Source organism: Poromitra crassiceps (assembly GCF_964638095.1).
Source record: "Poromitra crassiceps genome assembly, chromosome: 2".
Classification (NCBI taxonomy): Eukaryota; Metazoa; Chordata; class Actinopteri; order Beryciformes; family Melamphaidae; genus Poromitra; species Poromitra crassiceps.
This window is the reverse complement of record NC_139624.1, coordinates 49,452,007-49,589,420: the sequence shown is the minus strand read 5'-3', so window position 1 is coordinate 49,589,420 and position 137,414 is coordinate 49,452,007. Positions and strand designations below refer to the sequence as shown.

Below are 137,414 nucleotides of genomic sequence, written 5' to 3'. Positions count from 1 at the left end.
TCGATATATTGGAAGAAATTTAACCTACGATACATCACGATATCTGTGTAACTGAAGAGAAAAAAATACCCCTAAAAGGCAAGAAGCAGGTATTATGTATTTATTAGCAGAATTGACATGAACTCTCTCAGAGTTCACTCACTCACTCATACCATTTTCGATACCACGGAGGAAAAGTTACACATTAAGTCTTTTTATTATTATTATTAAAACAAGAAAACCTACAGTATATAACCTACCTACCTATATAATTTCTAAAAGTAGATATTAATGATCAAACATTTCCATTCATGTAGCCTACAGTATTTATGTTTTTGTTTCAACTACAAACATAAATAAACATCAACTTGCAACTATGTTTCAACTACCACACACAGCATAATATTTTAGCCTGTTTATAAAAAAAAAAGAAAAAAAAAAGGTTTTTTAAATAAACATATCGATACTTGGTGCCAGTGTATCGATAACATATCGCAAGTGGAAATATCGCGATACCGTGAGTATCGATATTTTGTCCCACCCCTAGTGTGTGTGTGTGTGTGTGTGTGTGTGTGTGTGTGTCTGCGATTGTGTGTGCATGTAACGTCCATGGGATTGAATCAGCCTCATAGAAGCGATCAGACAGAGCGAGATAGAGAGAGATACAGAGAGAGACAGAAAGAGAGAGAGAGAAAGAGAGACAGAAAGAGAGAGAAAGAAAGAGAGACAGAGAGAGACTCGGCGGCGGCTGACACAGACTGTCACCGATCGTCAGTCAACCGAGAGACCAGACCGTCATCTTTCAACCTGAAGGTATATAGAGAGTGTCTGGGTGTACACCTGTCTCTGAAAGAAAGTCCAAGGCCATCATTATGCATGGTCCCTAGTAGGGATGCACCGATCGATCGGCACGTGACCGGAAATGGCCGATTTTCACGTGATCGGCCTCGATCGGTGATCTGTTCCGGTCACTCTAAATAGCCGATTCTGTGAGCCGATTTTCACATGACGTGCGCACACCCCAAAGCACCGAGACAGGCACCCAGCCACCACACCACACACGCCAGCATACCTTCCTCGTTGTGGATTTTTTTCACCGTCAGTGAAGTAGACAAAGCTCGCAGTTTGTCACACATGCAAGTCGAAAATAAGCCGTGGAGACAGAGATGCGGCCGAGTCCCGCTCGGCTGGAGTCCAGTCAGAGCGGCTCGCTTCACCTCACTGGCCCCTCTCTCTCTGCTCTCTCTCCCCGGGAAGCGGTGCTCCAGCAACCCGCCACCGCGCACAGCCGGCTTGGCGAGGTGAACGCGAGCATTGTGTCCAGTATGATAACCATTCCCCGACCTGCTTTTCCATTCCACATCAGCGCTGCTGCCTCAGCCTGTCAAGTCATGTTGTAACGTGACGTGGATACAGGAGAGACTATTTGTTTCGTATTGCAAATAGAACGACATGAGAACGACGGACATAATAATAAAAATGCATCGGACTCACAAGTGTGCAACGTTTTCTGTGCGTGACGATATTTTTTCGGATGGCAGATAAAAATACGCATACCAAACTTCGGACTGTGTGTAAACTCCGCCTGATATTCAGACTGAAGATCGTTACTGTAATAACTCATAAACTCATTTCCCCTCTACTCAAGAGGACTGGTCTGGAGCCAGTCTATAAACTCCTTGTCCATGGATCATTTTGATGTTCTGTTGCACCTGTTTTCTTTTGGAAAAGTAAATGCATGATAGCTGTGGGATATAGGCTATTGGATTTAATTTAATTTTTGTATTCATTGTATTTGCACAAAAAAGCTCTGTCCAGTAGCCTAACCTGGAACACTTTTATTTTGAGATGTGTTTGAGTGAGAAGGTCCTACTTCATGCAAATGATAAGAATTGTTTATTTGTTTATTTGGATCCGCATTAGATGTAAGAATTGTTCTATGAATCTTAATTTTTAAACAAAGTTACAAAAACGTTTGTGTAAGCTGTCAATTGTTGTTTTTAGAAAAAAAAATCGGAATCGGCAAAAATCGGTATCGGCAAGTCAGACTATTCAAAAATCGGAAATCGGAATCGGCCAAGAAAATGGCAATCGGTGCATCCCTAGTCCCTAGAGCTTGTATGGCTTGTGCTACTTCAAAAGCATCTGTCTGTCTCTATCCCACTACCTCCTGAATACATTATACCATTCCCCTCACCCCTCAAATTATCAGGCTGAAAAACTACTAAGAGCTCGGGGCACAAAGAGAGTAGCCCACAGCATACACACACACGCACACGCACGCACACAAAAATGCACGCACGCACGCACGCACGCACGCACGCACACACACACACACACACACACACACACACACACACACACACACACACACACACACACACACACACACACACACACACACACACACACACACACACACAAATGCACACACACACTGTCAGAAGAAGAACTGACAAGAATTGGGGAAAAAATAAAAAAGATCTGCTCAGTGGACAAAAGGTAATAGAGTAACCATTGCACACATAGGGATGAAACGATAAGCAGTTTTAATGATAAACGTGATAAAATTCCTTGTGATAACCATACTGTTTAAAATTTTCATTATCATTAAAACCGTGGTACCGTGATTACCGTGCGGTGTTACCATGATTACAGTGCTGTAAAAAACATGGTAAATACTGTCCATCATCAACCAAAGTTGGCAACTGTCTCCCAGATGCAGACGCGCAGCCTTGGAGAAATGATTTCACTGAGTGTATCAGTCCTTTTTGGGTCTGAGTTTTCAATATAAAACTTGGTGAAATGATTTATGTGAGTGTATTAGTACTTTTTGAACTTTTTCAGCACATTTTAACAATTCCGTGATAACACTGATACAAAAATACGGACCTGGTGTGCAAAAGTGTTGCAGAGAGAGTTAATGGGAGTTAATAGCAATGAGAGAAAAAAAAGAAAGGTTGAGGACGGCAACTGATCTGTCCAATTGTCTTTGTTTTAGGTTGTGTTCTCAATGCTGTTAGTTTGTCTGTTTGTTTGTCAGCAGGATTACGGAAAAAATACTGGTCTGATTTTCTTTGTGGAAGGGTGTAGCATGGGCCAAGGAAGAGCCCATTACATTTTGGAGCGGTTCTGACTCACAAACAAGCAATTGGCCATGTCCCAACCCCCCCCCCCCCCCCCCCCCCCTTTGCTATTCACTTTAACTCCATTGAAAAACTACAATTCTGCAAGTGCCAGTACCTCACTATCAGTAGGGGTTTCTACAAGGCTGAACTATTTGGCTTCACCACACATTCCACCACCCACACCAGCACCTGCTGCAGCTGGGCACAAAGCCCGGCACCACCATACACATACACACACACACACACACACACACACACACACACACACACACACACACACACACACACACACACACACCCCATGCATACACACACACACACACACACACACACAGAGGCACAAGCATCAAAACAGGTCACGTGTGCACAAAACATGCACAACTAAGCTTCGTTCTCAGTCTCTCTCCCACATAAGTGGTGCGGCACCTGCCCACTGCACCAAGTGCCGCTGCCAAGAAGGCTGGCAGTGCCTGGGTGAGAGCATCACCTCAACTGTCTGCCTGGCAACAGGCTGGCAGTGCCTGGGTGAGAGCGTCACCCCATGTGTCTGCCTGGCAACAGGCTGGCAGTGCCTGGGTGAGAGCGTCACCCCATCTGTCTGCCTGGCAACAGGCTGGCAGTGCCTGGGTGAGAGCGTCACCCCATCTGTCTGCCTGGCAACAGGCTGGCAGTGCCTGGGTGAGATTGTCACCCCATGTGTCTACCTGGCAACAGGCTGGCAGTGCCTGGGTGAGAGTGTCACCTCAACTGTCTGCCTGGCAACAGGCTGGCAGTGCCTGGGTGAGAGCGTCACCCCATCTGTCTGCCTGGCAACAGGCTGGCAGTGCCTGGGTGAGAGCGTCACCCCATCGGTCTGCCTGGCAACAGGCTGGCAGGGCCTGGGTGAGAGTGTCACCCCATCTGTCCGCCTGGCAACAGGCTGGCAGTGCCTAGGTGAGAGCGTGGGGCGGCTGTAGCTCAGGAGGTAGAGCGGGTCGTCCACTAATCGCTTTGGATAAAAGAGGTCGGTGGTTCGATTCCCGGCTTCTCCAGTCTGCATGTCGAAGTGTCCTTGGGCAACACACTGAACCCCAAATTGCTCCCGTTGGTGTGCCAGCACCCTGCGTGGTAACCTGCTGCCATCGGTGGGTGAATGTACCTACTGACTGTAAAGCGCTTTAGATAAAAGCGCTATATAAATGCAGGCCATTTACCATTTAGCGTCACCTCAACTGTCTGCCTGGCAACAGGCTGGCAGGGCCTGTGTGAGAGCGTCACCCCATCTGTCTGCCTGGCAACAGGACAACCAGAGAGGGGGGGAGGAGGGGTTAACACCTTCTAATCTCTTAAATCATTATGAATTATCTTTACATGATGGGGATCAGGACTGCAGGGAGCCTGTCTGAGTCACTATAGCCCCTTTCAGACATGCCTTGGAACTCATGCAGTTACCCTCAGGGGACCCGGGTGGTGGTGTACTGTATGTATGAACACAATTTGGAGGGCTAGCTATGCGCGCTCCCGAGACCCTCCTATGACCCGCCTCTGATACATCGTAGCCTTGTAGTAGGGGCGAGTCGGTCCCCCTCCCCTCCAGAATGCTGTAAAGTAGCTGACCTAAGCAAAAGCGAGTAGGATGGAGGCGGGGGAGCCAGAGAAAGACAGGCAGCGTGACAGATTATTATTATAAAAAAATAGTCGATGTGAATGAGTGAGTGCACAAACATCATGCAGTTTCAGTTTTTCCAAATGAAGCTGGAGCTGCTCCGTGTGTCAGCCAACAAGCTACGTGTTGCTTGATTGAAACGCTGGCTTTGATATATTTCTGCAAAGCTTCACAGCACACCACCTTCAAAATATACTCGAGCATTTTTGGATGCGAGAGTCATCCTGCTTCCCAGTATTGGACATCGCTAGGTAGGATATCTGGATCTGGTTGCGTTCATGCCTTTGATTTCACGTTTATAAAGTTTGTGAACGATACACGTGCAGCAGAACCGCAAAATGTCAACACCAAATCCAAGCAGTGTCAAGTCAGGCAGTATAAAACGGAAACTTCCGGGTACAACCTTCGCAACAATGGCAATTAAATAAAGTAAATGCACGTGTAATGTTTTTGTGTCTGTAATCCGAAAGATACAGAACAGATATAAACTGGAAGAATATCTGCTACCTTCGAAGAGTCAATTTTAACCCATAGTGAGTCGACTGTTCTGTCTTTTGTTTACCAAGTAATACATAATTGCTTTTATTTTGAAGGTAAAAACGTCTAGCTTCCTGTATTCTGTCTATTTCTAGCAGGATTGATGCATTTTAGGACTCAACTCTCGCCACATCAGAATGAAACAGATGGTTGCATTATAGAACAAAAACCGTATAAAAATACCTGTTTTCTTTGCAGCATTTGAGACTTGAGGAAATCGACAGAGGTGTAGTGCTATCTAGAGAAGTGGGGGAACGCACCTATCCCCCCCCCCCCCCACCCCCGCACGCACACACGCTAACGTTCACGCAGCCTATTCATTAATTAATCGTTCGGGGCGGGCAATCGCTTATATCAACGAATTAAACGAGCAAACTCACGGATTCCTCAAGTGCTGCAAACCACTGTCACTGACACACGACTAACTTGTGTCCTCTATAAACACTGCAGAAGCCCGTGACATTTGCAGCTCTGAAACTAAAATACGTATATGGGCACAGCAGAGCAGACTCAGTTATCAACACAAACAGCTAAACAATCTCTCAACCAGCGATCACACAAGTTGCACAACTGGCATCTGGCGATGCAAATTGCAATGGGGTGATTAACGCTAACTTTTGATTCAACCGCGTTGAAAAGAAACACGCTTTTAACATTGTTTCTTCATGCTTGTAAACGTACCTTTTTAGCAGCTGGTCCGAAAAATGAAAGGATGTTTGGCTGCCTTTTTCATCTTTACTTGTTATAGTGAGGTACTGGTGGAAAAAAATATATTTTGATGCTGAAAAAGCCAGTATGTTTCAGTATAGCTTTTATTAAACTGAGGTTTCCCCCGCGCTGTAGCTAGTTAAGGTGGAATGTTTCCTTTTCCTTCAAGCCACGAGTTGATGCTGTGTGAATGATTCAGCCCACCTTAAATATAGTTAAGGTGGAATGTTTCCTTCTTTCTTCAAGCCGCGAGTTGATGCTGTGTGAATAATTCAGCCCATCTTACATATAGTTAAGGTGGAATGTTTCCTTCTTTCTTCAAGCCGCGAGTTGATGCTGTGTGAATAATTCAGCCCACGTTAAATATAGGACGAATGACAACGTTGTCAAGTTTCACTCGTTTTATTGGCTCGACATGCACACACACACTGACACACACAAAACACCCCTTGGAGAAGTATGGGAACGCCGTTCCCACGCGTTCTGCCGGGACTACACCTATGGAAATCGATGCATCTGGGCCTGAGTTGTAGGGTTGTTTAATTAATTGGCATTATGCGCAAACGATTATGCGCGAACGTTAGTGGGCAATCATCGCCCATTATGTATTTTTAGCAAGTTGTTATCAGACTCTGCATGTCGTGCTAGTTTGCTGAATGTCAATTAGATTCACTTTGTGCCATTAAGGCTGTAGCCTACTCTCAGACTGCTGTCTTCCATGCATGAAGTGCAGCTGTGTGGTCAGTTTTCACAATGCCCCATTGTGTCGTCATGGCCAAATTCCCCCCACCCCCGCCCCTGCCCCCGCCCAGTCTACACCTGGAGGTGCTCCACATGTGTGAAAGCAACAAGCCTCATGTCTGAAAGGTGCACTTCACGTATTGCCTGGGTCAGCTCAGGACAAGCAACCCTGAGCTGACACGGAGTTCATGTCTGAAAGTGGCTTATGAGAAGAACAGAGAGGAACAGTGTGTGTGTGTGTGTGTGTGTGTGTGTGTGTGTGTGTCTGTGTGTCTTCTTAGTGAGGACAAATGTGAGTTTTATACCTGAGAAGTGAGGACATTTTAGCCTCAATTTCTCACACACCTCCAAAGGGCTGTTTGAAGATTAAGACTTGGCTTTAAGGGTTATTCACCTTATGTTCAGACCTTACAGTGGACCAAATTCTTCCGGGTCCTTCTAACACTTCCGGCGGTCACGGCGCAAAATAAAAGAGTTGTTTTTGGAGCGGACAGTGAAGGGGTAAAATAAATAACGTAGCCTACTACTTTGAGCCGGTACACAGCAAGCAAGCGAGTATCCACTGTTAGCCAGGTCAGATAACGTTATCGTCGACAATGACGAGCACTTTCTTGTAAAACATACCTGGACTCCAACAAAGAAAGCTTCGGATAGTTCTCTGTCCTCCGAGGCAGCGCGATAGCCCTGGAATGCGAGACTTAACGAGCCAGTTACATGGCGTTGCATTCTTAGACATTGCCGTTTGCTTTTATTTGGTATGTTACATACAATTGGCTAAATTATTAGTTAATTCAGAGTTAGATGATATTGGAGCAGCGCAGCCATTTTTTATTTTATTTTATTATTATTTTTAGCCGGAAGTCGTAGGACAGCCACAGAACCGGGTCAAATGGGCGTGGCTACATAAGGTGAATACTGTAGGTGAGAATTGGGTTTAGGTTAGGGTTAGGGTTAGGCATTTAGTTGTGATGGTTAAAGGGTTAGGGGATAGGGAATGCATGATGTCAATGAATGTCCTCAATGTCAAGTGTGTGTGTGTGTGTGTGTGTGTGTGTGTGTGTGTGTGTGTGTGTGTGTGTGTGTGCGCGTGCGTGCGTGCGTGTGTGTGCATGTGTGTGCATGTTAGCGTGTATGACAATGGCCCAGTGTCCCAGTGGCCAGATTAAGCTGGCTGTGTCGGCCCTATTCAGCGCTCGATTGGCCGGCTGCCGGATGCTAGCGTGGTGATGTCATCACTCTGTCATGCTGTCAAACTCTGCTTTGTTCGTCTGTTGAAGACAACGGGGGGATGGGGGAGGAGGGGAGGGGGGAAGGGGGGAGGGGGGAGGGGGGGGAGGGGGAGGAGTAAAGGGGGCAAGAGAGGCTCAGGCAGGAGGGGCTGAGGGCAAGGGATGACTCATTTTCATTCAGGCACATGCTCCGTCACTCCCTAGGGTCCTTCCGTTGATGGGAGGACCCTTTTCTGTCACCCGAGTCTATTGCAAGCAGATGTGGTTTAGCTACATCTTATTATGAGCCGACTGACGAAAGAACGAACAGGTGATCACATCTACACTCCTTTCTCCATTCCCCTTCTTTCTTATTTGTTGATTTCCCCTTTGGCAGATTGCCTAGTACACTGAATAAAATTGAATCTCAGAGGAATTTTTTAAATATAGAGTGTGAAAAGAAAAGAAGAAGTAAAAAAAACATTGGTACGTTTGACAGATAACACACACACACACACACATTTTTTTCAGAGGTACGTTTGACAGATAACACACACACAGAGTTTTTTCAGAGATATGTTTTGGGAGGATCACTCAGTTTGGATGCTGGAGCACGAACTAGGCATGGGAATAATTGAATTTTTGTATGCAAATGCAAACATTACACCTCATTCACCAGGTCAAGGGCGAATACCTAGTGTTGCAAGTGGGGGGGGACACAATACATTTTTTAATGTGGAGCGCCTACTGTCTAGGGGGGTCCGGGGGCATGCCCCCCCGGAAGATTTTTTTTTTTACATTTTAACACGTTCACTGCCAATGGCGAGTTGAGTCGTCAAAAAAAATCCAACGGTTGACTGCCAATGACGAGTTGAGTCATCAAAAAAAAAAAAAAAAAAAATTTGGACGGTGGGACGTTGATCAACGCCCCCCACGTCTCCTATAAAAATATTGGAGCCACCGAACGTGTACAACCCATTCCACCGACCCACTAAGTGGCGACAGTGCACTCCATTCTAGAAAAAGTCGAGCCAAAACTGCAGGGGAACGCGCGATGAAACCATTCTCCTACTGTAAAATGGATTGGCGAAAACGCTTTCGCTTTCGCGCTCATTGCTGGCGGTGCGGGATTGCAAATTTGCATAATAGATTATGGGTGCAACACACTTTGAAACACGCAGCATAAATAAGACCACAATCGCAAAAGAAACCCCGTTTCTTGGGGTTTCTCAACCGAAAACCCAGAAACGAACGAGCCTCATTCTCATACTGTAGGCAAAAACGCTTTCACGCTGGCGCACACGGGCGCACAACGGTGGGGGGTTCCAAAAATAGACTGGGTGGAAAACACACTTTGAAACACGCAGCATAAAGCCTAGAATCGCACAAAGCTTCATCAAAGCTCTCAAACCCAAGAAACGAGTGAGCCCCATCCACACTCCCAGGGAGGGAGGCTGCTCACTGCTCAGACAGGCAGTAGAAACTGCTTGTGACAAACGCGCTGCTGAAAGCCACCAGACACGCCCACGGAGGGAGGAGTTTGAAGGAGAGGGCGTTCAGAACTATATTGTTTAGATGTCTGATATCTCACTGATGATGGCAAAAATAAATGGTTAAAGTGACTGTTCTGCCTGTTTGATTGAATTTCACAAAACTGCGATTATCTCAGCTTTCAGTCTCAGACGCTGAAACCATGCTGTACTCAACGGCTAATATCTACATAACTACTAACTCTACAAACTAACTCTTTTAGACAGAGAAAGCACACATTCTATTAGTACTTTTGTGAACTTTGTGTTCACAAAGTCCAAGCAGAAAATAATCCTCGGCTCTTGTAAAATGAGCCAGAATCCTCAAAAAAACCCTCTGGCAGAAGCTACCTACAGTAAAAAAAAACGGCTGGCAGTGAATGTGTTAAAGTAAAATGCATCAATTTGGTGCACTCTGAGGGCAAAATTAAGAGGCTAGATCTATGAAGAACTACACACATCACTCAATACATGCCTTTTAGACACCACCTCCTCCAACTCATCAGAGCTCTGATATGAAAGCAGTTGACATGAACAAGTCATATAACAATACTGATGTGAAAGCCAGAGCCATATTGAAATCACATTGGTTGTATTATTATTATTATTATTATTATTATTATTATTATTATTATTATTATTATTATTATTATTATTATTAGTGTACTTTATTTTAAATTCAACCATGTTCACTCCTTCCTCTCATTATCAAGAAAGCAAAATCACCTAACCCTTTATACAGCTGCACCATTTATTATTATTATTATTATTATTCCACAATGCACAGCAGCACTTACAACCTACCTGCAAAGAGCCGCTTGGCCCTGTATCAACCTCCCTGTCTTCAGCAGAGTTGGGGTCTGTTACTCAAAAAAGTAATGTATTACACATTGCAGATTATTTTCAAAAAAAGTTATGCCTTACTTTACTTGATTACTCCCTGGAGAAAGTAATTCGTTACACTACTCGTTACATTACTTTTGCGTTACTCCGTAACATCGCCTGAGATGCATTGTCATGTAATTTGCCAGTTAACAATACAACATTAAACCTTACATATGCCCATATATTAGCACAAATCTCTATGATAATAAGGTAGGTTGCAAAACTTTTCCTGTCTGATGGTGGCTGTCCATTCCCTGCCATCTGTATTTTGCTCAGTATGTTTCTGAAAAGTGGCGATTCTACTGTTGAAACTGGCAACATTTCCTCTACCATGTACGAGGCAACAAGCCTGTCCATCTCTGATTTTGATGTTACCTGGTGAAAAGCAAGCTTTTGCTGCTTGCTTGGGGTCGAGGCGGGCGACTCAACTTGGCTCTGCGGGTCTCTCGCAACCAGCTTTGTGTTAGCATGTTGCCTCTGCAGATCCTTTAAGAGGTTTGATGTCGTGTTCGCAGCGGTAGATAGCTGCTTCTGTCCAGGGCAAAGTTTGCACTTTACTGACACATTCCTGTCCTTCCGTGCAACAAATTCGAAGTAATGTGTGTATCTCCACCCCTCAAAAGTTGTTGTAGAAGATGGCGAGGCAGGTGCAATCCAATTAGCCACTGCTGCTGTGCTGCCATTTTTACTTATCTCATCACAGCGCAACTGTGGTCTCAAACTTCACTATAAAAAGAAATAGAGTCCGCACACTGCTCGACTTGCTCCCAATTGATTTATTTTTAACGTTTCGGTCAACAAGGACCTTCTTCAGACCTTCTTCATTTCTGAAGAAGGTCCTTGTTGACCGAAACGTTAAAAATAAATCAACTGGGAGCAAGTCGAGCAGTGTGCGGACTCTATTTCTTTTTATATGTTTCATTGCTTTTGTCCTGCACCTGCATTTTGAGTGGATGTGCGCACTCTACTTTTTATAATACTCAAACTTCACTATAACACGTATTTGCGAGGGTTATTTATAGCCCACATCTATGTATGTATGTGTATGTGTGTTTCTCTTATGGTATACATTTTATTTTATTTTATTTTGTCCAATATTCAAATATTCCAGAATTGCATGTTGTGTTAGAAATAAATATTATTTATATCTAACACTTTTTAGCCTGATTTAATTGTAAAACAGAGTGTAAAAAGTTCCCAGCATGCCCTGGAGTAGTGTGTTTTGTTTGTAGATTTTTTTGTCAATGTTTGTCAATTGTTTGTCAATGTGTTTTGGAGGTTAAAATGACTTCTTGATCTACATGCATGATGTTAGTTATCTGCAAAGTTATGTGTCGACTAATAGTGCTGTTCTGCATGCTATTACGAAGTTGAAATGTTGGCCCCATGGGTGAGTCTGGTGCGCAGTTAAGCCACCCCATCTAAGATGGTGTGTTGAATGCAAATAAACGGCATTTCCTGTAGTTTTGCCCATAGCCTATTGGGGCACAGGATCTGCTATTAAAACGGGAGTTGAGTGTTTGATTAATAACTGTAATGTGATTAGTGCACTTAGGAACAGTAGTGCCGTACACTACTCGTTACCTACAAAAGTAATGTGATTACAGTAACCCAACACTGGTCTTCAGGCACCTTCTCCACCTCATCTGATCCCTGATAAAAACATATTTGAATTTGGTACCAGTTTAAAAAGTGGGGCACAGAATCTAGGTTTTGAAAAGTGGGGGGGACATGTCCCCCCTGTCCCCAGTGGAAAATACACCCCTGCAACAGGTTATGAGCCAGTGCGAGTGACTGTAGTATATATACTGTTTCCAAGGGATATAAATAGACTTTAGAATGCCACTGTGTGAGTGACTGTAGTATATATACTGTTTCAAAGGTATATAAATAGACTTTAGAATGCCACTGTGTGAATGACTGTAGTATATATACTGTTTCAAAGGGATATAAATAGACTTTAGACACAGTCAGGATGAGAGACACAGGGCTTCCTCAGTAGTCTAAACAAATAGTTCTCAACGAGGGGTCCGGAGACCGCCAGGGGTCCTTGAGGGGGTTCCAGGGAGTGCCCAGCAAATGTATTAATTGTTAAACTTGAGCACTGGAAGCTAACACAATTAGAGATTGTAGAAGACGTTTTGATCATAGTTTCACTGTTATCTCTCACTAAAATACAGATATGGAATTCTGGACAAAGCTGTATTTAAAAAAAAATCTCAGATTTGGGTTAAAAAAACAAAATCTCGTCAAATGGTGGTCAGTGGCCCTAATGTTGGCCATGGTGGCCTAAAGGGTAGAGAAGCGAGCTTGATAAATCTGATAAATAAAGACAATTGGCACGTAAGGTATACTTACTCTACGTATTTGCTTACTTAGACGTACTCCACTATTTTGCTCCTACCGCATTTAATACTGTTTACTGTTTATACTGTTTATACTGTTTATTCCATGCTATGTTGTGTTCTTTCTTCTTATTCTGCTTATTTTACTATCGCACTACTGTATTTTATTTTATGCTATGTGTGTTATGTGAACGAGCAACTGTAACTTGTCCCAATTTCCCCCCGGGGATCATTAAAGTCTTTCTGATTCTGATTCTGATTCTGATTCTGATAAATCTGGGTGGGGAATGTGAAAAAGCAGCGCTTGCCCCCTCCCTCCCTCATTACCACCACTGAGGTGCCCTTGAGCAAGACCCTTAACCCCAACCGCTCCAGTGGAGCTGATCAGTGGCCAGCAGACCAGACTGTGGTTGTACTGGTCAGCTTCCAGGTGTGAATGTGTGTGTGTGTGTGTGAATGTGAACAGGACACTCCTGATAAGAGAGCATTGCTCTCAGTGAGACTCACTCCCCCTGTATGTTAGTGCGGCGTCGGTTTTGGAGCAACGGAGGACGGATATTTCACTCAGGGCATGGCACCTAAATGAGCCACCTAAATCTGTGTTGCATTTCGGTACCGGTAGTACCAGTTGTAAAGGTACCATCGGTACCCAAAGGAAGTTATCTGAGAGATTGTGTGTGTCTGTGGCTCTTTCACACACAGATCGCGCAAAATTGCAGTTCAGAAGGCCCGCAAAGCCAGCAGCCTCGCCACATAAATTGCTTTCACACAGAGCCAAGCAGCACGGCCACATTCCCGTCCTGCGGTGTGCTTTCAGGCGACAGCCACCGCTCCCGGATTGAAAGGCGAGCGGAGGCATTTTCACTCAGCTCCTCGCCCAAATGAATATTTTCATAGGTTAGTGTAGCCTAGCCTACTGTATGATGAACGAATTCATTCAACAACCAAACATCGCTGATGTATGCCAGCCAACAAGGTGCAGCTGCGGTTGTTAAGGATAAGCTGATAAAGCTGCGCTCGTGATCAGATAAAACACGAAAGTGTTGTCCACATGCATGGTAACAAGGCTTTCAATATTCATTTGATCGACTTTATGCATCACAGACACACCATCATGTAGCCTATTAGGTAGGCTACAAGGCTAATTCTTATCTTTTGGTTCCAGTTTTTTGTAAAGCAAATTATTCCCATCAAGTAGCCTAATTAGGGGCTGTTCTGAAAGACGACGCCCGCATATCAAACAGCTGCAGTCTGCATAACGTTCGTCGGGGGAATAGTAGCCTATAGACTACTATAACGTTAGTAGTTTTTGTAAGGGAATGCACAGAGCTGGTTTCGAGAGGGAATATCCTCAGACCAACTCGCCATAGACAGCTATAGTCCTCTGAAGCTTATTATTATATCCGTTAATTTTACCTACTAATGTCAACATCGTTTGAGCATAAAGCCTAACCTACTTACAGGCACGGAGCATTCCTCCTGGCGTCCCTGCAGTCATGATTGTATAGGCTACTTTTTTTACTTTCACTCATGCACTTTCTTGCTCCATGAGGTGATTTCCCCTGTAATTTTTTTATGAATGAGCTGACCATTCGCACCATTCCGGCTTGCTGCTCCGACGCTTTCAAGTGGAGGCGGGTTACCTGGTAATCCGGTGCTGTGACAAGGTCGGCTGGCGGAAAGAAAGGCGTACAACAATTACCCACCAACGCGCGTTCAGAACTTTCACATCGGAGGCGCGGATCCTATTTTCCGTGCATTTTGCGGCTTTCAAGGCCGGTGTGAAAGCGCCTTGTGTGTGTGTGTGTGAGAGAGAGAGAGGGAGGGAGAGATGGAGAGAGATAGGGTGTGTGTGTGTGTGTGTGTGTGTGTGTGTGTGTGTGTGTGTGTGTGGCTGTGTGTCAGCAATCGCCAGCTGTTTTCATAGCAGCTGCATAGTGATAACAAGGTTGTGACGGAGATGCGCCTGACGGGAATGACTCACTCTTCACCCCCAGGGACAAGGATAGAAAAGGTCTATCTATGCGGTCAGGTGTTTGTGAGGCCTCATGTGGCGGAGCTGCGTTCACGCTGGATTCTGCGAGGTCATTCAGGTCCGTCCAGATGTTCAGAGGACACCACAAGACACTCGGTAGAGCGCAAAGTAAACCTTCCCCATCTTGCAAAGCCGCAGTCTCCTTAATGGTTTACATTTGTATCATTCGATTTTTGACAAAACAGCAATTGAATGTAATTCCCTTTAGCCACCAATTCTGGAGTTGTGTTGGAAAACTGTCTAATCCCACATCCGTATCACCAGCCAAATCTAATCAACTGCTCTTTAATCTAATGGCTAATCAGTGCACTCAATTTCCTTCAAAATCCGTAGATTTTTTTAATAGACATCTTGCAGAAAAAACACAAACATAACCTTCACCCGCGGTTGGAGGTAACAAAAGCAGATAAAACTATGCCTGAGCAAAAAGAGAGGATGGAAGGATGAGGCATACAAACAACAAGACTGTGAGAAAGAGAGAGCGGGAGGCAGAGGAGAGCTGTGGAGTCAGAGACGATGTTGCTCTTTTAAAAAGTCTTTGACAGCTCACTAATTGAATCCCTCAGACCAACTGGGAAAGACTGGGGTTGCAGGGGAGAAAATCAGAAGAAACAAAACACCCGTCCTCAAGTACTACTGTCAAGGTGCCACTGAGCAAGGCATTAAACCTGAAGTAGGAACACTTGTAGGGCTTTTCCATTGGCACTTTTGGCCGCACCCCCGAGTCTAACCGTGGCACGCTGATTTGCATTTACCAGTTTAAACACGGCGAGTTGCGCCCGAGATGGACAATCTCCACAGTCAGGCCAACGCGTGCCAACGCCAACACGTTTATCCACCATTGTAGCTGTGACTTTTCGACTAGTTGGTTTCAGTTTGACATACAGTAACGGCGACGCAAGATATCCAGATCATGAAGGATTCGCCATTGTAGCTCTGGTACAGTAGCTCTTTCCGTTACATTTTTGGTTTGTTTGGAATGAACAGAAGAACTGGAGCATGAGCAGGGATGGCCACCATGACTGACCAGACAAAGAAAAGAGCGCCACCTACAGTCAGAAACTCAAACTTTATTAATATCAACAGAAACCCCAAGGAAAAAAGACAATACAGTCCCGTCCACACTGTTTGATTGACAGGTGATCTCTGGGAAGTGCAGCACCAAAGATGTAAAAACAAGATGACCTTGCCAGAGCATGTGAGCGGAGCATGGAGCGAGCGGGGGGATTTTGGCTTGAGCGGTGAGCGGGGACCAGAGTGGTACCGGCGCGAAAGTTGGAGCAGCACCGGTGCGTGGCCATGTGCACGCCCACTATTTTCTTGCCAGCTGCTACAAGACGAGAAGGAAGAGACTCATGGACCCTGACTGAAGACAGACAGAATGTTTGTTTATTCATGTAATAAAAACATGATGCAGGCAGAGTTCCACAGTCAGGATGCCTGGTTTGGTGTAAAGAACAGACAGCTTTCTTCTCTCCTAAACATCCACAGACACTCCCTCTGGCTGCCTGGCTCAAAATAACCAAGTCCTCACATTCAACCGCAGCGTCAACAATTTCCTTTTCATGTCTCGCCTCTATGCATACATCATAGAAACTAAATATGACTCCCAAGGCAGTACACAGAAAGGTTATATTGGGAGGGATAGCTCTCTTTACATGTACATTTATTTGATTTCCTCTCTGATTTTCAAATCAATGTCTCTATGATGTTGATATCTGAATGTGTTCACAGTGCTCTTAGGGAGGATTAAAGGGAAGAACTCAGAGAGAGAGAGAGAGAGAGAGAGGGCAAGAGAGAGAGAGGGGGGGAGAGAGAGAGACAAATAGAGAGAGGGAGGGAGAGGGAGATGGGGAGAGAGACACACAGAGAGAGAGAGTCCTACTGTATATCTAAAACAAAGCTGTAGAGGTAGTTAGAGCTGACCCAGCTCTCCTCAGCAAAGTGAAAAGACATTTGGATACAAACTAACCCAAACCCACACCCTAAATACCCTCTGATATCCCTAACCCACACCCTAACCCTAAATACCCTCTGATATCCCTAACCCTAAATACCCTCTGATATCCCTATGCCTCCTCTTCCTCAAAAAACTGTCTATAATTCCTGTAATTCCAAAAAACAAAAGTCAGCTAAATTTAGCAATGCAGTGTGTGTGTGCGTGCGTGCGTGTGTCTCGTGTGTGTGTGTGTGTGTGTGTGTGTGTGTGTGTGTGTGTGTGTGCATGTGCGTGCGTGCGTGTGTGTGTGTGTAGGGAGCGGGTGGCAAGACACAATGAGTCTAAAATGCTTTCAAGCCTGGCCAGTTGACAGGCAACATAAATGACTGCATATAATCAGACAGGGGGAGATAACGGGGTAGGCAGAAAGGGGAGAGGGGGGTGCAGAGATGTTGGGTGTTGCTCCTCAGCTCATTTACCCCCTACAGCCAAATCATTTGTTTTACTAAAAATGCCTTCTTGTCTCCATGGCAACCTCCTGCGCATCCTGCAACGACATGGCTATGGGGCCCTCGTTAATGGGGGTTAACATCATCCCGTTTGAACCCGTGCGCCTGTTAATTGCATTTGCCTCTGAGCCAAGCGTCACACGGGGGTACCTGAGTGGATGGGAGGGGCCGAGGGAGGATGATTGACAAGCGGCAGACAATACCAACGACGTTACATTGAAAAGGGCCTCAACCCCTCTGGCTGCTACTGCCAGAACACTCATGAGGACAGCGATGGGGCCCATGGTTTAAGGAGGGTCACTTAGGAGAGAAAATGGAGAAACATAGATAGAGGGGTGTCTGGGTAGTGTAGAGGTGAACGCACTTGCCCAGCACCGGGGAGACCCGGGTACCTCTGGCTTGGTCAGACACAATTGCCCTAGCCTGGCAAACCATCCGGTCACATGAACTCACATTAGTGTTTTGTTCCGTGAGACAGCCTGTGCCATTGTATTCAAGAAAAGGCAGACAGCTACAGCCGATATCTCCAAAACTTGGCAACTCACACCAAATTGATCTAGATCGATAAATAGCACTACAGGTAAGAGGAAAAATATGTATTGTGGATTTTGGGGCGAACTGTCCCTTTAAGCTAGAAATGCCAAAACAACATTAAATTTTGGAGCTTTTCCAAGTTCAGAAAGTGATTCTAGCCATTCGTTTGAATCACTAGCTTCATTGGTTTAATTAGTCAACTAGAGACGATAAAGATCTTTCAACCTCAACATCAAACACACTGAGGGACAAAACACTCGCACATTGTGCATGTGTGTGGTTGTATTGGGTATGGGTGTGTGTTTGTGTGTGTATCAGATATCAGAGGGTATTTTACAAATGGTCGCTTGACTATATCGGAATGTATTTCACAAGTTGTTTTTCATGTTATTGCATTAGCTGGTGGATTTCAGCCCAACTGTAGTGGAAAGCAGACTGCTTCCCCCTTTTCATTTTCAGAGCTGATAAACAACATTAACAAACCAGGAACAAATACAAATGCAAAGTCATGGGATTTATTAACCCTGGGAGTTCACCCGTTTCCTGCTTTAACAAGGCTCGGAGTAGTTCTTCAGTTCTGCTGAATGAGAAGGGCGCTCTGACTGTGTGTGTGTGTGTGTGTGTGTGTGTGTGTGTGTGTGTCTCTGTGTGTGTGTGTGTGTGTGTGTGTGTGTGTGTGTGTGTGTGTGTGTGTGTGAGAGTGTGTGTGTGTGTGTGTGTGTGTGTGTGTGTGTGTGTGTGTGTGTGTGTCTCTGTGTGTGTGTGTGTGTGTGTGTGTGTGTGTGTGTGTGTGTGTGTGTCTCTGTGTGTGTGTGTGTGTGTGTGTGTGTGTGTGTGTGTTTATGTGCATGCGAACACATCTGGGTACTGGCGGTACAGTGACCATAGAGCTTCTTCGGGGCGTGGGGAGGCGACTCACTCACTGCTGCTTGACTTCATGCAAATATCCAATGTGTGCTCTGCTGAAGTGGAAGCCAGCGTCCTGCACGCTCGCTAAACTCATCTGCCGCTTTGCATTCAGCAGATCAAAGTGTGTCGATTAGAGACACATCTGTGAGCGCCAGACTAGTTTCATTCTCAAATGTACACATGTCCTGCTCTTACAAAATCACTTTTGACTCGATCTATTTTAGAGATATCAAATCACGTGTGTCCTGGTCATGGCTCACCTGGTAGCACACGTATCACGGAGGCTCGGTCCTCGAATCCGACCTGAGGTCCTTTGCCGCATGTCATCCCCTCTCTCTCCCCACCTTTCCTGTCTGCCTACTGTCCTGTCTAATAAAGGCAAAAATGCCAAAAAATAATAATAAAAATATGAAATTATGAACTTTTGTTTACACCCCCACCCCCCAAATTAATGTGTAGTGTTTTGCAATATAACTTAAATCAACAGGAGACAAACAAACCAAGGTTGTCCAGGTCGTCGACTTGTAATTCAGCACAGCGGCCTCATCACTTGTCAGTTCAGACAGAGCTGTAAGTCAACACCACTGGATCTCTCTATCATACCCCCAACAGCAGGCACCTTTCATCAATCACTATGGCATGGAGCTCAATGCTCCCAGAAACCTGTCTGCACTCAGGAGCCAGCTCATCCATCTACAACATCCTGTTTCTATCTCTCTCTAGGGAACATCCACACTACTCTGTTACATGTCATCAATGCAATGACCAAAATAGTCATACTGTAAATGCTGTCATTGTGTTACTTATGGATGGAATCATAGTGAAAATAAAGGATTCCCCTTTTTTGCTGGGGATCCCCTGGAACCCTCTCGAGGACCTCTGGTGGTCTCCGGACCACACTTTGAGAACCACTGCTCTAAACAGTGTCACCTTGCTCTAACTGCCTGTTCTAAGAGGTACTACACAGCAACGATAAACATTATATAATGAAGGCTTTCCAATTAAATAGGTCTAAACCAGGAGCTACACACTGTGAGGGGGCACAGAGCTGCTTCCCAGGCCAGATGGCTGCTGGGTAATGCTGATGTCATGATGACTGAAGTGCAGTGAGGTCAGACACAGCAAAGTGCCTTTTACAACAAGCTCAGTCAACAGCAGAGGACAGGCACAAATTGAGTGAAGAGCAGCTAACCTAGCATACCGCTAACCAGCTAACCTAGCATACCATAGAACAGCTAACCTAGCATACCAGCTAACCTAGCATACCAGCTAACCTAGCATACCAGCTAACCTAGCATACCAGCTAACCTAGCATACCGCAAGAGATTATTTGGTGATTATAGAGTACTGCAGGAATGAGTATGGAAGTAGCACTTCTGGTTCGTAAGGGGAAAAGTGAATGGGATTTTAGTATGGGGATTTCGGTAAAATGCATGAAATAAGGTCTGTGTTTAATAAAAGTTTATGAAACAGTGAAGGTTGTGTTCAGCAAGATAATCTTCACAAACGAGGACCACTTTTATGACTTTTGAAGCATAAATGCGTTTTTTTACGCGAATTTCAGAAAATGCCAGCTGGGAGCCCACACCGGCCTGGGGATCCTCAGTCTGCCGCAGTGGAGGGAGTCAGGGCTAGCTGGCTTCATTACACACATCACTGGTTTGATTCACAATATCCACTGTCATGTGCAGTCGTAAAGGATGTACAAATTATGGTTAAGAATGGCCGGGGGTGATGGTGAAAATGTAGCAAAACAGAAAATGGGGGGAGGGGAGAAGATGCAAGAATAGCTGCTTTCACACATGTTTGGAATTCAGGAGTTATCTAGAGGCCATACGGATGGCTGTCATATGTGAATGTCTGCATGCGGCTCATGCGCGCTCCCGCGGAGCCTCGTCCTAGCCAGAGGGAAGTGTACCCCCAGCCGTAGTCGCAGAAGCGTATTGTCCCCCCCCCCCCTCCAGAGCTCCGTGAGCTCGTGAGTGCATGAGGACAGAGACGATCGTGACAGATTATTATTATATAAATAGTCTATGTGAATGAGCGAGCAAAAAACACATGCCATTTGGTTTTCAGCTCAAAACTGCTCCGTGTGCGACAGCCAACATGTTGCGGATTGCTGGATTGAAAGGCTCATGGCTCTGATCTGATTTCATGTCTGCTTCGCACAGCACACACATTTAATAAGCATTTTTGGACGCGAGGGTCGTCCCGCTTCCCAGTATTGGACATCGCTAGGTAGGGTATCTGGATCTGGTTGCGTTCATGTCTTTGATTTAACGTTTACACAGCGTTCGCGCAAATTCCAAGTAGCGTCAAGTCAGGCAGTATAAAACGAAAACTTCCGGGTATAACCTTCGCAATAATGGCAATTAAATAAAGTAAATGCACGTGTAATGTTTTTTTGTGTGTGTTTCGAAAGATACAGAACGGAGATAAACTGGAAGAATATCTGCTCCCTTCGAAAAGTCAATTTTAACCCGTAGTGAGTCGACATTCTGATTTTTTGTTACTAAGTAATACAACATTTATTTTATTTTGAAGGTAAAAACGTCTAGCTTCCTGTATTCTGTATAATTCTAGTAGGTTTGAGGCATTTTAGGACTGAACATAGCAAAGACCTGTTTTGTTTGTACTGCTTGCGACTCGAGGAAATCGATGCATCTGGGCGTGAGTTGTAGGGTTGTTTAATTAATTACTTACTAACGTTATGCGCAAACGATTATATGCCGTGAACGTTAGGCAGTTATCGCCCATTATGTATTTTTAGTTTTCACAACTGTGTGGTCATGCCCAAATTCCCCCACCCCCGCCGCCCGCCCCCTCTCTACTTTACAAACTCTGCGGAGGTGCTACTCATGTGTGAATGCAACATGCCTCATGTGTGAAAGGGTACACTTCACGTATCATCCGGGGCAGGCTCAGTGGGGGGCAACCCTCACCTGATCCGGAGTTCATGTGTGAAAATAGCTAATGAAAGACACAAGCTGCTTTCACACATGTTTGGAATTCAGGAGTTATCTAGAGGCCATACGGCTGGCTGTCATGTGTGAATGTCTGCATGCGGCTCATGCGCGCTCCCGCGGAGCCTCGTCCTAGACGGAGGGAAGTGTACCCCCAGCCGTAGTCGCAGAAGCGTATTGTCCCCCCCCCCCCCCCCTCCAGAGCTCCGTGAGCTCGTGAGTGCATGAGGACAGAGACGATCGTGACAGATTATTATTATATAAATAGTCGATGTGAATGAGCGAGCAAAAAACACATGTCATTTGGTTTTCAAATGAAGCTCAAAACTGCTCCGTGTGCGACAGCCAACATGTTGTGGATAAAAATAAATTTTGAACGTAAGCTTCAAAAAATTGAGAAGATCTTAAGTCCATGGAAAGCCACTTCTTTATCTTTATTCGGCAAAGTCACACTTGTTAATTCATTATGTACCTCCCAATTTACTTATTTGTTAATGTCTCTTTCGTCGCCTGATGAGGCATTCTATAAAAGTTATGATCATATGGTCTTTCATTTCATATGGAATAACAAGCCAGAAAAGATTAAGCGGAAATATTTGTATAATGGTTTGGACGAAGGTGGTGTCAAGTTAATTAATCTTAGGGCACTAAACCTATCTTTAAAAGCATCATGGATGCAAAAAATGTACTGCAATCCCAATTGGAGCTCTTCACAATTTATTTGCAACATCCATCCAATTTTTAAGTATCAACTTTTTCCTTTTGTTCAAATCTCAAAAACCCATTTTCAATGTATACAAAAGATCACCAATTTATCACCCTTTTTTAAAGACATGGTACAGGCATGGTTACACTTCCAGTATTTTCCACCAGATTCTGTTGATGCCATTTTGCAACAAATTATATGGTTTAATTCTAATATCTTAAGTGATAGATTACCCATTTTTTGGGAACAATTTGTTCAAAAGGGCATCATCTTTATAAATGATATAATTGATGTGAACGGTAATGTTTATTCCTACAAGTTATTTTGTGAAATATTTGGTCATTTTTGTTCAGAATTTAGATATTTTCAGTTAGTAGCTGCCATGCCTTCGGCCTGGAAGAAAAAGGTGAAGGGTGCTGGTAAAAAACTTCTTGTGTGTAAGCCTTCAATGAAGAACTGTCTTTGGCTGAAAAGACAAAAGATAAATGCTTATATGTATAATTTTTTTTTGAGTGCATATGATTTGAATGCAAAGCCAGAAATATTTCAATTGTATTGGGAGGGGATTTTTGATATTCCGTTGCCATGGAGACAGGTGTATAAGTTAATTTATGACTCTATTATAGACACAAAGTCACAGTATTTTCAATTAAAAATTCTATACAAAATACTGCCAACAAGAAAAATGCTTTTTATTTGGGGTTTGGAAAATGATCAAAATTGTCGCTTTTGTAATTCTGAAATTGAAGATATTTTGCATTTATTTTGGTTCTGTCCTCATGTGGTGACCTTTTGGTTGGAAATTAAGAGATGGCTAGTATCCCATTTACTTTTGTTGGCTATGTGCCCTCAAACAATTATACTTGGTGATTTAAGGAGTGGAGCTCCAGTTATTTTAAATACTGTTATATTATTGGGTAAGAGATTTATTTTTGAACTGAAGGGAAAAGAACAACTAGCAGTCCCTCGTTTTCTTTCTTTTCTTAAGCATTATTTTATGTTAGAAGGCATTATTGCAAACAGACAGGGAACAACGAAAGATTATGATGATAAATGGAACAGATTAAAGCCAACCTTAGCAGAATGATAATGATGATTAACACTTTTTGTTTCGTTTAATGTTTTGTTTTATGTATGTATGTGTTTGTATTATCTTGTTTGTCCTGTAATTTGTTTTTGTTTTTTAATTGCTCACTTGCTCAATCATGTGCTTATTGTATGTTGGCAGTGCGGGACGTGGTAGTGGACTGTGATGTATTGTTTGTTTTTATTGTAATAAAAAAAAAAAAAAAAAAAAACATGTTGCGGATTGCTGGATTGAAAGGCTCATGGCTCTGATCTGATTTCATGTCTGCTTCGCACAGCACACACATTTAATAAGCATTTTTGGACGCGAGGGTCGTCCCGCTTCCCAGTATTGGACATCGCTAGGTAGGGTATCTGGATCTGGTTGCGTTCATGTCTTTGATTTAACGTTTACACAGCGTTCGCGCAAATTCCAAGTAGCGTCAAGTCAGGCAGTATAAAACGAAAACTTCCGGGTATAACCTTCGCAATAATGGCAATTAAATAAAGTAAATGCACGTGTAATGTTTTTTTGTGTGTGTTTCGAAAGATACAGAACGGAGATAAACTGGAAGAATATCTGCTCCCTTCAAAAAGTCAATTTTAACCCGTAGTGAGTCGACATTCTGATTTTTTGTTACTAAGTAATACAACATTTATTTTATTTTGAAGGTAAAAACGTCTAGCTTCCTGTATTCTGTATAATTCTAGTAGGTTTGAGGCATTTTAGGACTGAACATAGCAAAGACCTGTTTTGTTTGTACTGCTTGCGACTCGAGGAAATCGATGCATCTGGGCGTGAGTTGTAGGGTTGTTTAATTAATTACTTACTAACGTTATGCGCAAACGATTATATGCCGTGAACATTAGGCAGTTATCGCCCATTATGTATTTTTAGTTTTCACAACTGTGTGGTCATGCCCAAATTCCCCCACCCCCGCCGCCCGCCCCCTCTCTACTTTACAAACTCTGCGGAGGTGCTACTCATGTGTGAATGCAACATGCCTCATGTGTGAAAGGGTACACTTCACCTATCATCTGGGGCAGGCTCAGTGGGGGGCAACCCTGACCTGATCCGGAGTTCATGTGTGAAAGTGGCTAGAGAGACAGATGTTGAGAAAGGAGGGCAGAAACCAAGACAGAGGCAAACAGGAGATCATTCAATTCATCCACTGCAATTTAGAAAGAAAACTGATAGGGAGAGAGAAAGAGAGGGAGAGAGAGCGAGAAACCCAGTGAGAGCCAAAGAGAGAGAGTGAGAGAGGAAGAAATCCAGAGAGAGAGCCAAAGAGAGAGAGAGATGGAGAGAGCCAGAGAGAGGGGGAGCCAGAGAGCCAGAGACAGAGAGAGGGAGAAAGCTAGAGAGAGAGAGAGAAAGAATATGAGATTGACGAGCTTATCTGATTGCAGTCATTGCATTGTTGTTGCATTGTTTATCCAGCCTTATCACAAAGGGGCACAGGTCACCAGATGAGTTGGAACTCAATCAGGAAGAGATCAAAGTCAACATGATCAGCCACTCACGCACGCACGCACGCACACGCACACGCACACACACACACACACACACACACACACACACACACACACACACACACACACACACACACACACACACACAACTCAGAATGCCTTTGGCATGTCCTGAATGCTGGATCCACTGTGTGCTTTTCAGAGGGAAGAGTTACCCTGGAATGCTCTCCACATCCCAGAGCTGAAGGTTGCTGGTTGCTTCTGCTATTGTTGTTGTTGGTTAGTGCATTCTAGCTCTGTCTGCCCATTTCCGGCCTGGACAGCAACAGTAGCTCAGTTTGGCTGCGATCGAGCCTCCGAATTCAAGAACTGTCACAGAGTGAGTGATCAAATAGATTTTCATCAGAATCAGAAAGAGCGATATGGGTTGAGCTTATATATACAGTCAGACAGATCTGGGGGTGGGAATTGGCCTGTCCCGTACAGAGTTCACATGTCTGTCAAGCATCGCAACATCCCAATAGCATGATCCTCCCACGTGCTACGTCCTGCCGGTGAAGCTCCCCGCCGTAAGGTGAAGAGAACCGGCTGGCAACTGCACATGTGTCGGAGGAAGCATGGTGCTAGTCTACGGCTCTCCCAAGATTGTCAGAGGGTGAAGCAGCGACCAGGGGAGCAGAGGGAAATTGGCAAAGTACAATTGGGAAGAAAATGGGGGGGAAATCAGAAACAATTAAAAAGAAAAGAAAAGAAAATAAAAATCATTGCAACATCCCAACTCTTTTTAATTAAGTAGCCTGGGTGCTATACCACAATTATATCATCATCATCATATCATCATCATCATATCGTCGCTGTCGTTCCAGGACCTTGAATTTCCAAAACAGAAACTTTTCAGGAAGTTAAAAAAAACCTGTTTGCTCTTAAAATACTGAACCAAACGTCGTCAAAGTTGGCACATGTCTTAATTATAGTTAGTTTCCCGCTGAATGTGTTATTACTTTATTAATATCTTACCTGGATAAGCTCAAATGATGTTGTTTATATTATCAGTCCGACTTGGAAGCACTTTCTCCTGGCCAGTCAAGCGGGCTCATGCATGCTCATGCACGAGCCCCCAAGCTCCAGGCCGCGGGGGCGCGCGCAGGAGCAGCAGCATTGCCCCTCGCCTCTCATGTCCGAGGCGGGGGCTTTCGCATGGGGTGAGAAATAGTCTGACATAACGTAGCGTTAACGTTACTTTATTCTGGTCAGAAAACACTCCAAGTTTGCAGCCTAGGAATAACTGGAAAACATTTGATTGATATATTAACGTCAGAGGAAGCCAGGATTAGTCAAAACGATATGAGAAATACACAGCACGTCTGCCGTGTGACTTTTCCGGGTTTATTGTCCTGCGTGGAGGGGTACACACGGAGGTAGGGGACGAATTTCGAGGTTTGATTGACAGATTGAGGGCGAATGGCGTTACGAGATTTACTCACAAGCTCGTTTTAATGCTTTTCCATTGGTTGCATTTGTTAAAAACCACACAGAGACGTGAAGGGTGACCAATGGCACTGATTTATGACAAAAAGTAAAAAAGTGAAAAAAGGCACATTCGAGGTCCTGGCACAACAGCGACGATATATAAAAAGGGAGTAATTGGGCTTTGTCTGTTTGTTTGTTTGTTTGATTTTTGTCCCACTGATGATGTCACAATGTCTATGACATCATCAGTGATGTCATCAGTGACATCATTATTGACCAACATCTTCTTATGACATCACTGATAGGCACTGATGATGTGGGAGATACCTCAGGATAATCAACTCAAGCTCCTTAGAAAAGGGCTATGACTAAGGCCATGTCCACACGAGACGAGTTTAGGTGTATCCGCTAAAGTTTTTTCTCGTATAGACGTTTTGTCCAGACGGAACCAGCGTTCTGGGAGTATACGTTCTGGGAGTATACGTTCTGGGAGTATACGCTAATTTTTGAAACCGCGTCCCAGAGTGAATAAATCTGAAGATGCCACCCTTGCATTTACAACCCATACGCATCTTTTCTGAACCGATGACGCCATAGCCCCACCTCTCTCCGCCAGCAACAATAACAATCATGGCGGACATCACTAGCGTTCGTGCTACAGCAGCTACTGAGCCTGTTAGGACTCTTGCAGCAAAATATAATGCTCCTCTATTACCACCGTCAGCAACAAGTGGACACGGAGAACAGCGTGTACAACATCCTCAGGGCTCCACAGCTGACTCTTCCCATCCACCCCTCCCCTCCCTTCATCGGATATTTCCCAGAAGGCTTAGCGGCGGCTACGTTTTTACAATAACACAAACAAAATCAGGCTAAACGTGTTAGATACAAATAATATTTATTTTTAATACAACATGCAATTCTGGAATATTTTAATATTGGACAAAATGGAATGAAATGAAACGTAAACCCTGAGTGTAACGGACATACTCGGGATGCTCTATATATATCCCTCGCAAATACAACGTGAATAGTGAAGTGAGAGGTTTGACGACCACGCAGTTGCACTGTGACGTTACAGCGCCACTTACCGGCCTGGCATATATACTACAGCGGCTACAGTGGTATTCAGTGGTTTCATGTGGATACACACATTTCTTGAAACGATTCCGTGTTTATTGAAAACTTTTCTTAAACGTAAAAAAAAAAGATTGCTTCCGTCTCCGTGTGGACATGGCCTAATGCTGAGAAAATGCAAGCTCCATGGTAGGGGTGTCAAAATTAATCGTTTAATCGATGCATCGCGATGCGGACGTGTGAATCGAATCGAATCGAATCGTCATGTGCAGTAATAATATAGAAAATTGAGGATTTGATACTTGGAGCTGCAATACTTTGAGCTGTATCGAGATGCATCGTGATGCATCGTGGAATCGAATCGAATCGTTGACAGATTAATCGTAATCGAATGGAATCGTGAGGCCAGTGAAGATTCACAGCCCTACTCCATGGGCCAGAGGCCACGCTGCAGGCAAGGCCGCGCTGCATATGCGAGGCTCGGCGAGCTGCAAGGCGGGCGTCGGGTGAGCAAGCCCATGCAGCTCGCCGAGCTACGTGCGCTCGATTCCTAGTGTAATAAATTAATACATTTCATTTCATTTCTAAAATGCTCTGGTTAGAGTACTCCTCTGTCCAGAGTGTGTAGCCTGTCTGTGTGTATGTGTGTGTGTGTGTGTGTGTGTGTGTGTGTGTGTGTGTTTGTGTGTGTGTGTCTCCAACGTATCTCCACCACAGTGAGGCAATAGGCCCTTTTCACAGCAATCGTTTTGCTGTGGTAAAGCAGAAAGTAAAGCAGGTGTACCCAATAACATTAATGAGGGTAGGGCCCTGGCACTGGAACACCTAAATGGAATGGAACCATCATTAATGGTATCGGTTACGCCTGCTTTACCACCTCAAAACGGTTGCTGTGAAAGTAGCGTGTCGGGAGGCACCGGTGCCCCAGCAGCTGTAATCTGTCATAAAGGGGCCTTAGTTAGCGCTGTGAAGCCGAGCCACGTTATGTAAGCAGCGCCTGACATGAGATAACACCGTGCTCCACATTGTTACAATTGGCTTGGTTGGCTTGTGCTGCTGCCCTCTGCGTGTCACCAGGGGAGTATTATACTGTGGCACTACGTCCTGCAATCAATTAAACTGTCCTAGCCGCTCCAACTGTGGCTGAATACGTCCAGCTGTTTCATCACTTCCTCACAGTTTTTTATTTGCCACACTTCAACACCCCCCCCCCCTTCCCCATCTCTCTGTTGCTCCACATTTGGAGTGCAACATGCCGGTCAGCGTGGCCTGTGGAGCAGCATGGCCCAGGGCACAGCTCAGACAGTGTAAAGTTTAAACACACACAAAGCAGTGGATGTACCGTACCATGATAGCTACTATTGATTTCCCAGCGTAAACAAAGCACCTGAAACAAACACTGGTCGATCTTTGCACCGAGAGAGCAGAGCGCTACCATCGGCTCGGTATAAGCTATAAGGGGTTAGCAACACTGGGACATTGCTTACACTTTATGTACTCTACAACTAGGGGTGAAAGATATTGATAAAAAACTCAAGTTGCGATTATTTGACAGAATATTGCAATATTGCCATTTAAACACATTCATATCACCAAGTGTTTCCTGTCAAGAAAAGTGATTTGAATCAAAGGGTTTACAATTATGCTTCATGGACTAAATATTACCTGCAGCTCTGTTCATCAATACATTTTAAGTTGGACATCAATCTATTTTAAGCAATTAGCATAATTGCAGCCATTGTAATTTGAAAATTACAGAAGTTCATATTGCGATTAAAAACAAATATTCCAATGTTCAGCTCTACATCATACCCATAATCATGGGGGGGGGGGACTTAATGGCTGTCCTGGGCGCTGTTGCTATAATAAAGCTCTAAGACTGGGTCCATTGTGAAGTGAATAGAGTACGCCTGTCTTCTGCTGTTTACTGGGCCTGAACGCCATTGTTCAGTGAAGAGGAAGAAGTGAGAGAGAAAGGCCACCATGTCCTTTACTCTCCAGGCAACTGACCTTGGTGCCTCAAAGAATTCCACCATTCTGCCGCATGTGCTGCCGCTTTTCAATACGCTGCCAAGCAAGGTCACTGTGTCCAACTGATGTGTGATATGTATGATCTGTCACTGCAGCGCAGAATTGCCAGAGGTCTGTGTGCAAGGGCAAAGGAAATGAGCACTTTATGCTGACATGACATTCACAGGCTTGGTCCGCCTTGCTTTCAAAGAGGAAGAGAACTTTGACAGAGGTTTGACTTTGACATTTATTTGACTTTCTACTTTTCTTTTCAATGCGGTGGTGTAAGAAGATTCACGTTGGTTCAGTATGCTGGGGAAACGTTACTGGCCCACTTTCAAAGGTTTCTCATAAAGGATATTATTATTTGTCATGTGCATATTTCTCTTCTAGATCAACATGGGCCAAAGTTGCTCAGTTTGTATTACAGTGGAAATCCAAAGGCGCCAGATGCTGTAGAGACTCATAGAAATCCCAGTATCAGTCCTGCATGGTCCTGATGCTGTAGACTCATAGCTCAGTCAGTCCTGCATGGTCCTGATGCTGTAGACTCATAGCTCAGTCAGTCCTGCATGGTCCTGATGCTGTAGACTCATCGCCCAGTATCAGTCCTGCATGGTCCTGATGCTGTAGACTCATAGCTCAGTATCAGTCCTGCATGGTGCTGATGCTGTAGACTCATAGCTCAGTATCAGTCCTGCATGGTCCTGATGCTGTAGACTCATAGCTCAGTATCAGTCCTGCATGGTGCTGATGCTGTAGACTCATAGCTCAGTATCAGTCCTGCATGGTCCTGATGCTGTAGACTCATAGCTCAGTATCAGTCCTGCATGGTCCTGATGCTGTAGACTCATAGCTCAGTATCAGTCCTGCATGGTGCTGATGCTGTAGACTCATAGCCCAGTATCAGTCCTGCATGGTGCTGATGCTGTAGACTCATAGCTCAGTATCAGTCCTGCATGGTCCTGATGCTGTAGACTCATAGCTCAGTATCAGTCCTGCATGGTCCTGATGCTGTAGACTCATAGCCCAGTATCAGTCCTGCATGGTGCTGCCTGCAACTCCATAAGACAGGTCCTTTTCCCTTCCCCTAATATGAATGCAGGGAATGTCCATAGTATGGCTACAGAATTACACTGATGTAGCCATACTATGTGGCGAAAGAGGAAATATCAGTGACATTTTCATATTCTCATGAGTGCCTGGAAGACATAACATTTAGAGGTTTCACCACAGGGAAACTATGGTTTACACGAGCAGAAAACTTGCATAGTTCTCATATCAGATCAATCCCTAAACCACATTAAATACAACATACTGAGGTTATGCAAATAAAGGAGCAAGAAAATGTTGAGCAAGACTTTCCACGGTCATGTCCAGCCATGCCCATGACCAACGTCTGTTGTAAACAAAACACCACCCACGCTCGCCCCGTCCATTTCTTTTGTCCCCCCCACTCTCCCACAGAGAGGGAACATATGGGGCTCAGGGTCGGAGGTTAGCCAGAAGGAAGGGGCTGTGAAATGGCTGCTCATGCCTCCCAGGATCAACTGCTCACTTTGCCGGGAGAGACGGAGAGGCGTTTGCAGAGGGTCTTGGCAGTGGGACCCAGCCAGTCAGCAACAGCTAGCAGAATCCTCTGGGGGGTTTGGGGCTCCATGCTGACTCCCAGAAGCAGATCATCCATCATTACCAGATCATCCATCATTACCATCACTGCTGCTCCGCGCTCTGACCCCTGAACTGGCAGCACATGGCGGCCTCTCACAGCGAGTATGAGAGCGGGATGTGACGGGCATCCCTGACACTGAACATCTTGCCGGGTGGGCGTACAATCGAGTTCAGCGCTCTGTCAAGACCTTCAACTTAAAGCTACAATATGCCATTCACTATCATTAGCCCCATCCTCCTCCCCCCTCAGCTGGGTAAGTTCACGCCCCGACATCTCGATGAGCTGTCTAAACTTTAGACTCACCACGAGATTAAATATTAATCCATAGTTACCTGAAACGTCGATTTCGGAATAAATCTCCACACCGAGTTACTTCCTTGTTTGCCTGTAAAGAGCGATTCTGCTGTACACAGCGCATGTATGTCACGCATGCCTGGCAGCCATGTTTATAAAGTAATTTCCGGCTATGTAACTATTTACCTTAAAAAAGATCATTTCTCCGCATTTGGATTCATATTTCATCTCGTGGTGAGTATCCAAAGTATTTTTGGCGCTATCAGAAGTGTGTTTTTGGTTATTTTGAACAGGTGTACCGTTGGCGTCCATTCTATGGCGATACTTACTAACTTCACGACTGTAGCTCACTGTATAATGCTCGGACAGTGATGGTAAAGGCATGGTGCATCTTGGTTATGTGGGGGGGATATGGCAAATTAGCAAAACTCCTGAAAAAGTGGCGTATCCCTTTATATAGTGGCGTATCCCTTTATATCAGAGGTTCTCAAATGTTTTTCAGCCAAGGACCCCTTACAAGATAGAAAATATACCGGGGACCCCCTCATTCTGATTTGTGATTTTGGGCTAAGCTTAATTGTTTCCACAGTAACGTGCTTGACTTTTAATTTGATAGGTTTGTTATTAGAATGTAATCCATGAACCATTTTAGATTTAAAGCATAAACTATTTTCGTTGAACTATGAAGATTTTGCACAAAAAAAAAATATATTTTTTTTATTACATTACATTTACATTACGTCATCTAGCAGACGCTTTTGTTTTGTCCAAAGCGACTTACAATATCACAATTTGTCAACAGTCCAGAAAACCACTATGCAACACAATCAATGACAGCCAAGATATTTTGATAGACTAGCACCATGTAGGAAGTAGTTTGAGAAGGAATAAGTAAGATGTAGCATTTTCTTTTTAATTAAAAAGAAAAAGAAAAAAAAAAAAAATTACTTGAAAACTTTTCGCGGACCCCCTGGCAAAGTGCCACGGACCCCTGGGGGTCCGCGGACCCCCATTTGAGAACCACTGCTTTATATAGTGGCGTATCCCTTTATATACAATACAAAACCTTTAACGGTTTTGTATTATAGCTACTTCTAATCGAGTATGTCTGATAAAAGGTTGGAAATGGCCCTGCTGTTGTCAGCCCTTGCCTGGTCTTTTGCTTGTGGCAGAAGATATAATAGGAAGAGGCAAAAAATAAGAGAAACCACAGATTCAACACATTCTATCACCCACTGGCCGACGCTGATCAGACAAGACAAGGCCGACTAGAGCCAACAGGGGGATTTAGGCAAGAAAACAAAGGCTCACAGATAGACACAGATGGATAACGTATCATATCCAATTTATTTATTTATTTATTTATTGGTATTTTTGTGTCAGAAAAGGTTGCATCTTACAACTTTAATTATAGTTAACTCATTCTCTGCCAGGGTCATTTCGGTCTGTGTGCTCCCAGTGCCAGGATTTTGAGCATATTTCCTGATCTTCCAGGACCCACAGAATATTCTGTGCTAGGAATAAAATTACACAACATATCTCACAATAAAGCAGAGACTCTCTTCTTACCCCTTGTAAAAAACTGAAACTCTCCCATGTTTCCTTGTTTAGTTACAAGCAGTGGAAGTTAGCTTGTTTTCACTAAAAATGCCCTCCTTGGGAGATAAATATGAGAAAAAGAGGTTTTTAGTGAAGGACACCGTTTCAAGCAGAACTCTCTTTTGAGCCTTTTATTTTTTGCCTCAGTGACACATCAGACATATACAGTATTTGTTTTCCCAAATAAATAAATAAAAAATAAAAAATAAGAGAATGTATTTGAGGGAGCTGTGTCGGTCTTAGCTTGATAAAAGCATAAACAAATGGAACGAACCCTTATGTGGTCACACTCACACACTCTCTCTCTCTCTCTCACACTCTCACACACACACACACACACACACACACACACACACAGGAATAACGAGTGCTGTAACGTTACCTGCTGTCACGTTACCTCTCATAACTAACGTTAGCACAGAAGATCACACAATAGCTACGTTAGTGCTGTAAACTTTGAAATGTTTATGTGACACATGTTTCGCCTTGGTTGCTGGGGACGGGTGTGTGACGCGGTTTGACGCGTTTGACGTATCCATGTGATTCCCCCTCCCTTGAGTGTGACAGAGCTCTCCCTTGAGAGGGAGAGCTGGCAAGAGGAAACGCGAAGCGAGTCATGCTGGCGGCATAAGTTATAAACAATGCGTGACAATTATACTCGAATGTTGTGTGTGTGATCATTTAATCTCAAACGCGATACAAAAAATAGGCTACTTTTTACCATCGTCATCGCTCTCTCCAAGTGGCACCCATTTCTCCTCCTCCGATTCATCTGTGTCAAACGGATCAGAACGCTGTGAAGGGGAGCCTTCGTCACCATGGCGCAACAACAAAAACGCCGGCGTCTTCCTCGCCATCGTCGCCATCCGAGAACGACTGGGTCGGACTCTGTTTCGACCACAGGCTCCACCCATAAATACTAAACTAGCGGGTTCCTTTTATCAGTTTGACTTGAAACAATGTCACAGGCTGGGAAAGTGTCTGATGTAATGTAAACACCCAAAACATGAAAGTACGTCCGAGTACGTCTTTGGCACAGAACGCCATTGTTAAAAGTACGTCCGGGTACGTCTTTGGCAGAGAATGAGTTAAGGGGAACCATTTCCTTCTCTTAGTATTTTGTCACTACTTCATTGAGGCCAAAACATCAGACAAGTGAAAAACAAGCTTGCCTAATAGTGAGAGGGTTTTTTAGAGGAAAAGGAGAGTGTGCTGGATGCTGCTGGCCGAGCACTGAGGAGGAGAGATCGCTGGCATGGTTATGTGTGCATGAATGTATGTCTAGTGTGTGTGTGTGTGTGTGTGTGTGTGTGTGTGTGTGTGTGTGTGTGTGTAGAGGAGACAGTGGTGAAACCTGGCCATGTATGACATTAAAGCGATGTGTTCAGTGTAGCCTGGAGGAACTGTCTGAATGGATTACTCTAACAGGCTTAACATAGACAACAGTACAGCAGACCGGCCCGGCTAACAGGGACTGCTAACAGGAGGCAACGAGAGCAGGACAGAAAACACAGAGACATGGAGGACATCACTGCAGAGGATGAGCGGATCACCCAGGACAGAGAGAAAGACTGGAGCCGTTTTCCCACATGCGCTTTTTACCGCTAAATGACCGGAACGTGGTCTAATGCCTTCATGTGTGACCCCGTCATCGCGGACATTTCACCAGTTTCGAGCCAGTCAGAAGAGCGGTATGCGCGATCAGGGACACAAGTGTAAAACGTGTCAAGTCATTTGCCACGACACCGGTCCTTCTCTCATGGGCGAGGTGTACACACGTTGCTTAATGTTCCAGCGGGCATAATCTAATCATTCGCGCACATTAAAGCAAACTGGCGAAATGATCTTGTGATAATAAGAGCGGTATGTCAGCTTCATGTGTGGGCGTGCTGATTTCCCCCTCTCCCCTCTCTGCTGCCTGCTCGCTCTCTGGCCAGTCCTTCAGTCCTCCTCCTTCAGTCACAGGCCGACAGGGACACAGACGACGCAAATGCACGAAGCGAAATGTGGAAGTATTTTGCTTACGTTGCCGACAGCGAAGGCAAGCCCGGACACATCAAACGAAGCCAGTCTGTAAAAAGTGCTTCAACGCGACGCAGGTGAACGGATAAACATCGAACCAGCCAGGCTATTTCTCTCAGACACGGATCCCAACTTCTTCAAATATTTCAGTTCAAAGACTGGTTAGCGAATGTGAATGATACAACATACATGCCCTCTTAAGTTAAACGAGTGTGATTTATTGTGTGACAAGCAAACTTATTTCACCATCGGAGTTTTGCCGACATGTCACTCCCCACCCGCTCTGCAGTGCCGCCCCGCCCCCCAACATACAGGCAATTTCGCTGCTATATTCCCACATGCGAGCGCCCAGGTGTGAAGGGAAATGTCCGATATTGACTTACAGGTAATTTTCCGGTACGCATGTGGGAAAACGGCTTGGGAGAGCGAGAGAGAGACAGACAGGGAGAAAGAGAGAGACTCATACTGTATGCCAGAGATTGAGACAGAAACAAACAGGAGATAATTCAATTTAGACTCAGCTCTCAGTCTTAATCCGTTTCACTACCTTAAGACTGAGATTATTATTATTTCAATCTTTTCATAACGTTAGGTGGTGCTGTTGGAAGCCTTGCATCGGAGAACCAATCATGAGTGTTGTGGTGTTGTGGTGCTTTGTCGGGGCAGTGACGCTCATGCAGAACCGGTGTCTCGCAAAACATCGCCGTACCAGCAACATGTGAATTGAATACTCAGCGGTAAAATCTCAAAATGGCTTCGCAGTCACCGACAAAAACTCCTTCCAAGTTTGTTGATGTCTGTCGCGTTTGTGGAGAAACATATTTATCGTTCAGAAACAAACACAATCTTTTAACAGGACAAGATTCATCCGTCCGTCCAGACTACGGACGATAATGGCGAGTGCACGCCAATTCCGGAAGAGAAATATATTTAAATAAACCACAGCTATACATTTTGTTTGAAGCATATCAGCTTCATGCTCTGTGTTAGGACTATGATAAATGGCATTGCCGCTACCAAATAAAATTCAAATAAGAAAGATAGGCGTGACTAGTGCCATTCTTTCACGATGGGCTGAATGAACCAGATTTGGAACATTAAATTCCCAGACGTTTGGTGGTTAGGTGGCGCTGTTGGCGCCGCTCACCAAACGTCTGGAAACCGAGACTAAATTCAATTAAACCTTTGGAACAAAAAGCAGTTGTGAAGGAGAGAATGAGAGAGAGAGAAAGAAAGAGAGAGAGACAAGAAAGGAGGAAAGTGTTAATTGTCAACTGAGATGGAGTTAAACCGGAGATTATTCAATTCATCCTCTACTACTACTACTACTACTACTAAAAAACAGTGTTTCCTCCTTTAGCATAACCTTTTATCTGGGCATTTATAATGCGCACACAAGAGATTGGCCCTTTTCCTTAATGAACCATTAGCATCTAGCTATATGTAGACAGTAGACACTACCACCTCAGCGTTACCTTAGCATAAGCTCATTAGCATAAGTCAACAGGAGCATGCGTCAGTGTTGTTAGCCTCTGTCATCATTAGCATACGTCAGTCGGCAGCATTAGCATCCAGCCTTTGTGCAGACTGCCTTGCAGGCAGATGGCCCGGGCCAGACAGGAGGTGGAGCTTAGCTGCTCAAATCCCACCTCAGCCTCATCCTACACACCTCTCTAGGCAGCTCATCCTACACACCTCTCTAGGCAGCTCATCCTACACACCTCTCTAGGCAGCTCATCCTACACACCTCTCTAGGCAGCTCATCCTACACACCTCTCTAGGCAGCTCATCCTACACACCTCTCTCTAGGCAGCTCATCCTACACACCTCTCTGTAGGCAGCTCATCCTACAAACCTCTCTGTAGGCAGCTCATCCTACACACCTCTCTGTAGGCAGCTCATCCTACACACCTCTCTGTAGGCAGCTCATTCTACACACCTCTCTAGGCAGCTCATCCTACACACCTCTCTAGGCAGCTCATCCTACACACCTCTCTCTAGGCAGCTCATTCTACACACCTCTCTAGGCAGCTCATCCTACACACCTCTCTAGGCAGCTCATCCTACACACCTCTCTGTAGGCAGCTCATCCTACACACCTCTCTGTAGGCAGCTCATCCTACACACCTCTCTAGGCAGCCCATCCTACACACCTCTCTGTAGGCAGCTCATTCTACACACCTCTCTAGGCAGCTCACACCTCTCTCTAGGCAGCTCATCCTACACACCTCTCTGTAGGCAGCTCATCCTACACACCTCTCTCTAGGCAGCTCATCCTACACACCTCTCTGTAGGCAGCTCATCCTACACACCTCTCTGTAGGCAGCTCATCCTACACACCTCTCTGTAGGCAGCTCATTCTACACACCTCTCTAGGCAGCTCATCCTACACACCTCTCTAGGCAGCTCATCCTACACACCTCTCTCTAGGCAGCTCATTCTACACACCTCTCTCTAGGCAGCTCATCCTACACACCTCTCTAGGCAGCTCACACCTCTCTCTAGGCAGCTCATCCTACACACCTCTCTGTAGGCAGCTTATCCTACACACCTCTCTAGGCAGCTCACACCTCTCTCTAGGCAGCTCATCCTACACACCTCTCTAGGCAGCTCACACCTCTCTCTAGGCAGCTCATCCTACACACCTCTCTCTAGGCAGCTCATTCTACACACCTCTCTGTAGGCAGCTCATCCTACACACCTCTCTGTAGGCAGCTCATCCTACACACCTCTCTGTAGGCAGCTCATCCTACACACCTCTCTGTAGGCAGCTCATTCTACACACCTCTCTAGGCAGCTCATTCTACACACCTCTCTAGGCAGCTCATCCTACACACCTATCTGTAGGCAGCTTGAACTTCAATACACAGAAATCCTGTATATTGTATACCAAGCACTTTTTAATTTACAAGAGAGACAAAAGATCCAATGTCAGTGAGTCCAGCATTCTCTACACTCTAGAGCGCTGCTCACTGCTGTTCAGGAGACCCATTTGTATTTAAATTTTAAGTTTCAATTAATAATTTCCTGTTGGTGGAGAAGTGTCCACGCCACGCACCACAATTTAATTTGACCAAATAGACCTTCATCTTGAGACGGACACGTTCAGACTTGTAGAGACACTGGGGATCTTTATGAGCATAGACTATCTAAGCTGGCAACTGGGAGGAAACGGATGTGGTTGTAGTCTAATCCCTGTGCTTTCTAACCCAGCCCAGGCAGCCAGTTCTCCCCAAAGTGAAATTACACTTCCGTCCAAGTCCTTGATATACCGAGGAGGACTAAAGCCTTTGGCATAGTCTTCGCGCCCAGCCAAGCGCATAGGGCGCGCGGCGATTTTGACGTCATCGCACGGGGCGTGTCGGGGGGCGAGGCCTGAGCGCGGCGCGGCGCATCCATGGAGATTTTTCTATCAGTGCGTCGGGTTTTGCTGCCTGTGCCTGTGAGATCTCCGTGGTAGGCTATCAGCGGATATCTGCTGTGATTGAGTCCTCACCGTCCTCATCGTCGTAAAGTCGCCTTCGAAGCATGACGTTCGATTATAACGAACTAGTTGTGTGGCTTAGCCTTCCCAAATGTTGAGGGTCGTTTTTTAGAATTTAATACATAGAATTGGGAACGTTACATTCAATTTCATTCCAGCTGCCTGGCACTAATCGCCGCCATTTTCCCCTGGAGCTTCCACAGGAGGAGGGGGGTGGGAGGAGCGAGCTGCGCACTGACTATGTTCTGTTTTGGCCCGCGCAGAGTGCGCGCGCCCTCCGCGGAGCCCCGCCTCCAGCGCGTGCGCGAAGAGTATGCCAGACGCTTAACCTGTTGGCAGTGATATGCGCAGTGTGCTGTGCTGCTGCTGTGGGAGAGCAGGGGCTGACACACAGGTGTGAGGAGTCAGAGGTGTGAGAGGAGGAGACGCAGACGGGACATGAAAGGATCAGAGACGGCTGCAGGAGACAAGGAACACGGGCTTCTCACTCTGCTCTTTTCTAAAGGACATGAATGGAGACCCAACACCTGGCAGACTGCCGGCTGGGGACTGACAGTTGAAACTATAGGCATCTGTTGATCATCTGTTCAACCTCAACTGTGTGTGTGTGTGTGTGCGTGCGTGCGTGCGTGCGTGTGTGTGTGTGTGTGTGTCCAAGCTAGCATGACCACTTTGCATCGATCTTCAAAAGTAAACACTTGTGGTAGAGCTGCACAATATATGCACACAAAAAAAAATCATATTGAAATTATTTTTGACAGTTTGCGATTGCGATATGACATATGAGTGATGTCTTAGTCTGCCACTGCCAGGTGGTTTGTTTTCACATAACCATCTGAGAACGAGTCGCTCGGGAAACTTTCAAAACATACCTGGCAGGTGATTGGATGAAGCATATGTCTATCACGGGCGCGCTTCTCAGTAGCATCACACCTAAAGCCCGCCCGTATAGCTGCCTCTGCTGATTGGTGCGAACCACTCGCCGTTCAGATTCAAACCAATAGATTGGAGTGTGGGAGAATTCATTTGTCGTGTGATCTTGATCTCATGATCTTGCGCGAATCCAGCTGCCTCGCAAGGTTAGATTTTAGTGGGAATGCTAATTTTTGCATTTCATTTCCACTGAAAACACACATACCACACACACACACACACACATTTGAAATATTTATTTATGTCCACATAAATACAAGTATGCAAAGGACATAAACAGTAATAGTGCAGTCAAATGCTGGGAGTGAGTCAGTTACATGAGTGCCCAGACGGCAACCACAATAATGCATACACCAGGGATGTCAGAGATACGGCCCGCGGGCCGGGTTTCATCCAGGCCGCGAGATGTTTTGGAATATTTTTTTATTATTTTTTTATTATTATTATTATTAAATACGCACCCCATTATCATGAACTACGTGTGGCTAATAAGCAAGCTAAGAGTTCATTCATAAGTTAATTAACCTGCACTACAAGGAAGTATGTCAGTAGGTCATCAGGTGTAAATGCTGGAATTGAATCGCGCATTCGGCTACCTACCAAAAAACAAAGGAATCAACAAGATGCTGTCGAAAAAGAGAAAGGTTGACACGGAATGCAGGCAGTTTCAAGAGAAATGGAAAGAGCAGTATTTATTTTGTGAAGTAAATGGGTAAATGAGTCGAATTGATTTTAGTAAAAAAAGAAATCCGGCCCCCATGAGGTCTCAGTTGAACAAATCCGGCCCTCTACCTAATATGAGTCTGACACCCCTGGCATCCACGTAAGAAACACAGGATGATAACATGGCAGGTTGATACAGTTATACTGTAATGCAAGATAGCAGTCAGTATCCACTTCATGGGTACAAAAAGCAGCGCCTCCTCCATATTGAGCGGCTGCCGATAATATTAGATATTGAAGAATACCTCACTCACTCACTCACTCACACACACACACACACACACACACACACACACACACACACACACACACACACACACACACACACGGTGATGTGTTTTTGGGGACTGTCTCAAACAAGCATGTTCCCTTGCGTCTGGAGAATTTGGAGATCTGGAGAATTCGAATAATTCTGGAGATTTGTCTGCCAGGACATCTCTGTAGTGACACATTTGAGCTTTATCAAAAAATTCCAGCTCCTGCTATTATTTTTGATTATTGTGTTAATTGTGCAGCCTTAACTTGTGGGCATTTCATTGGGTGTGTCAAGTATCACATTTTTATTTTATTTTATAGTTTTATTAATTTTTCCCAAATATAAGCCATTATCATAGGAATGGAAAACATAATCTTGAAACTATGCTTTACTCTAGTAGCAAAGTGGCCACAACTATTTGTTGTGATTGGATGATTATGGTATGCTTGTGTTGGGATTTCCTGAATTATATGACACATCTGTCAGCTTATAGAGATCTTGACAAGTGACTTACTGAGTAAACCAGCCGGTCACGTGAACTCACATTTCATTTCGTCCTTCGTTCCCATCTGGCCTGAAGCCTTCACAACAGTCTTTGCAGTGGGCGGAAATTGGGCGGGTGTACTTGCCTTGACAGACAACTCCTTCAGCCAATCAGCTTTGGATACAGTCAAACCCAAATCCACTTGGGAGAACGATAAAAACATATTTTCCACCCAGAAACTCTGCTGTTACATACTCCTGTACTTGTTTAATTGTTGTTATTGAGTCTATTTCTGCAATAACTGCACTTTATGGCTGTTTTAACTAAATTAACATTGACATTACTCCTCAAGGCGGACAGGCAAGGAAGCGGCCATTACTGTTTTGCTAGTGATGTTCTGATTGGCCGGTTACGATGTCAACTACGAGGTCACTGATTGGCTTGTCCGCTTTGCAGTTTCTGCAGACAGCCCTCCCAGAGTTGAGGCCAAACGGGAACGAAGAACGAAATGAAATGTGAATTCACGTGACCGGCTGGTTTACGAGGCTAGACAAGTGAGCCAACATTGCTATTTTTTTGCCTGCCAAAGCTAAAGATAGCAGCTAAAATATTTTAGGATACTTGAGGTTGAGTCTTGAAGGAAGAAGCTCCTGCACACTGCTCTTGCTCAGCATCACTTTTTTATTAAACAGACGCAACGTTTCGGTCCACTGGACCTTTGTCAAGTGTTTTAAAACACTTGACAAAGGTCCAGTGTGTCTGTTTAATAAAAAAGTGAGCAAGAGCAGTGTGCGGGATCTTATTCCTTCAAGACTCAACTGATACTTTCCAACGCACTTGTCTTGCACCAGAGGGAATTGGATGTGCGAATATCTCTTAAAAAAACGATACTTGAGGTAAAGTTTTACACCAGGAAGGTATGTTGTCAAGACCTCTATAAGCTAACAGAGATGGGTCATATAATTCTGGAAATCCCAACACAAAATAATCATTCTTTCCTAAATCTTCTATCCAAAGACAAAGTGGAACTAGGAAGACGTAATTACTGGGAGATCTAAAAAAACATATTTTTGTCTGCAAGCAATCATGCTCATATGAAGCTTTTGTTGTCACATCATCACAAACAATGAATGGAGGTTTACCCGTTGGCCTTGTGAAATCACGTCTGGTATGCAACTGGTGTCACAGCGAGAGTTATCCCTTCCGCGCCCTCCAGCAAGGCAGGAGAGGGTGAAGGGGTATGCAACTCACGAGGAAGCCACACTGACCTAATATCGCATTCGCCATCCACAACTGGCATGCCAACATCACCGTACCCAAAATAGCTCCCCGTCTCAACTTTCAGCTGCGCAGTGCCCGCCAACCCACGATGCATCTGGTGTTAGAATGCGGAGCACAAACACGAGGTGCGCCGGCACTTCTCTTAGACCAGAGCTGTTCACCCAGCCAGAGGGTATTTATACCGCGGTGCTGAGAGTCACTGGCGTCAAAGGCGTATGAGCATTCAAGCCTGGACCAAAGAGAGTTGAGAAGGGTTGCCAGTTGCCACTTTTATGTAATGATAGATGTCAAGAACTTTTCAAGGACAAGGATTTCAAAATTACGGGCCAATAATTCACAGAGATGTTCACATATACCAGTCTCGAAAATCCTCTAATGCAAATTTGTTTCCCGTCATGCTTACACATCGAAATGAATCATTAACAATTCAACTCAAAGCAATCTTGACCAGCAGTGACACAGCGCAGGACGGAGACGGAGAGTGATACTGCAGATAGGAAGAAAGTGTATCAAGGTTGGCCCGGCAATTTTGAGATGACAGAGCGCACAAGGCTAAAACTCAAGAGATTCCAGTAGGCTCAATTCAAGCACTTTTAAGGACCTCTTTTAGCATGGCTCCAGACCTTCGAAGCCACGCCCACTCCACAGTTGTGGATTTGGCTCTTCTTGGTCTGGTATTGTCATGTGCAAAAGCCTTTTCTCTGGTTGAAAATCCAATCACGGGCACTGATTGGCCAACGCTGTTGTCAGTCATTCAACAGAAACCGACACAGCTGTGGCCAAAGCTAACGTAGCTAGCTAATGCTAGCCAGCTTCTCCACGTTGAGGAGCCAAAGTCGGCCAACTTTGTACTTTGTTTTGTTTTAACGAACGTCTTAGTTACTGCAGTGTAGTGTACGATAAAACATTTGTTAAAACGAAAAGTACAGAGTCAGCCAACTTTGGCTGCTTAAGGTGGAGAAGCTGGCTAGCATTAGCTAGCTACGTTAGCTTGTGCTTGTGACTAGCAAGACTGCTGCACCTGCCCTCCGGCTGGTTGCCTCGGGAAGAGCCTGGTGATGTGAGGTTAGGTTGCCGTGGACACGTTGGTCTCTAGTGATAGAAATGAAATGCTCTGAAGTGAGCGCAATCTCAGATGAAGAGGAAATTATTTTATGAATTGACGATGCAGTCTGAATATCAGGCTAGACCTCTTTATAAATCGAAGCGCTTTCAAGTACTTGATTCCCCCCCCCCTTAAATTCAAGCACTTTCCAGACCTGTGGCACCCTGTTTAATAAGGAAAAGTAGAGTTAAAGCAGCTACGAGCAAGATTTTCGATTGTTATTAAACAGTCTAAATTTTATATTGATGCCTCACATCTTACCTCTAATAGTAGACAAGAGACCAATGCCGAGTAGTCTGGCTTGAACGCCGAGTGAATCGGCGAATGTTGCCTTGATGATTATAGTCTGTGCGGGCCAGGGCAGATCAGGAAGTGAAATGAAACGGTTTGCGGCAGCCACTTCGGCCATAACCACAAAATTACTTTCAAACAAACTGTTAGAATATAACGAGAGATGTTTGCGAGAGTAGAGTCCATGGGCCAAGGCAAAAATCGGTACCACCTGAGGTGACCGCACGATTTTGTTATTTTTGTCTTCCTACATGTCTCTAGTTTATATTTTGGTATGATAACCCTGCCGATTTGGTAGCTTAAGGATAGTTATCACTCTATAAACAAACCTACCCCCATATAAATGACAAAACCCTGATTTCTGTATATTAGTCCAGATGATATGTGAAAATGATGTTCCCTTTTTCGTAAAAGCATGAAACTTGGTACGCTTATAGTTTGGGGCCCTGTACAGTTTCAGAAATTGAGCCATCGCAAAAATTCCTTGTGGCGGCCATTTTAATTCTGCCATAAGCAAATTATGTAGTTTGCATCATATCTCCTGAACCACACATGCTAACACTGAAAAGGAGATGTCTATCCCAACGTTTTCATGGTCAAGGATTACAATGATACCATATAGAACATCATAAACTGTTAAAGTGACTAATCAATGGTGAATTTGATGACGTGAGAAGGAAATGACAGTATCTGATAACCGATGCTATAACTTCAAAGCCATGACCATTCTCTGGCTAAGATGTTTTGATGAGTGATTTGACTTATTATAGACCTTTTGTTAAAATAGCGCCCAGGTCCCTCCTACAGATCCTGGGATTTTCCTGCCAGATGGCCAAATCCAAGATGGCCACTGGCGCCATGTTAAAAAATTTACTTTTGACCCAGAGCACATAGAATAATGTATGAAGACACTTTTCGGTGTAAGTCAACCACGAGGAATCCGATTCTGACATCAGTTTGACATTATGGCATAGTTTTGACCCAGAATTCCAAGATGGCTGCCATCCAGTATTGTGGAAATTTAACTTTTGAATGGGAAGGTATACTGTGCGTTTGGGGTTTACCACAAGGAAGGAGATTAACAATGGTGGATGTTTTGGGAGTCATTTCAGAATTATGTTCACTGAAAAGATGTTAATGTCAACACCCATTTTGGTACTGCTGTACCAACTACCCCCAGGATTTCTTGCATTAAAATATTTAATGAATGTAGATAACTAAAATAAGATATTTTTATTAGCTGTAGCTATAGATTCTGAATCATCAGATTCCGCTCATCATCTTTAGCCAAGTATGCTGTGTCATACCGGTCGATCACACAGATGATATGTCAACATCACCATGGCGGGCAAGGATGATGGATGACACCTTGTGGACATAGTCCGACCACTTGTATGGGGTGCCATCTTGTGTCTGCCGATCCAATTGCTGATGGAGTTGCCATCCTCTAGATCATGCCCATGTCAACGAGAGTGATGTAGGGTTCTTGCAGCCCTACAGATTGGAGATAGAGCTTCTAGATGCGCTTGCTCTTCTGCGTCTTCCTGTATGTGATGTTGGAGTTGAATAAGGCCACACATTCATCAAAAACACAATGTTCTAGCAACTCGTGGAGGTTTACAAGTTGACCACAACCAGGTCAATCACTGCCTTGGAGCGCTCCACTCCATCTCAGCAGCTCGTACCTTGAGTTCCTCCCCGGGTAGTCTCGCTTGCCAGACTCCCTCCCTACAACGGCAGAGTCTGGCTGCTAATACCTCCACCCTGGTATAGGGGAAAAAGGCTCCGTTCACCTTTACAACTATCCACCAAAAGTATCAAGCAGGCCTGCTTTATTGCACAATCCAGATCCAACCGTTTTCAGCATGTAGCAACGAGCTAGCATTGTTGATGCTGTTGTTTCACAGTGGCACAGGCATTTGAGATAGACAGAGTGGAAACGAAATCCATAAATGGTCGCCACCAGTCAGTCAGAGCGGGTTGGAGCATGCATGCAGGGAGGAGGGTGGAAGATGATTGTGATGCTGCAGATGCAAAGTGCCGCTGTGTGTAAATTCAGCTCGAGCAGGACACTGGCCATTCACACCAGACGCACTGCTTTGCTCCGCGCCGGTGACAACTTGTACTGACTTCCTATCTGGCTTCACACAATCACTCGCGGGTCTCACACAAAAATAAATCAGACGCCGAAACAATCTCTGCATGGGGCGAGCCGGCCGCATCACGGCTGGTCTGACTGAATGGTCTAATGTGCTAACAAGTGCGCCAAAATGAAACTGACTGCGCTTCCAGATGCTTCGTCACTTCAGCGTCTGGTGTGTTTGCACCTTTTCGCATCCATTTTGAGCCATGCCTGCATGCATGAGTTCAATTCCTTCCCGTTTGACCTGGCCTCCCCAACCCTCCGCACCCTACAGTCTGCCTGCCTCTGATGAACTCATTGCAGACTTAAAATCAGCCTATGCTGCAGGAGAGGAGAAGTTGACCAGATTCTTGCAAGTCCCGGGGGCCCTATCTTCGCAAAAGCGGTACGCCGCGCGCAATGCAAATTGGGGGCGTGCACAAGCGCATGCCTGTTATAATTTTACTGGACATAGGCGTGCCACAATCAGGCGTTTCTGCGCAGAACACGGGGCCGCACCTCTTACGCGCTAAAAAAAAGCACCTCTTATGCGATAAATACTCCGCTGCGCTTGAGCGCACAATAATCAGCACAGAGTAAAATTCCTTTTGGATATGTCATTACACACGGACGTGCCACGCCAGTACATCAAATTCTGCTGCTAAAATTGGATATTAGCAGATAATTCAGTGAGGCAATCAACTATAACTCACTGAGAAACTTTTATCACATCACAAAGAGGGAAATTATTGAGAAAATTGAGAAAACTTGTTGGACAATGGACATAGGCTATTCACCTTCACCTATCCCATAGTCTCGCTGGCCAGCCTCCCCTCCCACGCAGGTCTCCATAGTGGGATTGCGATGGGCGGCGCTTAGCGGCAGTGCCCTTGGAAAATAGTTTCCAACAATCCAACTTGCCCTTTTCAGCGTGTACCAACGAGCTAGCGTGTAGGTTTCCTCTCCCGGTAGGGAGTGGAAGCTGGCCAGCGAGACTAACAAAATTATGAAATTACCCTCAAAACACAATAATTGTCATTACTAAACCATGTTTGGTAGGCATGAATTTGCAATTAAAATAGCTATAATTCACCATTGTTAATCTCTGTCCTTACTCTAAAAATGGTAAACCCCAAACACCACATACGTATATGTTGCCATTCAAAAGTTAAGTTTTCACGCTACTGGATGGCAGCCATGTTGGAATTCTGGGTCAAAATTATGTCAGAATGTTAAACTGATGTCAGAATCAGATTCTTTGTGGTTGACTTACACCGAAAAGTGTCTTCATACATTATTCTAGGTGCTCTGGTTCAAAAGTAAATTTTTCAAGATTGTACCAGTGGCCATCTTGGATTTGGCCGTCTGACAGAAAGTCGCAGGATGTTTGGGAGGGGCCTGGGGGCTATTTTAACAAAAGGCCCATAGAAGTAACCCTAACCCAAATTACTCATCAAAAAATGTTAGCCAGAGAGTGGTCATGGAATTGAGGTTATAGGCTACCATCAGTTATCAGAAACTGTGATTTCCTTCTCACGTCATTAAATTCACCATTGATTAGTTACTTTAACAGTTTATGATGTTCTATATGGTATCATTGTAATCCTTGACCATGAAAACATAGGGATAGAGATCACCTTTTCTGTGTTATCATGTGTGGTTCAGGAGATATGATGCAAACTACATAATTCACTTATGGCGGAATTAAAATGGCCACCACGAAGCATTTTTGTGATGGCTTAATTTCTGAAGATTTACGGGGCCCCAAACTATATGCGTACCAAGTTTCATGCTTTTATGAAAAAGTGAACATGATTTTCACATATCATCTGGACTAATACACAGAAATCAGGGTTTTGTCATTTATATGGGAGAAGGTTTTTTACAGAGTGATAACTATCAATAAGCTACCAGATTGGCAGGGTTATCATACCAAAATATAAACTAGAGACATGTAGGAAGACAAAAATACAAAAATTGCACGGTCCCCTTAGGTGGTACCGATTTCACCATTGGCCCATGGACTAATTGCATTGTATCCTTCTCAAAACACCACTGAATTCACCAAAACACCACTGAATTCACCATTAACTATTCATGTGAACAGTTTATGATGTTGTATAGGGTGTCATTGTAATCCCTGACCATGAAAACATAGGGGTAGACATCACATTTTCTGCGTTATCATGTGTGGTTCAGGAGATATGATGAAATCAGGGTTTTGTCATTTTTTGGGGGTAGGTTTGTTTACAGAGTGATAACTATCCTTAAGCTACCAAATCGGAAGGGTTATCATACCAAAATATAAACTAGAGACATGTAGGAAGACAAAAATAACAAAATCGTGCGGTCACCTCAGGTGGTACCGATATGTCAAAATTCCAGCCTTGGCCCATGGACTAAAAGCCCTTTGATGTAGCGGGGAAAGCCGTCCTTCTTGTTTTGGGTCTGTTGCTAGGCAGAGCGAAACGGTTTACGGCAGCTGTAAACAGTTGCTAGACAGAGCGAAACGGTTTACGGCCGTAACAACAGACCCAAAACAGCTGTCCTCGCTACTTTATGCTCTCGCGAACATCTCTTGTTATATTCTAACAGTTTGTTTTAAAGTAATTTTGTGGTTATGGCCGAAGTGGCTGCCGCAAACCGTTTCATTTCACTTCCTGATCTGCCCCAGCCCGCAGACAGACTAATCATCAAGACAACACTCGCCGATTCACTCGGCTTTCAAGCGAGACTACTTGGCGTTGGTCTCCTCTACTTAGAGGTAAGATGTAAGGCATCAATATTAAATTTAGACTGTTTAATAACAATCGAAAATCTTGCTCGTAGCTGCTTTAAATATGCCCTCACACTTATGAGTTGCCTCACACACAGAGACAACAGTAGAGATGCCAGCCACTAGTAAGCCACCCCCCCAACCCCCCACCCCCATCCAAGACAGTCAACCATGCTGGGGCCCCGCCCCCAGGCCAGTCTACAGGAAGTCTGGCTCTCCATGCTGGAGCCCCGGGCCAGTCTACAGGAAGTCAGGCTGTCCGAGCAGAACAATGGGCCTGGGGAAATAGGGCCGCTGCCACACAAAGCGAGGGGAGCAGGGGAATCAGTCTAAAATAAGCAAAGGCATCAACTACACCGCCTTATGTGGGTCACCGCAATCAGGGCTGTTTCCAATGCCCAGATACATGAGGATGTGGGCGTGGGGTGTGGGGGGGGTTGAGATGCATCAGAAGTTTGCATGAGAGAATGTAAAAGAATGACTACCCGGAGCAGAAGCTACCACTGTTATCAACAGTACAGACAGCAAAAACTTTTTCAGATTGGGGATGGCTGGCTGAACAAAACATTTATGTTTAGTTTATTTATTATGAGGGTCTGTGGTCTCAAGTTAATTCGGGGGAGTTCAAGTTGTCATGAAAAAGTTTGTGAAGCACAGTGCTAACGGGTCTTTGGATGGATGTGGGGACCATCCCCCCTACAAGTCGCACATCAACATCAGCAACATTTCTGCGCTTGAATAATGCAAGCAAATACGCCGATTTGTGCATGACAGAGAAAAACAACGGGAGAGGTCCTTTTCCCAGGTGGCGGCATCACAATCTGACCCATAATCAGCTAATCGTGTCCGGAGAGGAGATGTGTCACTCCGTATGATCTCATCAATTACAATGATGACATCATCAACAGTCCATCCTCTGTCCTATATTTCGATAAGCTTAAACACAACGTTACTGCACATCATAGGGATTCAATCACTGCCAGCTCTGTCTGTCACTGAATACCAGCTTTGTTCCCCCAAAACAGCTGATGGCTCAACCCCATCACCCTCACTGTTAGCCTGTGAGTTGGGCTGCGCAGTGTGAGGGGAGCAGACAGCAGGCCATATGGACTCAGCATGGTGGATGCTTAAATCACAGTCACCAGACTCAAGGGCAACACAAACACTGACACACATGGACAAACTCTCTCCCACTCTCTCACTCCCACTCTCTCACTCCCACTCTCTCACTCCCCCACACACACACACACACACACACACACACACACACACACACACACACACACACACACACACACACACACACACACACACACACACACACACACACACACACACACACACACACACACACACACACACACACACACACAAACATTCCCTCTTTGATCTTCCAAAACTAGGCCTGGGCTATATATTGTCTATATATCAGTATTGGTGTATGACAAAAGGAATCATCTTAGATTTTGGATATTGTAATATCATGATATGACATAAGTGTTCAGTGTTGTCTTTTCTTTTTCTATAGGCTGCATTACAGAGTACAATCAGTGATGTAATTCCTGAACTCACCAGGCTGTTCTAACTTCGAGCTCTTCTAGTATTTGCCTTTATCCACTTGGTCATTATATCCCCACGATGATTATTGATCAAAAATATCATGTGTAAATATCTTGTGAAAGCACCAATAGTCAGGGAAGGAAACCCTGCCTTTGCATTTGATTTTGATCAGAGTCCTGTTTTAATAAAAGTGCTTGTGACATCTCACTATGTGGCTTTGACTTACAACTGAACATTTAACCCACTTCGTATAAAATACCGAGATATATACCGTGTATCCGCCTAAAAAAATACCGAGATATGATTTTTGGTCCATATTGCCGAGGCCTAACCAAAACCCTACCCTCTGACACCCCATTTACACCTGGTTTTTAAATGCGACCTGTATCCGGATAAGTCTGGATAATGGTCGCATTTAAAAATCAGGTGTAAATGGGGTTAAAAGATCTGAACACAATATGAGCCAGACTACTTCCAGATGTGGTCAGGAAGATCTGATCACATCCTGAATTCCTGATCACGATGCATTTACACCTTGCATTAGCATGCATTTTTCCTTATCCAGATAAGATCCAGATAACATAACGGGATACAGGTCACATTTAAAAACCAGGTGTAAATGGGGTCTGAGAGAGCTGTATCTTGCTACTACTGGTACTTTTTTTTAACAAACAAGAATCCACTTTCTTCATAGAGTCAGAAGCTTTATAGAGCTGAAAGCACAGCAATCACAGTCAGTATTATGAACTTTGGCCTAGACACTCTGCTACATAGACATGTGTTACTAATAAGAATGTGATGCAATAACTAACACAACTGTGCTACCCTCTGTGTTGTTGAAAACACTTCCAAAAAGAAAAACACATCCAACATTTTTTAAATCATGTCTAAATGACAGCGGTTCCACACCGGTATTATTATGAATGGGCGTTAGAGTGCTTGGGAAGAGAGTAACTCAGCTATGCATGAACGTGTCTGGGTAATGGAGTGGGAACTGGCTGTGGACCAAACTGTCAACATCAAACTGTTGGCTCTACTTTGTGCTGAAGGGACGACGCACTTTGCTCAGCAAGTCAGTGGAACTACGCAATGTGTGTGCGTGCTTGAGTGAGTCACACATCAGCTAAAGATATCACTGCTATGAGAATAAGACCAATCAATAGTAATCGTATATTGTAATCATCAATAACGTGCAGGTTTTTCATTTCATACTCTGGAGCAAATCAGTGACTTAACTGTGGGCATAGCAGCAGTCTATTTGCCCACACTTCATCGGCAAGATTGATACAAAATACACAGAATCAAAGTGAGAAAAGTATTCAAGTATGAGAGAGTGCAGAGAATTATTAATCAATCTGAAATGCAGCAACAGACTGCTAAAATGAAGCCCTGGATCTGAAGAGCAGACAATCACAATATGACATGAGATATGAAACATGCTACTGTAACATGGCATTTTAATTTGTGGCTTAAAGGAGATTCAAGCAACAAGAGCACATATCTGCAACCAAATCTAACTACGGATACAAATAAAGTAACCTTGACCTTGACCTTATCATGGGCCCCTAAGTTAGTCCACAAGTCCACATTAGAGCTACAGACGCTTATTTGATGAGATTTTGTCTCGAATCCGAAAATATTTTTTGTCAAATATGATTTTGTCCAGAATTCCATGATCACACTCTAATTGTGTCAACTTCTTGTAAATGAAATAATGGTGATGTTTAAAAATTCATCAATGTACTGGGGACCCCGTGGAACCCCCTCAAGGACCCCTGGTGGTCCCCGGGCACCACGTTGAGAAGCACTGAACTAGAAGGCCTCAGGGTTGTTGTTTTTTTTAAGAGGCCAATCACAAAACATGTAAAAAAAAATACAAGTAATTTATATGCGTAGGCTAATGTGAAATACTTGTGCATGTGTGTTACAGCAGGCTCACTAAACCCACTAGTGAGAACCACACACAATGCAAAACCCCATAGGAATGAAATAGTTACTTTTGTTTGGGGAACACTGCTGGACATATTACAAAGGTCTGTGAAGTTACATTTTGATGGGTTTAGAATTAGATCCATCATGCAGGCAACGTGATTGGATTATCATTTATAGATACTAGTAGTCTTCAGTCACTGCTTGAAGAAGCCCCTTTACATTTGATTAAGCATAACACACCAGTTCATCTGGCCAGTGGAAGCCTAATGATGACTGAGATGCTCCAGGAATGTAAAGAATCATGTCTTGCTGCTGTATCCTTTGGCCCGTTATATATCTAGCAGTTGCATCAGAGAACTTCTTAAGGGGAATTTGTTAACAAGTAATCTGCTAAGGCTTTTATACTGCTACCCTAATGAAAAATCACAATAATATTCCTATAGGAGCTTATGGTACTCAAGCTTATGGTATTTTATTGTACCGACTTTTTTGTATTTTTTCCTCCCCACAACCATTATTCCTAAAGAGGAAGATACTTATTGCATTGCTTTGTATCTCAATATAGGCTATCACTACAAAATTGATGGAGGCCATTAGTTTTGCTGTGATATGTGTAGGCTACAACATGATTCTCAACCGTTTTCACACCAAGGACAGTTAGTTGTTGTCTCTCAGACCCAAATCTGAGAATATTTTTTGTTTAGACGTCTGTCCAGAATTCCATTACTGTCTGTATTGTTGTAGGCAGATAGATAACAGTGAAACTATGATCAAAACAGTCATTCTTCTGATGTTAACTTCTTATACATTTAATTGTAATTCGTCAATTTGCTGAGGACCCCCATGGAACCCCCTCAATTGGACCCCTGGTGGTCCCCGGACCCCAAGTTATGAACCACCAGAATTGCTAATATCGAAAAAGTGTCTCTCCATGTAAATAGTTAGAACAAATTGAAAGATAATAAGCAGATATAAGCCTACCTGCTAACTCGTCCGGTTCCAGCCCAGTTTCGGTGTCTATTCCGCAGATGACAAAGTAGTGTGCGAAGCGGCAGGGCGCCGCGCCGCAGCCCAGAGAGCTCCCACTCATCCCCGGCTTCGGTTTGCAGCGTTGTCCGCTCCTAGTTCTCCGAGCCGCACATCTCCAGAGGAAGGGGAAACGGAGAAAACACACTCGACTTCGGGGAAAGAGTTCTCGTTGACCGGTGCCTGCCTGGCTAAAGAGAGGTGTTCGGGGTGCAGCGGAGTCGCCTCTGCTGTTTACGGTAGTTTGTTGTCAGTCGTGGCGGAGAACACTGACGGGAATGAAGGGGGAAGCGGTGTGTGTGTGCGCCTCGCCTCGCCTCGGTGGATGAGCTCGGAGGAGTCGCTTGCTTGCAGGGCGGGACATTCAAATACGGTCGTTCGTTCAATCTGTTTTGGTGCGGTGCTAGCGCTCCTTTGTTATTAATAAATCAGTGAGAGAAAACTGTTTAGCAGGACTCCCCAGCTTTAACCTTGAAGCTGTTTAAAACAATCAATCAATATATAAATGGGAGCTGGGGCTCTGTTTCTCTGTCCCACTGTGATGGTCCCACTGTGATGTCATAAATCCCACTGTGACATCATCCGTGATCTCATAAATCCCACTGTGAAATCATCAGTGATGTCATAAATCCCACTGTAACAGCATCAAAAACCCACTGTGACATCAGTGATGTCATAAATCCCAGGAGCTGTAACTATTACAGTTACAATCCACAGGAGCCTAAACCTTACATGTGTGTGCTGGGCACAGAACAGTCAGGCTCTCTCCTCATAACCCCTGCCGACTGTGTCCACTTCCACACGTGTATGGAAATACACTATGGATTATTTAGAGAAGTCTCTGTGTGTTCTCCCTTAAATGTATTATCTATTTATCTCTTGTTATTATTCAATTTTTCTCTTGGTTACTGTGAAGCTCACTCACATGTGTATAGGCTATCTGCGCACAGGTTTCCCCTTTAACTTTTCACTGCGGGGTCCCTGTTGCTCAGGACCTAATTGAAGACAGTCTGGCCTAAATTAACCACTGTATTATTATGCCTTTTTGTCTATTTATTATCATTGTCTTTCTGTCTATTTCCCTGTGGAGCTTCACCTTATTTATTCACCTATTGAAGTGTATTTGTAAAATGTTTATATTTGTACAGATCACTCAGTGTTGTACCTTTTAGGTAATTGACTTGTCTTGTCAGAGCTAGCTGAACACCAGTCTCCGTGGGGAGCTTGGATTGGCTGCAACGAAACAGCCAGCCCCTATTTAAGCTGGTTTTCTCACCTCTGCTAATGGCTCATTTCCACCACATATAACAGCACAGTACAGCTCCACTCTATCTGGTATTACTCGGCTCTACTTGATATAGACTCTGTTTCCATAGCAAGTTTACTTGCCTCCGCCCACACCTGGTCGTCAATGTGACCGCATATCTGCCCTCCGCCCATTGCCGAAGTAGGCTATAAGTATAACGTTAAAATGAAATCAATACACGGAACTTTTAAACTGATTATGAAATACTGGTGCCTCTAAATGACCTACAGTGTACATGGGCAAATGTGACAATCGGCTAGGAGAATGGATATCACTTTGTTGTTACTCAAACTCACATGCATGCACTGCGCGGGGACGGGAGAGGCGCTACGAGGAGAACCCCAGCGGCAGCTCAACAGGCAAGACCCGCGGCTTCGCCTGCGGCCTAGCGGAGGCAACTACAAAGGGCTTCCCGAGGAGCGCATGTTAAAGCTGAGCAAGGAGATCGATTTTATTTCACCAGCGCCGAAGGCAGCAACACAAAAGACTGATGGAAATAACATAATATAAGAGAAGGTAAGCCCCCACTAAACTGGTATGCAGCGCTGCATTGACAGTCAGTAGGATAGACAGTAAACACGATTCTGCCTGACCAATCAGTCGTCTACAATGTTTTCACGTCACCGTATGAACCCGGGTTCGCAGAATAGAACCCCGACGAGGCAGGGACCAAAAGTAGCACGACTCAGCCTCAAATCTAACCGGGCTGGGCCGGGTTTTACCGGTGGGATGAGACCATTTATCGAGTCGAGCGGAGCGGGACCGCGCTACTAGCTGCGGTGGAATTGGGCCATTAATGTTTGTTTGAAAAAGGTCGGTGACCGAAACGTCACAGTAAAACAAATTTGATTGCAACTTAACAGTGTGCAGGACTCTTTTTTCAATAAATCCCACTGTGACATCATCAGTGATGTCATAAATCTGACATCATCAGTGATGTCATAAGAGGTTGTAATGTCATCAGCGATGTCATAAAAGCAGTTGTGACATCATCAGGGATGTCATAAATCCCACTGTGACAGCATCAAAAACCCACTGTGACATCAGTGATGTCATAAATCCCACTCTGACATCATCAGTGATGTCATAAATCTGACATCATCAGTGATGCTGGTCTCATTGGCCACACAGCAGCCGAGCTGTGGGCAAGGCCGCGTAGCGGCCAAGCTGCGAATGCGAGCTGCAGGGCCAGCTTGGCGAGCTGCAGGGCCAGCTCGGTGAGCTGCAGGATGGGCGTGCCCGCGTAGCGGGCGAGCCTAGGAATCGAGCACGCGAGATCCCTAGTCTATATAAAAGGGAGCTACGGCTCTGTTTGTTTGTCTGTCCCACTGATGACATCATCAGTGATGTCATAAATTCACACACACACACACGCACACACTGTGACATAATCAGTGATGTCAGAGGCATTGTGACATCACACACACAAAGTCCCAGTGATGTCATCAGTGATGTCATAAATTGTGACATCATTAGTGATGTCAGAGGCATTGTGACATCATCAGTGATGTCATAAGAGGTTGTGATGTCATCAGCGATGTCATAAAAGCAGTTGTGACATCACTAGGGATGGCGAGCCTAGGAATTGAGATGCCTAGTAATATAAAATACATGTAGCCTATAATGCGCATCTGCTAAAGTTACGTCCTCTTCGGGTGTTTTGCATACAGTACGACGATTCATTTTCCATAGACGTTTTGTAAAATGCTTCTAAAAGTTTGACCTAAATAAATAAATAAAATAAAAAAAGTTAAAACAAATTGGTCTGCTTTTTTGTTTTGTGTTGGTCCTAGTGAAATGTTCTGATATCTCCCCTGATTATAGGAGGATTGCTTCTAGCCTACATTTCTAACTTCTGTGTCTCTATAACTGAACAAAAATAAAAAGTAAATAAACACTTGTTTTTGCTCCCATTTGCCATGAGTTGAAATAAAAGATCTAAGACTTTTTCTATGCATACAAAATGCTTCCCACCCCCACCAAATTCCATGTAGTGAGCAGATCTCCTTTGCCAAGAAACATCCATCCACCTCACAGGTGTGTCATATGATTGAACAGCATGATTAGCCTATTGCACAGGTGTGCCACAAGGCAATCTAAAATGTGCAGTTTTTTCAATAATGAGAGACTAGTAGAAAGTTAACAAGCTTTAATGATACAACATTAATTTTGGCGTATGACTCCATGATATGATGATGCTCTCCTGAGATGATGAGAGGGCGTCATCAGTGAAGAATAGGATAGGAAATCCCCCATAGGGAATTCTTCAGGAGTCATGACGATGATGGTGGTCAGGGGAAGAGGTGGGGCAAAAACAACTGCTTCAGCGATGATGATCAGCAACTGAGAATGACACATAGCAAATACGCAGCACATAGCAAACAGAGTAAAACATGGACGCTGATATACTACGCTGGTTAGGTGATTCATTGGATCAGCAGGAAAGGAATAGCTTGGGCTGATTGGTTATTGCCACATGAGGGGAAGTAGTCTCGGCACCCAAACGTTCGGTGAGCGGCGCCAACAGGGGAAGCAGCGTGGGAAACTGAATGGATGAGGAGACAGCATCAATGAAAGGGGGCGAGCCTAACAATGAATGGGTTATACAACCTCAAAAAAAGGGGGCATGCACTGACCCGAACTGGGCGTTAGCTGCTAAGTAGTCTTCATTATTGAAAATAGTCCAAGACATTATCTTGGAGAAATACATTTATTGGGCACTGATCTATGGATCTTACATGAGCATATGCATCTCTTGAAGAGCAGTCAGTAGGCTATCTACCTGCTGAACATTTTTAGATGGATTATCTTGACAAAGAGAAGTGTTTGTTCACTAGTCACCAACATGGATTGAAATTGAAACAAATATGTGAAGAAAAGTTGAGAGAATTAAGCCTTTTGTGCGCATATAAAAAGTATTTGATTTCAACTCATGACAAATGGGAGCAAAAACAAAAGTGTTGCATTATTTTTCAGAATATAACATTATAAAAATTATATATAGATATTATATTCAATATATAGAGGCCATGTTAGGTGTGCCAAAACAAGAAATGACTAAGATAGTAGAAGTGTGAACAATGGTATTAAAGTAGCCTAATAGTAGTAGGCTACTCAAAATCAAATAAACTAGTAATGTTGTGGATTTCTGGCGGGTAGTTTGAGAGACATTCCTTCAGCAAGACGACCCGGGTTCAAGTCATGTTGAGAATCATGCTGAAATACTCCCTACCAGCTCCAGGTTCACCCTGACCTTTGACCTCACACTGGAGGGGACAAGTGAAAAGAGCATTTCCTTATGGAGATCAATCAGGTATCACATGGTGAATAATAAAGAAGTGGGTAATGGACAATCTGGTCAGCGATCAGCTGCTACAGTGATTTGACCTGGCAGTGGTCTTTCCAACATGACTAGCGGAATACCCGTCCCTGTGTGACTGGCATTTAGTCAGGCCTCGCTCACAGAGTTGGCATGCAGCCTCTCCTCTGGTTTTTTTCATAGTCCACTTCACTGATTAAAACTCTGCTCAGCTGTGGGCTCCTCCACTCTAGAGCTCTCCATGGTACTGAACCTGTCTTGAGTCAATTAGGCCACTAATTACCCATTTATGCCCATTTAGTTGGCCTTAATTACCTAATTAAAAAATCTGGCTTCATTAGGTCACCCGCAGGGGTGCGGATTACACTTCGTGAAAGATTCAGCACGATTGCTGTGGTCAAACACAATTCTGCTCTCACACTCACAGACACTTTGCGTTCTTATTATAGATGTCTTGTAGGCAGGCTTGAGAAGTAACCGATTATATGTAATCTGGTTACTATTTACCTTTATTTATACAGGGGGAGTCTCACTGAGAGAAATGCTCTCTTTTTCAGGAGTGCCCTGTTCACATTCACACCTGGAAGCTGACCAGTACAACCATTTCTGATCCGTTGGCCACTGAGCAGCTCCACTGGAGTGGTTGGGGTTAAGGGCCTTGCTCAAGGGCACCTCATTGGTGGTAATGAGGGAGGGGCAAGCACCTTTTCACTTTCCCTACCCAGATTTATCCTGCCGGTCCCAGGGATTGAACCGACGTCCTTCCAGTCACAAGCTCGCTTCTCTAACCATTGAGCCACCAATGCACCCCACTGTACTGTAATCAGGATACAAAAAAGGTAACTGTAATCACTTAGTTACAGAAAAACGATGTAATCAAGATTACATTTAGTAAAAGAAAAAAGGGTTTACAATGATTCCAATTTAAAATAGCCTACATTTATTGTATATTGTATCTTTATCCAAGTGGCTGTGCTCTGTAAATATTGACTCTTCTTATTGTCTACTTTATGTTATGATCAGTGCACCCAAAAAATAAATGACTAGAAACCAGATATCAGTGCACTGTAATCCAAAAATGGAAAAATTATTATTGTTATTGTATTATCATTAATGAGAAACATGTGACAGTACATTGGCTGAATGCCTGCTGTAACCAACACATAACATCTCAAATGAGTATTACAGAGCTGTTTTTTTATGTCCTCCTGAGGAGCATGCCCCCGGACTCCAGTAGTCAAATGCAGGAAATTTGTTCAAAAGTAATCCAAAAGTAACAGAAAATAATCAGTTACATTACTTGTATATTGTGATGCTAGGATTATGTTATTGATTACAATTTTAACAGGTAATTAGTAATTGTATTGAAGTAAAATTTTAAAGCATTGACTGATGATGTTGTCAGAGTTTCTTCTCTCACCAGCTTGCATCCCTTGCAGTCAAAGGTGTTGCACTACTGCCATCTTCTGGAGTTAGTTAACTCCTACACCTAGAGTGTCCGGCTTGTCAGATTTGGTCAGATCAGTCCTAAGAAGTGTTGGGCACGTTACTGAAAAGTAGTAATTAGTTACAGTTAGCCTACTACTTACTTCTCTCAAAACGTAAAAACGTTATAGTAATTTTTGCGTTACTTTTAAAAGTCTGCTTCGATTGTCTTAACGCACACATTTTAGTGTTGCCGTAGCACCGTGTGGGACAAGACATATTGTCATATTTTATCTACCATTGTACCTGCATGGGGATACTTGAATATTTGTTAATTGAGGAGGTTTACAGCCTACTCAAGGTCATTAGCCCCTGGGGCTTACAGCCTACTCAAGGTCATTAGCTTCTGACTGCAGTGTGTGGAGCATTTTTGCCAGGTAGGGAGGCAGCGTCTCTCCTTATGTTCAGAAACGGGATAATCCTCCGAAGTTCTCTGCCATTTTCACGTCCTAAAGCAGGGGTGTCAAGCTCATTTTAGTTCATGGGCCACATACGACCCATTTTGGTCTCACGTGTGCCAGTCAAAGAAAATCAATGCACAATGACTTAAAAATAACATCTCCAAATTGTCCCGTTTCTTTTAGTGTAAAGAATTACAGCTATATTTTAACAACACGTTTTCACATAGGGTTATCTCAACTGTCTGTAAGTGCATTATAATTTATGGCAACTGTGCAATTCTCTATAGTCAAGGCCGGTACTTGAAAATAGTGTATCATTTTGATGAATACAGATTCAATAAATTTTCACACTTTGCCAAGTCATCAAGTGGGCCGGATTGGACCCTTGGATGGTTCTGGCCCCCGGGCCGTATGTTTGACACCCCTGTCTAAAATAACTACCCCAGTTACTTTTTCAGTAGCCTAACTGTAATTGAGTTACTATTAAATTTGAAAAAGTAATTAGTTGGATTACTAGTTAGGCTACTGCAAAACGTTCTCACACCTAATATACCTGTAGACCTCTGGTGGTACTCTGTGTACTGTCTGTATTTTAATGTAAAAGCCGCCTGTGGACAGGTGTTGAAAATTAGGGTAACACTTTAGAATACAGCCTGCAAATTACCCTGTAAGGGTAAGAAGATCTGTACTTACAGGGTAAGTACGGGGTACTTAGAGGGTAAGTATGGGGTAATTACAGGATAAGTATGGGGTACTTACAGGGTAAGTACGGGGTAGTTATAGGGTAAGTACAGGGTACAAAATCTGAATTTACCCTGGTACCAAATCTGTACTTACAGGGTAAGTAGGGGGTACCACACCTGTACTTACAGGGTAAGTACGGGGTACAAGACATGGATTTACCCTGCAAGTACAGGGTACCAAATCTGTACTTAAAGGGTAAGTACAGGGTATCACACCTGTACTGTAGTTACTATGTAAGTACAGGGGAATTGACACTGCTTTAGAATACAGCCTGTGCCCCTTATAAGGACGGGGGAATGGACACTGCTTGTGCAATCCAAATGCAGTCCATCCATAGTAACTACAGGGGCACGGACATCCAGTTCTTACCCATCTTGGTAGGAAAATAACTTAACAGGTCTCTTCTAATGTCTAATGTGTCTTGTCGTTCATTTGGGGTACGGTGGCGCAGTGGTAAGCGCTGTCGCCTCACAGCTCGAAGGTCCTGGGTTCGATTCCCACCTGGGACGCTGTGGGCGCTGGAGTTGTGACCCCCCCATATCTTCAGTGCCTACTGCCCAGGTGGGCTATCTCGTCGAAAGGGCCTTTCTGTGTGGAGTTTGCATGTTCTCCCCGTACCCCCAGGGGGTTCCTCCGTACATAGCCCCCCACTAAAAACATGCAGAAGATCGTCATCCGACCAGTGATGACAACATCTGAAGTTGGTCCAATGATGGTCCCCGGGCGCTGGAAAGAAATAGCGACCACTGCTCCTGGCCTGCCCCCCGGAGGAAAGGACAAGCCTGGATGGGTCAAATGCAGAGGACATATTTCACCGGCCACCGTCAGCATGAGTGTGTGTTGTGGCCGCATGCATGTGTTGTAGTGTGTTCGTGTGACAATAAAGACGGGCTGCCGTCTGAAATCATGTTTTTTTTTGTGTGTGTTTTTTTTTTTTTTTAATAACTTTATTTTTTCAAAATGTGGGACACCACAGTGACACAACAGTCAAAAAATATTACCAAAGTTAACCATAATGACACTGACAATAATAATAATAACAACAACAGCAAAAACAACAACAATAATACATTAATCAAGACATGGCAAACACCAAAAGAAAAAGGACATCAACACCCCTCCCTCCCTCACCCCTCCCCACACACACGCACACACGCACACACACACACACACACAAAAACCAAACCCCCCCCAAATGTGCTCCCCTATTGGTTGTTGACTAATCTGTTTATCCTATAGCCATCTATTGGCAGTCTATTAAAATTCTGAATGTTATATATCTTTTATCAAAATAAATTGCAGTGTTTTCCTCCTGTATTATTTATGTTAAGTTCCGCTGCTCCTACTTTCTACATAGCTCGCCCATTTGGCCCACAGTATGCATCTCAATCTGACTTCTCCCCTGATTGTATATGTCAACTGCTCCATTTCTTTTACCTGTTCCATTAGGTCTATCCATTTCTCTATACTAGGGCTTAGCTTCTGAAGCCAATTTTTGGTTATAAGTTTAAGAGCAGTTATCCTTAATATTCTAATAAGGTACTTATCTTCAATTCTAATTATCTCCTTTGGCATCTTCCCTAACAGAATAAACTCAATGTCAATTTTGAGGTCCATTTGTAAAACAAAATCAATTTCAGTACAGATATTTTTCCAAAACATTTTCAAGATGGGGCATGACCAGAAGATATGGCTATAATTAGCATGAGTTTCTCCACATTCCCTCCAGCATCTTGATGTTACTGAATGGTCAAATTTAGCCTGTTGAATAGGTGTTAAAAAATATCTCATTTGAAGCTTCCATGAGTATTCTCGCCAGAACTGTGATGCTGTTGTCTTATGTGAAGATAAGCTTAAATTTTCCCAATCAAATTTAGACATCGTTAAATCAAGTTCTTCATCTTATTTTCTCTCTCAATTCTTCTGGTTTATTGTCCCTCTCCAATATATTATATAGTGCTGAAATTTGATGTTTGATACTCACACATTTATAATTTTTAACCAAAAACTGTGTCAGAGGGTGGAAATCTGCTGTAGTTTTCTTCTGTATTTCGCTTTTCTCTATATAACTTTTCACTTGAAAATATTGAAAAAAATGAGAATGTGGCAAATCATATTCTTTTTGTAGTTTTTCAAATTTCACAATTCCTTTATTGTCTATAAATTGTCCGAGTATACTCAGACCTTTTTGATTCCAGGTGTTAAAAATGCTTCCCTCTTTGTTCGGGATGAAATCAGGGTCTCTCCTTATCTCTCTCAAGACCAACAATTCGTTATTAATCTTTAGGTCCCTCGTGACTTTGTTCCAAACTGTGAGTGTATTTTGATACCATTTATTGTCAATTTTTTGTTTTGACTTTTTTCCAAGGAGTGGGAGTAGTTTTCCCATACCTTTGCTTGTGGACAATTCTATTAATCTCCATTTTGCCTGTATGTCCTCATTTAACCATATTTGTATCTGTATTTGGGCTGCGTAATAATAATTTTGCAGATTGGGGAGAGCCAGCCCCCCATCCTTTTTGGCCAATTTAAGGGTTTTTTGTGTGTGTTTTATATGTTTTATCAGACTGTATGAGCTGCTAGACACCTGAATTTCCCCAAGGGGATCAATAAAGTATCTATCTATTATAATCCAATGACAGCTACAGCCAACGTACATATTGGTAGGAAATGCATGCAACAATGGGAATACTACAAATGAATGCATACAATAACATTCTGTATCAAGTGACAACTGGGAGGTGGGGGGTGCTGTCTTAAATTTGCATGATCATACATTAAAAGTACCACTGTTTTGCAATGATGGATATCATTTTGGCACAGACACCCCTCTAGCGGAGAAATAGATACAACTGAGCACAAGTAACAATGGCTTCTTTTATTGAATAAGACATATCTGGCATTATACAAAAACAACATTTAGATAATAAATTGTCCAGCAACTTAATTGTGTAACAGTGCTAATATAAAAAAAAAAGTTAAGAAAGTTACAAAAACTGTCACTGTCAACTTAAAAACTTTTTTTTTCTCTTTTAGCTGCACTTAAACAGGACCAGAAGATTAAAAAACAATAGAAGAATTCTTCTTTCCTGAGGTAGCCGATAAAAAAGAGGTAGTACAAGACCAATACAGGGACATCTCTCTTGCACGCGTGCGCACACACACGCACACTCAGCAGTTAAGTTGTCATCAAGTGATGTTATGCATACTGTAAATGACATCACTGGTCCACAACTTAACTCAAATCAACTCTCAATAACGGTCAAACTAAATGAAGGCCTGTAAAACTGTTGACAGGTTCGGTTATGTGTAAAATAAATCAGCATTGTTTTTGGGTGAAGTTCTCATCTAACAAGTCAAGCAGGCCTACATGTGCTATTGTGCTACCCAGGTGGGTGCTACACATCGGTGGTGGTTGAGTTGAGTTCCCTCCGCCCCCTGATATGTGAAGCGCTTTGAGTGTCTAGAAAGGCACTATATAAATCCAATCAATTATTATTATTGTTTCTGCTATGTGACAATGTTCACATGGACCAGCTGGATCTACATGTAATAAATTGTATCTATTTTGCGTAGGAGGTATACTGTGAGTTTAGGTATCATTTTACAATGAAGCACAGTCCCCCTCTAGTGGTGAAATAGAGCTACAACTGAGCACAAGTAACAATGGATTAATTTATTGAACAAGACATCGCTGGTATTGTACAAAAGTAACACGTACAGTAGATAATAAAACATTGCCCAGCAACTTAACAATTGTACAACACAGTGGTAATACTTCAAGTTACATAAACTTACAAAAACATTGTCAACTTAAAAAGGAATGGAATGTCATGCATCAAGTCAAATAAAAACACAAAATTTAAGGAATAGAAATTCAGGGTTAGTTCTCAAAGCGAGGCAGGTAGTCATCGCCTGAATCTTCATCGAGGCTGGTGAAGAAAGAAAAAGAAGACAGGTAGTACAAGTCAACTCAATACCAACACAAAAGCCCTTTTCAGACATGCATTGAACTCCCCAATACACCAGACATCACTCAGATGGAGTTTATGTGTGAACAGAATTGTCCGTTGTGAGCGCGCAGCCGCAGAGATTTTAACCACTCACACCCCTAGTGCAATGTCCGTGTCGCTTGCAAAACAGCTCATGTATGAATACTACAGGATATTGTCCAGAGCAAGTTTAACCCGTTGTTAAATGGCACTTTTACAAAGCATTAATGTTCCAGTGCGATTTCATTTAATGAATGGATAGTTTATGAGGCTGGATTATTTGTAAGAGAAAACACCAAATTGGTTGAGTAAACAAAACAAACAAAAAATCACACCCAGGTGTTGGAAGTGAGCGGTGCAGGTTTTGCGCAGGTCGGACCCTTCTCCCGCACTCCCTTCTCTCTGGCACAGAGTGTGCGTGAGTGTTTCACCGGCTTTGAGCCACTTTCTGTCTCCACTCTCGTTTCCTTGTAGAGCTGGGGGGAGGGGCTTAGTCTCCATCTTGTGCGCAAATCTCAGTGCACTGCTCAAATCCCATGCGCACATCTCTGCTCAAACGGACCGGATGGACACAAGGAGATGATAGTGTTGAATCATATATTCGAGAGATAACTTTCGGGGAGAAATGTGTGGTAGAAAATGATGTTCTACTTAACTCACACATACATAAAAGCGCATATATAACGTAAATTGCAGTCTTTATGGGTGGAGTGGACTGTTTGTGCTTTTGTTGTGTGTTTTAACCTTTGGTTTTATTTGTTGGTTTGGTAACGCAACTGAAGCACAGAAAAAAAACCTGCGGAAAACTAACCATCGCCAGCCAGCGGCTAGGTTTTAAAGTGACCAGTCTAGAAGACATCTACAGAGCCAGGTCTCTCTCTAAAGCAGAGAAAATCATCACTGACCCCAAGCACCCTCTGTGCTCAGCCTTCGACCTGCTGCCTTCTGGGCGTAAATTCAGGCAGCCAGCCTTGTCAAACAACAGGTCCAAACAATCCTTCATACCACAGGTGATTAAAACCCTGAACGGTAAAGTCAAACCTTAATATCTTAGTTAGTTTATCTCGGCCTAGCAGGTCTAGCCAGTACACAATTGTATTTATTATTGTGCTTACTGATAGGCAAGCACAATCTTGGAATCTCTCATACTTCTTTATTATTCTTTATTCCGTGTTCTTCTGGTCAAAAGTTTGCTTCGCCATTTCTCCTACAGTTTTCACAATACATAGACATGTGAGACGTCAAAACGTGCGGCTCATTGGGGAATCGTGTGCATTTGCATTGCTAAGGATTTCGTTGGACGGTTTTCATGATAACGTGCGATTTCCCCCCCACCCCCATTGATTTCAATGGGGTTTCGAAATCGTTGGCATTAAATTAGCTCTAGCTCAGAAACCATAAGACCTGCCACTACCAAACTTCGTAGGTAGGTTCACAGAGTCACCTTCTACTATGTGCGGGAAAATTACACTAGTTGACCAGATGGTGGCGCTATAACAGCCCTCTGGCCTAAAAATTTACACCGATTGACCTCAGGTGGCGCTATAACTGAACTCTTTACGTTTTGGTTCGTAAGGTTGGAACCGTAGCTTCTACGATCAAAATTCTTTCTGCCCTGGTTTCCTTGGCTCCTCCCGCTTGTACTCACATAGGTCCGGCCATTTCCCGCCCTAGCAATCAGCCGAAAACAGCCTAACAACCGATCCCCCCCCCGCCCATTCACTTGAATGGGGTTTCGAAATCTTTTGCAGTAAATTAGCTGTAATGCAGAAACCATCAGTCCTGCACCTACCCAAGTTGGGAGGTAGGTTTATAGAGTCACCTTTTACCATGTGCGGGAAAATTACACTAGTTGACCAGATGGTGGCGCTATAACAGCCCTCTTTACGTTTTGGTCCATAACTTTTGAACCGTAGCGTCTACAATCAAACTTCTTTTTTCCCTGGATTCCTTGGGTCATTCCGCATCTGCTGATATAGGCCTGCCCATTTCCGTCTAACTAGATTTCCCGCCATTTTGAATTTTGTGAAGAAATCCCCCCCCCCCCCCGTTATTTCTCCTTCAAATTTGGTCCGATCTTCACCAAACCACATCACACAGCATGTGTGGACTGGCCTTGCCAAAGGTTCTCGCACGGTTTTTTGAAAGACCGCACCGTTGTGATATAATCGACTTCTGAATATTTGTGGGTGGGGACTATTTCACAAAAAAACACCATAACTCCAGACCACATTGTCCGGTGCGAACCAAACTTGGTACAGGTGTGCACGTTTATTGCTTATTGTTTATTGTGGATCCCCATTAGTCTACACCAAGGTGAGACTACTCTTCCTGGGGTCCAAACACATAACATAAAAACATAATACAATAACATTGTCGACAAGTTGATATACGTATGTACTCTTGAGCTGATAAAAATGAAATTGTGTAATTTCGCCTACAGGGGGCGCTATAGCAACATGAAGTACCTGCATGTCACACACCATAAGAGCGACTGTCCCCAAATTGGGTACATAGGTTCATAGAGTACTCTTCTCCTCTGGTCTAAAAAATTACACCAATTGACGTCACGGTGGCGCTATAGCTGCCCTCTTCATGTTTTGGTTCATAAGTTTGGAACCGTAGCTTCTACGATCAAAATTCTTTCTGCCCCGTTTTCCTTGGCTCCTCCCGCTTGTCCTCACATAGGCCCGCCCATTTCCCACCCACAACTACTTAGTACACCCTAGCAACCATCTACGAACGCCCTATACCGATCAGCCGAAAACACTCTAGCAACCAATTAATACCATCGATAGTATAAAAGATCTGGATAAAGCGAGCTGATTGGGATTTGATAACAGAAAGTGAGGCTTGAATCTCCTGCTTCCTGTTCATCGTTGATTGGTTGAATCGATTAATTCTACACGGAAGTACGGGGAGAGGGGGCGGCTGCCCCTAGCGGCTGCCAGGGAAGTTTCTGAATTTGCCCTGTCTCTTATCGCCGTAATGCATTATGGGTAGTCTGCTACTTTGGCTAATGCTAGCGGCTAACGTTACTTACTTTACATTGCAGTAAAATGCCACTGAATGACCAAATTGATTTAACTTTTAACCATTTCGTGTAACACTGTTTCCATACGGACCCCCAGCGTTGGTTAGTTGTTTATAATGTGACTACCGTAAATTCCGGACTATAAGCCGCGGCTTTTTTCCCGTTTTTTGGCCTTTTTTGCCCCCTGCGGCTTAAATAACGGTGCGTCTTATCTATGGATTTTTCCAGCAAACGGCCACTCGGGAACCTCCAAAATCTATGGATGTTGGTATGAGGCAGAACGAGAGCAAGACAGACATTATGAGAGCGAGACCCTGATTGGATGATGTTGCAAAAAATGTGCCTCGCGACCTGATTGGAGCACTGTGCCACTACTCTCTCTCAGCCACTACGGTAAAACACCCTCCCTCCTCCCTCGCTCCGGGGGGAAAAAGGCAGCGATTGAGCTTGAAAGACAGTCTGAATGAAATTGAATGTAACATTCCCAATTCTATGTATTACATTCTAAAAAACTAACAGCAACATTTTGGAAGGCTAAGCCACACAACTAGCTCGTTGTAATCTAACATCATGCTTCAAAAGATGGAGAACTGGCTGTGTTACGACGATGGCGGCGATTGAGCCTGAAAGCCATGTCTGAGACAGTAGCGAGACAGGAACAACAACAGCAGCAGCAGCAAAGGATCATGCACAAACCCGAGACGAAAGGGACTGTCCGTCAGGGCGCGGACGACTGTGTCAGCAACTCCCTCCCGACTACCAGGAGAAAATTACAAACTTCGGCGAATTCACACAAAGAAAGATCAAGGAATATTCCATCGGACCGGAGCAGATCATAAATATGGATGAAGTGCCTTTGACGTTCGACCTGCCTCTCACTAGGACTGTTAACAAGAAAGGTGAATCGTCCATCACGTTGAGAACCACAGGTCACGAGAGAACGAATTTCACTTGTGTTCTTGGCTGCACAGCAGCTCCCGCCGATGGTGATTTTTAAGCATCTCACAATGTGTGATTTTGTCTGGGGATTAGTGACCTGACTTTTGTTTTGTTGAAATGTTAATAAATGGGAGCTTCCCCAAACAGCCATCTCTTTCCCGACAATCCCCTCTGTGCACGAAGCCTTACATATGGTAATTAAACATCAAAACACCCGCGGCTTATAGACCGGTGCGGCTTATAGAAGAAAAAAATAGTCACCTTTGAAGGTGCGTCTTATAGACCGGTGCGCCTTATAGTCCGGAATTTACGGTATATTTATAATGTTTATAACGTACTCCGGTTTCTGGCCTGAATCCAATGGTCTCAATACAGAGAAGGCTTAAGGCTTTATCTAACGGTATAGATAACGTTAAATGGTCCGCCATGTTATGAACATTAGATGTATGGTATCTATATAGTTACGTGTGTCTACTAACATTATTAAAATATAAAGTAACGCTATTTTCTGATAATTTGCTTAAATATGACTTGCTATCTGATGCCTTGCGGCACATTGCTGCCTCTACCGGTCGGAAGTATTACTGTTCTTATTATCCGATGTTTGTCGTCAATTTTCCTCGAAATGGGGCTATAATTTAGAAAACGGAGCGTGTGAGAGCATGAAAAAGACTTGAAATGGTTTTTTCAGACCATAAACTAATTTGGAAAGTGTTTATTTAAGACATAGACCGAGAGAGAAGTTGGCTCGTTTCCCATAGAGTTGAATGCATGTTCCTGGGGAGTGCTACACAAACTGTGCCCCCCACTGGCCATTTGAAAGAATGCAATTTCCGCATAGGCTTCAAAAAGAGGGAGGCTGAATTGGGCACTGGTTAATACACCCTTGCAACTGCCTAAACACGTCCTAGCTACACATTGCCGATTGGGGCTGTATTTATACTGGATGGGAGGGCGGAGTCTAAGGCAGGGGCATTGCAAGGGGGGCGGAGCATCGCGCCACAGCAAGCACAATTAAATTTGCTTTAGCAAATTTAGCCTGTTCCTAGTTTTTTATTCAAATACTGTTGTGATCAGCTGCTGCTATAGTGCTCTGATAGAGCATTGTGTTTTGTTTTGATTTGATTCTGTGCTGTTGATGTTATATGTTGTCCCGTGTGTTGTGCCCGTTTTCCTGTACACTGCCAACGGTGATGATTGCCGAAAACTAATTTCCCCACGGGGACAATAAAGTACCTACTACTACTACGTATCCTTATCTGATATAAACAGGACATGCATGGCCACCATCATGTGCGTGCGGAATTGTCATTAGCGAGTGGGGCTGACTTAAGTTCATGCCAGATGTCTCTCTAGGGCCTAGAGGCAATTTCCAATAGGAAACCTGGTGTGGGTAGATACAAATCACACAATAAATCAGGGATGATACAATGAGTGACCAATGGAAATAGGAAGTAGGAGGGGACTCCGATCTCTGATTATTTCTACTACATAATATATTGAAGGTTTTTTTCATGGAGTGAATTGCGTTCTGGGAAAAATATCTCTGATGTAGGCTAGTCTACATTGAAAAAGGTAGGCAAATTAAAAGCCTGTCTTGCATAAACAATGCAATTCCCGCAGCACACTTTCTACTAATGTTAGGTCATTCCCTGCCCCCCAGCACTCTCTACACAGAGGATTTCCTCATGTGTGAAAATAAATGACACGAAAAAAAGCATGTTGTATGAAATGACAACTCCAGCGAATGCCCGGACCTGATTCAACAGAAATAGTGCAAAGGTCATGTTTTTTCTGTTCCCCCCCATTTGTACTTGGCCAATTTCCCCCCCTGCTGCCCTGATCTCTGCTCCACCCTCTGCCGATCTGGGGAGAGTGGAGACTAGCACCATGCTTCCTCCGAGGCATGCGCAGTAGCCAGCCGCTTCTTTTCACCTGACAGCGGGAGCTTCACCGGTAGGACGTAGCATGTGGGATGATCATGCTATTCCTACAATACCTCAGCCCCAAATGTGGATGACAATTTTCATAAAACTCTTTCTCTACCAAATTTAGACTCATCAGCTCATCTTAGGTGGTGATTTCAACTGCTGCTTAGACCGGTCAACAAGCCTATGTTTTCGAGTCCTCCCTGTCACCCTCTACTGCAGCTCAGCATGGGCCATGACTAGGGTTGCCAACCGTCCCTTAAAATACGGAATCGTCCCGTATTTGTAAACAAAAAGACGTGTTCCGTATTGAACTGATACAGGACGCGCTTTGTCCCGTATTGGAGAAACACGCAGTGCAAAGAGTAAGGAGCTATTTGTATTGAGCGCGTAAACCCCGCAGCCGCTGCTGCTCTGCCCCTCACCCTGTCTGGGGGTTCTGCGCCTCTCTCATTCTGTTTGTTGTGAGCATAGACTGTATAATAAATAGGTTGTGAGTCACGACCATTGAAGCGCTGTCAGCGTTGCTAGATTCAACTAAACTCTGAAGACAGCACATTGAGTAGGCTATTGTACCTATACAAATGTAGCATGCCATTTGTTTTTGTTGTGTTCAGACGATTTCAGTTGAAATCTAAAATGTTTTTGCACTAATGATTTAAACTTTCATACCAGGTTTGTTCTGTTCAAAAGAATAGCATAATGTAACGTTGCTGTTTGCACTGTTAACTCATTCACTGCCAACAACGTATGAACACGTTTTCAGAATCCAGCTGTTCCCTGCCAACAACGTGTTTACACGTTTTTGGCATCGATTTTTTTTTTTTGACGGTGGGTTGTGCATCTAAGCCTTTTACATCTCTTATATAATTATTGGAGCCACCGAACGTTTACAACCCATTCCACCGACCCACTAAGTGGCAACAGTGCTCTCCTTCCTAGAGGAAGGGGTTACATGCTGCCACTCCGACGTGCTGCCACTCCGACGTTCTGCCACTCCGAAATATCGGCACTCAGAAAGGGATCATGTCTATGTTCCCCGGGTTCTATATTCCCCATTTTCCCACGCCAAACCTAACCTCCCCCCATGCCTAAACCTAACCTCCCCCAGACCCTAACCCAAAACCTAACCTCTCCCACCCCCACGCCTAAACCTAAGGTCGGCATTGCGGCTTCTAAGGTGAACGACCGCCAGTCCGAATAATGGAAGTTAACGTTCGGAGTGGCAGGGCTTCGGAAAGGCAGACAGTTACCAGAGGAAGGAAAGCATTTTTTTAACTTGTCAAGCCATTCTCAGCCCAGCCATTCTCCTTTTCGCGCTGATTGCTGGCGATGCGGGATTGCAAATTTACATAATAGATTCAGCCGATCTACTATGATCGGGTGATAGATTACAGGTGGACGAACACACTTTGAAACACGCAGCATAAATATGACCAGAATCGCAAAAGCTTCTCTCAACCAAAACTCCAAACGAGTGAGTCCATCCCGACTTCCTCAAACAGCGGCTGTGCAGACAGGCACAGGAGAGCAGCAAAGCACTGACTGGTGACAAGCTTGTCCGCCCACGGAGGGCGGAGTTGAAGCAACTCGAGAGGGAGGGAGAGAGAGAGAGAGAGAGAGAGAGAGAGAGAGGGAGGGAGAGCGAGAGGGAGGGAGAGAGAGAGAGAGAGCGAGAGGGGGAGGGAGAGAGAGAGAGAGAGAGCCAAAAATGAATGGTTAAAGTGACAGTTCCATCCAATTTCACAAAAAGCCGTTTATCTCTGAATATTCTTTTTCACGCTAAAACCATGCTGTATTCAACTGCTAATGCTTACATAACTACTAACTCTACAAACTAACTCTTTTAGACAGAGAAAGTACACATTCTATTAGTACTTTTGAGATATTGTATGTTCACAAACTCCAAGCTGAAACGAATCCTCGGCTCTTATAAAATGAGCCATAATCCTCAAAAAACGGCTTGGCAGAAGCTATCTACAGCAAAAAAAAACGTCTGGCAGTCAATGTGTTAAAAGAAAATTTAATAAGTAGGCCTACATGCAAATGTGAAGTAGGCTATTTAGACCTATATCAAAATACTGTTTGCACTAGCCTACTGTTTGTTTTTTAATACAGCGGTTTTATTAAGAATGAGAAACTTTGTTTTGCAACGTTGAAGCTGAAGCAATTGCAGTTATGTGATTGTTATATTTAAGTCCACTACCGACACCCCACCCCCCCTCCCCCGTTCCTTATTTCCATTTCAAGAAGTTGGCAACCCTAGCCATGACCCTGAAGCGCTGCAGCTGGAGAAACGGCCGCTGGGGGAATCACCGGAAAGTCCCCGCACCCCCAGTACAAGATGAGGTAATGACAGTACAAGATGAGGTGATGACAATACAAGATGAGGTGATGGGAGATAATAGAACAAACAGCACTTGCCCTACTTCCACTACCCAAGTCGTTCCTGAGAGGGCCCCTATTGCTGACATTCCTGACATCCTAGCCCAGGGATACTCAACTTGCTTTGCCCGGGGGCCACTTTCGTGAAATGATAGAAGGCCAGGGGCCAGTTAATAAACAATCAATATACATTTTTCTGTAGCGGATTGTAGGTGTCAGACGGAGTTTAGTCTGACAATGTTGTGCACACCGGATAGTTACTTAGGTTAAGTACATACATAAGTGCCTGGGTAGCGAGCAGACGGCGGTATTTAACAATTTAGCAGCTAAATCATAGATTATTGAAAGATATTCCATATTCCAGACTGAAATGCTATAACAGAAGTGTGAGTATTGGCCAGAATGACATGAACATTTGGACACTTATTCAGCGGGTATCTTGCATGTTGCGTTCAGGTGCACTGTAAAAAAGAAAAAAAAAATTGCAATTCCATCGCGGGCCACATGCGGCCCGCGGGCGCCCCCTGTGCGGCCCGCGATGGAATTTTTTTTTTACAACAAAAACAATGCATTCAAAGTAAATACATAGATCTTGCCCTGTTGGCAGCTAGGAAATGCATAGCTTTAAATTGGAAAGCATCCAATCCCCCCAACTGTAGTTCACTGGTGGAATGAACTCTCAAGCTACCATACGTTGGATAACATTTACTACAAGAGCAAAGGCAGATTCTTAGACATCCCCTCCTATCCTTATCAGGATAGGAGCTGAATGCATTGTTTTTGTTTGGTTGTTTGTCCAATAGTCTTGTTTGGATACTTCTTGGATTATTGTGTATCTTATGCAGTTTTTTTGTTTTGTTTTGTTGTGTTTTGATGTTCTTTGTGGGGGATATGGGATATGGGATATGATAGTCCATGTATGTCGTGTAAATACCTCATGTTCTTTCTTAAAGATAAAAAAATGTAAACGAATAGTCGACTACCTTTAGGGACGACTGGTCGACTAGTAAAATTCACTAGTCGTGAATGCCCTAGGTATGACTAGCTCCACTGGCGGAACGAAAGGCGTAACACAATTATCCACCACCCCGCTTTCACAACTTTCACATCGGAGGCGCGGATCACATTTTCCGTATATTTTTACCGCTTTCAAGCCCGGTGTAAAAGCGGCTTTCATTTCTCTGTCCCACTGTGATCCCACTGCGACATCCGTGATGTCATAAATACCACTGTGACATCATCAGTGATGTCATAAATCCAAGTGATGTCATAAATCCCACTGACATCGTCAGTGATGTCATAAATCTGACATCATCAATGATGCTGGTCTCAGTGGCCACACAGCAGCCAAGCTGCGGGCAAGGCCGCGCAGCGGGCGAGCTGCGAATGCGAGCTGCAGGGTCAGCTTGGCGAGCTGCAGGATGGGAATCGAGCGCGCCAAGCGCGCGAGATCCCTCGTATTATAAAATGACTATGAAAAGCTCCATACAGCTAAAATATCAATATTTAATTGTCCAATGCGTCCGCCATTTTGTGAAACGTCACAGGCACGTCACAAGTTGCAGGCTCAAAGCTTTCAGAAAGATTTCACATACCAAGTCGTGAACACCCCTTGAGGGGGCCATTCAAGTGGATTTATGTCATGTTCATGGTAAACCCGAGCCCAATTGAACACGGCAACACACACAAAGTCATCAGTGATGTCATAAACTGTGACATCAGTGATGTCAGAGGCATTGTGACATCATTAGTGATGTCATAAAAGCAATTGTGACATCAGTGATGCCATAGAGTCCCGCTGATGATGTCATCAGTGATGTCATAAGAGCAAAATCAAGTCCCAGGGGCAGACACTGAAAGAAGTGGGAGTCTGGCTTCAGACTTCAGACGGCTTCAGCCGCGCAGTGGCCGAGCTGCAGGGCCAGCTCGGCGAGTTGCAGGGCGGGCGAGCTTGCAAAGCGGGCGAGCCTAGGATTTGATCCCTAGTGTAATAAATGTAACCTTGTAATTAATTAGCATTACTCAGAAACATGATTAAAATATATACTGTATAACAATTATTGTGTTGAATGGAGCCCCGCGCAGCGACAGCGGAGAAATGAAGACGTAAAGTATTAGGCGCTGACAATCTTCCTCTATAATATAATTCCATTTTCAGTGGGTTTATTATTTTAATATTCGATTTTTTATGAATTTTTAATTCATAAAAAAATAGTGATACATTTTTATTTTTTTTCAGTCTGAGTGAAATGTTATGTCTCGCCTGATTCTAAACAACAGTCTAAAAATCCCTTGGTTTGACCAACTAAAAAAATTAGGGATGCACCGATTGCCATTTTCTTGGCCGATTCCGATTTCCGATTTTTGAATAGTCTGACTTGCCGATACCGATTTTTGCCGATTCCGATTTTTTTTTCTAAAAACAACAATTGACAGCTTACACAAACGTTTTTGTAACTTTGTTTGAAAATTAAGATTCATAGAACAATTCTTACACCTAATGGGGATCCAAATAATCTTATCTTATCATTTGCATGAAGTAGGACCATCTCACTCAAACACATCTCAAAATAAAAGTGTTCCAGGTTAGGCTACTGGACAGAGCTTTTTTGTGCAAATACAATGAATACAAAAATTTAATTAAATCCAATAGCCTATATCCCACAGCTATCATGCATTTACTTTTCCAAAAGAAAACAGGTGCAACAGAACATCAAAATGATCCATGGAGGAGTTTATAGCCTGGCTCCAGACCAGTCCTCTTGAGTAGAGGGGAAATGAGTTTATGAGTTACAGTAACGATCTTCAGTCTGAATATCAGGCGGAGTTTACACAGTCCGAAGTTCGGTATGCGTATTTTTATCTGCCATCCGAAAAAATATCGTCACGCACAGAAATCCTTGCACACTTGTGAGTCCGATGCATTTTTATTATTATGTCCGTCGTTCTATTTGCAATACGAAACAAATAGTCTCTCCTGTATCTACGTTACAACATGACTGACAGGCTGAGGCACCAGCGCTGATGTGGAATGGAAAAGGCAGGTCGGGGAATGGTGGACACAATGCTCGCGTTCACCTCGCCAAGTCGGCTGTGCACTGTGGCCGGGTGCAGCAGCACTGCTTCCCGGGTAGAGAGAGCAGAGAGAGGGGGGCCAGTGAGGTGAAGCGAGCCGCTCAGACTTGACTCCAGCCGAGCGGGACTCGGCCGCATCTCTGTCTCCACTAGGGATGTTCATTTTGAAAATTTTCCAAAATCGATAATCGGTGAAAATTAACGATCAATTATCGATTATCGATCATATTAATACTTAGAAAATTTTTAATATTTTTTTTTTTTTTTTTTTTACAAAATGAATGCCTATGGCAGAAAATACGAAAGACAACGTGTTCTCCTCAATGAACTCTTTATTTCAATGTGTCTCCTCTCCAACACTGCTGTCCCCGGCGCATGCCGGTGTGAATTTCCCATGTTTAAAACAGTTTTGTTGGCACAAAGGCCCGTGCCAAGCCAGAAAACTAGAGACTATATGAAGCTCCACCTCACGTTAGTCGGCTGTGCAATGGAGTGGGGCGAGGAGGAACGAATTCCACCCAAACCTAGTCCAAAAAAAAAAAAAAAAAAAAAAAGATTTTTTTTTTTTAATAATTAAAAAATCGATCCAAATGCCACAGGATCGATTCCAATCCTTAACGATCAATTATCGATTTTCGATAATTGATGAACATCCCTAGTCTCCACGGCTTATTTTCGACTTGCATGTGTGACAAACTGCGAGATTTGTCTACTTCACTGACGGTGAAAAAAATCCACAACGAGGAAGGTATGCTGGCGTGTGTGGTGTGGTGGCTGGGTGCCTGTCTCGGTGCTTTGGGGTGCGCGCACGTCATGTGAAAATCGGCTCACAGAATCGGCTATTTAGAGTGACCGGCGCAGATCACCGATCGAGGCCGATCACGTGAAAATCGGCCATTTCCGGTCACGTGCCGATCGATCGGTGCATCCCTAAAAAAAAATCATTACTTTTTAGTTTACTCAAACTAAAAAGCATTTTACAAAAATGTATGAATGGGGGATGAAATGGTTTATGCTGAATGCAGAAGGCGTGACTTTGATGCTGCTATGCGATCCCATGGATGAAGGCTATTAAAAAGAACAGGACATAATGTTTATAAGTAATGTTACTACACAGAACTTTTAAACTGGTTATGAAATACTGGTAGCCTACGTGCGTCTATGAGCAAACGAGACCATCACCGAGGGGGATTGCATATTTCCTTATCATTACAATGCTGCGCACTGCTCAGGACCGGAGTAGGCTGTAGTGGAGGAGAGCAGCCAGGCAGTGAAGCCATGCCCGGCGAGTCACCAGGAGAGCCCGCAGCTGTGGCCTAGTCCGGTCGGTAGGGCTGCTCGATTATGGCAAAAACCATGGTCACGATTATTTTGATTGATATTGGCCAATGTTCCTTTGCTTTCCAGGGGCCCAGTGAATGGAATCTGCTCCCACTGGATATTAAGGAGGCCTCAAGTCAAAGCACCTTTAAAGTTAAACTTAAGAGGTGGCTGCTAGATAGGGTTCCTGAGTAAGGGACTAGGCAGAAATGGCGTATTGTATTAATTAGTCTTCTTTTGTTATGCTGTAATGTTTTAGTACTAGATAGCCAGATTTTATTATGAAACTACAGTATGTGTGGTGCAATGTCTGTATATTTAATGTACTGTATGTCTAAGACCAAGGACCACAACGGAATTAAGTTTTTATCTACTTTTTGTGTTATCCTTGATGCCTTTTTGGAATTGCATGTACATTTAATGTATGGCATTTTTTTTTAAACGGATCATCAAATAAATCTATCTATCTATCTATTGAGATCACGATTATTTAACACGATTACTCATTGACTATGAGAACATCATGAATTTATTGAACATTGACACTGGCTTTTCTTTTTAACATTGGATGTCTTTGGATTTTAGATATAATTGAAAATAAATGAATGAAAATGAATAATAAAAGTGCAAAGATTTAAAAATAAAATAAATACAGTATATGTAGGCCTACTAATTGCAGTGAACTGCCACAACCAACTGCAACTATTAATCTACATTCAATATGTTGGTAAACATCTGAAATAGTAGTCCTTAAACCTCACACTAGCCAAAATAGTGTAGCAGAAAATGACGTGTACAGTATCTGTGATCAATCAGTGAAAACGGTATTTATTTACTGTTGTTTAATTACCGGTAAGTGGAATGAAAACAGTCGGGACATGTTGCCGGCAGCAAATTAGTGCTTTCATATTTCATCAAAACTAACCAAATGAGAACGTTATTGAGTAACATTCGTACATTACATTAAATTACTCATTTGGCAGATGCTTTTATCTAAAGCGACTTACAATAACACGTTTAGATTCATAATAGGCTACTGTTAATGTTTATCTGTGAGCTCTTCATCAGTAGGCTAAATTATGACCATCCTGCCTTGCTAAATTGTAGCTGTTATTTTAATTTGTATGCACTGATGCAACATGTGGAAAACAAAAGCGTGAGTCATAAATATCAAAGGGTGTAATTCATCACGGAAAACATCTTACCGACGCAAAACAACGCTGCCAATTACCTACTTTACGGAGGACTTTACACATAGTAAGAAATAGGTGTCAAATGTAAGTTCTAACTTAATATGCGGTCGCATTGTAAAGAGTGTCCTGAATCGATGACTGTGTTGCGGTGGCAGGAGTTACGGGGCTTTGTCTTTTTGTTCGTTTATTGCTTGGTCATAGACCACTATGTGAGTGGATTTCAAGTGATTAAACAAAGAGGGAGAGAGGTCGTGTTGCTTTGGGTTGCAGCCACGAACCGCGCAAATCTTGCACACCGTTTTTTTCCAAGTCTGACTCGGCGAAACCATAGTATTTCCACACCACAGACGTTTTACCTCTCTTCTCGACCAGCGGCTCTCTTTCTGTGACTTCTGTCATCTTCTTCTTGTGCTACCAAGGAAATAAGCGGGGAGGAGGAACGTGCCGTGGCTCTCTGTTCACATGACAGTCATTCACAACTTGAGCTGAAACGAAGCGGTGTGTGTTTTGGGCTTTGGGGGAGGGGCAGAGCACACCGCTGCAAAGGAACGGGTGCGCTTGATTTACAACACAAGACAGAACGAGAGTGACAAGAGCCGCAAAATCGTTTTATGTCGATTATCTTGTTTTCATAATCGTGGAAAGCCCAAATCGTAATCTAGATTAAAATTCTATTAATCGCCCAGCCCTACCGGTCGGTCTTTTTTCTCTCTCAAACAATTGAAAACGACTGTATTTTTAAGGCTGCAATGAGATCGATTTTATTCCACCAGAGGCTGAATGCAGAAAGACAAAAGACTGCGGGAAATAACAGGAGAGTTTTGGAAGTATGCTCCACGAACGCGTAGTAGTTGTTTATACTCGTTTCTGGAGTTTCGGCCAACCATGTGTGAAGAGAGAGGGGAGGGGAGAGAAGCATCGTTAATGCACTGCGTGCTCACAAGATCACCATTGTGATTCAATCAGATGATCCAGAATCAGAAAACTTATACATAGTTCAACATGTGGCAAAATGATTTGTTTTCACACGCTGGTTGTCCAAGGCGAAACGGACGAGATGCGCCGTATAAAAAAAAAAGAAAAAAAAAAACTTTCCCCAAAAAATGTATAATCGATTTGTATTCATATTTATGCAAATCGAATAGTATTCGAATATCAAAATTCATTTCAACAGCCCTAGAAAGTATTAAAGGAATATGTTTTGTGTTAAGAAATGTGTTTTCTATTGAGAGTTTTAGGTGGTTTCCATAAAAGCAATGTTTTAGGTGATTTCCAAAGCAATGCTTTAGGTGATTTCCAAAGCAATGTTTTAGGTGGTTTCCAAAGCAATGTTTTAGGTGGTTTCCAAAGCAATGTTTTAGGTGGTTTCCAAAGCAATGTTTTAGGTGGTTTCCAAAGAGGCACTAATGTCATGATGACTCATGTATGCCAAGTGGAGGAATTGTTACACAATGCCTTGTGACTAAGAAAGAGAGAGAAGGCAACCATATAAGGTCATAAAAAGCAACCGAGTAATTTGATTTGCTGAAGAACATTGAGCCCAGAACATTCTGAGGATGACATGCAGGAGGAGGGAGGAGAGTTGGATTTGGGGTGGATCAAGTGTATGAAAAGGAGAATCAGACAAAGGATTGACGGAGTCGTGCTAATAGGGTGGTTCAGAACCTTTAGGCCTTAAAGGAGAACTTACCTCCAAAACACTTTTTTTCAGCTTTTAACCAATATATATGACTTTGGGGGTGATGTGTGAAGAATTCTGGTCAGAATTTCCACATTTGACACCAAACTGTTGCCATTTGACCATTTGTATCATTTTTCAGCAGCATAACTGGCATAAGCGCCCTCTAAAGGTCGAACACTGCTTTTTTTTTTCTCTCAAATGAATGGGAGATTAGGAACACACTGACGTCACAGTGTTCCCAAAGACTATGGGATTTCAAGATAATTACTCCCCTACCCCCCCTGTACCCTTTCGGCTCCTCAGAACTCCAAGCCTATTCTTATTGAAGTTTGCTCTTAAAATACTGAACCAAACGTCGTCAAAGTTGGCACGTCTTAATTATAGTTAGTTTCCCGCTGAATGTGTCACTACTTTATTAATATCTTACCTGGATAAGCTCGAATGATGATGTATATATTATCAGTCCGAGTTGGAAGCAGCTGTCTCCAGCCCAGGCAGGCAGGCGGGAGCGAGCGGGAGAGAGTCGTACTGTAAACCTCATGCACTAGCTCCAAGCTCCGCGGGCGCGCGCAGCAGAGCTGGGCTCTCTCGGACTCGGCCAGAGCAGAGAGAGCACAGTCTGACATTTCCGCGGCTATCAGTCCGACTTGGAAGCACTTTCTCTCGGCCAGTCAAACGGGAGAGGAAATGTCAGCAGAGTAGAGCGACTGGGGACTGGGGGGGGGGGTTGACTCGCTGTGTGCGAGCACGAGCTGCTGTGTGCTCAGGCAGCGGGGACGCGCGGGCAGTGAGAGGCGGGGGCTTTGAAGAGGAGAAGAGCTCTGCGCTGCCTCTCCTGCGCCCTGAAAGGAAAAATGCTGCTGTCATGCTGTAACTTTCAACAAGAATCACGAAAAGCCCCAAAACGCAAATTAAAAACGGATTTCATTGCGCGGTTTATCTCTAGTTAGACGAGGGAATTACGTGGAGAAATCTCGCATTGTGTTACCCCAGAGCGAGAGGTTTGTCCTATTGTGGGTGTGCTGCTGTTAACGAGCCCATGTCACTTTGCTCCCGTAACGTAGTTTGAGTAGTTTCCATAGAGATACATGCAGAAAAATAATTAAATTTCTAGTTCGCCACTGAATTACCAAATTGATATAACTTAAAACCATTTTCAGATTTTCTGTTTCCATACAGACCAACAGCGTTGGTTAGTTGTTGATATTTATAGAGATATTGCCCCTCTCAAATAAATTATTTTTGAGGCAGTAGGCAAACTGTAATGGCGTCGATTTCCGAAAAAGAATCTCGACTCGAACACAGCCAAAGAGTCCAGTATAGACAAGAGCATATGTCATTTCTTGGTTTTTTCCATAGGTATTTTCAAATCACTGTTCTAATACATATCTAGGGGGTAAGTCCTCCTTTAAGGAACGGACCGTTTAAACAAAGCTGATCGGTATAGTGCTGTACGGCGTTAACCGGGGTTTAACAGATCCCACAATTGACCGCTCCTCAACCTAGACAAACTCCTATATCAGTTTTTTTGTGATTATTGCGATCATAAATGCTTGATTTTGCGGCGGCTTTTCTCAAAATTTGCCATGCAATTTGCAACATTTTATGTGATTTTTTGCTGTAAAGTTGCGGGAACTGGCAAAAATTGCGGAGTTGCGGATTCTTTTTTTTTTTTATTACATTTTTTCTTTTCCTCCCTTCATCGTTTCTCTTCTCCTTTCTTCCTCATCCTCAATAATGCTATTATCACTTAGCCTTTTCTCATACTTTTTGCTTAGTGCTTCATATTTTTCCTCTTATCCTTATTTCCTCTTCATGCCTTCCCTGTCATCCTCATGCCTTGTTCCTTGTTAAATATTCAAACTACTAGACCCTAAGCTAAATATGCCACCTGTGTGTGTGGGTCTCAAATGCTTCGCGCTAGCAAAGTGGCTGTCCAGTGACGATTTCCGTTTGTGTTCCTCCACGACCGTGTTGCACGGAGTGCAAAATAGTTTGCCTCCACTTTCATGCAAAACATTTGGTAATTGTTTTGCGGTTATTTTTGTTGGCAAATGTGAGGGGTTTGCCCTCATCGCAATGCGATGACGTCTTACATTATGTCGCATACTCTCGTCACTTCCTATTGTTGTCCCTCGTTCCCACAGCAACCAGGTAAGATGACAGCACACACATATCTCAAACCCAGGTAAAGATGTGGCATTTTACTAACTTCTTGCGGCGAAATCGCGGGAATTTTGAAAAATTGCAAGCCCCCGCAAATATCGCAGAGTTTGGTTGAATTTCCTGGAGGGACTGCTATATTTCTAAATCAGCCAAAGCAATTAAATCTTTTATCAACCAATCTGCATTATCTGACCTGTTTTTCTTTTACCCTACAGCTAAGGAATTCTCTTTTTTTGCCTGTTCACCATACTTTCTCCCATATAATCTTACTAGATAAAAAAAAAAAACGCTTCTGTCCACAACTGTGCTTATGAATCGATTGTGATCTCAGATCATGCACCGGTGATGCTGGAACTTGTACTGAAGGGAATGTCCAATTCATGCTCCCCTTGGTGTTTTGACTCCTTGCTTCTTTCTGACACTAACTTCATAGAATCTTTGGCTGCTCAGTTTTTCATCCGTACATACACCACCCCTGGAATATCGGCCTCAGCTATCTGGGAAACCCTGAAGGCATATCTAAGGGTCCACATTATATCCTATGTGAGCTTCCAAAAGAAACTTCTCTAAATTGACCTCCCACCTTGCGGAGCAAGATGCCAAATATGCTGCGTCTCATTCTCAAGTTGAGATCGGAGTTTGATGTTCAATGACTAAGCAGGCTGAAGACATGCTGCTACGTTCTAAGCACAATGTCTACGAATTTGGGGATAAACCTAGTAGGATCTTGGCCCACCAATTACGCAAATCTGAAGCCTCCCGTCTGATCACTCAAATTCAAATTCAAACTCCAACTAAACTAACTTCTCATCCTCAAGAGATTTATGATGAATTTAAAACATTCTACACCACACTTTGTAAATCTGAGCATTGTGCAGACGAGGGGGAATTTGAGTCTTTTTTTTTTTTTAACTTTAGAAATTCCAAAAACAGCTTTCTGAAATCGCTATGGCCATTGCTGCTATGCAGAACGGAAAATACCCAGGCCCAGACCCAGAAATTTTCTGATAAGCTTATACCTCTTCTATTAAACATGTTTCAGGAATCTCTAGAATCTGGCCTGCTCCCGCAAACTCTCCGCCAAGCCTCAATTTCTCTATTGTTGAATAAGAACAAAGCCTTAAGTGTGGCTCTTATCATCCCATCTCGTTGTTGAACGTGGATGCTAAAATTCTAGATAAAGTATTGGCCTCGCGGCTAGAAGTTCTCCCATTGGTTATTTCTCCAGCTCAGATGGGGTTTATTAAAAACAGATACTCTTTTTCTAATATCAGACAGCTTTTTAATATTTTGTATTCTAACACTAACTCCCATATCCCAGAGGTTGTGATTTCATTGGACGGTGAAAAAGCCTTTGACCGGGTTGAGTGGGGGTATTTATTTACCACATTGGAGATTTGGCTTTGGTAAAAATGTCCTTTCCTGGATCAGATTATCACTCTTCCCCGGTGTCCTCTGTCTGTACAAACAACACTCTAGAGCAGTGATACTCAACTGGCGGCCCACGATGGAATTGCAATTTTTTTTTTTTTACAGTGCACCTGAACGCAACATGCAAGATACCCGCTGAATAAGTGTCCAAATGTTCATGTCATTGTGGCCAATACTCCACTTCTGTTATAGCATTTCAGTCTGGAATATGGAATATCTTTCAATAATCTATGATTTAGCTGCTAAATTGTCAAATACCGCCGTCTGCTCGCTACCCAGGCACTTATGTATGTACTTAAAGTCCCTGGAAACCAAAATCCACAAAAACCTTCTAACTATTAAATTTAGGGTCTTATGTGAGTAACGGTGTGCCTCAGAAAAGAGAGAATTACTTTCAACCCTAACCCCAAAAATCGACACTTTTCTACAAGGTCTGGATTTCCATTTCCTCATTGACGAGAGCGGAGCGCGCGGTGCTAAAATGCATGATCTTATCACGTCATAAGATTTAATCGAATCACACACACACAGTATCGCTGTGCACTCGCAGCGCAGTGGCGAGTGTGTTCGCCGAGCAACGCGCGAACACACACACACACTCCATCTCTCTTTCCTTCTCTCTCTCTGTTAACGGAGAGAGAAGTCTCCTCCGAGAGAGGAAAAGACCTGCTGCAGACGGGACACGCCCACACAGTCCGCGGGAGAAAATACACTCTAAAATCGAATTGATTCTCAGGACTTTTTGCATGACTGTCAAACCTAAATTTATATACTTTGCGATGTTCATCATCGTTCAAATTTGGCTGGTGGCTTTATTAACATAGGTTCCTGTGATGTGATGAACTCAAAATGCTAAATAATAAAAAAATATTTCTGGTTTCCAGGGACTTTAACCTAACTAACTATCCGGTGTGCACAACATTGTCAGACTAAACTCCGGCTGACACCCCAAAAACCTACAATCTGCTACAGAAAAATGTATATTGATTGTTTATTAACTGGCCCCTGGCCTATCATTTCACGAAAGTGGCCCCCGGGCAAAGCAAGTTGAGTATCCCTGCTCTAGAGGTACCAGACAGAGATCGTCTCCAAGTACAACCAGACTTTTGATCGATTCGTTCTTTCTTAACGTGTTGCATTCTCTCCTCGGCTCAGCTGGCTTCCCTTCAGCGTGTGTGTGCATGTGTGTGTGCTGTCAGCCCAGCCCCTCCCCTCTGCCCTCTCTGTAGTCTCCTCGCTGGCAGCTGCTGCCTGTCTCTCGTCTGAGAGAAAGCAACGCGGAAATCTTGTTTGGGAATCGCAAAAAACATCATAGGCATGTCTTACGGAGTTGCTGAGATAAAATGTGCAAGACAACGTTTATGTAGCAATTATAAATAGGAAATCTATTTTCTTAATTTCTCCAGTAACGATAAGAGAACCGTTAATGTGAGAAAATATTGATCCTCCGTTATTTACAAATTCGGCCTCGGGGCCTGTTTGGTACAGAGTCTCGATACCCATCCCTACTTGCAATAGCCCTGAGGGGATCCCAACAGGTGCGAGCTATAGTCAGAGGAGATAATGTTCACAAGGTCTTGTTATATGCAGATGACTTAAAGCCTTTACATGCTTGTGCGTCCACGGCCTCGGCAAATTCACCGAGGGGTGCACCGCGGCGAATTCACCGAGGGGTGCACCGCGGCCTGCGAGCCTGCGTGTAGCTCCTCGAAAATGTGAGCTGACGCGAACAGCGCAAGTGTAGACTCAGCCCTCAGTCTTAATCCGTTTCACTCCTGTAAGACTGAGAATATTACTATTTAAATCTTTGCATAACGTTAGGTGGCGCTGTTGGAAGCCTTGCATCGGAGAACCAATCATGAGTGTTGTGGGCGGGCCTGCTTTCTGGGGGCAGTGACGCTCATGCAGAACCAGTGTCTCGCAAAACATCGCCGCGTTTGCGGAGAAACATATGAATCACTTAGAAACAAACATAACCTGTTAATAGGACGTGTTTCATCCGGCCCCGGCGGCTAGAGGTCTTTTCCCCAGCGATAAGCCAGACTCCCGAGGCTAACGTTACAGAGCCTGCTGATGACTCACAGTAGCAAGCGGACCACTTCCGGGTAGGAAACATTATTGTAAAATCAACAACAGCTATAAATTTTGTTTGGAGCATATCAGCTTCATGCTCTGTGTTAGGACTATGATAAATGGCATTGCCGCTACCAAATAAAATTCTAATAACAAATGTAGGCGTGTCTGCTGCCGGCCGTTCTCGCCGGGCTCGGACAGTTTCTGACAGTGAAATTCCCAGACGTTTACCAAACGTCTGGGAGCCGAGACTAGCGCAAGTGTAATATAAGATGTAGATGGGGCGATAACAGGAGAGTGAAAGCTATGACCAAGTATATGCACTACATTCTCTCTTTGGGGCAAACTTCGTCATTGAAATCCTAGTGAAATCACACTTTACTCATTTTGCTGGGGACTCCCCTGCGACCCCTCGTCAAGCTGACGTTAAAGTATATGGGTCTAGCTGCCGCCAACAAGGCTCCAAGTCGAGGCTATCACGCAACTATGTTTTCCGCTTGTATATCGTGGACCCAGCTTTCTCCATACCTCACACCCTCTCGATTCTTGAAAGAATTTGGCAAATTTTCTGGTTATAAATCAAATTGGGCTCGTCCGACCATAGCTGCATTCAGCTCATACCGGTCTATCGCACTGTACTAAAGCGAGGTGCAGTACAGAGCTTTCGTGTGAGAGACTGGAATGAAGACGCCTGTCTCACTCTGCAGGGCTGTCTGGATGCGACCGACTGGGACATGTTTAAAGATTCCTCCGATGACATAAACGAGCTGACTGATGTTGTGAGCAGTTGGGTTTCTTATTGTGAAAATTGTATTATTCCTGACAAATTAGTGAAAGCCTATCCCAATGGTAAGCCGTGGGTCTCAAAGTCTCTTAAAAAGCTTCTGTATATGAAGAAAAAAATCTTTAGAGAAGGGAATAGGCTAGATCTATATAATTTACAGAAAGAAATTAAACGTGAAATTAGGTCCTGTAAGCTGAAATACAAAGATAAAATTGAGTCTCAGCTCAGAATGAATAATCTAGGCTCTGCCTGGGACAGCTTGAAAACAATCACGGGGACCAAAGAATCAGGTAGAAAAAAAGTTCAGCTCAAGGAATACAATTCAGACGCTGAGCTGGCTCAATGCCTTAATGATTTTTATGTTCGATTTGATGTTCATGATTTTAACAACAAGCACTCCGAGATCAGAAACAATCTCCAGCTGGCTCCACCGTTGAATCCTTTTTTTGATGAACACGATGTAATCTGTGGCTTTAAAAAGTGCAAGCCCAGGAAAAGTCCTGGCCCCGATGGACTTAGCGGTCGCCTACTAAAAACATGTGCTGACCAGCTTGGTCCTATTTTTAGTTTCATTTTTAATTTGTCTCTCTCTCAGCAGAAGGTGCCATCCCTATGGAAACAATCCATAGTGGTGCCCGTGGCTAAAATAAACAGTCCCAAAAGCTTGAACGACTTCCGGCCTGTTGCTTTAACCTCTCTGGTTATGAAGCAATTTGAAAAGCTAGTTAAAGCAGAGCTCCTAGCAAAAACTGAGCACATGCTCGACCCCTTTCAGTTTGCGTATAGAGCACAGAGAGGTGTACAAGACGCCACAGCTACCCTACTCAACCTTGTCTGTAAGCACTTAGAAGGCAGTGGGAACCACGCCAGGCTGCTTTTTGTGGATTTTTCTTCAGCGTTCAACACGATCCAGCCTCACATTTTGGTTGAGAAACTTGTACGCCTTTTTTGCTTAGACGCAGGTCTTGTTGGATGGATCTTGGACTTCCTTACAAATAGATCACAACAAGTGAGAGTAAACGGAACTCTGTCCAGCTTCTTAACATCCTCGACCGGCTCACCACAAGGGTGTGTTTTGTCTGCCTTCTTGTATATTCTGTATACAAATGACTGTTTTAGCCGTCATGCCGACAGATTCATCATCAAGTACGCTGATGATTCTATTATTGTCAGCCTGCTTGATGGGGATGAGGTCGGTCATGGCCAGGTTTTAAATGATTTTCTGTCCTGGTGTGAAGAAGCCTTCCTCCAACTTAACGTCTCAAAGACTAAAGAGATCTGTGTTGATTTTAGACGATCCTCCCCAGTTCCCCAGAACAGTGTTGTCCATGGGCAACCAGTAGACTTGGTGACCAATTATAAATATCTTGGCACTATTTTTGACAGCAAGTTGAAGTTCGATCTAAACTGTGAAATGCTGTGCAAAAAAGGTCAACAACGTCTCTTCTGCCTAAGGAAGCTTGCTAGATTCCAGGTTGACAGGACTCTGATGAAACTATTTTATTGTGCCTATATCGAGTCTGTAATCTCATTCTCTATTATCTGTTGGTATGGAAACCTTGGTATTCAAGGGAGGAACTCTCTCGGGAGGATCGTGAGAGCGGCATCAAAAATAGCCGGAGTAAATTTTAGTAGCCTGGACCACATTTTTAACAAACAGGTGCTTAAAAAGGCCATGTCCATTCGCATGGACGATACTCATCCTCTCTGTCCAGAGTATGTGCTGCTCCCTTCGGGCCTTCGGCTAAAGGTTCCGAGGGCTACGAGAAACAGATATAAACTGTCTTTCGTTCCTGTTTCCATCACAGCTTTAAATGCTGCTGAGAGGAGGAGATAGTGCACTCTCTCTCTCTCTCTCTCTCTGTCTCGCTCTCTTTTCTCTGTCTCTCGTGCAGCTTAAACGCTGCTGGGCGGAGGAGATGATGCACTCTCTCTCCTTGTCTCTCTTCTTAGGTAGGTATTGCTGCTATAAATATTCTTTATATATTTTATATTCGAGATATATCTTTATTTATTTTTTACCTACCTATTTATGTGAGCTCAAATAGTCCTGGACTCTTATTACTTTTAAGTTCATGTACGTGTCTTTACTACTTTTAAGTACATCGTACAGATCCCTTGAGGTGTGTTTTTATTTTGTTTTTATTTTACTTTTATCCTGTGTTTACTTGATCCTTTTTCTGCTGGAAAACTGCTGCCATGCTCCATGTTTGTTTTAATTTGTTCATGTTTTGTTTTTTCATGTATTCGCTATGCTTTTTATGTCTGCTGCACACAAATTGCCCTTCGGGGACAAATAATAAACTTGAATCTTGAATCTTGAAATTTAGAAAAAAGTTTAATTTTCCCAATTAATGAAGCAGCCCGGAACTTCCCTTTGACAACTACTCCTTTCAGGGCTTCATGCCAGGGCTTTACCTACCTTGGCATTCAGGTGAAAAATAAAATTGACAAAGTTTTTAGTCCCAACTTCTCCACACTCTTAGTCCGGACAAAACAAGACTTGCAGCGCTGGACGCCCCCCTCCCCCTTTCCCTCGTCGGTCGGTTGGACTTTCAAAATTAACATACTTCCAAAGTTTTTATATTCATTTCAATGTATCCCTAAGTTTATCCCCAAATCCTTTTTTAATTTAACTGATGCTACCATCTCGATCTCAATCGAATTCATCTGGAACAAAAAGATTCCTAGGTTGCGGAAAACTATTTTACAGAAGCCTAAAAGTCATGGGGGCATAGCACTCACCAATTTTTTATTCCATTACTGGGCTGCCAATTTCCGACCTATTATTTACTGGCTCCAGGCAGTTGGTGTGGCCTTGCCCCCTGCATGGTGGCTCATGGAGTCGGCCTCCTGTGCCCCGGCATCTCTTGTTTCACTGCTCTGTTCCCACTATTATGCATCCACCTCCAATTACTCCGATAATGTTGTCAAATCCGCCCTTAGGATCTGGCATCAATTCAAGCTGAATTTTGGCATTCAGCTAATCCCACTTCTAATGCCACTATGGATAAAGCCATTATTCATCCCTTCCCTACAGGACCATGCGTTTGATATTCGGCATAACCTGGGCATTAGATCGATCCGGGATCTTTATATCGATGGCACATTTGCCTCCTTCCCGCAGGTTGTGGAAAAGTATGGCCTGCCCCAGGTCCCACTTTTTTTCGTCTTTATCCATAAGAAGCTCCCTCCCTTTCCTAGACTCCCTCCTGAAACCCCTATAGATGTACTTCTAGCATTGCCCCCCACTCATTTTAAGGGCATAATATTGTTGCTTTACTCCAGAATCTTTGATGTACACCTGCCCTCTCACTCTGCCTTCAAGACCCGATGGGTTGAGGACCTGGGGGAGGAGATACCTGATGAAACTTGGGAGGCCATTAGGGCTGGGTATCGAAATTCGATACTTGCTTGGCACCGAATCAATGTACTCGATACTAATGAGTATCGAAACATGCCTTGTCTTTCAATAACAATTTTCGACCCCCGCCCCCCCCCAAAGAAAGCATAATTGAGCCTATAAACATGCCCCATGCTTGGACCACGCTCTAATAATGGTGGTGATTGGCTGTCACATAGAGGCAAAAACAAGAGAACAGCGTAATTGAGCATATAAGCCATAGATATATATAAAGGCTAGATGGCTTAAGGCGGAGTCACCAGCGTCGTTGAACGGCCGCCATCTTGCTACAGTATGCTTTCTGGTACGTTCTATGGTAGCTGTTGGAGGGTGAGTGACCTGCACAGACAAAAATACTCATAACTCGCTGAAATCTTGACGGATTTACAAACGGTTTGGTTTATTACAAGCATATTCCGTTCCCGATCTACGGCAAAAAACACAAAAAAAAACACTAAAAACACTATTTTTTTGATGGGCTCCAAATTACACCAAAATTAAACCGAAGCATCTATGCCATGAGAGGGATTCAGGCACAAAGTTTCATGCAGTTTCATCCATTTTCCTAGGAGTTATGATAATCTGATGTTGCCATACTAACCCAACAACAGATGCTCATAACTCTTAGGAAAATGGATGAAACTGCATGAAACTAGGTGCGTGAATTCATCTCATGATGATGATGCTTCGGTTTAAGTTTGGTGTAATTTGGAGCCAAAAATAATAATAAAATGTTAGCGTTTTTTTAACCCATATATATATTTAAAGCTGAGCTCCCTGTAGCAAGATGGCCGCAATGCGACGACGTCGCTCTCCATTGGCCGGCAGCGCGGGTAAGCTATCTAGCCTTTATATATATCTATGATATAAGCATGCAACATGCTGGCACCCTGCATGCTGGTGATGATTGGCTGTCCTGCAGCGACACGTAGGAAAAGTTATGAGTTATTAGCCGGGGAGCTTGTTGTGTTGTATTTGAGAGGCAGGCACATGGATGTATTAAAAGAACGGGCAGGCACTGGCTCTATAGTGTGGCACTGGCTCTATTTAAAGCTTGATGCCAATACCATGCAATAACCCAGGAAAGCCCTATGACAAAAGACCTGTTTTCCGCGCAGCACTTGGGACTTGAGGAAATCAATATCTGGCCGTGAGTTGTAGATCGTTTATGCGTGAACGTTATGTTAATAGTAGGGATGCACGATATGGATTTTTTCAACCGATACGATAAACCGATAAATATCTGCTTCTCCTGGCCGATAACTGATAATTATTATAATAAAAAAATATATATATATATTTTTTTAGAAAAAAAAATATATATATTTTTTTACCTGTATTTTATGCACACCTGGGGTTAAAAAAAGGCAGATGTAGTGAGCATAGCTGTGACCTAACCAAATCTAACTGACATCACTGTGAACACAAAACAAAGAAAACTTCTGATATAATATGATTGTTTTAACACATTCACTGCCAGCCGTTTTTTTTTTACTGTAGGTAGCTTCTGCCAGAGGGTTTTTTTGAGGATTCTGGCTCATCTTTCAAGACCCGAGGATTCTTTTCTGGTAAGATTTTGTGAACACAAAATATCTCAAAAGAACTAATAGAATGTGTGCTTTCTCTGTCTAAAAGAGTTAGTTTGTAGAGTTAGTAGTTATGTAGGCATTAGCACTTGAATACAGCATGGTTTCAGCGTCTGAAAATTTAAGCTGAGATAAATAGCTTTTTGTGAAATTCGATAGAACAGTCACTTTAACCATTCATTTTTGGCATCAGTAAGACGTCAGACATCTAAACAATAGTTTTGAACAGTAATTTCCTCCATAACAGCAGGAAACACCCCTCTCCTTCAAACTCCTCCCTCCGTGTGTGTTCTTCTTGGCTGCAGCGGGCGTGTCACAAGCTCGTTTCTGCTGCTGCTGTAACCTCGCGTCACCAGGCTCACTGCTTTGCTGCTGCTCCTGTCTGCTGGCGGCCGCTGGGCAAGTCTGGATGGGCTCGCTCGTTTCTTCGGGTTTCTGTTGAGAGCTTTGATGAAGCTTTTGCGATTCTGGTCTTATTTATGCTGCGTGTTTCAAAGTGTGTTCCACCCGTAATCTATTATGCAAATTTGCAAAACCCCACCGCCAGCTCCCAAGCGCGAAAGCGAAAGCGTTTTCGCCAATCCATTTTCATGAGAATGGCTTCCTCACACTGCTTTTTGCTTGCCTTCCTCTAGTCTGGAGAGCACTGTCGCCACTTAGTGGGTCGGTGGAATGGGTTGTACACGTTCGGTGGCTCCTTTTTTTTTTTGACGACTCAACTCGTCATTGGCAGTCAACTGTTGGATTTTTTTTGACGACTCAACTCGTCATTGGCAGTGAACGTGTTAATAAAGTATCACTCAATTATAATCATTACAAAAATAAAGGCCAATGACTGCTTAGTCTGCGGATAAAACACAATGACAAAAGGCATAGTAATTCTTATTGTCATGTTACTGATCTGTTCGAATTTTGCATTGGTTCCAGTTCTCAGTGAATTGTAGCCTGGGCCCAATGAATGGTAGCCTGGTAAAGCAGCCAGTCACGTGAACTCACATTTCATTTGGTTCTGCGTGACGGTCTGTCCCCAACTCTTCACCCAGTCCTTAGCAGGGGCGGGCGCATGGGCGGGCGTAGTTGCCTTGACAGACAACTCCTTCAGCCAATCGGTGTCGGATCCAGTCAAACCCAAATCCACTTGGGAGAATGGCAAAAACATGTTTTCCGCCGAGAAACTCTGCGGTTGCGTCAATACTCCTGTACTTGTTTAATTGTTGTTATTGAGTCTATTTCTGCAATAACTGCACTTTATGGCTGTTTAAACTAGACAAACGCTGACATTACTCCTCGAGGTGGACAGGCAGGGAGGCTGCCATTATTGTTTTGTTAGTACAGTGCTAGTGGCGTTCCTGATTGGCCAACTTGCGCTGTCAATCACAGCGCAGTCGCTGATTGGCTCTTCCGCTTTGCAGCTTCTGCTTAACACCCTCCCAGGCCTTGGGGACAGACAGTTTTGCAGAACCAAATGAAATGTGAGTTCACGTGAAGGGCTGGTTTATCAGGCTAAATGAATGGGGCAGGCACTATAAACTATCTGTGGTTTCACTTTTTTACTGAAAAATGCTGCCACCAGATTAAAGAAAATATACTGTGATGTTGACTGATGCTTTTAATGTAGCCTAATGTGCATGACTGCGCCTTTGTTTTCCTTATTATTGGCTCTGTTAGATGGCTGTCCAGCAGCTAACTCAACTCCAAAGCTAGCTTAACATTAGCGAGTTGTTTTTTGGAGTTAAATACACAATCCCTGGATGTTTCATTTCGGGTAAAGGGGTTTCCATTAGTTTCTATATGTTTACGCCAGCTCTGTGAGTATGAAGTGCTTTTGCGGGGCTGTTTGATCTAGGGATCAACCGATATGGTTTTTTCAGGGCCGAGACCGATTATCGCGAGTCAAGCAGACCGATAACAGATTTTTGGAACTGATATACATTTGCAGTAAAATTGAAAATCTTGGTGTCAAAATTTAGAATAACACGACCCATTGTTAAAATGCATTTTAGTCACATTAAGCAAAGTTGTGTGTGTGTGTGTGTGTGTGCTCAATCTAGTGGAGACTTGGGCATATTATCAAGATAAAGCTGTGGACTTATACTTTTAACAAACTAACACCGACTCACCACAGTAACAAAATAATAGAGGGTTTACCTCTGCTTACACCTGACACTAACCTCACCCCCAGGCTCTCAAAGGAGAATACTGAAACAAACACGTTCATCCGTGCATCCGCTGACGAAATGTCTCGTCCTAGTTTATTCGGTTCCTTGTTCCAAGCAGCGAGAGAGAGAACAGAAAAAAAGTCCGCTCTGCTTGCCCAGACATGCCAATGTATTTTTCGGACACGCAGCGCTACTGGATCAATAAAATAGCTTCGCTACCGACAACCATGGCCATTTGATTCAAAAAGAGCGACCCTACACCGTGGACACGCTACTATGGAATTAAAAACTAGTGCCCTTCTTCTTCTGGCGTGTGTCTTTAGACCTGCAGCTCCGTTGAGGCAAGCCAGGTCAACGTTTCATCGTCCAGTTCCATCAGACCGCGTTCTCCATGCGGTGGCCGGTGTTTGGGGCAACTGGTGATTATATGTTCCACAGTCTGTGCAGGGGCTCCACACTCACATGAGGCACTGTCCTTGAGACCCCACCTCTTCATTGAGGCGCCGGTCCTTAGGCGGTTGAGGGTTGTCCACTGCTTCCGGGGCAAGTCCTGACCAGGGACGTCCAGAGGGTCATTGATGTAGAGGTGCAGCCTGGATGGTTCTGCTGACCTCCACTGGTCCCTCCATCTCGTCCTGACCCAGGAGGCCTTGGAAGTGTCAGATGGTGTTGTGTGGAGTAGCCTGTAGGCTTGCATGGAAAAGGGCGCCGTGACTTTAGGCGCACGCGTCGTGGTGTCTCTGTGGTGGTATTGTGAAGGAGGTGGGATGCACTGATCTGTGCCTTGCGGGAAAGGGCCAGTGTGGCTGCTTCTCGTCTGATGGTGGCTGGGGCAATACCAGCGAGTACGGGCAGCTGGTTTACCGGTGTGGCTTGTAGGCAACCAGAGACTGTCCGCAGGACGCTGTTGAGGACAACATCCAGCTTCTTCACGTGGGTGCTGCGGCACCAGACCGGGGCGCAGTACTCGGCGGCAGAGAACACCAGGGCCAGTGAGGAGATGCGCAGTGTCTTTGTTGAGGCTCCCCATGTGGTGCCGGCTAGTCGTCGTATCAGCGCGGCACGGGCGGTTGTTTTTCCCTTGGCACCTTCCAGGTGTTGTTTGAATGACAGTGTTCTGTCAAGCTTTTTTTTTTTACTAGTGCCCCATACATTACTTTGTGAGGTTACTAGGCTATTGCCCTTTTCAACAGCAGTGGTGATAAGTTTGAGTTGCACAGCACTGCAGGCACCAACGTTACTCAAAGATATATTATGCTATCAGTACACAAATAATCTGTTATCGTTATCACTGCAACAAAGTGCATGCGCGCATTTTCAATGAAACTGCTTCATCTCTCTCACATAGACAGACCTATCTCCACACTTTGCACTGTGCGAGGCTGCCAGGCAGCGCTTCATACGAATCGCTCATAAGATCGTGGTGTTTTTGCAATGTCAATGTAGGTAATTATAATGTCTATTCAGTGAAATAAAGTGAATATTATTCACTTTATTACAACTTTGGCATGGCAATATCTGCTGCTTTACCTTAACACAGTGTAAAGTCAAGTCAAGTCAATTTATATAGCCCTAATTCACAAGCATGTCTCAGAGGGCTTCATAGAGAATATGTCTAGCTAATTCTAGCTGTCACAACAGTAGCAAATTACAGAAGATAACACTTTGAACAATTGATAGAGAAATATAGAAAATATAGAAATATAGGATAGAGCGTGTGACTGTCACAGTCACAACAGCCAACCAGTCAAGTCCGCTGCACTCGCTTACAGGCAACAGAGCTCCGACGGCCGACGAGCCTCGCTCTGTACAGGCTGAAGAGAGAGCAGCACTGAGGTGTCAAGATTTCATGTCTGAGCCCTCTGATAGGCTATTGCTCGATGTGTAACCAATCAGATAGCGCTGTGGGCGGGACATTGCTCCAGATCACACAGAGGGAACTACTGTAGGAAAGGCTTCTTCCAGGTGCAGCAGCCGCAAATTAGCGCATTTTTTAATTAAATTATTATATCGGCAAACAGCCAATGAAAATGCCGATACAGATAATCGGCAAAATGCTGAATATCGACGCCGATAATCGAAAATGCCGATAATCGGTCGACCCCTTTGATCACAAGCCACAGACTGTAAATGTCACAAGCAGTTTGTCTGCCAAGTGGACGAGCGCTACGAGCTAATGCTAATGCTAACACTCGCTAACAACAGCTAACATAAACAACAAACAAATCTGCTGCATCATCGCCAGCTTTGGTTTAACGTAATGCCAGCTTAGAGGTTTCCCCTCCTCTCGGAACCTGTGTGGGACATGGAATGCAAATTACAATAGCTTTCTGATCATCTAAAACTGAAAAACAGCAACATACTGGTAACTGGCAGCAGCCATGTTTGCGTCGCAGCTGTGATGTCACGAGCGTGCGACAACAATAGCTCCGCTTCCAAGGCAAAAACAAAGCCTGATTATTGGCTGTTAATTTATCGGAAAAAGGCCATTATCGGAATAATAAATAACGCAAAATGGCCATATCGGCCGATAATTTATCGGTCCAATAATTATCATGCATCCCTAGTTAATAGTGGGCAATTATCGCCTATTATGTATTTTTAGCAGCTCGTTATCAAACGCTGATGTCATGATAGTTTGTTGAATGTCAATGCGATTCACTTGCCATTAAGGCTATATATTGATAGGCTCGTGAATGCTCAGACTATTGTCTTCCATCCTGAAGTGGAGCCGTGTCGTCACAGTTGACAAGAATAACGTTCTGTTGCAGCAGTGAGCATTAAACACCGATTTGCAACTCTCCGTTTTGCACTGAAACCTATTTGTACAATTAATTTATTTTACATTTCTTTCCTTTGTTCCCCAATATTTTTGTAGGGACAGCAATACATTTAGATAACTTCAAGTTGTGTTAAATACAGTAGGTTTTATTTATGCTGTCAAACTGCAAACTCCAAAAAAACATACAGATTTGTATCATAATTTCAATGTGTAATAGAGATGCGCAGAGGAGCTTTTATGCCACCCTAATCCACGTGTATACATGAACCATCCACCCGCCATAAATCCACGCAAATTATTTCATACTATTTATAGATCCGCGCCCGCTGTGCACCAGACATTTCACAATGCTATAAATGAGCGATTTGGGTAGATTAATTTACTGTTTCTGCTGCGGTCGGTGCGATCGCTGCAACTCCAAATAAACGTCCATGCTGTATTATAATCCAGTCCAGCACTTGCCCATGTAGCATACTAGCCTAACGCTATAGCTTTAAGTTTAGATCAAGACTGGATTGACCTGTATGGGAAAATAATACTAGCGCGTCGCGTCTTCTCTTCCAACATGTCTTCAGTGGAAACTCCTGTTTGATGTTCTGGTGACATCATTGACCAAGATCATCATCACTGAGTAAGAAGAAAGAAGGAATCCCATCACGTTGATGCGTGGCTATTTGTTTACTACTGCCTGGGGGCCTTCGGGGGTCCCTGCCATGAACCTTGCCATCTAACAATAGGCGGCTAACATGTGCCTGACAAAAAAATTAAGCTTAAAATACGTTCATAGACTAGATAACGTAATTAATATTCATGTTCCTCATTAATTATACATAATTTCACCCGCCCGCAACCCATCCGCTATTAATCAGAATGTTTATTTTTATGATATCCGCGGTGTGCGGTATAACTGCAGCCTGCACATCTCTAATGTGTAATATAGTTTTATTCTATCCAGTGCAAGATTGTGCACAGCGCGCATTGGACTAGGGTAAGACTAGCCCGTATTTATCCTGAGATCGACCCAACGTGTGTGAGATGCCGCTAGGCCCTGGCTAACCTTATCCATTATGCTCTGGTCCTGCCCTGCCTTACAATCTTACTCGCTATCTATATTTAAAACTAGGGGTGTCACGATACACTAATTTCACGATACGATACACGATATTGGGTTCACGATAACGATACGATATTTTAACAATATTCTTTTTAACAAAAGTAAATCATTTTTATGTATTTATTTATCATTTATTTAACCATGTGAGTCCCGTTGAAATCGAAACCTCTTTTCAAGGGAGCCCTGGGAAAATACTGGAAAAAGTCTTTCATTTGAAATACACAAAATACAAAACAAATGCTGTTTTTGGAAATTGTTATTATAATAACTATAAAACAACATGGAAGATAATGCTTCTCTTGCAATAGAATGTGTCACACTGTCACAAACTAAATGTTTGTTGCATGGTGAAAGAAAAATAAAGTATACAATCTATTTCTTAAATAACTCATGCTCAATGGTCCCTAAACTTATGTAATCTTATGTACCCCTTGAGCTGTTTTGCCATGCCAGTAGTAGTCTACCCCCTCACTCATGCGTATTGATTCTGCTAAATTAGTTCTATTATTATTCAGGAGCAAAAAAAAATAAAATAAAAATTATATCATTTTTTTCTGACGATACGCATATCGTGACGTTTCGGTATCGCGATATATCGTGCGACAAAATATCGTGACACCCCTATTTAAAACCATTTCTGATATATTGCAGGTAGCCCTGGAGCCTTCCCACATTGTTTCTCTGTTCGGTGTTGTCCCTGCTGAGGACGCCTTTACAAGGCACGGCCGACACCTTGTAGCATTTATTACATGGATTGCGAGGCGCAGGATCCTTCTTGATTGGAAGGAGACTCGTCTGCCGTCCCACACACAGTGGATTGTAGACTTTTTTGGCTTTATTAAATGAGAAAAGTTTAGGTACACCTTGCATGGGTTGACAGCTCAGTTTCAAAAGACCTGGCAACCTTTTATTGATGGGGTTATCAAGGGGAGGCTCCCTTCTCCCTATGTACCAGTATGATTCAGTGCCTGCCCCCCCCCCCCCCCCCCCACACACACACACACACACACAACACTCCTGTACACTCCTCCAGACTGGGACTGACTTTGTGTCATATCTCTAATGTTCATAAATGTGCCACTTTTTGTTTATCTATAGTTTTGTGTTTAATCCCCCCCCCCGCCCATTTCTCCCCAATTGTACTTGGCCAATTTTCCCCCCTGCTGCCCTGGTCGCTGCTCCACCCTCTGCCGATCTGGGGAGAGCCGAGACTAGCACCGTGCTTCCTCCAAGACATGCACAGTTGCCAGCTGCTTCTTTTCACTCAAAAGCGGGAGCTTCACTGGTAGCACGTAGGAGGATCACGCAATTCCCACCAGTGAACCCCCTCTGAACAGGTGCCCCGACCGACCAGAGGAGGCGCTAGTGCAGCGACCAGGACAAATACCCTCAATCCGGCTTCCCTCCCACAGACAGCAGCCAATCGTGCCTGTATGGATGCCTGACCAATAGGGGTGTGCGATACCGCAAAATTTGGATTCGATCTAATACCAAGTAATACAGGGCCAGAATCACAGATATCGATACCGATAATTTATTATTAAACGCTGCTTATGTGCCTTGATGTAGGTGAGAGCGGTGTGTCATGATTTATTAGGTGAATGCATCTAAAAGGCAAAATCTGTTCTGAATGCATTTCATATATTATATGCATTTTTTTAAATCATCACTATTGGTGTTACTGCCCAAAAAATATTCTATGTGAAGAATCTATATACTGTATTATCAAAATTCAGTTTGAGACTCCGGGTGAGTTTTCAGTTGGCCAACAGTGTTTTTAGTCGAGTTGAACACTGCAACGCTGACACAGAACAGCTGGGTACAACAGATGGGTACAACGTAGAAGAGAGAAACCAAAACTGGTATCGATCTTCAAAACGAGACATAGGCCCAATCCCAATTCTTTTCTTAACCCTCAATCTTAACCCTCAAGCTCAACCCTCAATCTTAGTAGCCCTCAAAACTAAGTGTTAAGGGCTATCTTGCGACTTTAAAATGGGACAGCCCTTAAAGGCAGATACGTCTTCAGACTGTGGGGGCAGCAGTATGCCAAAGCTCCGGATCCAGTCTGTAAATTCAAAAGGAGAGGAAAAAAGCATCCATTTCCTTGATAATATAGATGTAGAAATTACGATAACCATTGTATTAGCTTAGTTTAATGTCATTTTATGGATTTCCGTTTTGGAATCCTAACAACAATTGTTGTTGCTAACTATCGATAGTCAGCCGTGCTGGTCAAGCCATATTATTATTATTATATTATAACATTGTTAACGTTGTTACGAAATGCCATAATTCTCGGTGGTAATGTCGTTGTTGAGTTGTTTTTATCAAGATACAGCCTACGTGTAATGCAACGCACCACAAAACAAGTGGGGCTAGAATGACCATGCTTTCCTTGACTGCAGTGTTTAACTGCAGTCAAGCCAGCCCTCACGTCGGAAAGCACGGTCATTCTAGCACCCACTCGTTAGCAACAACATTGTTGTTAGGATTCCAAAACGGAAATCCATAAAATGACATTAAACTAAGCTAATACAATGGTTATCGTAATTTTTACATCGCTATTAACAAGGAAATACTTAACTTTGTCGGGCTACTTTTTTCCTCCGTTCGCCGCCATCTTCCATCTGAATGGATCTAGCTGATGACACGCAAGGGATTCTGGGATCGCACTCACCGCCAAGGGTGGTACTGGAAAAGCTTAAAAGTGAGGGCCGTATCACCCTCAAACTCGACCCTTAACTTAACACACTGAGAATCGGGACAGCACTAGGGAGTGCGCATTTTTGAGACTGAGGGTTAAGATAGGAATTGGGATTCACCCATAGTATCGGTAGTATAGATTTTTTGGGATCGATCTGCCCAGTGCCCACCCCTACCGACCAAGCCGGAGGCAACACGAGGATGCAAACCTGTGCCCCTCGTGTTGGTAGGCAGGAAATTTACCACTACACTACCCGGATATCTTTTATCTGTTGTGTTTAAGGCAGGGTTCCAGACTAACCTTTTACACTAGGTGCACCTTACTTTTTAATTTAGGTGCACCAGCACATAATTTAGGTGCACCCAAATTTTTCACCACACCTTTTGGCACCGCAATAATACATTTTAAGCGTTACCTTCTTTGTAATTTTGTATACATATTGGCAATTTATTAAAGTGGTTAATTTTTGTATTTCCCTGTCTTTGTCTGTGTGCATGATGAGGAGGGATAGATTGACAGCACGGCATGCTGTGGCGAGAGAGAGAGCGAAAGACGCTACAAATCCCAAAGTGCACCAGTGCGCGTTATAAAAATATTTAGGCGCAATGGCAGATTTTAGGCGGGAAAATGCATGTAAATTATGCCAATGACAATTAGTTATTATGAACTACCAACCCCCACCCTTTGGACAACGAAAGAAGATATGTAGCCATTGGCCACTTTTCCCTTACACTGAGGGTGATGCACTCCCCTTCGTCTTGGAACCTAAAATGCAAAATAGCAGAGTACAAAGAAAAAAGGGTTACAAGAATGCCATCTCAGAACCTACATACAGGAATTGGTGAAATGGAATAGTGTATTAGTTTTCTGTGAAATAATCTGCGTGATTGTGCATGAAAAGAACAATGTTAGGGACAATGCTGGGTGTTACCCTTTGTTTTGACTGCCGACTTGTAAGGTCCTCTCCCAGAGCATCCTGTGGTAAGAAGGATGGTCAGGAAGAGCCAGAATTAAAATTACATACATTAAAAGAAGGCTTTGACCACCGCTTTGTATCATTAGAATTTCAGGAGCATAAGTGGATGGAGAGTGTTTACTTTCTCATGTTTTCTGCACTGAGAAATCCCTGTTCGTATGCCTGCAGAAACTCCGCCCCCGCCAGCTGGTATGTACCCAGCAAACATAGTCTTGACCGCGACGTCACCAGACGAGATAATTCCCGTAAGTCATCTTATCTACCCAGAAAGTCATGCCGCTGCCAGTCACAAGCTGACGTTCTCTCCACGTACCCCTAAAGTAGTGTTTAGACTGAACAAGAAATATTGATCTCATATTGCTTTGAAAACACCACATGTAGGTAGGTGTCTTCTGTGTTTTTGTTGAATAAAAAGACATTTGATGACAATTTATTTAGTGGTGTGATCAGATAATCACAGTGTGACATGTATTCCACTAGGGCTGTGGCGATTCACTTATCTCCCGATTCGATACTATCACGATTCTTGGGTGCCGATTCGATTTATATTGCGATTCTTAAAGCAGCTACGAGCAACTTTTTCGATTGTTATTAAACAGTATAAATTTAATATCAATGCATCACATCTTACCTCTAATAGTCGACGAGAGCAACGCAGAGTAGTCTCGCTTGAACCCCGAGTGAATCGGCCAGTGTTAGTGTGTCTGTAGCCAGGGCAGATCAGGAAGTGAAATGAAACGGTTTGCAGCAGCCACTTCGGCCATAACCACAAAATAACTTCCAAAAACCTGTTAGAATATAACGAGAGATGTTCCCGCGAGTATGCGTGGCGTTCACATTGTTTATGTTATGTTGCTAGGCAGCGCAAACGGCGTTGGAAGGCAGCTGCGTTTCACTTCCTTGTTTCACTTCCGCGTTTCACTTCCGGGTTACCCGGTCCGGTCGCTCTAGAGAGCCCCCTGTTGGCGCGAGTTTAGACAGACTATAGACTTAATAATCACCTAAGGGAGCAATCTCAGATACACACGGCTTTGGTCTCGTCGACTATTAGAGGTAAGATGTGATGCATTGATATTAAATTTATACTGTTTAATAACAATCGAAAAAGTTGCTCGTAGCTGCTTTAAGTATTGAGATTCTACGATTATTGCGATTCGATATTACGATTTATTGCGATTTTTGTTTATTTTTTTCTTTTCTTTTTTCAGTTTGTTTGCTTTTTTACACTAGATTAGAACATGGGAAAAGTTGAATCATACACTAGAGACTGTATATTATATATCATGAGTAGGGCTGGGCGATATAGTTAAAAACAGGGGCGGACTGGGATCATAATTCAGGCCGGGCATTAGATACCAAGCAGGCCAGGCCGATATGGGCCAACGCGCGTGAAATTTGGGCCGTTTGAATCCAGATTTGGGCCGTTTGAAGTCCAATTTTACAATGAGATGCACCCACTTTAACCCTGAAGTGTAATTATTACTTCAGACTAACTAATAAAGTAATAAAACCACTAGTAAACCAGTAGGCGGCGCCTGGCCTGCTGTTCAGTGAGTGGCCTGACTGCAAGCACCCAAAAAAAAAAAAAAAAATTTAATTTGCGATTATCGATTCTGGAATAAAAGATCGATCCAAAAAATCGTGACATTAAAAATCGCGATACTTAGGTGAATCGATTTTTTCCCCCACCCCTATATTCCACGTGCAATGACTATTATTGAACGCCCCTTTTTTTTTTTTAAATATGAAAACATGTTTATGTCATATACCGTAAATTCCGGACTATAAGCCGCTGCTTTTTTCCCGTTTTTTGGGCTTTTTTGGCCCCTGCGGCTTATATAATGGTGCGGCTTATCTATGGATTTTTTCAGAAAAAAAAAAAAAAAAAAAACGGAATTATCTCTTCTTTAGCACTCTTTCTAACTATAAATCCACTTCTGTTTTAATTTCCTCTCTTGCCCTCTTTTCACCACACTGTATGACACTGTATGACACTGTGTGCACTGTAAAAAAGAAACACAGGCGGTGTTGTGTTATGTTGTTTTGTTGAAATGTTAATAAATGGGAGCTTCCTCAAACAGCCATCTCTTTCCCGACAATCCCCTCTGTGCATGAACCCTTACATATGGTAATTAAACATTAAAACACAAAAAAAAAAAAAAAAAAAAAAATACCATTAAAACACCCGCGGCTTATAGTCCGGTGCGGCCCTAGTAACATCCCTAGTATATATGCCAAAATGCAGAGAGTATTTTCAATAAGTCAATAGCCGAGTGGTTAAGAGAGAGGAGACTGAAGCAGGCGCCGAGATGGAACCCCACTCGAGGATGTCTGTTTTCTCTCTGAACATAGCCATTGTGGGAGCGGCATATTTCGACATTGTGGGGTTAATAGATGAATTACGTCGCTACGATTTCCATTCCGGATATATAATTAGACCCTGACTAGATGTAGTGGTGTGATGTGCAGAAGACGGTCGTTATATGTGAAAATGTTTGCTGGGTAAGAAGAAAAAATCTGTAGTTCCAACATCTGTTCACTTCAGTCTTAAGAATGAGATGTTTTGCGTCATTCTGAGACAGGAGTGCCTGAACATTGTAATGATACAAAAGCAGGTTGAAAATCAGCAAAGCCTTCCTCTCAAGCACAAACCTTTTAGACCACGGCACTACTTCCCACCCCCACCCATATCCCCCTAGCCACTAAACTCACCCACCCCTCGAATCCAGACTTTCACCTTCCTATCCGTAGGAACTTTGTTATATATAGACACATTTATTATTGACTATTTGAAGAATACATTTTAGAAAGTTCGAAGAACACAATGAGCATACCTTGTTCAGATTGGGATATCTTTCGGGTATGTCGGTTGTTGGTCCAACTCTTGGCCTGATCTTTGCTCTTCTTCATCAGACCAGGTTCAGGGTTGTGCTTCTGCTTAGGCAGCCCGCCACAGTGACGCCCTGGCCTAACAACATCATAACACCGCCCTGGAGGGGTGCTCTTAGTGGGACTGATCCTTTTGTTTTTGTCTCTGATTTTGTTTTTGTCTCTGATTTTGTTTTTGTCTCTGCAAATTGGTAGGTAGCTGCTTTGCCAAGCATCCCGCATTTTCTGCTTAGCAGTTCCTGAACTTTCACTGGAGTTAGGCTGCTGATGTTTCAATTGAGATACACTGTCAATGGAGACAGACCGCTGCCCCTTAGATGGACACGAAGGCCGCTGCACGGTAGTTGGTAACAAACCATCACTGGAGTTACATCGCTGCCTTTTAGATGGAGGCAAAGCCTCTCTGGATCTAGACGGGCCCAATTTGGAGGCCCATCTTGAGGAAGCCAAACTGCCACTGGAGGTGGATGGGCCTGCCTGAGTATAGCGCGAGATATTTCTCCTTTTGACAGGAGCCTGGACCGCACTCTCCCATGTATTTTGTGTTTGGAGTTCTCTTGAACTACTGGCAGGTTTATCACTCATCACATGACCTAAAGATGTCACTCTTTTATCCTTTTCACGGTTTTTTGGGACGGCTTTCAGTTCAACTGTCCCCTGCTTGTGGACTGTACCCTCTTTTGAAAGTTGAAGGTGATCAGTGGAGTCAGAAGAAGGTTGCACAACAAGGCGAGCCAGACCACGATTAGGAGCCATTGTGGGGGACACCTCTCTGTCCACAGACCGATGCTGTGACACTTCTGAGTCTTCAGGTGACGAGCTGCTTTCTGAGCTGATTTGTCGAAGGTATTCTATAGGTGAATGTCTGTCTTGTGGACTGTCCTCTGATTCTGAAGACGATATTCCCCTTCTCTTTGCCTTCCTTTTGCCGTTTTGGTCACTTTCAGCATCTGTTTCAGATTCAAGAATGGTGGGGCGTTTATTTAAAATTGTCTGTCTCTTCCTCTTGTGTTGAATATGCTCAGAGTCAGCTTCAGAGCTGTCTTCCGTTTCTAATGTGGAGCTTGTCCTTTTTTGAACATTTGTGCACTCAACATCACTCTCTGATTCAGACTCAGAGGAAAGAGCTGCTGACCTCTGGCACTTTCTGGACACTGGCAAAGGGTAATCATCACTGTCTTCGGTTTCACCAGAACAGGATTGTCTCCTGCGCCGAGGTATGTGTGGTTCTGTCTCAGACTCGATTTCAGGTGAAGGTGTGGCCGTGCCTGATGTCTTGGTCATTGCATCAACCTCCTTGGATTGAGAGTGATCAGCCTCAGTTTCAGCTTCAGTTTCTTTTGCTTGTAGAAAGCTCTGCAGTGTGTCAAACACTTCCAAAGGAGCAGAAGTAGAAACTGGTTCTGGCAGCGTCGGTTCAAATCTCAGGTCTGATATTGCTACAGGTATGACAATCCAATTGTCGTCATCTTCCTCTTCATCCTCAGTTTTGATGTCCCCATATTCTTCCTGCCCTTCATCCTCAGTTTTGATGACCCAGTTTTTTTCATCCCCCTCATCCTCTGTTTTATCGTCACATAGGAAATCATCTGCTGTCAAATCCTCATTTTCTTGAGATAAATCCACTATTAATTGCCCATGGTGTGGCTCTCTCAACTGCTCACATTGTGGATCTTTGGGATCTGTCACTTTGGTCTTGATGACATCGTCATGTTGTGAATTAGTCACAGACGTTCTTGAAACCATTGTGAAGATTTTGACAGGAGCCTGGGCCTCACTCTCTGATGTATTTTTTGTTTGGAGTCCTCTTGAACAACTGGCAGGTTTACCATTTGATAATAATACTTTTGTATCTCTGAGCGACTGTGGCGTATGCTTTTTATCATTCTTTTTGGGGGCATTTAAGCTAACCAGCTCCTTCAGTTTAGATAAGTTTAGAGAGTTCACAGGTTTACGAGCCAAGTTGGACAACTCCTCTCTGTCCACAGACTGGTGATGTGACACTTGTGAGTCATCAGATGGCAATCTGTTTTGTTGAGCCCTTTCTCCAGCAGTTCTGTTTTGTGGAATAAAACGGTAATCTGGACTGGACTGAAAGCTTGATCCCTCGTTGTTAGACAGTAGTGTAGTTAACTGTGAATCCATAGTCACATTTTCATCATCTGTAATGTCTTCATATTGTGGGTCTTCATATTGTGGGTCTTTATTTCTTTTGAGAAAGGTTGATCCCTCAACCTCGTTTCTAGAGGGAGGTGCCTGTCCATCACACGTGTTTTCAGAAGGTTCTATGTTTAACTCCGTTTGATCCTTCAGCAGATCTTCAAACTGTGTATCATTAGGATTTATCTGGATGTGTCGCCCTACACCTTGGTTGGCAAAAAGTGATACCGAATTATGAATTTCTTTTTCAGAGACTGGTGAACTCCGCTTGGAATGTGGAATTGCCTTTTCATATTGAGGGCTCTCCTTACCGGTCACACTACCATTTCGTGGCTCTGTTATATTTTTCTGTTTGCCTGGTTCTTGTTTTCCATCGACAGACGGAAATGGATGCGTTTTCTTTTCAGATAGCACTAAACTTGGCTTAGCTCGACGCTCCTCTGAGACATCACTGGACGGGACGTCCTGCATATTTTCCAATTGTACAACCTCAACTGAGTTTAGGCTTCTGGCGTCATCTTCTTGCTCGATGTTCTCCAGATTCTTCTTTATAATCAACCAGGGAGATGCATATTCTTCCTGTAATGAGCAACCGTTTACCGTTTGAGTGGTTGGACGCCTCTCAATCGGTTGGCCCAAAGGCATTCCAGGCACTGTGCTGAGAACCACGGGACTCTCATCTTCATTCTTTGCACAAGTGGCAGCAACATCCAGCATAATGTGTGGATATTCTGTGGATGTAAAGACACGAACGTTATCGTTGTTCCCATTCCAATATCGTTGCACTATGATGTCAGAAATGTTGTCCATCTCAGTAAGGTTCTCTACATTCTCCAGACTAGCAACCAGCTCCTTCAGTGCAACTAATGAATAACAAAGGACTGGAACAGTGGGTGGGGCATTCTTTAAGGTCTTTTCACACCATTTACTGCTGAAACTGTCATCATCGTTCATGAGACATGTTTTTTCTTCAGAGTTATCGTTTGAATAAATTAGTTTGCCATCACTATCCTCATCCAATCCTGTCTTTAATGGTAAATCAAAATCTACAGGTGCACTTTTCTCAACAGATTCATTTTTATGAGCCTCTTTGGTGTTTTCTACAGAAGAGACTGGTGTACCTGTTGATGAATGTTTCTCCGCTGTGGATCTAGCACACTCATCGTTTTTAGCCTTTAGAGTTGACTCAGCATTTTCTTTGCTCTCCATTGAATGGTCCTCTTCACATGCTTCTCCACCAAAGTTGTCAAGTGGAGGATCAACATTGTCTTCCTTTGGCATGATGGAGCTGCAATCAGACTGGCTCTGCAGGCAATGTGTGGAGTCCTCTTTACTTGCAAAGTGCAAAGTCTGTCCCTCATTAGAATCAGGCTGTCCATTACTTTGCTGGTTTTGACTTGCACAATTTGTATAATAGTTGAACTTTTGTGTAATAAAGTCCAGAATTTGGGCATCATTAAGTATTTCTGCTCTCTCAGTAGGTGAGTCATTGTTAATGGTCAGCTGAGCGCTGGAGGTGGGATGCCAGGCCATTGGTGCAACATTGTTCTGGTAGGGTGTTGGGAGAGCTCCGCGGTTGCTCCTGTCTTGGTGGCTCACAGGATAGACCCCTCCTTGATGGCTTTGTGGGTCCCCAGATCGCATGGCATGGAGTACAGTCTTGTGATCACAATGGTTAAGCTCTTCTCTGGTCTAGAGGGGGTGGGAAAGAGAACAAAAATAGGTTGCCCATTTCACTTTCAGTAACACAGTAGCTCCTCTTCTAGTTTATCATTATGGAGACCTGTCAAACCTTAATATACATACTTTGACATTGCCAACAAATGGTAAGTCTTATATTTAGAATGTGGAAGAGGGGCTACAGAGGTTGTGGCTCAAATGAGTAAGCTCAAAATGAAGCATAAAACATACACCGGTCAGTGGTAATGTTGCATCCCCACTAGTGCTGCACGATTTGGGGAAAAGGTGCGATTAGCGATTAGGGTGGACAATATTGCGATTGCGATTGTGATTGCGATATAATAAACAAGAGTTTTTTTTTTACCTTTATTTATACAGGGGGAGTCTCACTGAGAGCAATGCTCTCTTTTTCAGGAGTGCCCTGTTCACATTCACACACACATTCATACCTGGAAGCTGACCAGTACAACCACAGTCTGATCTGCTGGCCACTGATCAGCTCCACTGGAGCAGTTGGGGTTAAGGCCTTGCTCAAGGGCACCTCAGTGGTGGTAATGAGGGAGGGGCAAGCGCTGCCTTTTCACTTTCCCCACCCAGATTTATCCTGCCGGTCCCGGGGATTGAAGCTCGCTTCTCTAACCGTTGGGCCACCACTGCCACTAGGTATCTAGGGATGTGCCGGCATGAGTTTTTGACGGTATGATAACCTTGGACAAAAATACCACGGTTTCACATATCACAGACTAAAATACATGAAATATGTTACAATTTAAAATATATTAAAACTAAAAAAATAAAACAATTTGAAATTAAATTATCTTTACAAAAAAATAAAACATTTTGAGACATTTGCCTGTCCCAAACATGTAAAAAAGAAACACCAGTCAAATAGAAACTGCACTGTGTTACAGCACATAGAAGATGGCTCAGCAAAGTTGCAAAGTTAGTTACATGTCTGTCCAGCAATACTAATGAATGATACACCCCGTTTATTTATTTTGTAGCGACAGATGGCCTTAAACGCCACACTCACGTGACGCTTCTTGAGAGAGAGAGGTGAGAACGTGCATCTGCAGACTTTTAACGAGGGGACCATGAAGGCGTCATGTGACAGGCTAGTTAGCTAGCCTGGAGGTGATGCTGCCAGTGCTGGCAGCTGCGACAGTGTTTTGCTATCAACCTTGTTAATCTCGTTATATTCTTCATCACAGCGGGTCATCCCCACTGTGTACTTAATCGCGCACTAGTTCTGCATAAGCACCTGCAGCTCTCTCCTTATTTTACTGACGTTCTCACTGATCACACGGCTGTTTACATGCGTTTCTGAACGAACGGCTAGCTAGTTATTAGCATAGCTTGCTGTTAGCGATCATGGATGTTCTCTCTCGCCCTCTCTGTAGATAATATGTACCTTGCTGCACATAACATTACTTATTTGCGGGAGTGCATGGGAGAAGTCTCCCGCTAGTATTGATGCCCAGTGTGATGGCTGAGAAACGTGTGTTTGCTGTGTCGCGTGTAACGTTAGTTTAAAGGAGGCTCTCACACACAGTGTGTGTGTGTGTGTGTGTGACTCAAAAAGACGTGAAAAAAATAAAATAATCGCACACTTTTGCGGTTATGCAATCGCACGTGCTGACATCACGATTGCGATTGCGATTCGATTAATCGTGCAGCACTAATCCCCACTTAATCACCATTAAACTCACAATTAAGTGACATTTTGACAGCATCTTGCTTCCATAATTTGACAAATTCCCGGGTTGGATATTGGGGTGGGGCACAACATGGGGGGGAAATCAGTCAAAAGTGGCAGACTGTCCGGGTAGTGTAGCGGTAGATTCCCTGCCTACCAACACTAGGGTCCAGGTTTGCACCCCTGTGTTACCTCCGGCTTGGTCCAGCATCCATACAGCCACGATTGGCTGTGTCTGCAGGTGGGAAGCCGGATTGGGGTATGTGTCCTGGTCTCTGCACAAGCGCCTCCTCTGGTCGGTCGGGGTGCCTGGTCGGGGTGGAAGGGAACTGGTTGGAATAGCGTGATTCTACCACGTGCTACGTCATGCCGGTGAAGCGCCCCCTGGTGCTAGACTCTCCCCAGATTGGCAGAGGGTGGAGCACTCGCAGTGTTTCCCACAGGATTTTGAGTATTTGTGGTGGGAGACCGCAGACCCCTCCAGAGATTTTTTGTAAACATTTTAAAGTAAAATGCATTAATTTGGTGTAGGGATGTTCATCAGTTATCGAAAATCGATAATTGATCGTTAAGGAATGGAATCGATCATGTGGAATTCTTATCGATTTTGTTATTTAAAAAAAAAGAAAAAAAAATTGCGGACTAGGTTTGGGTGGAACTCGTTCCTCCTCGCCCCACTCCATTGCACAGCCGACTAACGTGAGGTGGAGCTTCATATAGTCTCTCTAGTTTTCTGGCTGGGCACGGGCCTTTGTGCCAACAAAACTGTTTTAAACATGGGGAATTCACACCGGCATGCGCCGGGGACAGCAGAGTGTTGGAGAGGAGACACATTGAAATAAAGAGTTCATTGAGAACACGTTGTCTTTCGTATTTTCTGCCATACGCATTCATTTTGTAAAAAAAATAAATATATATATATTATTATTAATATGATCGATAATCGATAATTGATCGTTAATTTTCCCCGATTTTCGATTATGGAAATTTTTCAAAATGAACATCCCTAATTTGGTGTACTTTGAGAAAGCTTAAAGTCCCTGGAAACCAGAAATATTTCTTTATTATTTAGCATTTTGAGTTCATCACATCACAGGACCCTATGTTAATAAGCCACCAGCCAAATTTGAACGATGATGAACGTCGCAAAGTATATAAATTTAGGTTTGACAGTTGTGGGGTATTTCAGAAGGATGTTGGATATTAAAAGAAGTATTTTCAATTTGCTTAAACATGTAACCTCTGCTTAAACTAATGCTGTACTGCACTGTGACCTATGTCCTATATATGTATTGTACACCCTGTGCTTGAAACAGTCATGTGTGTCTCTGCAACTATGAGACGACCTCGAGCTATGCAAACGGATGTTGGGGTTGTTGGGTTTACAGTTTTAGAATGACAGTTTGACAGCTCAAACAGCCACAGGGTAAATACGTTCAACTGTCTTTAAGGGTGTGATGAGAACATGCGTACGTGCAGTTTCCCATAAGCATGAACTGGGAGGACCAGTTCTTCATGTTTGCTTCTTATGTAAACCACTAGTCTGTAAGTGAAATAAAAGGCTGCGCACGGAGAGTGGAAAGCAGAAGTGTCTTGAAGTCGTACAAAGGTGTAGCTCATACATTGTCTCCTTGCTAGCAAGTAAAACACTGAAACTCGAGTCTGTCATCTTTGATTACTGAGTTGTTTGGTCTGTGTAAAAGAACAGCGTGGGGTTTCCTTCTGAAATACCCCACAACAGTCGTGGCAAAACTCACGAGAATCAATTATTTTTTAGAGTGTATTTTCTCCCGCGGAAACGCAGAAAGAGATCGAGTGCATGACACGTGTGTGTGTGTGTGTGTGTTCGTTGCTCGGAGAGGGAGAGAGAGAGACTTGCTGCGACTGCACAGCGCTACTGTGTCTGTGTGTGTGTATGTGTGTGAGAGAGAGTAACCTCGCGTCACCAGCCTGTGTGTCTCTCTCTGTGCTCTCTCTCTCACTAGTCCCGAGAGAGAGAGAGAGAGAGAGAGAGAGAGAGAGAGAGAGAAGCATAGCGCTTGGCACGACGGCACACAGAGTGGGAGGGAGACGGACAGCGAGGGAGCGCTGTCACTGGGGGCAAAGAATGGACAAAAGGAGGGTGGGTGCGGATTGCGCGCGTGTACAAAGGTTATATAGAGCTTATGACGTCATAAGCTCCTGCATTTTAGCACCTCGCGCACTGCTCTCTTCAATGAGGAAGTACCTTGTACAATCTTGTAGAAAAGTGTCGATTTTAAGGCTTTGGGTTGAAAGTAATGTATAATAATTTCTGAGGGACACAATTACTAACATAAGACCCTAAATAACATAGTTAGAACGTTTTTGTGGATTTTGGTTTCCAGGGACTTTAAGAGCAAAATTAAAAGGCTAGATCTATGAAGAACATGTCATCATTACTGTGCTGTGGGTTTACAATGGCAAACTAAATTTCTCCCTACTCAACTTGCTTTGCCCAGGGGCCACTTTCGTGAAATGATAGAAGGCGAGGGGCCAGTTAATAAACAAACAATATACATTTTTCTGTAGCGGATTGTAGGTTTTTGGGGTGTCAGCCGAAGTTTAGGCTGACAATGTTGTGCACACCGGATAGTTAGTTAGGTTAGGTTAGTTAGGTTAAGTACATACATCAGTGCCTGGGTAGTGAGCAGATGGCGGTATTTGACAATTTAGCCACTAAATCATAGATTATTGAATGATATTCCATATTCCAGACTGAAATGCTATAACAGAAGTATTGGCCAGAATGACATGAACATTTGGACACTTATTCAGCGGGTATCTTGCATGTTGCGTTCAGGTGCACTGTAAAAAAAAATAATAATAATTTGGTCAACATCTTTTTGTGGCGGTCAAAATCCTTCTGTGGCGGTGCGCCATAAATTCCTTTATGTATGGGAAACACTGGAGCAGTGACCGGGGCAGCAGGGGGGAAATTGGCCAAGTATAATTGGGGAGAAATTGTCGGGGAAATATGGGGGGGAAGAATGGCCTTTTTATTTCTTATAGACCTTATTCGATAACCCCGGACGGCGCCATATTGTTGACAAACCGCAGCCGTAACCAGAGGAGGTTTTTCCAGTGAGGCATAGGAGGATGGTCCTCCTCTATTAGATTGGGGATTTTATATAAAAAAAAATATCATTTTTTATTTTTATTTTTATATTTTTCATTTTTCATTTTTTTTTATAATAAAATATCAATCAAATGTGTTTTTTCTTATGTGCAGACGCTCATTTTTTCATTCATTATATTCTTATATGCTTAAAATGCTTCAACAACAGTGACCTGAACTGATGGAGAGCTCCATGCAGAGAGTCACTCTGGCCCTGGTCCCAGCCTTTAGTAGGCAGATAAAAAAAACATTCGCCCTGTGGGCGTTTATTTATTTGGTAATTTATCTAATGAAAAATATGATTGGTTGAAAAACATTTGCAATTCACAGAGAACACGTGAGAGTGATGTGTTTTCCAACCAATAAGATTGAGCTGGAAGTGAGCACGCCCTTACCCTGGTTAAACCAGGTGAAATCTAATTGGTTGTTGGTTGGATAGATTGCTGACATTGATTGACATTTGTATTGTCCACTGTCTGGTCTCTCAAGCTGAATCAAAGTAGGAAGTGAAATCCAGTGCCTGTGATGACCTGACAGTATTAATTAATACACAGGACAAGATGTTACTATCCCTTGTGCCAAAATCCGAGGAAAAACACATTTAGAAGCCCAATCCAGAATAAAACAAGCTAACAGGCTAACAAACTAATAAACAAGACACAAATCACCAGTTACCTACCCTAGCCAACAGCAGTATGAAGCATGTCATTGGGGTTTTCAAGTGGGCACCTTCCTTCACCGACGTTTCGTTAAGTTAGGCCCACGACACCTCAAGAAGGCTTAATGGTGTAATCCAGCGTCCTGGAAACACCCCCCTCCATGCTACCACCGCACAACTGCATATTACCTCACTATCTAAGCCTAGCTATCCAGGTCGGTTCGGTATGACATTCCTGACTACACCACCACTGTCAATGATTCAGCCTTGTTGATGCGGACCGTTAATCATGACCAACAACAAACAATCCCTAACTACACCACCACTGTCAATGATTCAGCCCTGTTGATGCGGACCGTTACTCATCATCACCAACAACAAACAATCCCTAACTACACCACCACCGTCAATGATTCAGCCCTGTTGATGCGGACCGTTAATCATGACCAACAACAAACAATCAATCTGACCGTAGCGAGCTCCCCAGCTAGCATGTTTCCTCCTTATCCACAGCCATTCACTTGCTCGTTCTGCTGCCTGAGACATGTTGCTAACCGCAAGTTTCAGGCTCCGTCCCCGAATGCCCAACTCAGTTAGTAAGGCAATAACGGACTTTGCCACAAAACCACGGCAGCCCACCTCTACAGGCCGCACTCGAGCCCTCCAACCTTGCTGCTCTGCTGCCATTTCAGCATACCTAGCTTTCTTGCGCTCATAAGCCTCCTCAACTCGATCTTCCCACGGGACTGTGAGTTTGATAAAATAAACTCTCTTCTCTACCTCAGACCACAGTAACAAGTCCGGACGTAGCCGGGTGCTAACTATATATGCTGGGATGACTAGCTGTTCATTCAAGTCAACCCTCATTTCCCAGGCTCCACCTACACTTAGCTGCCCTAACTTGTGCCTGACCTTAATTGGTCTAATCTTTTCTCCCTCACGTACAAATTTGATCTGACTAGTCTCTTTGCTAGCAACTAGAGAATTTACTTCTAGCCGCTTTTCCTCAACTGCAGCTGCCAAACATTTCAACACCTGGTTGTGACGCCAGGTGTATCGCCCCTGGGAGAGACTGACCTTACACCCTGACAGTATATGCATCAGTGTACATACACTAGAACACAACGGGCAGGCACCATCCTCGCCCAACCACTGATTTAAGTTCTGGGGAGATGGCAGCACATCATAAGTAGCCCCTAGAATAAATCTAATTCTGCTGGCCTCCACGCTCCACAACTCTCTCCACTTCAACTTTCTCTTCTCTACACTCTCCCAGTTCACCCACTGTCCTTGCTTTGCCTGCGACACTGCCTTAGTACATCTTACTGCCTCCTCTTGCCTATGTACTTCTTCAACTACCATCTTCCTCTTTTCTATTACTGATGCCTTGTTCCACACAGGTTTCCCTATGCACAACCCTAAGCCTCCACGCCCATGCTGCACCTGACCTATGATATCCCTGTGTCTAAGAGCTGACTGTGCTTGCTGTACTGCCTCCTTTGGGTTCCACTTCCTCCCTGTTTTAACTGTGGGTGCTACACTCCTAACCACTGGATCCTTTGACTGAGTCAGAGTCATTTCCAGTCTAACCTGGAAGGATTTACGACTTTTACTGAGACAGTAGCAGCATATTATATTTACCCCTTATTTTTATTTACTTTTTTATCAATCAGTAAGTGTTCACAAGCCAGACAGTCGTTGTATTGGATTACACCCAAAACGAGTTTCGAGTTGCGGGAGCCTCAGCGCGGTACTGGGCTTTTTGCAATGTCAGAAAACTGGAATATTTGCAACGTCTCGACTGCAGCGTTTCCACTACAGACAGCATGGATATTCAAGTAAGTCAATTGATTTCAAGTTATCCGAGCCTTCTATTAAATTCGCCGTGGAAATGGTTCACCGAGCAGCGCTATTTTTGTCGTATTGAAGTTTCATCCTGTAATTTTTTATAATAAAACCCGCGAACCTTAAATTCACACATTTTTGAACTGAATTTGGCCTGTAAATCGATGGCTGACAGCGAGCTCAATTTTAAAGCGTGAGTGGTGATCTTTATATCATATGAAAGTAGAAGAAATAAGGAATCGATTGGGATGAAGCATGTCAACCTAGGATGTCGGGAAGGGGGGGTAAATAATAGGGGTGTGCCACCTTAGGCACCTCACGATTCGATTACGATTAAGGGTGCTACGATTTGATTATTATACGATTACGATTAATCACGATTTTCGATGCATCTTTTTCACCAAACAGGATTTTTTTTAACACATTCACTGCCAACAACGTGTAAACACGTTTTCAGAATCCAGCTGTTGACTGCCAACAACGTGTTAACACGTTTTCAGAATCGATTTTTTTTTTTTGACGGTGGATCGTTGATCTGGCCCTTTTGCATCTTCTATTATACTGTTAGAGCCGCCGGGCGTGTGCAATCCATTCCGCCGACCCACTGAGTGGCGACGGTGCTCAGACTATTGAGTGTTGTTTGGCCAGAAACGCACGCATTCCAGCTGAGCTCAACCGAGGACCCAGAAGCGAACGAGCCTCATTCTCATACTGTAGGCGAAAACCTTTCACACGGGCGCACGGCGGTGGGGGGTTCCAAAGGTGGACTGGGTGGAAAGCACACTTTGAAGCGCGCAGCATAAAGCCTAGAGTCACACAAGGCTTCGTCAAAGCTCTCAACCGAAAATCCAAGAACGGATTAAGCCACATCCACGCTCGCCGACGAGGGGCCGCCAGAGAGGGAGGCTGCTGCTCACTGCTCAGACAGGCAGGAGAGACTGGCTTGTGACTGACAAACGCTGCTGAAATCCACCAGACACGCCCACGGAGGGAGGAGTTGTAAGGAGAGGGGGTGCGGGTGCTGCTATGGAGGAAATTACTGTTCAGAACTATATTGTTTATGTCTGATGTCTCACTGATGCCAAAAATAAATGGTTAAAGTGACTGTTTGATATTGAATTTCACAAAACTGCGATTATCTCAGCTTTTTGTCTCAGACGCTGAAACCATGCTGTACTCAACGGCTAATATCTACATAACTACTAACTCTACAAACTAACTCTTTTAGACAGAGAAAGCACACATTCTATTAGTACTTTTGTGAACTTTGTGTTCACAAAGTCCAAGCAGAAAATTATCCTTGGCTCTTGTAAAATGAGCCAGAATCCTCAAAAAAACCCTCTGGCAAAAGCTACCTACAGTAAAAAAAAAAAAGGCTGGCAGTGAATGTGTTAAGCAAGGTATATTTGTCAGTATCCATTAATTAAAGTAAACAAACAAATGTACCTCCATTATCTTCAGTTACGACTGAAGTCCACGCATCACATGTTACAGCCACCCTGCATGCTTTCTTCAGTGATTCCAGTTTCCAGTACTTCGGTTTTGGTCTTGTTTTACAGTTAAGGAACTGCTTTCCGGGCGAAATACCGTATTTTTTGCAAATAAAGCAACAAAAAAAAATTTGCAATTTTTTTTTTTTTTTTTTTGCAATTTTTTGCAAATCGATAATCGAACATTGTGAATCGATTTTAATCGTCACGTGACTAATCGCGATGCATCGATTATACGATTAATCGGCACACCCCTAGTAAATAACGCTCCAAAGTTGATGAATTGGAATGTAACTAAAGAGTAGTGTGCAGCACTGTGCACGGGAAGACACACTCTCGTTCCAGATGCAATTAAGTGTAATTTAACGCTATTTGACAACAGTTTCGGCCATAGACTTTGTCAAGTATCATACAAACAGTGCAAGACAGCCATTATAAAGACAGGTTGGCTGATTGAATGGATAACACCTGTCTTGTGAAAGCACACCTGAGTGTGAGACATCATAGGATCAGTCATGCAGTAATAGGCTACATTTTCGGTACTGGCGCAGATTAATCAAAACATTGATGTCACAGGTAGGCTGTATACCATAATATATCATGAATCTATGTGAAGAAATAGATTTATATAAATAGTAATCACAGCCTAATGCATAGAGATAAATCCTGAAACCTTCTCGCAACAGTTCTAGCCTAAGCCAGTGGTTTTCAAAGTGGGGTCCCCAGCAAAAAGGGGGGATAATCTATTTTCACTATAATTCCATACCATCCATAAGTAACACAATCTAAGATAGTGTAGAAGTGAGTAACTAGGCTAATTATAACCATAACAGCACAAATAATTGACAAAAATCTCGAAATAAATATACAGTATTTACTCTGAGAAATGAAATAATGAGAAAAGGAACAATTATTGATGGTTAAAACTGAATAATGACATCACAACAGTCTAATCCTAATGCTAATTTAAAATGAGATTTGGGCGTTTTGGGCAAAAGAGAAAAAAAAAACGCCCAAATTTTTCCCGGCGGCGACCTTAGGACGCCACCGAAGCTACCTCCCCTGTTACCAATCTCACCAGCCACCACTGGTATAGTCTGGCCGAGCGTATACACCATACATGGGCAAACTACGGCCCGTGGGCCGGATGCGGGCGCCACCTGTGTGGCCCGCGATGGAATTGCAATTTTTTTTTTTTTTTTTTTACACAGTGCACCTGAATGCAACATGCAAGATACCCGCTGAATAAGTGTCCAAATGTTCATGTCATTCTGGCCAATACTCCACTTCTGTTATAGCATTTCAGTCTGGAATATGGAATATCTTTTAATAATCTTTATGACTAAAAGGCTACATTGAATTAGAAATTTAAATAATTAACTCATTGGTTTTGGATGTATTTAGCTTCAAGACTGCATTTTTGTTCGTGTGACCCTCAACACAGGCTTTGATCATCCCGGGCCACTTACTGATACTTATGCTTAAATTAACCCACTCATATTCTGATTTATTTCAAGAAAAACATTTTGGCTAGTGGAAATTCTAATTGGCTGGTAACTTTAAAATCTAACAGCCATATTGGCAGGTGGTCAAAAAAGTTAATTTCAAGCCCTGAGAGCAGGTGGTGACATAGGAGTGAGTGAGAAAAGGATGAAATATTGGTGGTTAAGACTGAATAATGACATCACAACTGTTAATTTAAAATGAGTTATTCCTCTAAACGTGGCTTCAAATGCACCAAATTTTTCATGCCCTCAGCAGAACCTGGTAGCGAGGACATTTTGTGTGGCCCTCTCTATCATCAAAGTTACCCATCCATGGGTTACGGCATGACAATATTTGTTCGCCCCCCGGCAACAATCTGGGTTTCTCATGTGGCCCCCCATGAAAAATAATTGCCCACCCCTGGTATACACTAACAGTTATGGCTTCAAAGAGAAGTGATGAAAAAATAAGTTTGGTCGGAGGTGCGGACCCCTATTAACACGTTCACTGCCGTGGACGAGTTAACTTGTCAAAAATAAACCAACGGTTGACTGCCGTCGACGAGTTAACTCGTCAAAAAAAAAAAAAAAAAATTTGACGGTGGGACGTGGATCAAAGCCCCCTACATCTCCTATAAAAATATGGGAGCCACCGAACGTGTACAACCCATTCCACCGACCCACTAATAGGGCTTTCACACCGGCAGGGCTCCGTGCCGGTTCTGGTTCCAGAACCCTAATCTGAACTGGCCGGCGCGTTCAGACCGAAAAAATAATTGGCTCGGGACCTGAAAAGTTGGTTCTCAGCGGAACCAAAAAATAGTTGGTTTTCCTTGGGAACCGTGACATCATCAGTGGGCGTGTCTCATTCTAGGCTGTGAAAACGAGCAGGAAGGAGAAGAAGGCAGTGACAACACAGAGAAAAATAATTTGCAGTGGTCTCCTGAGGAAACCAAATGTTTAGTGGCGATTTGGGCATCTACAGAATCTCAAGAAAAGCTAGAAAGTAGTACAAGAAAGAGCAAATCATATGCCGAACTTGCAGAAGAGAGGGCCAAGGCTGGGTTCACTCGAACGCCAGACCAAATAATTAATAAACTTAAAAAAATAAAAATAAACTGAAGAAGGACTACCGAATAATGTCCTCCCACTTTGGTTCCGCTTAAACTGGTGTGAACACGGGCTGGTTCGCCAGAAATCACCAAGGTTCTGAGAATTCAGAACGGAGCCAGAGCCAGAACAGTGTCTGTCTGAAAGCGCTATAAGTGGCGACAGTGCTCTCCAGACTAGAGAAAGCCGAGCAAAAACAGCAGGAAAAAGCGTGAGGAAACCATTCTCATGAGAATGGATTGGCGAAAACGCTTTTGGGGGCTGGCACACAACGGTGGGGGATTCCAAAAATAGACTCTGGGTGCAACACACTTTGAAACACGCAGCAGAAAGCCCAGAATCGCACGCAGCTTCATCCCAGCTCACAACCGAAACCCCAGAAACGAGCGAGCCCGATCCAGACTCGCCCGACGAGCGGCCGCCAGGCAGCACAGACAGGCAGCAGAGACTCGCCTGTGACACACGCTGCAGAGCCACCAGAGACACACCCACGGAGGGAGGAGTTTGCAGGAGAGGGGGGTGGGGGTGCTGTTATATATGTAGAGTGCCAAGGACGAGTATGTTCGTCAATTGCGTTTTTTGACGGTGGGACGTGGATCAAAGCCTCAGGCATCTCCTGTACAAATATTGTAGCTATTGAAGGTGTATAACCTATTTTACGGACTCATTAGGTGGCGACAGTGCTCTCCAGATTAGAGAAAGGTCCGGAAAACAGCAGGAAAAAGCCCCGTGATGAAAGAGAAACCGCTCATGCTGCAGCCAGAGCCATATAGATTGCTCTGTCTGGAGCTGACGTTGGCTGCGAACAGCAGTCAATCCGCGCCCACAACTGAGCCCCTCTGCCTCTGTCTGTCTGTATAGTTTCTCCACACGATTAGCCGCCAGAAAAGCAGCACCCGACGCCGAAGGGCCAAACCATTCTCAGCAGTCCGGTTTGGCTTTTCCGTGTCGCGCTGGGAGCCGGCGCACAAAAACGGAGCACTCCGAAAATAGACTGGGTGCGTGTAAGGCTGTGTGTTAGTGTGGGGAGGATGCAGCTGAGGGGGGGAGAGGGGGGTGGGGCACGCAGGGCACCACACAACTACACCACGTCACTACATCAGAAAATATTATCTTCAGAGTCAGTGAATGTGCTTGAAATGCTTCATTTCACAAAAGGCGGAATAACTCAGCTTCTAATTTGAAACGCCTGTATTTGCTCAAAACAACCTATCTTCTCCGGCTCATAACTAAAGAACGGAAAATGGTATCAATAAACTTTTTTTTGCTGATGATACAATAGAGTTAGCTCGTTCTTTGTGCGTGTTCGGTGTTTACATAGTAATATCACACAATATTCTGTGGGCCTCGAGAAATCACTGAAAACGCTCTGAAACTCTGGCACTGGGAGCGTCCGTTCTCCAAAAGTGGCTGGCACTCAATGAGTTAAATGTTTGTTTGATCTGACGCTTGCTTGAATGAGTCCAATGTTTGCTACTAATAGGGCTGTGGCGATTCACTTATCTCCCGATTCGATACTATCACGATACTTGGGTGCCGATTCGATATATATTGTGATTCTTAAGTATTGCGATTCTACGATTATTGCGATTCGATATTACGATTTATTGCGATTTGTTTCTTTTTTTCTTTTCTTTTTTCAGTTTGTTTGCTTTTTACACTAGATTAGAACATGGGAAAAGTTGAATCATACACTAGAGACTGTATATTATATCATGAGTAGGACGATATAGTTAAAAACAGGGGCGGACTGGGATCATAATTCAGGCCGGGCATTAGATATCAAGCAGGCCAGGCCGATATGGGCCGACACGCGTGAAATTTGTCCGTTTGAAGCCCAATTTGGGCCAAGTCCAATTTTACAATGAGATGCACCCACTTTAACCCTGAAGTGTAATTATTACTTCAGACTAACTAATAAAGTAATAAAACCACTAGTAAACCAGTAGGCGGCGCCTGGCCTGCTGTTCAGTGAGTGGCCTGACTGCGGGCACCCAAAAAAATAATAATAATAATATTAATAATAATAATCGCAAAAAATAATCGCAAAAAAAAAAAAAGAAAAAAAAAATTGCGATTATCGATTCTGGAATAAAAGATCGATTCAAAAAATCGTGACATTAAAAATCGCGATACTTAACACGTTCACTGCCGTCGACGAGTTATCTCGTCAAAAAAAAAATTGACGGTGGGACGTGGATCAAACCCTTTTACATCTCCTATAAAAATATGGGAGCCACCGAACGTGTACAACCCATTCCACCGACCCACTAAGTGGCGACAGTGCTCTCCAGACTAGAGAAAGCCGAGCCAAAACTGCAGGGAAAAGCGTGAGGAAACCATTCTCATACTGTAGAATGGTTTGGCGAAAACGCTTTCGCGCTGGCGCACAACGGTGGCGCACAACGGTGGGGGGTTCCAAAAATAGACTGGGTGCAACACACTTTGAAACACGCAGCATAAAGGCCAGAATCGCATGCAGCTTCATCCCAGGGGGATGGGCGTGATTTCTAACCCCACATAGGATAAGCAATAACCACGCCCTGTGGCGCCGGGATTGGCCAGGAGCAACACTGGAGGGCACGCAGCCCAGCGATTTCATGAACCAACTGAATAGCTCTTGAGAACGGACAGCGATTTCGAGAGCGGACATTGAGAGCGGACCTTGAAATGAATTATGGTCACCTACCTTCCTTAGCATAGTAATAATAATAATAAACATAATAATTGTAATCTACACAATGTACACAATCTACAAAAACATGCAATAATATAAACGGTGTTGTGTTCACGTTCATTCATTTCAAGCTCAATTCTTACCCAGAGAAAAGGTACAGCACTGAAAATGTAACAAGCAATAGTTTTTTAAACATCTTTATTTTAAAAGATGAAAAACAACCAGGTGCTTTAGTCCCAAGCTTCAATGCTCCTGGCCAATCCCGGCGCCACAGGGCGTGGTTATTGCTTATCCTATGTGGGGTTAGAAATCACGCGGGGGATGGGGTGCTGTTATGGAGGAAATTACTGTTCCCGATCCAGACTCGCCCGAGGAGCAGCCGCCAGGCAGCACAGACAGGCAGCAGAAACTCGCTTGTGACACACCCGCTGCAGAGCCACGGAGGGAGGAGGAGAACACCCACGGAGGGAGGAGTTTGAAGGAGAGGGGGGTGGGGGTGCTGTTATGGAGGAAATTACTGTTCAGAACTATTGTTTAGATGTACGCACCATCTGGGTATGCTTCTGACGTAGGAGCTCTGCGCTGAGGCTAACAGGCTAGGCTAACATAAAGGCAAAGCGAACTCAAGAGTTCATACACATTTAGACCAATGGATTTCCATGACTTTTCCATGACTTTAAACCAAATTTCCATGACGAAAGATTTTGTAAATTCTCGGTCTATACATGAAAAAGCCGGTGAGTAAAAATATTCTATGTAATGTAACTAACTACTAACAGATGACAATTATTGAAAAACTAACATGGTAATTTAGTACTAAAACACGTTACTAGCCCCAACACTGACGACAACAAAGATCTTAGTAGAGCTGGGCAATATGGACCAAAAATCATATCTAAGTATTTTTAGGCTGAATGGCGAAAGATGATATATCTCTGTATTTTCTACAAAGTGGGCTCGATTTTCAATTGTAAATTGGGCTGGGCAATATGGACTCTTACTTAGGGCTTGGTATCGAGTTTCGATACTTACTTTCGATACCAAAACAAAACAGCGTCATTGAGCCTATAAGCATGCGACATGCTTGCACACCGCGCTCTAATACGGCTGGTGATTGGCTGTCATGTAGAGGCATGCAAGAAACGTTACGCCCACTTTAGCCGGTGTGTTTGTTGTGAGCCAGGCGTGTGGTGCGGATATAGTATACAAGAAGTTAGCCACTCAAGCTAGTCCTATCCTGGAGTATATGGCGAAGATGATGAAAAGCAGGGAAAGAAACAAAAACAACAAGGACTGGTTTCCACAGACAAGAGAAATAATCGCGAGGTGGGTCAGCTTACCGCAAATTGTTGTTGATGTTAGTGGTTATCAGATCCCTCAGTCTGACAAATCCATGCATCTGGCTGTGAGTTGTCGCTAGCATTAGATCGTTTAATTAATTGCCGCAGTAACGTTATGCGCAAGCGGGCATTGTGTATTTTTAGCAACTCGTTAACAAACGCTGATGTCATGATAGTTTGTTGAATGTAAATGCAATTCATTTATATTGATAGGCTAGTAAGTGAATGCATGAAGTGGAGCTGTCTCGTCAGATTGGACAAGAATGACGTTCTGTTGCAGCAGTGAGCATTAAAGGATGGGTTTTCCGTGGGGAATATGAATATATATTAAATCTCACGCCCCTAAGGTTTTCGAATCCGTTGAAATTTTTGAAATTGGTTATTCACTGCCATGCCTATCAAGCATCTATCACATTATTTCCATGTCGCTTTGACGCAAAACGCGTCAGAGCGACAATCCCCGCCTTGCGGAAGTCGTGCACCTATGAACTACAACTGTTGTTGGCCATGGTCCCGCCTCTAGAGGTCCTCCACGCCCCTTCAGAGGCCTTGACCAAAAACAAAAAGGCAGCCATCTTTTTCAACCGCCTAGCCTGCTGTAGCTAATATTAGCTTTCCATAGTTCCTTGCAAAGAGACCAATCTCGGGAACGGAAGCACGTACCGACACGGGACTGGCGGCATTGGAAAGCTCGTCAAATTTTACATCTAGTAGTAGGTGGGTTGAAGTAACGAAATCAACGCTGAGCAATGTACCCGTTTTTACAGAAAATAGTTACAACATCAGATGTGCGTAACTCCTACGAAAATGCCTTAAAATGCATGACATTTTTTTTATGAAGACATCTCCCGACATATATACTTCGGTTTAAATTTGGTGCAATTTGGAGGCAATTTTATTTTCGATTTATTTCTTCTTCTCGATATGTTTTATTGTCAAAGCCTTCTTCTTCTTCTTCTTTGAGTTTTATGGCGGTTGGCAAACATATATGTGCATTACCGCCACCTACTGGAGTTTGATATCAGCCAAATGCCTGAGGGGTGGGCATGAAAACGAAGGCCACGCGAGCCCAGTGCATTGTGGGAAATGTAGTATTTCGAGTCCCCGCACCCGCACCTCCCCCCCACCACCCCCCCCCCCACACACAGAGTGGATTTCGGTTGATATCTCTGTGAGTAAACCTCCAATTTCAAAAATTTCAACGGATTCGAAAACCTTAGGGGCGTGAGATTTAATATATATTCATATTCCCCACGGAAAACCCATCCTTTAAACACTGATCTGCAATGCTAGCGTTAGATGTTTCATTAATTAGCGTTAACGTTATGTGCAAGCGGGCAGTTATCACCCATTATGTATTTTTAGCAACTCGTTAACAAACGCTGATGTCATGATAGTTTGTTGAATATAAATGGGATTCACTTTGTGCCATTATTGATAGGCTAGTCCGGCGATCCTCAAAGTCCGGACTCCGGTCCGCATCCGGACCGAGACACCTTCCTATCCGGACCGAGCCCTATAACCTACAAATCATTGATAACTTACATTTTCACGGAGCGTTTCTATTTTAACCGGCACATGCTTTTATAGTATTTACGGTACTACTGGTTTATCTGCCAGGAAGCTCACAGACCAATGCACGCGCTGTAAATCATCACACGTGATGCTACTCGGCCAATCAAATAAGCGAATCGTTTCTCTCTTTTGCTTCGAGTGGTGCTGCGGTGTGCTTATCCTATGTGGGGTTAGAAATCACGCTGCTGCGAGGCACACGGACGGAGGGGAGGCGACGCAAGGCGAGAGATACTGAGATAATAATTTCACATGGTGTGCTCAAAAGAAACCACTCTTACATGTCCATTCATTGTTCTTACGGGCAGATTAAAAACCAGTATGTCTCGTGTGAAGTGCGGTGCGATCCTGACCGGTCTATGGAAGCGCCACACATGAGCAAACACACATACACACACCAGGGCACACTCACTGCCCAACGCAACAGCATGCGAGGTTGATCGACAGACAGACAGACAGACAGACAGACAGACAGACAGACAGACAGATAGATAGATAGATAGATAGGGAGCTCACTTCTCTCAAGAGAAAAGGTTGTTTGTTGGCTGAGAGTGTTAAATGTGAAAAGGGGAAACTTATTTCTCTTAAATTTAAGCACTTCATTTTAAGATGCACATTTTTCCAAAGCACTCTGTTGTATGTTATTTTTAAATGCATTATTTTACTTGAAATGAGAAAAGAGAATTTATTTATTATAGTAGGCTAGTTATGTATAATTAATCCAGTTAAATATGAAAACTGTAAATAAGCATTGTTGATGTTTATTTTGATTTAACAGTCAGTTGTTGACTACATACAGACATTGTACCATTAGGCTACTTCAATCATTGAGTTCAATGGCACTGAATCATAGCGCAAGCTACGTTACAATGTTCCGGACCTTTGCTTGAGGAAATTTTCTCTAACTGGACCTCTTTGAATTTTAATTGAGTGCCCCTGGGCTAGTCAATGCTCAACTAGTCTTCCATGCATGAAGTGGATCCATCTCATCAGTTTGGACAAGAATAGAGTTCTGTTGCATCAGTGAGCATTAAACACCGATTTGCAACTCTCTGTTTTGCACTGAAAACTATTCCACTGATTTATTTGTTTTACATTTCTTTCCTTTGTAGTACTCCAATATATAATATTTTTTGTAGGGACGGCAATAAGTTTAGACAACTTAAAGTTATGTTAAATACAGTAGGTTTTATTTTTTTCTGCTGTAAAACTTAAGATGGGGGGAAAACTAAAAATTTGTAAAATAATTTCAATGTGTAATGCAGTTTTATTTTTGTTCAAATGGATTTTTCTAAAAAATTTGTATCGAAAAAAGTATCGTTCAGGAACCGGTATCGAAATCCAAGTATCGAAACGGTATCGATATCGAAAAAAATTTAACGATACCCAGCCCTACTCTTACTAAATATATTTACACAATGTGATTCTTGATCAATAATCATCAGTGAATAATGATATAATGAATAACGTTAAGTGGGTAAAGGCAAATAATAGAACAGCTAGAACAGTCTGGTAAACTCAGAAAATGACTTCACTTCAGCCTTTAAAACCAGGAAAAGACGACTATGCAATATCACGATATTACCATAACAAAATCTAAGACGACATCTACGGTAGTCACAAAGCCCTGACCTAGAGTGCCATGCAGAAACGCTGACACAATTTGCAGAAAAAACATTATTAAAGTTGATTATCAATCTGCTTTTTTAAATTGTGTAGGGACGATAAATTACTTCATTTGAGACACACGCACACACACACCTCGCTGATTCCTGTGTTGACTGACTGCCAACACAGTTAAATTCACTGATGAATTGGGCTGCTTGCAACAGCGTGCTTTTCCGCTTCTCATTCACGCAGCATTTTACAGCACAGATTGCATTTAGCGCGTCGTCTGTCTTTCGCGAGCCATAATTGGTACTTATCTTTGAAATGCCACATATTGTTGAAGCTGCACTTCCCTGGCATGTATCAGGTGGCATAGTACGACTTTGCTAACTGCTAACGTTACCTTTGCTGCAGGCTGCAGCCACAGGCAGATGTAGGCTAGTAGTGGGCGTGCCTGTAACTCATGAAATTCACTTCTCACACACACACACACACACACACAACAGAAACACAGCGACGGTTAACGTTACGTGCCAATTTACACTATAATATTTTTATGCTCTGAACTCGACGTCATGAAGATATTTATTAAACAAATTTCCATGACTTTTCCAAATCCTTGTCGGACTTTATTTTTTTCCAAAACTTTTCCATGACCTGGAAATTGAATTTAAATTTCTATGATCGCATTCTTTATTATGATAATTTAATTATTCGTTTAACTGACTAGTATTTCTTGTGGCGACTATTGAGGGAGTGGGCGTTTAAAGGTCCCATTCCGTGCAAAAGCGGTTTTTACTTCTAAATGCATATATGCTGTTGTCATCCCTCCCTGTAATGAGTGCTCAGAACCTCAGAACTGTCACGAGTTGGATTTCTCCCTATCCAGCTCTCTCTCCTTCAAGCCACGCCCCCTTACACTCTGTTCTCCCAGAGGGGTAGGTGGTACATCACAACGCGACTTTAGCATACTGCGCGCGATCTCTCACACAAACTATCTGCGCCATTTTGTCTATTCTTTGCCATAGGAAGCTGTTTCAGCACAAGATTCATCATGACCTGTTGGTCTGTGCTAACCATTTCAGCCCAGAATGTTTCAACAATCTGGGGCAGTACAATCAAGGTTTAGCCACAAAATTAACACTTCTAGCTGGAGCGACTCCAACTGTACGTGATCCAGCAATTGCGGAGGTGCATTCGGTAAGTCTAGGCATTTTGAGATGTCCTGTTTAGCGTAGCAACCGTTAAGTTAGCGATAGCTCGTTGCTAACGTTAGTTGTGGACACAACCTAGCGTGCTGGTCCACGGACGCTAATCTGATTGGCCGCTGGGAGCCTGGGGCGGGCTCTCCCCCAGCGGCCAATGGGAACTGTTAGTTCTGAATATATTATAGAAACAGACCATTCCTGTGAAGCGACGAGATAAGGAAGTGAGAACAGCATCAGAACGAACGGGTTTGCTCCATTTTCGACAAATTAATCCAGAATCATGTTTTATGGACCAGAGACACACGTTTTTAAGAGGTTACAGCTGCACGAATTGGGACCGTTAAACGTTTAAAATGTATGCCTACTTTCTAATGGCTTTCCCGCAGACAGGATGCCTTGCAGCACATTGCTGCATCTCACAGAATATTACACAAATTCCAGACTCGGGGGTCCACCCCCTCCTCAATGTTCCTCCGGCCGCCTCGCTCTCCTCTTCGACCTCCGTGTTCCCGGACCACTCAGGCCTCATGCCAGCACTCCGACCTCCCTCGCTGCTAAATGGCTCGGACTCGCCCTCCTCTTCTTCTGTGGTGTTTTATAACAGTTGGCATCCTTTAAGCCTTGATATACTTCCGCGTCAAACCTCTCGCCGAATGCAGCCTGCGTGCAGCTCCTCGAAAATGTGACTTAAGCTGACGCGAACAGCGCGAGTATAATATAATAAAGATGGGGAGATAACAGGAGAGAGTGAAAGCTATTACCAAGTATATGCACTACATTCTCTCCTCATGGGCTAACTTCTAGTCATTGAAATCCTAGTGAAATCACACAATTTACTAATTCGCCTGCGACCCCTCGTCAAGCTGACATTCGAGTGTATAGGACCAGCTACCGCCGGCAAGGCTCCAAGTTGACTAACTTGAGCAATTATGCAAACTAAATCAAACGGTAATGTCTAAGAATGCAAAGAAATGTAACTGGCTTGTTAAAACACGCATTCCAGGAATATTATTTACATTTATAACGATAATGGCGCGCGCCTCCGAGCCCGACAGCCTCCCTGGCTGTCAGGGGTCGTCTCTCGGAGATTCCAGGCGGGCGGGCAGCACCTATGATCGGGATTGTCCACTCGCTCCGCACGAAGCAGCTGGCTCCCTGGTACTATGACATGACAATCCCACTCGATTTGGGGGTGGAACACACCAGGATTGGCCAATGCCAAAGCCAGTCCTCAGAATTGTCAAATCAAATCATCGACACGTATATGGTCCGCCTCTCAATTCGTTTTCAGTGTCCGACGCTCGCGCTGGTGCATTCCGTTCCGGTTCACTTCGACTTTAAATCACCTTATATTTTGAGTAATTAAGATACTATGCAGTCATAAGCCGGCTTAATGATGATGTGACAGAAAAGTAAGTAGAATAGCCTATAGTATATAGTAGGGCTGGGTTAAAAAAATCGATATAGAATCGATATCCATGTGAAGGAACAAGTATTGATACATAAATCCCAGTATCGATCTTTTAAAATGCATTTTTTTTTTTTTTTTTAATGAACAGGCTATAATATTATAGGCTGTGTGTGGTAGTTAAAACAGTTTCAAGTTGACGTTTATTTATGTTTGTAGTTGAAACAAAAACAAATACTGTAGGGTACATGTGCATTGTGCATGCACCATGAGCCAGATGTACAGACCTAAAATCTGTTTGCACTATAATGTTTGTGAACTGGAAATGTTCATGAGCTGTATTTAAATTTTATTTTATTTACAAAGCATTTACGGTATACTTTATGAAACACATGCTGCTGTTGTAGGCGAGGTTGCCGGCTTTGCGGGCCATCTGAACTGCAATTTTGCGCGATCTGTGTGTGAAAGCAGCTTATGGTGATGATGCAGTGAACTCGCAAACATGGGAATACTATGAATATATAGAGCAGGGGTGGCCACAATTTTTTGCCATGCGAGCTACTTTTAAAAACGACCAATTCAACATGATCTACCAGCCCGATACCCCCAATACAAAAAGAAAAGAGCTGAAAAGCACAGTGATCAAAACACTCGTATCTCTCTCCTCCTTTTAGCAACTTCTCACTAATCCCACAGTGGTCACCTGCTTTCGAGATCTGCACTTAAGTTTGCTTCTCTTGCTGTCCCGTATGGAATAACGTCATATATCGTCGTTGTCTGGGCAGGACCTCGAATGTCACTTTTTTTTACTTTTTGTCATAAATCAGTGCCACTAGGCACCCTTCACCCCTCTGGGTGGGTTTTACCAAATGCAACCAATGGGAAAGCATTAAAACGAGCTTGTGAGTACCGTAAATTTCGGACTATAAGCCGTGGCTTTTTCCCCGTTTTTTGGCCCCTGCGGCTTATATAACGGTGCGGCTTATCTATGGATTTTTTCAGCAAAAATAAAAATAAAAAACGGAATTCTCTCTTCTTTAGCACTCTTTCTAACTATAAATCAACTTCTGTTTTAATTTCCTCTCTTGCCCTCTTTTCACCACACCGCGGACACTGTGTGCACTGTAAAAAAAAACACAGGTGGTGTTGTGTTATGTTGTTTTGTTGAAATGTTAATAAATTGGAGCTTCCTCAAACAGCCATCTCTTTCCCGACAATCCCCTCTGTGCACGAACCCTTACATATGGTAATTAAACATTAAAACACAATAAAAAAAAACAAAAAAAAAAAAAACATTAAAACACCTGCGGCTTATAGTCCGGTGCGGCTTATATATGTAACAAACAGGCAATTTTGCTGCTGCGGCTTATACTCCGGTGCGGCTTATAGTGCGGAAATTACGGTAATTTTCGTAACGCCATTCGCCCTCAATCTGTCAGTCAAACCACGAAATTCCTCCCCTACGTCCGTCTGTAGCCCCCCACGCAGGACAATAAACCCGGAAAAGACACACGTCAGGTTTCTGACGAGAATAACGTTAACGTTACGTTATGTCAGACAGTTCTCATCCCCATCCCAAAGCTTTCCCCTTGGCCATGAGAGGCGAGGAGCACTGTTGGGGAGACGGTGGGAGCTGCCATCTATGTGATGGACAGCAAACAGCAGGCTGCCAGTGGCACGGAGGTAAATAGATCGCTCATATTCTCGTTGCCTCTATAATATAATAAGCATATGAGTCGATGTGTGTCGGAAAATAATCTATATACAGGACATAAATACAGGCATTTCACATGCCCCGTTTTCAGGGCGGGGTTCAAAACAAATTGTCGTTTCAGCAAATAATACCAAACCAAACTTGTCAGGGTGACTTAAAAATCACATTTAAAGCTAGAAATAAGGGTCTCATGCCTTCTGGTTCTGCCCTTCACTGACGGGATTCTGGGCCAGAATATTTGACTGGTACTCTAAGGCAGAGGTTCTCAAATGTTTTTCAGCCAAGGACCCCTTACAAGATAGAAAATATACCGGGGACCCCCTCATTCTGATTTGTGATTTTGGGCTAAGCTTAATTGTTTCCACGGTAACGTGCTTGACTTTTAATTTGATAGGTTTGTTATTAGAATGTAATCCATGAACCATTTTAGATTTAAAGCATAAACTATTTTCGTTGAACTATGAAGATTTTGCAAAAAAATATCTATATATATATATTTTTTTTAATTACATTAACATTTACATTACGTTTTGTCGAAAGCGACTTACAATATCACAATTTGTCAACAGTAGGGATGCCACGGTGTGAACATTTTCACACCGAATAATAAGCACGTGACTTTACCGGTATTACCGGTTACACCGGGAAATATAAACAATAGGAATGTTCGTTCCTACTAGTGCATGTTGTTCCCGGGAACAATAACAGTGAGACACCAGTCGGGTATCCATAGCAGCTAGACTAGAGCGAACGTTACGTTATATGCATGTTGATAATACAAGTTTTAAAGTAAGCAAGAGTCTATGCTTTAACCATCCATTCTGTAGGTTCACGCTGCTGCCGTTTAAAGTACTAACGTTAGCATGGACGCTCACAGTCATACACAGTCAACACTGGCTGCATCACAACTCATGGCTACATCAGACTCGAGAAAACTTTTCAGACGCCCGTGGAGACAATCTTTCTCAAAAGAAACTAACATTAGCGACACACCTGGAGACTTTTTCTGACATGGGATTAACAATATCAGCAAGCAGCAGTAAGCAGGCAATGACTGAATGCTGGTAAGTCCTCCCTCAACCTCAACGAGGCTAGGGGTGACGGGTGACTCGCCCGGCTGGCTTCCCATAGACCCCTTGAGTGAAATCCCAAGTATATCGTTTACAAGAACATAAGCACCTTAGGTGGCTGGCGGCACCACTTTGTAATGTTGATTATATTGTTTTTTCTTTCTTTCCCCTGTGTCTGAGCCTGTTTGTGTTATATAAAAATTTAAAATATAAATATATAAATATATATAAAATGTAAAAAAAATAAGCTAGAAATAAGGTACAGGGTGTAAAAAACTGGAGTTCTCCTTTAATGCTCTAGGGGTCTCGCGTGCTCGATTCCTAGCTATGCGGGCTGCCCCCGCAGCTCACCAAGCTGGCCCTGCAGTTCGCATTCGCAGCTGCGCGGCCTTTCCCGCAACTCGGCTGCTGTGTGGCCAATGAGACCAGCATCACTGATGATGTCAGATTTATGACATCACTGATGATGTCAGAGGGATTTTTTACATCACTGATGTCAGTGGGATTTATGACATCACTGGTGATGTCACAGTGGGATGTATGACATCACAGTGGGACAATCACAGTGGGATAGAAACAAACAAGAGCCCCCAGCTCCCATTTACCGTATATACTGATGACTAGCTATTGATTTCCTGATCCATTTTGAATTGCCATTTGCCAGAAGGGGGAGCACGCTTTTTCCAGCCAATCATCACCAAGGCTGAAGCTTCGCTTACACATTGTATCCTCTAATAATAATAATAATAATAATAATAATAGTCATCATGACACACAGTGGCTACGTCCATATTTTTTAATAGTCTATAGTCCTATGATGGAATAAAGATTTGCTTCTTGAAAAAATATAAGGTAACGTGATTCCAGTATGTTTTCGTGCCATTAAGAGTTTTAGACTTTATTTTTATCGCAATTATTTTGGAAAGGATAATTGTTGTGTGAAATTTTCATATTGTCCCATGCCTAAATTGTCAATATAATTACAATATGATTTATATATATATACACACACACATTTTATATATATATACATACATACATACACAGCATTTTGCACAAAATGTAACCGTAGAAGCCAACATTTTGGGCTCAAGGGGGTGTACATTTCGGCAGGTACAAAATATGTGCCGTCAAAGAATGCATCCCCTCTTAAAGTGCTTGTTCAGACACTTTAGCGTCAAACAATTATCAGCTCATATTTTTGACTTGACATCGAGAATTTCACACATCTACTCACCTGGTCTGAAAAAGGAGGGAGATGAATTCGGCATTACACCACACCTGCACACAAACAAAACTAACGTTAACCCCGCTTTCTAAACATGTGCAGTAAGAGGAGTCACTTCAAACGTTTTGCCTTCGCCTAGCGGCGTGGGCACAGTATTGAAAATAAAACTAAATGGGTGACACAGAGTTCCAAAAGGGGCAAGCTGCCAGGCTGAGTGAGGGTGATGTCCCAAAGTTTACTGCTGCGAACTTTTGGCTACGAGTTGCAGCTGCTGCCAACAATGGCGACGGATATGCTCGCTTCCCACAGGCGTCTCACTCGGCTCTTTGAGCTCGGTTTCTCTTCTCAGTGTGACTTCCAACAGTAACAGTGACCGTTGCAAAGTAACACACAAGATGCACCGGAAACAGTCATTATCTTCAGTGTATGTCCATAATCACCATAAAAGCACGGTTACAAAAAATAGCTTACAAAAAGTGTCCTCCTCCTGTGCTAACGTTACTTACTAGTACAAAATGAAATCCAGCGTTTCACTTTTCCTCGATGCATTTCTCAATCAAAACGCCCAATCCTTCCATACGACAGTTCCAAACTTTCAGTTGGTCATTGTCTCTTGAACTGCAGGCGAGTTAGATCATCATCAGAGGGAAAGAATCACCCGGAGGCGACTGTATTCGTGCGTTCCTAATCGCAAAATAACTGGGATGTGGAGGCTAAATTACGTCACATCCGATTTGTTAGCATTCCATTTGCAGAAAACTTGAGCCGGGCTGGCGGTTGCAGAAAGCGGGGCTGCCTGGAAACGTCTCCGGTGGTTTTACCTGGATGAACTCGTCTACCAGCGGTCCGTGTCTACTAAACTAAACTGCTTGGTCTGACCCTGAAACCCAGCTTATATAGAGAAGAGAGCTGCAAGCGCGTGCGCATATGAATTATGTAACGTCGAGCTCTGATTGGCGGGTTTGCAGATGGGTGTGGACTGTCCAGTGCTGTGGGCAGAGTCTGGCTCTGCTCTGGGTGTGGACAACACGCCAAGTCCCGGCATGGGGAGTGATGATTGGTTGGGTTTAGGCGTGGAGAGTGATGACTGGTTGGCTTTAGGCATGGGGCTTGATGATTGGTTGGCTTTAGGCATGAGGGTTATGGCGATTGGTTGGGGTATGGGTACATACCAGAGCCGTATAATAGAATGGCAGAATTCCTCCCCCATAAAGTAACATATCTTGGCCAATAAGTATGTAATATACAAAATAAAACAACCCGTAATATCTTAACTTGATGTAGAATGCAGAAGACATGTAACTGTTTAGTTAAACTTGCATTCCAGGAATATTGTGCTCTAAAGATGACGATAGTGGCTGGAGACTGTTTCGTCCTGAAACCCACACGCTTTGCGGTGGTGGTTTTAGCGTAACCTATGTGGGATTCGAGGCGTAACCTATGTGTTTTAGCGTAACCTATGTGGGGTTTGGCGTAACCTATGTGGGATTCGAAATAACGCATCCGCAATATAAAACGTTATGAATATAGCCACGTTATAAACAACAAACTAACGCTAACATAACTAACTAGCGGCTAATATTAGCAACAGCAGGCGATTACCCATGAATGCACTGCGCTTTAAAGGGATATTTATCGACGAGATTTTTGCCAAGCTGGACCTGATTATGCTAAACAGCCCTGGTTCTTCACAGTTTTCGCCTATGGGAGTTTTGAATGGGTTTTTGGCGCGATGCTTCTAATAATCTCTCTGAGCAACGCTGGCTTAATCAAACGCGAACCAGTGTTTAGTAATATCATCTTCACACATGAGGACCACTTTTACGAGTTTTGAAGCTTTTACGTGCCGTTAAAAGGACGGCTAGCTAGCAAACGGCTAAATGAGACTACACTTTTGAGTCGATGGGGATATATACGTCAATAACGTCACCATTTCAAAGGACGAACACGGAAATTCTCTTTCCCTCAGCCCCGTTCAGCCCGGGGTAATCAGTGCACACATCAACAACAGTCCAGGTTGAGTGCTGACGTACGTGGAAGCCTATGACAGTGTGTAGTCCTGGATTAGTTTAGCTCAAGCTTTTTACTTCTAGGGCTCGCATTTACGCTACAAAACTCATGAAAGTGGTCCTCATGTGTGGATTATCCGACCAGAGACCGTATTTGAAGCATCGCAGCAAAAACCCATTCAAAAATCCCATAGACAGAAACAGTGAAGAACCAGGAAATAGACCCTTCTCACGGGGGCCATTTTGTGTCAAAATCACAGGTGCAGGCAAAACACTAATGAGGGTTTCCAACTTCCAATCATGGAAATTGGAAACCCTCATTAGTGTGTTGCTTGCACCTGTGTTTACCCTGCCATTACGACACAAAATGGCCCCCGTGAGAAGGGTCTATTCGGGACTTCCGCATTCTGCCTACAAAAATACGTCATCCCTGCGGCTCTCTATTCTTACCCAGAGAAAAGGTACAGCACTGAAAATGTAACAAGCAATAGTTTTTTAAACATCTTTATTTTTAAAAGATGAAATAATCCAGGTGCTTTAGCCCCAAGCTTCAACAAGCAGACATTTTATCTCTAAAATCAAATACAATTAATTTAAAAAAAAATCCAGTCCACAGTTTTTTCTACATTTTTCCCCAGTCCAGGCAGCTGTTCTGTAATCCCTGTTCCAGTCCCAACAAAAAACTACAAAAACATGCAATATAAAACCATAGATAAAAAGTTGAACACACACCACAACCAATAAAACCAAAATAAATACTGTAGCGTTTCAGGTAATCCAAGTATTACCTGTAATGTGATGTGCAATAGAAGTGTCTAGATTGCACCTAGGAACTAATGTGTGTGGGTGTGTTCCTAGGGGGAAGGGGGTATATAGGACCAGCGGCCGGAGGCCGGGAGTCAGTCAGGCCATGTGGGCGAGCTGACCGGGTGGTTGCAGAGCTAGCAGCGAAGCTAGCTGCTAGGAGCTATATTGTGAAGACAAGAATAAAAAGCCTGTACCAACTTCAAGTCTCCAGTTCCTTGGACGAATATGCACTTCGTTACATTGGTGTCAGCAAGTAAAGCGGTAACGCCTCTGATTCGGCCGAGAGGGGAGAGGGTGAGAAGGAACGGCAAAAGAGACGGGTGGTGCGGCTTTTTGGCTCAAGACCTAGCGCTAGTAAGTTAGCTACCAGGGGTGCTAACTGCTAACTGCTAGCTGCTAAGACCACGTGCGATGGTGCGCGGAGAATGGCCATCGGTGAACGGGAGGAAAGGAGAGCTGACGGCGGGGATCAGCTCGATGCTGGCGGGCATGGAGGCCCGTTTGTTGAGCGAGGTCAGATGGCTGGCGGAGGCGATTCCTGCCTGGGTAATGGAGCTGTGGCGGGCGCTGCGGGAAGTCGGGCAGCGTGTGGACAAGTTGAGCACAGAGGGAGCGCAGTGGGGAGAACGGCCGGAGGAGCCACAAAATAGACTGTGTTGGACCTGCGGTGAGCCGGGCCATGTGGCGAGGTGGTGCCGAGGCGGTCCCGGGAGACGGACCGGGTATGCGGGACAACGACATGGACAGCAGGGAGCCTGCTGGGCATGCGGCGAGATTGGACACCTGGCTAGAGAGTGTCAAAAGGCTGTCGGGGACCGGAGGGCAGCGGGAGAAGAGAGACGTGCAGGCGGCGGACAGGTGAGACTCTGCTGGACTTGCCAGTCGCCGGAGCACTTGGCCAGGGACTGCACTGAGAGTGGGGAGGCCGGAGGTGAGACACGGGCTGGAAGAGACACACAGCCGGGGGAGCAGCCGGAGCAACAGGCAGAGGAGCAGCGGAGTAGCGGAGCAGTGGAGCAGCCTGAGCTACAAGCAGCGGAGCAACGGGGCAGTGCAGAGCCGGTTGTTCTGGGCAGGAGAGTGACTGTTGAGCCGGCCCAGGCTAGCTGCTCTGCATACCAGCCAGTAGTGGCGGAGATCACCATCAGTGACGAGACAATCAGGATAATGGGGATTGTGTTGAACAGCCAGAAGGAAGGGAGAGACATCACCTGCAATGCTGTTACAGTCGGGGGAGCGGCGCTCGTGTCCCCGGGTGAGCGAGAGGGGTCAACGCCGGAGGAGACGGCCCAACCAAGCCGCTACACACCCCCCACGGCTGCACTGCAGAAAGCCGAGGTGGAGATCGACGCCGATGGTGTTCGCCCTGTGGTCCTCAACACGCCGCCCCCTGGGGGAGCAGGACGGGAGGACGAGCGAGTGCAAGAGCTGGACGACGACGACAGGGTCATCTGGGATGTCGACGTGTATGAGTGGAAACGCAAGCAGGCGGAGGACGCTGACATCGGTCCGGTGCTCGCGTGGGTGGCGAACGGACGCCGGCCCCCTGTGGAGGAGATCCACAAGTGTTCCGGTGCCACGAAGGGACTGTGGAACATGTTTTCGGACCTGCGTCTAGATGAGGGGATTTTGAAGAGAAAGGGGCACGGAAGCGCGGGGTTCCAGTGGCTTGTACCTAGTTGCCTGC

The 137,414-nt window shown here is 43.8% G+C and overlaps 2 protein-coding genes across 9 annotated transcripts in view; both read right to left on the bottom strand.

Annotated features, from left to right (window-relative positions):
• dennd5b (DENN/MADD domain containing 5B) overlaps positions 1 to 53,019 on the bottom strand; it is a gene marked incomplete at its 5' end in the record, with an annotated part of 208,069 nt that extends 155,050 nt beyond the window's left edge. For all 5 annotated transcript variants that reach the window (XM_083651323.1, XM_083651324.1, XM_083651326.1 and 2 more), the window contains one exon: positions 52,911 to 53,019. In XM_083651323.1, coding sequence (XP_083507449.1) covers positions 52,911 to 53,019 — 109 coding nt within the window. The remainder of the gene's footprint in view (positions 1 to 52,910) is intronic.
• A 10,066-nt stretch (positions 53,020 to 63,085) lies between these two features.
• Positions 63,086 to 133,751, bottom strand: LOC310793730 (uncharacterized protein). 4 transcript variants are annotated; one of them, XM_083655596.1, is made up of 7 exons: positions 132,921 to 133,751; positions 109,521 to 109,672; positions 107,109 to 107,679; positions 103,773 to 106,718; positions 100,894 to 100,938; positions 100,694 to 100,727; positions 63,086 to 64,142 (listed from the first exon to the last, which is right to left on the bottom strand). In XM_083655596.1, the coding sequence occupies exons 1-7, from the start codon at positions 132,952 to 132,954 to the stop codon at positions 64,094 to 64,096; spliced, it is 3,831 nt and encodes a 1,276-aa protein (XP_083511722.1). In that variant the 5' UTR covers positions 132,955 to 133,751; the 3' UTR covers positions 63,086 to 64,093. The 4 variants fall into 4 exon arrangements, with proteins under 4 accessions (XP_083511722.1, XP_083511723.1, XP_083511721.1 ...); XM_083655597.1 differs by having other exon boundaries at positions 103,773 to 107,679; positions 132,921 to 132,964; positions 133,418 to 133,751; XM_083655595.1 differs by having other exon boundaries at positions 103,773 to 107,679; positions 109,556 to 109,672.
• Between the last annotated feature and the right edge of the window lie 3,663 nt (positions 133,752 to 137,414).

Bases quoted from the DNA above. Each gene is read 5' to 3' on its own strand.
- LOC310793730 (XM_083655597.1), bottom strand. From the start codon at position 132,954: ATGCCGAATTCATCTCCCTCCTTTTTCAGACCAG. The intron at 109,673-132,920 runs GTGAGTAGATGT...CACCCCGACCAG, and splicing joins TCCCTCCTTTTTCAGACCAG to GCACCCCGACCGACCAGAGG. The intron at 64,143-100,693 runs GTAAGGGAAAAG...TTTCTTCACCAG, and splicing joins GGGAGTGCATCACCCTCAGT to CCTCGATGAAGATTCAGGCG.